General features: G+C 43.5%; 1 protein-coding gene across 2 annotated transcripts; it reads left to right on the plus strand.

Annotated features, from left to right (window-relative positions):
* Window positions 1-22,687: 22,687 nt before the first annotated feature.
* Window positions 22,688-111,216, plus strand: PKP2 (plakophilin 2; the record flags this gene model as incomplete). 2 transcript variants are annotated; one of them, XM_080705954.1, is made up of 13 exons in its annotated part: window positions 22,688-22,910; window positions 42,040-42,152; window positions 43,721-44,406; window positions 54,287-54,422; window positions 67,883-68,090; window positions 79,996-80,173; window positions 95,055-95,172; window positions 96,625-96,789; window positions 98,103-98,276; window positions 102,091-102,244; window positions 106,779-106,968; window positions 110,498-110,585; window positions 111,148-111,216. In XM_080705954.1, the coding sequence occupies 13 exons, from the start codon at window positions 22,688-22,690 to the stop codon at window positions 111,214-111,216; spliced, it is 2,502 nt and encodes an 833-aa protein (XP_080562080.1). The 2 variants fall into 2 exon arrangements, with proteins under 2 accessions (XP_080562080.1, XP_080562081.1); XM_080705955.1 differs by lacking the exon at window positions 96,625-96,789.
* Window positions 111,217-136,752: the final 25,536 nt, after the last annotated feature.

A 136,752-nucleotide genomic window follows, 5' to 3' on the forward strand; every position in this document is an offset into this window, starting at 1 on the left:
ATTTTAAATTTTAAATTTTAAATTTATATACTCTATAACTTTAAATTGAAGTGAATTTAAATCTCCTCATGGGTTAGGCCGATGCCAGGGCCAACGGCCGGCATCGGAGCCAGCGTGAGGCAAGGCTGCTACTGGGGCCTCCAAGGCCGGGATTGGAGCCTGCCAAGAGGTTAGACTGATGCCGGGGCCAGCGGCCAGCATCAGAGCCTGCCGTGAGGCAAGGCCACTACTGGGGCCTCCAAGGCTGGGATCGGAGCCTGCCAAAGGGTTAGGCCGGTGCCGGGGCCAGAGGCCAGCATTGGAGCCTTCCGTGAGGCAAGGCCGCTACTGAGGCCTCTGAGGCCGGGATCGGAGCCTGCCGAGGGGTTAGGCCGGTGCCGGGGATAGCGAGGCCGGGATCGGAGCCTGCTGTGAGGCAAGACCGGATCTGTGGCCTCCGAGGCCGTGATCAAAGCCTGCCGAGGGGTTAGGCCAGTGCCGGGGCCAGCGGCAGACATCAAGGCTTTCCATGAGGCAAGGCCGCTACTGAGGCCTCCGAGGCGGGGATCGGAGCCTGCTGAGGGGTTCGGCCGGTGCCAGGGTCAGCGAGGCCGGGATCGGAACCTGCTGTGAGGAAAGGCCGGTGCTGGGGCCTCCGAGGCCAGGAGAGGAGTCTGTCGAGGGGTTAGGCCGGTGCCAGGGTCAGTGAGGCTGGGACGGAGCCTGCCTTAAGGCTAGGCTGGTGCTGGGGCCACCAAGGCTGGGATCGGAGCCAGCTGAGGGGTTAGTCCGGTATGGGGGCCAGCGAGGCCAGAATCAGGGCCTCCCATGAGGCAAGGCCGCTGCTTGAGCCAGCAAGGTCTGGATCAGTCCACCGGGTAGCCAGGCCACTACTGGGGCCATCAAGAGTGGGATCAGTACTTGCAACGTGGCATGCACAGAGAAATATCACAGAAAATAAAAACCAGATGCTTCCCATAATCAGCAATAAATAGGAGGAAAGGGGCAACAGGAAGAGGTCGAGTTATAGAAAGGGCCCTATAGTGAAGCAATTAAGGTGACCAATCTGAGGGTATGGAATAGGAGAGGATGGAGCCTCCTTAAAACGCAGAAGGTACATAAACAAAGGTATCAAAGTTAATCACCAAACAAGCATGGGATCGAGGGAGGGGGAGGGAATGGGATGGGGACTGGATGAGGGCTAATTGGATGATGTGTGCTTGTATATCCTCTCAAGTCTTGTATTCCAATGTGATATATGATTACAATGCACCAATAAAAATAAATTTAAAAAAAGAAAATATAAGCAACTATAAAAAAAGATAAAAAATAAATCTCCTCGTTTTATTCTACATCAATGCAGTTCTCAGTTTTGTCATTCATGTGTAATGTCCATAAATACTGAATCTTTCATTTAGTACGTAGTTCACTTAGTTTATATTTTTTCTATGGTCATCAATCCATGTCAGGGATGTGTTATTTGTGTAGCCTACTCATAGGTGTCTTAAATGTGCCAAGCATAGTGGTGCATACCTGTAATCCCAGCTACTCCGGAGGCTGAGGCAGGAAGATCACAAGTTCAGGACCAGCCTGGGCAATTTAGCAAGACTTTGTCTCAAAATAAAAATTTTAAAAGGGCTGGGGCTGTAGCTCAATGATAAAGTGCCTGCCTAGCATGAGCAAGGCCTTGTATTCAATCTCCAGTACTCCCCCCAAACAAATGTGTATAGGGATATAGCCAAAAAATAATGTGGAATAAGAAGACCACAGTAAGTGAGCATTCAGAACACTAGTGTCCCAAAGTCCCAGCTCATGGATCTGCACTGGCTGCTAGCTCCTGAGACACAGAGCCCACGGCCAAGTAAAACCCGAGAGCTAGAGTCCAGTTACTGAAAAGACAACAGCAATAATAATAATACAATGATAATAGCAATCATTTATTCACTGTTTACTATCCTACCGAATCCTTTACACCTATGACCTCACTAATCCTTACAATAATCTCGTGAGGAGACCACTATTAGCTTCCTTTACTACAGATGAGACACCAAAACACACCCAAGTATAATCTCTATGATTCTGCTGTTTATGCTTCCAGGCCGTGTGTGTGTGTGTGTGTGTGTGTGTGTGTGTGTGTGTGTGTGTGTGTGAGATACTGGTGACTGAACCGAGGAATGGGTGGTCTACCTACCAGCCATATCCCCAGCCCTTTTTATTTTCTATTTTTGAAACAGGATTTTGCTAAATTGTTAAGGCTATCCTCAAACCTGTGATCCTTCTGTCTCAGCCTTCCAAGTACTGCGATTACAGGCCTGTGCCACCACACCCAGCTTGACCTCTTCTTAAAACTGCCTCCACTAGTGAGTCTGAGAGCCAGGACTGTTTCTTCTACTGTGCTCAGATTTTTAGTTACTCAGGAGCTGGCTACTGGTTGAATAATGACTGGCAATGCCCTAGATTCACAAGTGATCCATGCCAATTCTTCCCCAGCCTCCCAGAAGGGGGGCTCAACAAGACTCAAACTTGCACCTCAACAAGACTCAAACATCCAACACAAAGAATATTAAAAAAGAAGGAAACAACTCAACACATAAACAACCCAATTAAAAATGAGCAAATGAGCAAAGGTTTTGAATAGATATTTCTTCAAAAAAAGATGTCCAAAAGAGCACATGAATAGATACTCAATGTTGCTGGGGAAATACAAACCACAATGAGATTCCACCTCATTCTCATTGGAATGACTACTATTTTTAATTGTTTTTATATATATATATTTTTGGGGGGGTGGTACTGGTGTTCCTGGAAGCCCTTCTACCTCCAGGCTACACTCCCAGATATATATATATATATATTTTTTTTTTTTAATTTAGAAACAGGGTCTCTTAAGCCAGCGCTGCTGGCTTCCAATCTGCGCAATCCTCCTGTCTCTGCCTCCCAAGCGCAGAGATTACAAGCGTGCACCACCATGCCCGGCAGGAATGACTACTATTTAAAAAAAAAAGATAAATGCTTACAGGGTGTGGAGAATTTGGAACCTTTATGCACTTGATAGGAATTTAGAATGGTACAGTTGCTGTGGGAATTGAAATGGAAGTTTCTCAAAAACATAAAAAGTAGAGTAACTGCATGTAATCCCAGTACTTGGGAGGTTGAGACATAAGGATTATAGGTTTAAGACTAGCCCCAGAAACTTAGCAATCATTTAAAAAGCTGGAAGTATAGTTCAGAGGTAGAATGCTCCTGTGTTCAATGTCACTTACAAAAAAAAAAAAAAAAAAAGAGCCGGGCGTGGTAGCGCACGCTTGTAATCCCAGTGCTTGGGAGGCTGAGACAGGAGGATCAAAGCCACCCTCAGCTACTTAGTGAGGCACTCAGCAACTCAGTGAGACCCTGTTTCCAAATAAAATAGAAAATAGGTCTGGGAGTATAGCCCAGAGGTAGAAAGCCTCTGGGTTCAACCCCAAGTACCACACACACACAAAGAAGAATTATGGTATGATCCATCTATTTCACCTTGTTTTGTTGTTGTTGTTATGGTGGTGGTGATGCGGCTGCAAGTTGAACCCAGGGACATTTTACCTCAGAGCTACACCTCCAGCTCTATTTTTATTTTTTATTTTTCTTTTTTTTTTTTTTTTTTTTTTGGTGGTACTGGGGTTCCTGGAAACCCTTCTACTTCCGGGCTACACTCCCAGACCTACTTTTTATATTTTTATTTGGAAACAGGGTCTCCTAAGCCAGCACGGCTGGCTTCGAACCTGCCCAATCCTCCTGTCTCCGCCTCCCATGCGCGGGGATTACAAGCATACGCCACCATGCCCGGCTACTCTTTATTTCAAAACAGGGTCTCACTAAGTTGCAGAGCACCTAAGTGGCTGCGGCTGGCCATGAACCTGGATCCTCTTATCTCAGCCTCACAAGTTCTGAGATTACAAGTGTGCCTGGCTCATCAATTTCACTTTGGAGATATAATCCCAAAAGAACTGAAAATAGTCTTGAAGAGATATGCTACTCATAGCACGATTATTTGCAAGAGCCAAAGGAAGAAGCAACCCAAGTGTCCATCTACAAGTGAACGGACAAACAAGAGGTGGTACACACATGCAATGGAATATTATTAACATAAAAAGGAAGGAAATTCTGATGCATTCTATGACATAGATAAACCCTGAGGATATACAAATGAAAAAAAAGTCAGTCACAAAAAGATGAGCACTGAAACGAAGTACCTACCAGAGTCACATTTATACAGACAAAAAGCAGAATGGAGGTAGCCGGGGCATGAGGAGAAGGAAAACTGAGAGTTGTAATTTCATAGGCAGCAAGTGTTAATTTTATAAGATGAACACAGTTCTGGAGATGGGTAGTGGTAATGGTTTTGCAATGTGAAAGTACTTAACTGTACACTTAAGAATAGCTGAGATGGTCCATTTTCTGTTATATAATTTTACTGCAATTAAACTTTTTTGTGTCATAGCAGTGGTAATGGTTTTGCAATGTGAAAGTACTTAACTGTACACTTAAGAATAGCTGAGATGGTCCATTTTCTGTTATATAATTTTACTGCAATTAAACTTTTTTTGTGTCATAGCAGGGATTGAACCCAGGGATATTCTGCCTCTGAGCTACACCCTATCTGTATTGTATTTTTTATTTTGAAACAAGGTCTCACTAAGTTGCTGAGACTATCCTTAAATCTGTGATTCTCCTGTCTCAGCCTCCTCAGTGCTGAGATTACAGGTGTATGCTACCACACCCAGCTGCAATGAAACATTTTAAAGTGAAAATAACATAAAACATAAATATTTCAAAAAGAGAAAAATAGGGGGCTCTGTGTGTGTGTGTGTGTGTGTGTGTCTGTGTGTGTGTGTGTGTGTGTTGGAGCATTTGTCTACCATGCACAAGGCTCTGGTTCAATCCCCAGTACCACAACAACAATGGAAGGAAGGAAGGAAGGGAGGGAGGGAGGGAGGGAGGGAGGGAGAGAGGGAGGGAGGGAGGGAGGGAAGAAAAGAAATCACTGAGTGAATAGAAAGAAAAAGACAGAAATGGCACCCAGGAGCAGTCCCTCTCTCCCCATCCCTGCCACCATGTCTCTGTCACATTACATGGCTTTCCTCTACTTCCACTTGTCAAAACATGTCTTTCAAAATTAATTTCAGATATTATTGCCTCTTTTTAACTTTTAAAGTTTTTATAGCCTTGAAATTTTTATTTTCTGAAGGATCCCATAATGTGTAATACAGATTCTGAGAGCTACAGACACTTGAAAGCAAAAAAAAAAAAAAAAAAAGTGTTTTGAATGTCTTGATTCATCAAAATCCTTCCCAGCTCGGAATTTTTATCGTTCTTTGTCCGCACCTCTCATTTGCCCTGTACAGTGTACTGTACTTATATGCACGCCTTATTTCCTCTAAGAGATGAGCGATGCCATTGTCTAACCCTGGGTAGTTATTTTGTTTTGGCATCCTGCTCGGGTGTTGTGGGCATCAGCCGCTCATGGCCTCTTCACCTCTTCAGCTGCAGGAGGGAGGGCATTCCAGGTAGGAGAGTGTGGGAGCTACCTGGGCCAGGGCTCTTCCACGCTCGCTCACCTGGGAGGGACCCCAGAGATGGTTTTTCCTGAGACACATCTCCTAACCCTAACATGGTCCTTACTAAATTTCCGTGTTTATAATTTTTACAATAAAATTGATGTTTCTGAAATACAAGTTCAGATAGTCCACTGTTTTGGTCTTTGCACAGAATCAGGGTAGGGCCTGTATGGTCCTGGGTGAACCCAGACATCTAAAGGGACAAGTGACTTTGGAGGCCTGTCACGATCTCCCAACAGCAACACAGGACTCAAGGTACTTCTGAAGGGATCAGGCTCTGAGCCGCCCTGCGTAACCTTCACACACTGAGGCCTAGTTTCCATTTTCAGAGGGAGCCAGGGCGGCGGTTAGAGCTGGGGGCCCGTCTTCATTCCGTGGAGATATCCAGAGTGGCATAAGGAAGTCCTGTGCAGCAGCCTGTGAAGTCAGGGAAGTGGAAGGCCTTTAGACAATTTTACACATATTCACGAGGTTGCCAATATTTCCATCAGGGACACTTTCCATTAAAGGCAAAGCAAAGCACTTTTTCCTCACCTTAAAATGTTTATTACTCAGAAGTTAAAAAAAGTACTCATGAAGCCCTCCCAATTATTCACATATGAATCTGAATGCAGTGGCTCTTTAGATAGATAGCTCACACTTAGTCATTCATAAATGCTAGAACATTTGGCTCAAAAATAGATGACAACTCATACAAGTTCTCTTCTGTTTATTAGTTCTGATCATTAAATTGTCTGCAGAGGCAAGCCCAGAACCCACCGGATCAGCTGGCTGCTGTTTTTAGTTTGTACACGAGCCTCTCCCCTGACAGTTTTCTAAATGTATCTGCCCACGACTGGTGATGTAAAACGAGTAAGCATGAAGGAGCTAAACTGGGGGCTGTGTGTGTGTGTGTGTGTGCGTGCGTGCGTGTGTGTGTGTGCGTGCGCGCGCGTGTGTGTGTGTGTGCGTGCGCGAGTGTGTGTGTGTGCGCGCGTGCGCGCGCGCGCGTGTGTGTGTGTGTGTGTGTGTGTCCTGGAGATTGAATCCAGGGGAATTCTACTCTGAGCTATACCCTCAGACCTATTTTTTTTAATTTGGAAACAGGGTCTCACCAAGTTGCTAAGGACCTCCCTGAGCTGGAGAGGCTGGCTTTGAACTGTGATCATCCTGTCTCAGCCTCCCCCAGGGAGGGATTACAGGTGTGCACCACCATGTCCCACTAAAGCCCGTTCTTTACTCCACTTAGAAAGTTGATAAAAAGCTACAACTTTAAAATAACACAGACTTCCTTTTATTTTCAGATTTTAGAAGCCTAGGGCAGATACGATGAACAAAAGATAAGCAAAATGACATCTGGGAAACACAGAAGCTGAGTGTGTTCCAGGAACTGGTGACTGTTTCACAAGTGCACACCAGCACAGGGCGCTGCGGACAGTGGCCAGTCAAGCTGCATATGGGTTGTCTTTAGCCAAATTTGTTGATTTCAGAAAAAAATATATATATGAATGGTCTCTGGGACCAAGAGTAATCACATTTCCTCTGTTTTTCTTTAAAACTGAGTGTTCTTTCTCTGTTAACATTTCAAAGTGCCAGGGTCCAGACAAACTAAATAGCCTCCTCTTGTCTACATGCTGGTGAATGCCCCACTTCCCCTTCTTTCTTTTGTTTGTGGTTTGGGTGTGTCTTGTTCTACTTAGCCAATGCATTTTTAAAGTGTGTATATCAAATGTTTATAAATGTAGTCATAAGCTGGGTGTGGTAGTGCATGCCTATAATCCCTGGGGAGGCTGAGGAGAGGATCACAGGTTCAAAGACAGCCTCAGCAAGTACTGAGACTCATCAACCAAGTGAGACTATTTCAAAATAAAAATGAAATAGGGCTGCGGGGAGGTAAAATGCCCCTGGGTTCAACCCCCAGTATCAATCAATCAATCAGTCAATGTAGTCATAGTACAAATGTTCTAGAAAGGTCACCATATAAAGGAAATCTTTAATGAATGTTATTACAAGGTAAAAATCCTGAGAGCTGGGCGTGGTAGTGCACACTTAGAATTCTAGTAATTGGGAGGCTAAGACCTCCAGGCTACACTCCCAGACCTATTTTATATTTTTTTATTTGGAAACAGGGTCTCTTAAGCCAGAGAGGCTGGCTCTGAACCAGCACGATTCTCCTGTCTCTGCCTCCCAAGCGCGGGGATTACAAGCATGCACCACCACGCCTGGCGGGGAGAATTGCATTTTGAAGCCAGCCTTAGCTACTTATGAGGGCTTCAGCAATTTAATGAAACCTTATTTCTTTTTTTTCTTATAGATGACATTTTTTTATTTCTTTATTTTATTTTTTATAAGTGGAACTAATGAAACCCTATTTCAAAATAAAAAGTAAAATAGGGCTGAGAGTGTAACTCAGTGTAGAATGCCCCTGGGTTCAATCTCCAGTACTGCAAAAAAAAAAAAAAAGTAAGAAAAATATCTCCAAACCACCACTTGATGTCACTGCTGTAGCTCGCCTCCCACTTCAGAGGAGAAAAAGCGCTGACTCCTTCCTGAGTCTGGGGGGAAAAAAATGAGACCAAAAAAGACCTTTTAAAACAAGGTGAGGTGGTACTAGAAATGGAACCCAGGAGCATTCTACCTCCGAGCTACACCCCCAGCACTATTTTATTCTTTATTTTGAAACAGGCTCTCACTAAATTGTGGAGGGCCTCTCAGTTCATAGCTGAAGCTGGCCGTGAACCTCTGATCCTCCTGCCTCAGCCTCCGAAAACCTGGTATTACAAGCATGCACCACCACACCCGGCTGTAATGTTTCTGGTTTATGGAGTTATTGCTCTTACATCGTGATCCTTTCTTTCTTTCCTTTTGCATGTTCTTACTGATGCGCTGTGGTCTCACATCTAGCATAGTTCACAGTGATGATGACGGCATGCACACAGTGCTTGGTGGGCTTTCCCCACTCCCTCCTCACTCTCCTCCTTCCCCAGACAGGGCACTGAGATTGCCATTGATGTTCTCATACGTGTACACAATGGCAGTGGAAGTGATTCCTCCTCTGATCTTCTTTCCCTAGACCACCACCCTCCCTCCACTGGAGTTTCTCTTCCACTATCTGCAGTCCCTTGGGCATCCCTGCTACTCCCTGGTTTGTGTGCATATGGAAGAGGGCAAAGGTCCAACACTCCAATATATAGGAGCAGGTAGAGACTTCCTCCAAACTAAGAAATTCAAACAAGAATTAATAAATGGGATGACATCCAACTAAAACGTTTCTGCTCATCAAAGAAAACTATCAAGAGTCTAAAGAGGGCCGGGCGTGGTGGCGCACACTTGTAATCCCAGCATTGGGGAGGCTGAGACAGAAAGATTGCAGTTCAAGGCCAGCCTCAGCTACTTAGGCCCTTTGCAACTCAGTGAGACCCTGTTTCAAAAAATAAAGAATAAAAAATGGGGCTGGAGATGTAGCTCAGAGGTAGAATGTCCCTGGGTTTCATCCCCCCGTACCAAACTGAAACAAAAGAGTCTAAAGAGAGTCCCTACAGAATGGGAGATCTTTGCCAGCTATCCCTCTGATAGAAGACTAATATCTACAATATACAAAGTACTTAAAACACTTATCACTAAAAAAAAACTTTCTTATTTCCTTTCTCAGCACTGGGGGTTGGGCTCAAGGGCATTCTACCTTGGACTTGCAGCATCAGCCCTTCTTATGTCTTATTTTGAAACAGGGTCTCAATAGGTTGCTAAGACTGGCCTGGAACCTTCTGTCGAGCTGAAAAATAAAAAATAAAAACATTTTATTTGGTACTGGGAATCAAACCTAGGGCCTCACATATGCTAGGCACATATCCTACCGCTGGGCTGCACCCCCAGATCTAACCACCATGTTGTTTTGTTTGGTTGGATTTTTGTTGTTTTTATGAGCAGACATTATGGACAAAGAGAAATAATTAATGCCATTACTCAAATGTTGACTTGCATCAGAATTCATCTGGATATTTTTTTTTTTTTTTTGCGGGTCTGGGATGGAGCCCAGAGGCATTTAACCTCCAAGCTATAACCCCTGCCCAATTTTTTATTCTTTATTTTGAAACCGGGTCTCATTGAGTTGCAGGGGCCTCACTAAGTAGCTGAGGCTGTCCGCGAACCACGATCCTCCAGTCTCAGCCTCCCAAATGCGGGGATTACAAGCGTGCGCCACCACGCCCGGCTTTAGATCTTTCTAAAAACACAAATCACTGGACTCCATCCTAGAACTGCAGAATCCGAATCTCTGGGGTAGTGTCCGGGCATTTATATTGTATGAGATCCCAAAATGATTTTTTTTTTTTTTTTTTTTTTTTTTTTTGGTGGTACTGGGGTTCCTGGAAGCTCTTCTACCTCCAGGCTATACTCCCAGACCTATTTTATTTTTGGAAACAGGGTCTCTTAATCCAGGCAGCTGGCTTGGAACTCTGCGCGATCCTCCTGTCTCCACCTCCCAAGCGTGGGGATTATAAGCGTGCGCCACCACGCCCGGCCTCCAAAATGATTGTGAATATTAAGATTTAGAAATCCAGCTCGGTGTGGTGGCAAAGGCCTGTAATCTCAGTGCTAGGAGGTCGAGACGGGAGGATCATGGGTTCAAGATCAGCTTGACAATTTAGCAAGGCCTTGTTTCAAAATGAAAAAAAAAAGTGTTAGAGCGTAGCTCAGAGGTAGAATGAGACAGTTGGCAAAGGGTGGTGTGATACCCTTTTCAGATAATTATGAGCATTTTATTTGATATCACATTTAAACTAAAAAAATGACTGAATCCTAAAGGTTCACTGTGGAACAAATAATTAAATGATTTTTCCTTATTTGGTTACATTGAACTCTATTTATTCTGTACTTTGAATAGATGGTTCAACTTGTCTAATTTTAACATAAATAATGGTTCCCTGAGATAAATCTCCTTCACATGCTGATATTATTATTATACAATAACCAAAAAAATAGTACTTGTTAATATCACAATCAATCTCATTAGAAAAATATGACAAGCTTTCAAGATCACAATGGTGACAGATATATGATTTCTAAAAATTTAAATTTTACCTAAAAGCTTGAATCTTATCATTTGCAATAAATACAAGTTATTTTCCTTGAATCAATATGCTTGCTTCACTTATTTTCAAGAAAATACCTGCCAATTATCCAAGTCTGAATAATTATATTTTGTCAGTCATTCTTACAAGTAAAAATTGATATCATCTAGTGGGCAGGGTGGTGCATGCCTGTAATCAAGGTGCTCAGGAGGCTGAGACAGGATTGCAAGTTTGAGGTCAGCCTCAGCAACTTAGACCCTGAGCAACTTAACAAGACCGTTTAAAATAAAATAAATAAATAAAAAAGGCTCGGGGTATAGCTGTGTAGTAGACTGCCCCTGGCTTCAATTCCCAGTACCAAAAGAAAAACTTCATACGTTTATAAAGTTTGAGAAATGCTGTTTGATGAAGGCCAAAATCTTAACACTCAAGGCCTTTGGAGCTTGAACCTGAACTAAATTTTCCTTCCTCCCTCCCTTCCTTCCTTCCTTCCTTCCTTCCTTCCTTCCTTCCTTCCTTCCTTCCTTCCTTCCTGTATAATATGGTACTGGATAGAACTAATATAACTACACCCCCAGTTCTATTTTTTATTTTAAAACAGGGCCTCTCGAGCCAAACGTGGTGGCGCATGCTTGTAAATCCCAGCACTTGGGAGGCTGAGACAGGAGGGTCGCACAGCTTCGAAGCCAGCCTCAGCTACTTAGTGAGGCTCTCAGCAACTTAGTGAGACCGTTTCCAAATAAGGTATAAAATAGGTCTGGGAGTATAGGCTGGAGGTAGAAAAACCCCTGAGTTCCACCCCCAGTACCACCAAAACAATATAAATAAATAAATAAATAAATAAATAAATAAATAAATAAATAAATAAATCAGGGTCTCTCTAACTTACTGAGGATCTCATTAAATTTCTGAGGGTTGGAAGGCTGAGACAGAAGGATTGCACAGGTTCAAAGCCAGCCTCAGCTACTTAGTGAGGCTCTTAGCAACTTAGTGAGACCCTTTTTCCAAATAAAATATAAAATAGGTCTGGGAGTATAGCGAGGTAGAAAACCCCTGGGTTCCACCCCAAGTACCACAAAAAAATAAAAATAAAAATAAAAATAAAAATAAAAAAATTCTGAGGCTGGCCTCAAACCTACAATCCTCCTGTCTCAGTCCACTAAATACTAGGATTACAGGTGTTTGCCACTACACCTGGCTGCTATATTTCTTTGTATATGATACATTTGTTCATTTTTAGTTCTCCAGTCTTTATTTTCAGTACTTTATGTATGAGAGCAAATATAAAATGAAAATTTTGACTCAGGACACTAGGCTGAGTTCTTTTAAAATATCACCTCATAGCTGGGCGTGATGGCACACAATTGTAATCCCAGCATTCGGGAGGCTGAGAAAGGAGGATTGGGGTTTGCGGACAGCCTCAGCTACTTAGTGAGGCCCTCTGCAACTTAGTGAGACCCTGTTTCAAAATACAGAATAAAAATAGGGCAAGAGGCCAGGCATGGTGGCGCACGCTTGTAATCCCCACGCTTGGGAGGCGGAGACAGGAGGATCGCGCAGATATGAAGCCAGCTGCCCTGGCTTAAGAGACCCTGTTTCCAAATTTTTAAAAAAAGAAGTATAGAATAGGTCTGGGAGTGTAGCCCGGAGGTAGAAGGTTTTCCAGGAACCCCAGTACCACCAAAAAAAAAAAAAAAAAATAGGGCAGGGGTTGTAGCTTGGAGATAGAATGCCCCAGGTTCCATCCCCAGACCTGGCAAAAGAAACCACACACACACACACACACCATATATATATATATATATATATATATATATATATATATATATATATATATATATATATACACATACACACACACACACACACATATATATATATATATATATATATATATATATATATATATAATCACCTCATTTGATTCTCAGGAAGCAAGAACAAATGGTTTCATCCTAAGAGTTTAGGGAGCCGAGCATGGTGGCGCACACTTGTAATCCCAGCATTCCGGAGGCTAAGACCAGAGGAGTGGTTCACGGCCAGCCTCACTTAGTGAGGCCCTCTGCAACTCAGTGAGACCCTGTGTCAAAATAAAGAATAAAAAAGAGGGCTGGGGGTGTAACTCGGAGGTAGAATGCCCCTGGGTTCCATCCCCAGTGCTACAAAAGAAAAAAAAAGAGTTTAGGGGTTGGACCAGACATGGTGGTACATGCCTGTAATCTCAATATTTAGGAGGCTGAGACAAGAGGATTGCAGGTTCTAGGCCAGCCTCAGCAACATAGCGAGACTCTATTTCAAAATTAAGAAATAAAATAGGGCTGGGGGTGTAGCTCAGAGGTAGAGTGCCCCTGAGTTCAAAGCTCAGCACCACAAAAAAAGGGGGGGGAATAAAAGCTGGGTAGAAATAGACTAGATGGCCACAGAAAAAAAGAGAAAATGAACACCAGTGATTTAGGGTCCGCTAAGGATTGGGCCAGGCTGCTCGGAATGTGTGTGCTTCTCCCATGCTGGGAGGAGGCCTGCCTGCTCACAACTGCAATATGTGGCAATGAACGTATTATTTCCTACCTTAGGCAAAGGAGACTTGCTGGGCCATTTCTTCAGTTCAGTGCTTTCTGGTAGCATCCCTAAAATTTGGCTTATTATGTTAATAATTGCCTTGTTATTCAAGGCTGAGGAGCTTGATTTCTTCATGCTCAAATAAACAACACTGAAATGCCAGCAGGGAGTATGGGGCCTGCCCAGCATGCCCAAGGCCCTGGGTTGGATTCCCAGCACCACACACACACAGACAAGTCATGTGCACATGCCTGCAATTTCAGCACTTGGGAGGTTGAGTCAGGAGGATCACAGGTTCACAGCCAGCCTCAGGAACTTAATGAGGCCCTCCACAACTTAGTGAGAAAAACTATTTTGTTGTGTTTTGTTTTGTTTTGGTGTTTTTTATTTTTTTGGATATTGAACCCAATTGAGGATTGAACCCAGAGGCATTCTACCATTCCACCTCCAAGCTACACCACCAGCTCTATTTTATTTTTTATTTTGAAACAGAGTCTCACAAGTTGCTGAGGTTGGCTGCGAACCTGCCATCCTCCTTGTGAGATTCTATTTCAAAATAAAATAAAATAGGGGTAGGGATGTAGCTTGGAGGTAGAATGCCCCAGGTTTGATCTCCAGCACCGTGAGTGTGTGGAGTGGGACCTAGCAAGTCCTCTGGAACATTTCTATAGCGGCCACAACTTCAGAAGAGCTTTCTTCTTATCACAGGTGACCACCAGGACTCCTATTTGACTTTGGGTCTATGGCCAATATTTCTTTAATAAGTTGTCTGTGATCTAAGATATAATACTTAAAGCTTAAAAAGAGCAGAAAAGCCAGCTATGGTGGCGCACATTGGTAATCCCAGTACTTGGAAAGCTGAGACAGGAGGATCACAGATTTGAGACCTGTCTCAGCAATTTAATGAGACCCTGTTTCAAAAAAAAAAAAAAAACAAAAACAAAAAAAAATAGGGACAGGGGTGTAGCTTGGAGGTAAAATGCCACTGGCCACTCCATTCACAATACCACAAAAAAGGAGAGCAGGACTTTAAAATAGATTTTAAAGTTGAACCAGCTTAGTTGCGATTCAGTGGAGATGCTGAGGAATTCCAGTCGCTGCAGGAGAGTTTGGGCTGCAGAGCAAACAAGTGAGCGCAGGTACTGGGAAGTGTGTGCTTCTTCCAGCCAGTCAAGTCCCCGAGAACCCAGAGCTTCCCAAGGCCTTGGCCAGAGAGGCCCTCACTAAAGGGAGGTGGTTCTGGGAGGTCTGCCAGAACGCAGCAGTAAAGCTCCGGTTTCACGTTCCAGGATCAAAAGACATGGTGAAAACAACAATTGCTTAACCTTACTTTCACTTAATGCACTGGAACTCAGGGCATCAATTTAAAAATAACAATAATAATGAAATAAATGTCTCAGAACTTGATCTCTGAGAAACTACAAAAAGATTTGCCCTTCACTAATCTCTCAATGGCAGGCAGGGCGAGGGAGGGGCTGGGGAGGCTCGCCCGGTGCCATGTGCATCCATGTCTCTATCGCTCCGACCTTTGTCATGATGCATGATTACTACGTACCAATAATAAGAAAAATAACATTTTCCTTAAATATTGATGAAAAAAGATGTGTTCCCACATGTAAACTCTATTTCAAAAGAGGGAACAAAAATTACAATGTATTTCGGTGACTGATTCATTTAACAAATCTTAAGAACTTAGTATATGAGTGGGGTTTTTTGTTTGTTTATTTTTGTTTGTTTGGTAGTGGTACTGGGGATTCAACCTAGGGTCCTTCTACCTCCAAGCTACACCCTCATCCCTATTTTATTTTTAGTTTTGAAACAGTCTCACTACATTTCTGAGACTGGCTTCGAACCCGCAATCCTCATGTATCAGCCTTCCAAGTACAGGGATTGCAGGCCTGTGCCACCATGCTCAGCCATACGTATGAATTTTAAGCACTACAGTTAAATTGCTCGAGACATTTTCTGTTTCCATGGATCTTCCATTCCAAAAGGAGCATGTATACCTTAGTAAATAAGAAAAGTATCGCCGGGCGTGGCGACGCACACTTGTAATCCCCACGCTTGGGAGGCAGAGACAGGAGGATCGCGCAGGTTCGAAGCCAGCCGCATGCGCTGGCTTAGGAGACCCTGTTTCCAAATAAAAATGTAAAAATAGGTCTGGGAGTGTAGCCCGGAGGTAGAAGGGCTTCCAGGAACCCCAGTACCACCAAAAAAAAAAAAAAAGAAAAAGAAAAGAAAAGAAAAAAGGAAAGAAAGAAAGAAAAGTATCTATCAGGTTGCAGTAAGTGCCTTAAAGAGAATGACAAGGTGACTACTTTAGATCAGTTGACCAGGAAATTATCTTTGTTGAAATAATATTGAAATAAACTTGAAATGACAGAAAACCACTCCTGAGATAATCTGGAGGGAAGCATAGTCCAGGAAGAGAAAAGATTTCATGTACAGGTAGATTTTATCAAGAAATTTTTAATTTGTAAATAAAAATTGGATTTTTTGGGGGGTGGGTACTGGGCTTCCTGGAAGCCCTTCTACGTCCGGGCTACACTTCCAGACCTATTTTTTTTTTTAATTTTTATTTGGAAACAGGGTCTCTCAAGCCAGTGCGGCTGGCTTCGAACCTGTGCGATCCTCCTGTTTCTGACTCCCAAGCGCGGGGATTACAAGCGGGCACCACCACGCCCGACATAAAAATTGGATTTTAAAAGTTCCTATAAGCTGGGCGTGGTGGCACACGCTTGTAATCCTACCGCTTGGGAGGCTGAGACAGGAGGATCACACAGGTTGGAAGCCAGCCTCAGCTACTTACTGAAGCTCTCAGCAACTTGGTTTCCAAATAAAATAGAAAATAGGTCTGCGACTGTAGCCTGAAGGCAGAAAGCTTCTGGGTTCCATCCTCAGTGCTACACACACAAAAAAAGTTCCCATAAATCTCCACTCCACTTTTCTTCTTTCACAAATCTAAGATATCATAGAATAATAGAGTGATTACTATTACTTCACCAATGGTAGAGGAAATAAGACTGTCCAAAAAGCCAGATGTAAACCCGGCGTGGTGGCGCACGCTTGTAATCACAGCATTCGGGAGGCTGAGACGAGAGGACCACGGTTCGCAGGCAGCCTCAGCTACTTAGTGAGGCCCTCTGTAACTTAGTGAGAGCTGGTTTCAAAATAAAGAATAAAAAATAGGGCAGGGGGTGTAGCTTGGAGGTCAAATGCCCCTGGGTTCCATCCCCAGACCCGCAAAAAAAAAAAAAAAAAAAAAAAAGGCCAGGTGCAGTGATACACATCCCAGTACTTGGGAGGCTAAGGCAGGAGGGCGGCAAGTTTGTGGCCAGTCTCAGCAACTTAGTGAGACCCTGTTTCAAAATAAAAAATAAAATAAAATAGGGTTGGGGGTATAACCCAAGTTAGATGACTCTGGTGGCTCATGCTTGTAATCCCAGCATTCAGGAGGCTGAGACCAGAGGGATCATGGTTTGCAGAAAGCCTCAGCTACTTAGCAAGGCCCTTCACAACTCAGTGAGACCCTGTTTCAAAAAGGAAAAGACTACAAAATAGGGCTGGGGGTGTAGCTTGGAGGTAGAATGCCCCCTGGGTTCCATCCCCAGTACTGCAAAAAAAAAAAAAAAAAGACTTTGGGTTCCAATCCCCAGAGGATCGCAGGTTCAAAGCCAGCCTCAACAGCTTAGTGAGGTTCTCAGTAACTTCGTGAGACCCTGTTTCCAAATAAAATATAAAATAAATCTGGGGGTGTAGCCCAGAGGTAGAAAGCCCTGGGTTTCATCCCCAGTACCCCCACACACACACGCATGCGCACGGTCTGACGACCATAATGACACAGCTGTGGCCCTCTTCCCCCCTTGCTCACGCCTGCAGGAGCAGGACTAGGGCGCTGCTGGAGCTCACTGCAGCTTCCCTCAGGCTGCTCACCTGGCTCCCACTTCCCACACCACAGCTGAGGTCCTTCCAAGAACAGATTTCAGACCCACATGCTCATAATATATCCGAAATTGTGCACAAAATGAGCATCTGAACTAGAGATAAACACCTCAGCCCTCCTGCCGGGCAAGTCTCCATCAGAGCAGGGTTTCAGCACCTACGTGCTCACAGCTCCCTTCCCAGACCCATCCACTTTCATTCTATGTGGCTAATGAGAAAACAGCTACCAATTGCCTTGGCAACATATCCATTTGCTAAAAAAGGAAATAGATTCTGAGGTTTATTTAAAATTTTCTCCATGCCAGGTCCCTTCCACTACTTTAGGGATTTTTTTTTAAAAAACAATGAATGTTAGTTGCTAGCAGTTTAGAGTGGTAGAGATCTGGTCCAGCTTGAATGAGGCTTTGGGTTCAATCCCCAGTACCAAAAAAAGCAACAATTTTTAATACCCCAGACTTAAAAATAGTAGCAGGAATATTTCATGCAAGTGGCCATTCATGAAATATGTAATATGAATCAAATAATTTTTTATTTATTTATTTTTATTTTATTTTTTTTGGTGGTACTGGGGTTCCTGGAAGCCCTTCTATCTCTGAGCTACACTCCCAGACCTATTTTAAACTTTTTTATTTTTAGAAACAGGGTCTCTTAAGCCAGCAGGGCTGGTTTCGAAACAGCGCAATCCTCCTGTCTCCGCCTCCCAAGCACGGGGATTAAAGCATGCGCCACCACGCCCGGCCTAAATTAAAGAATTTAGATGTCATTAATACTCTTATTTCTTTCTCTTCTTTCCATCTCTCTCTCCCTCTCTCTCTCTCCATCCCCCCCCCCTCTCTTATTGGGATTGAACCCAGGGTCATTCTATCTCTGAGGTATACCCCAAGTCCTTTATTTATTTATTTATTTATTTATTGTAATAGTGGGGATTGAACCCAGGAACATTCTATCTCTGAGGTACACCCCCAGCCATTTATTTATTTATTCATTCATTCATTCATTTATATTCTGATACTGGATATTGAACCCAGGGACATTCTACCTTCCAGGTACATCCCAGCCCCTTTTTATGTATGTATGTATGTATGTATGTATGTATGTATGTATATATGTATGTATATTTTTTATGATCCTGGGGATTGAAGCCAGGGGTATTCTCCCTCTGAATACATTCATAGCCAATTATTATTCTTTATTTTGAAACAGGGTCTCACTAACTTGCTAAGGCTGGACACAAACCCACTCTTTATATCTCAGCCTTCTGAGTACTGGGATTACAGGTGTGTGCCACCATGCATGGTTTTCTCTTTAATATTCTCTATTAAAATATGATATCTAATACCGGGCGTGTTGGCACACGCTTGTAATCCCCGTGCTTGGGAGGCAGAGACAGGACGATCGCGCTGGTTTGAAGCCAGCCGCGCGCACTGGCTTAGGAGACCCTGTTTCCAAATAAAAATATAAAATAGGTCTCGGAGTGTAGCCCAGAGGTAAAAGGGCTTCCAGGAACCCCAGTACCACCAAATATATATATATATATATACATATATATATATATGTATATATATATGTATATATATATATATACATATATATATATTATCTAGCTGGATTCTGGATTCAGTGGCATACCCTAGGACTTGGGAGGCTAACAGAGGAGGATGGCAGTCTCAAGGCCAGCATGCAATAATTTAGTGAGAACCCATTTCAAAATAAAAGATAAAAAGGGCTGGGAGTTTGCCAGACATGGTAGCACACACTTGTAATCCCAGCATTCTGGAGACAGAGACTGGAGAATCACAGTTCCAGGACAGCCTCAGCTACTTAGTGAGGCTCCTTGCAACTTAGTGAGACCCTGTTTCAAAAATAAAGAATAAAAAAATTAGGGTTGGGGGTGTCACTCAGAGGTAGAATGCCCCTGAGTTCCAGCCCCAGTGCCACAAAAAAGAAAGGGCTGGGGGTATAGCTCAGTGGTAGAACTCTCCTTTCTTCCAGGTTCAATCCCCAGTACCATAAAATTAAATTATATATATATATATTAGATTATTATAGATTATTATAGCTATATATATATATATATATATATATATATATATATATATATATATATTGCAGTCTTCTAGTGGCTTTCTGAATTTTTTGCATGCTGGAATTTCCCATAAAGGATTTTATATATGCTTAAGGAAAAGATTACTCAAAGAAAACCGTAATTATATATTTGAAGACAATAAAAGTTTAAGGGCTTCGAGACTATAGTGTATAAATCAGAGCCTTTGCGTATCATTCATTCACTCGTTCATTTGTTCCCCTCCTTCCTAAGTCCTAGAGCTCAGCCGTGATCAACACACAATCCCTGCTCTCATAGAGATTATATTCCAGTAGGAAACAACCAACAATTAAGTAAGTGAACCACGAGTGATGCAGGATGGAGATAAGCGCTACGGAGAGAAATGAAGCCAAGGGAGACAGTGGGCGACTGGTGTGTGAGATGAGAGAGAAAGGGGATCATTTAAGTGATATGCAAGTGAGTTTCTGAGACAGGTGGAACATATATGCACCACTTCAGGTTTAATCCTCACAACAGCACAACATATGGATACTTTTATTCCCATTCCACAGATAATTGAGGTCTAAAATAATTGAGGTCTAAAACTACGGAGCAATGTGCTCAAGGCCATGCTACTTACAAAGGGCAAGATACACTGAACACAGATCTTTTTGCTCACAGGGTTTTTGGGCTTTAGTGTTGCAGAACTGAGGATCCAACCCAGGGCCTCCTGCATGCTAGGCAAGCTCTGTACTACTGAGCTACACCCCAGCTGATGTGCTGTTTTAGTTTGTGGTTCTGAAGATCAAACCCAGGGCCTCACGTACACAAGTGCTCTGCCACTGAGCTGGATCCCCTTCCCTTTTCATTTTAGTTTGAGATAGGGTCTCACTAAGTTGCCCAGACTGGCCTCAAATTAAGTCATTTCTTTAGCCTCACAAGCTACCCACCCTCTACTCCACTCCAATGTGACTGGGGATTGAACTCAGGGCTTCCGCATGTTAGACAACCGCTCTACCATGGAGTTACACCCCCAGCCCTCTCCTCCTATCAAGTCACCCACTATCCATTAACAAGATTTCTATATGCTCACAGAATTGATTACCTAACAGGATTATCAATTATGTCACACTAAAATTTTTGAAGGGAGTACTGAGGATTGAACCAAGGGGCATTTTACCTCCGAGCTACAGCCCCAGCACTATTTTTTTAAATTTTGAAACAAGATATAGGTTGTGGGTGGCATCACTAAGTTGCTGGGGCTGGCCATGAGCCCAGGATCCTCCTGTCTTAGCCTCCCAAGTACTGGAATTACAAATGTACACCACCATGCCCGGCTACACTTAAAACGTTTTGAAGTCAGGAGTGTGATGCAGGTCTGTAATCCCAGTACTTGGGAGGCTGATATAGGAGGAACCCAAATTTGAGACCAGCCTCAGCAATTTAGTGAGACTGTTTCAAAGTAAAAAATAAAAAAGGGCTGGGGTGTAGCTCAGAGGTAGAGCTACCCTGAGTTCAATCCTCAGTACGGGGGAAACTTTGTTTTTTAAGAAGAAAAAATGTGAAACGAGGCTCACAAAAATAAATGAGCAAAATACCTCTCCCCTCCCCTGGTAAGGCGTCTACATGGAGGCTGAGTGTCCTTTATGAGTCACTGCTCTGCAGGCAAGCAATGCCCCAGCTAGCCCCGTAGGGGCAGGTTCTCACACCGTCGTTCAGAAAGGAAGATGTGAGGCTGCAGAGGTCCCAAGAAGGGAGAGAGAGGCAAAGGAAGCACCAGGAAGGGAGTTTTTTGTTCAGTGTCTCTGTGGTCAGTTGACCTGCTGTTCGTCCCTCTGTTTTCAATTAAATGTTGGCATCAGGGTTGGATATTTGCATAATGGAGCTTTACACAAGGTGTAATTTACCTAAAGTCTGGTCCTGCTGGGGTGGGAGGAATTGTCTCCAAGATCCACAGTTCACATGCCTCCCAAATAAGCACTGCATTCCGATGCACCGTGGACCTTCCGCCGTGTGGCTGCTGAGAGGGACGCACCATCACCACTGGCCGGCCAGGCCTTCAGCCCTCTGATTTCCTCTTTCCTTGGATGCTCCTGTCAACCAAGAAGCCACGCGCCTGTTAGATGGGTGAGGGGCCACAAATGGGGAGAGGGGAACTCTGCTCTCTAGCCACTCCAGGCCTGAGTAGGTGAGATTTTACAGCATTGAGTGATTTGAAAGTCAGCACACAAAACCAAGCAACCAAAGGGAAGATTATACCCTGTTGCGATGGCACACACTTGTAATCCCAGTAGGTGAGAGGCTGACACAGGAGGACCTCAGGTTTGAGGACAGCCTCAGCAATGAAGCAAGACCCTGTTTCAAAACAAAACATAGAAAGGCTAGCTCAGAGATAGAATGTCCCTGGGTTCAATCCCCAGTACTACACATACACACAAAAAAGTGAATTATCTTACCTAATAGCAAGGGTAGACTTTTTTCTTTCTTTCTGCTTCTCAAGTCCAAAGAAGAAAATCAGGGTCAGTGACTGAGATTATTAACTATAAGGTCAAGAACCTTTTCTGTGACGCTAGCTTAGAGTTCTCAGTAGTCGCCTGTGTGTGAAACATAATTATTAACATGATAAATACAAGTTATGGAAGATGCAATTGAAAGTCAGAGGCCCCTTCCATAGGTGCCTCTAAAAGCAGCCTGTCATAAAGAGGATTCCATGGACGTTAGCAGGGCTATTAAAAAGTAGCACCTAATAAAAGCCAGTGCTTCCCTAGCGCCTTATTGGAGTTTCTGTGTGGGTGTGTTAGTAAGAAAGAAGTGGGTGAGCAAGAATGTACTGGGTACAATTTGTCTATCCGCAAGGGGAAACAGAAGCTCTCAATGAGGAAGCGCATATGTTTCTGGGACTACATCTGTGCAAGAAAAAAAAAAAAAAAAAAAAAAAAAACCACAGTCCTGAAGTTGCACTAAGGGGAAACTTTTAAAAAATCTTTACACTTGCCGTCTCCTTGGCACATCTTCCTGAGATTGCCCTTTCTGCTTGACCTTATCCCCCTTTATTTACCCTCAGGTCCAGAAAAACCGAGAACCATTTCCAACAGCCCCACAGAGCCGGACTAGCCGGATCTGCGACTCCCTCGGGAATCCCGGAGGCCAAGCTCTGTGCAGGAAAGGAGCGACTCTCCAGGGCGCACCTGTCTGCAATCGAAAGGAAATCGCATCCTGTCCGAGGGCAGGGCGGGGCCCGGAGCGGGGCGCGGCGCTGGCTGGCCGCCCAGACACCCCGCAAGGTGCGCGGCCCGGCTCCCCGCGGGCAGGTGTCCGCGCTCCGCCCGCCCGCCCCGCCCCTCCCGGCCACTCACCCGCGCGGCGCGGGGGCGGGCCTGGGGGCGGGCCTGGGGGCGGGGCCTGGGGGCCTGGGGGCGGGGCCTGGAGGGGCGGAGCTTGCGCCCGCGCTCCAGCTCTGCTGCGGCTTCGCCGGAACGTCCCGCGCCAGCCCAGTGCTCGGTCTCCCGCGGCGCGCCATGGCCGCCCCGGGCTCCCCGGCCGAGTGCGGCTACATCCGCACGGTCCTGGGCCAGCAGATCCTGGGGCAGCTGGACAGCTCCAGCCTGGCGCTGCCCTCCGAGGCCAAGCTGAAGCTGGCGGGCAGCAGCGGCCGCAGCGGCCAGGCGGCCAAGAGCCTGCGGATCCAGGAGCAGGTGCAGCAGACCCTGGCCCGCAAGGGCCGGAGCGTAGTGGTGAACGGTGAGTGCAGCCGCCGCCCCGCGCCCTGCCCGCTCCAGCCCTGGGGGGCCCGACCTGGTGTCCGCCCACCTGTTGCGGCCGGCCCTGTGGAGGACCCTCTGCGCCTCCAGACTCAGACCCGCTCGCTTGGGGCGAACGCTCTTCTCCATAACCTCCTGTTCAGTTTTATCGGAAATGTATCCATGTTTATTAAATGTACACGTATCTGTGCTAAAGAATTCGAAGATTTCACCCCGTCTTTGCTTATATTCCTCTTATCTTTACCTCCTCTGGTACCAGGGACTTAATCTGGAGATTCGGAGAATCCATCTATACTTTGAAATCCTCTGCAGACTATTTATTGGTGTACACAAACATTTTTCTAGGAGAAAATGCCCTTAGCTTTTATTAGGTATTTTCGAGTGCCTGCCTTCCATAAGGACTTTGGAAAAGATACCCCGAAAGCACTGCCGCTCTTCCAACCTGTGAATTGGGGTAGTGCCGCCTCCCGCAGGACTCGGGGCGCCCCATCCAGAGTGCGCGGCGGGCGGTGGACCTAGGAAGTGAGCACATTGGGTCGTTGGCTTCGGGCTGGGGAAAAGAAAGCCGCGCTCGCCGGCGGGAGGAGGGGGAAGAGGACTTTGGCCAGCTGGTAACTGCCCGCCGCCTGCTGAGCCCCACCCACCCCACACAAGGTAGTGGTGCAAGGCTGCTTTCTCCAAAATCTGAACCCCGAGGTGAAGGGAATTTCACACACCGTTTTAGTGATTGGTACACAGGGAAGATGGCAAAGTCGTGAAAATTAGAAGGCAGGGTGTATCCTTTATTTGCCTCCTGACCTTGGATCAGAATACATTTCACCTGTTTGTTTGTTTGTTGTTGTTTTTCTGTACTGGGATGGAACCCAGGGGAATTCTACCTTCGAGCTTACACCCCTGCCCTATTTTTTTCTCTTTATTTTGAAACAGGGTCTCACTGAGTTGCAAAGGGCCTAAGTAGCTGAGGCTGTCGGAGAACTGCTATCCTCCTGTCTCAGCTCCCAAATGCTGGGATTACAAGTGTGCGCCACCACGCCCCGCTGTTGTTGTTATTATTATCATTATTAATGAGAACTGTATGCTTATTACACAGAAAACAAGGGTAAAGATATGGTATAATATAGTTGGGATGTCAATTTGCTTCTGCAAGGTTGAACTGTCTGTAGGAAGTAACTTGGGACAGGAGCACATGCAGAACCTATTAGGGGGAAAATGCTTAAAAAGCCAGACCATAGATTAAAAATAGCGACGTCTGGGGGTGGCAACACCTGTAATCCCAGTATTCAGCATGTGACACAGGAGTATCTCAGGTTCGGGGCCAGCTTCAGCAACTTAGCAAGGCCCTCAGTAACCTAGACCCTATTTCAAAACAAGAATAAAATAGGGCTGGGGGTGAAACTCAGAGGTAGAATGCCCCTGGGCTCAACCCCTGGTACCACAAAAATTAAATAAATTTCCGAGTCCCAGAAGCTATACTGTTTTCAGTTTGGTTTGTTTGGGGTTTGGTATTGAGGATCCAACCCAGGGGCATTTTACCTTTGAACTACACCCCTAACCCTTCTTTGTGTGTCTGTCATTGGTTGGACAGGTCCAGCACAGGACCTGTCCTCTCTACTGCATGGTGCACTAGCCGGTGTTGAATTCATGCTCCATCCAGTGAGTGAGTTCGGAGTGCAGGGCACTGTGAAGGTGCTGAATTAAACACACAGAAGTTGCTTGAAAGCATGGTACTTAAAGCCTGAAGTAGGAAGCCTCCCTCAAGAAAAAATGTATTAACAAATAAAAAGTAGTAAGTGACCCAGAACAGCCAAGACATTGTGTCTAGAAGTATAAATTACTCCAAGCCGAAGGGAATTTTAGAATGCTTCGTGGAGGAATTGTGACTTTTTACTTTGTTTTTTTGGCTGCTGGGGATAGAACCCAAGGCCATTTTACCCCCAGCCCTTTTTGTTTTAATTTTGAAACTTTGAAACACGGCCCACTAAGTCGCTAAGGCTGTCCTCAAACCTTCCATCCTTCTATCTCAGTTTCCCAAGTACTGGGATTACAGATGGGTACCACCACACTTGGTTTGGGATTTTAGATTTAAAACTAGTAGCAGGATTAAATGAGGGGAGCTGTTGGAGAACAGCATTCTAGGAGGGAACCGCAGGAACATTTCACAGTGCGCAGAGTTGACACACTAGAACAAAGAGAACTATCTTGGTGCTTCTGCTCCAGCGCTTGGGGCAACTACTTGCGTGTCTCTTCCAACTAAGAACAAAGCAGTTGAAATATTTTTATTGCAACAGCAGCTTCCCAGCAAGCTGAAATACACTCAGCGCCCACAAACAAGTGTAACTTGGGCAGCGATAAGGTAACAAACACCACCTACTTACTTTAAAGCCTCAGAGCCTCAGAAAGGAAATCGGCTTCAAAGGAATTTAACGTGAACATGCCGCCACGGAACAATTACTAGGGCTGCCTCCTGTATGTCGTTTAACTAAAGTTCTTTAAAAAGTTCTGAGGTATCATGATGGTCGTAAGTATTGTTTTTGGTTGGGAATATTGTTTGTAGTATTTCCGTTTTACCATCCCTATCTCTAGAGTTGAAAGAGACTCAGTGCTGTTCTGGAAAGAATCCTGCATCAACACAAGAAATTCCAGGAAAAAATGACCCTGGTGTTAACTGCTGTTAGCTCCCACCCCCCTGAAGAATTCCGAATTGTTGACATACCTGTCAGGTTAAGGCTGCAAATAACCTGCTGAAAACAGTTGAGATGAAAGTAACTGATGTGTTGATGAATACTTTGCAAGGGTCTTTATTTAACCCTTCCCTTCTTTCTAAAGCCTTAGTGCAGAGGTGGGTGATTTTCATTGTAAATTACTCAATGACTTTCGGTATTATTTGAAACTAGGCTATTTTATTTTATTTTATTTTATTTTATTTTATTGTGGGTCTGGGGATGGAACCCAGGGGCATTCAACCTTTGAGCTACACCCCCTGCCCTATTTTATTTTAATCTTTATTTTGAAACAGGGTGTCACTAAGTTGGGGAGGGCCTCACTATGTAGCTCTGGCTGTCCGCAAACTGCGATTATCCAGCCTCAGCCTCCAGAATGCTGGGATTACAAGGGTGCACCACCACGCCCGGCAAAACTACACTCGTTTAAAGTTGGCTCTGACTCTTAGTTGGGGAGAAGGTTCAAAGGTATATAGCTGTATTATAAAATGAGTCTGTAGTGTAGCAAACTTTTAGTATCCTTTCATAAAAGTCATAATAAGCCAAGCTTGGTGGCTGCACACTTGTAATCCCAGTATTTGGGAGGCTAAGACAGGATTGCAGGTTTGCAGCCAGCTGCAGCTACCTAGTGAGGCCCTCTGCAACTTCCTGAGACCCTGTTTCAAAATAAAGGAATAAAAGTGGTGATGGCTCATACTTGTAACATAATCCCAGCATTTGGGAGGCTGAGACAGGAATATCCTGGTTCTTGGATAGCGCAGCTACTTAGTGAGGGCTTTTGTAATTCAGTAAGACCTGTTTTAAAATCAAAATAAAAAGAATAAAAAAAATAGGGCTGGGGGTATAGCTCGGAGATGGAATGCCCCTGGGTTCCATCTCCAGTACCGAAAAAAAAAAAAAAAAAAAGAATATATATAAAGGAATAAAAAAATAAAGGTTGTAGATGTAGCTCGGGCCCTGGATTCAATTCTCAATACTGCCACACACACACAAAAAGACATAATAAAGATGTTTAGCCTGGTGTGATGACAAATGCCTGTAGTGCTAGTACTTGGGAAACTGAAACAGGAGGGTCACAGTTTCAAAGCCAGCCCTAGCAACTTAGTGAGAACTTGTTTCAAAATTAAAAAATAAAATAGTGACACACACACACACTGCTTAAAAGATTGCAAGTCAGCGGGTATGGTGACACATACTTGTAATCCCAGCATTTGGGAGGCTGAGACAGGAGGATCACGGTTTGCGGACAGCCTCAGCAACTTGGTGAGACCCTGTTTCAAAATAAAAAAATAAGAAAATAAATTTTAAAAAAGCAAATAAATAAGAACTGGAGGTGTAGTTCAGAGGTAGGATGCTCCTGGGTCTAATCCCCAAAAATAAATAAATAAATAAAATGTATGTCATGCTTATAAAATACAGTGGACAATAGCCTAATGTCATTTACCTTCTTGGGAATCGATCACAAAGATGTAAGGCACACTATTTACATGCATGATTTCTTGCTGAAGCTGCTTTGAATATCTGTGATCAGAGTGAATTCTGGAGAAAGGAATGAAAGTTTCAGGATAGAAAAAAAAAGCAGTTAATAGGTGCTAGTAGAAACAAACAACCAAAAATGTTGTGCATTGTTCAGATTCTGTATGAATTCTTTGCTAAAAAGGAATTCCAGGAATGAAGCAGTCCTGGGAGTGAGGCCACCAGTCAGTCAGAACCTAGGAGGATCAACGCAGAAAGGGAAGAGATGGCGGGTTGCTCTGAACGTGAGGTCTTAGTGGCACCTCTGAATTTAGTGGACCTCCACGGCCACCTAACACCACCCGCGGGGCACTGTTTGTTCAGTGTCTAGCAGATTGGATGTACTAAGCTATTTTTTAAATTTTATTTATTATTATTATTATTATTAATTATTATTACTATTATTTTGGTGGTACTGAGGTTCCTGGAAGCCCTTCTACCTCCAGGCTACACTCCCAGACCTATTTTTACATTTTTATTTGGAAACAGGGTCTCCTAAGCCAGCGCGGCGGCTGGCTTCGAACCTGCGCGATCCTCCTGTCTCTGCCTCCCAAGTGCGGGGATTACAAGTGTGCGCCACCACGCCCGGCTTTAATTTTTTTAATTGGGCTTGATGGCACACATTTGTAATCGAGTACTTGGGAGGCTGAGGCAGGAGGATCACAGGTTCGCAGCCAGCCTCAGCAACTTACTGAGATCCTATTTCAAATTAAAGAATAAAGCGAGGCATGGTGGTGCACGCTTGTAATCCCAGCATTCTGGAGGCTGAGACCGGAAGATCATGGTTCCATAGCTACTCAGTGAGAACTGGTTTCAAAACAAAAAAGAATAAAAAATAGGGCAGTGGTTGTAGCTCGGAGGTTGAATGCCCCTGGGTTCCACCCCCAGACCTGCAAAAGAAAGAGAGAGAGACACAGAGAGAGAGAGAGAGAGAGAGAGAGAGAGAGAGAGAGAGAGAGAGAGAGAGAGAGGGAGAGAGAGAGAGAGAGAGAGAAAGAAAGAGAGAGAGAAAGAAAGAGAAAGAAAGAGCTGGGAGTGTAGCTCAGAGGTCCAATGCCCCTGGGTTTAATCCTTAGTACTGCAAAAAAAAAAAGTATTGTTTCATTGTTTAAAAATTTCTTCTCATTATACTTAGCCCATTTAAATAGGATTTTATTAAATTGGTGATTATAAAAAATAAACTTCAGCCGGGCATGGTGGTGCACGCTTGTAATCCCTGTGCTTGGGAGGCAGAGACAGGAGGATCGCGCAGGTTCGAAGCCAGCGCTCTGGCTTAAGAGACCCTGTTTCCAAATTAAAATATAAAATAGGTCTGGGACTATAGCCAAAGGTTTCCAGGAACCCCAGTACCACCAAAATAAATAAATAAATAACTTCAGCAGGGAGTGATGGTTCGTGCCTGTAATTCCAGTTGAGAGACTGAGACAAAAGGATGTCAGGTTGGGTCTCAGCAATTTAGAGAAACCCTCAGCAACTTAGTGAGACCCTGTTTCAAGATAAAAACATTAACAAGGGCTAAGGCTATAGCTCGTAGGTGGAATGCCTTTGGGTTCAGTCTCAAGTACCAATAAATAAAGCCCCACAGAAATGGTGAGGACACATCTGTTATGGGGAAATGAGGAGTGAGGGGATGCTTCAGAACCTCTGGAACTGGAAGAAACTACAGGACCCAGGTAACAGAGTTCAATTACAGAAATAGCCAGGCGTGGTATGGGAGACCTTATTTCAGGATAAAATAAGATGAAAGGGGCTGGGGGTGCAGCTCAACGGTACAGCACCTGTGAGTTCAGTCTCCAGTACTCCCCCCACACCATTGTTCTTAATAGACACATAGATAAGATGCACGAATTTGCCTTAAAGAGAAGACTGTTCACTTAGGCTTTTTAAATATGCTGCTAATGTTATCTCTCTCCCAGGCTACTGGTTCTACCATCACGGGAACAGAGGCCAGCTCACTTGAATGAGATAGTCTAGGTATTTGTCATACCTCTGGGCTCATTCTCCTAGTGTCAGTTTTGATATCAGCCTAAAATTGTTCTCATGCATTAAAATAAGGCCATACATACTTAACATTATTTTAGCTTCAGAGAGATTAGTGTTGATTTAACACTAAAGTTGAATTTCTATTTTGATTAATTAAAAGTACTAAAGATTTAAAATTACTAAAAAATAATAAAAAGTCTTGATTTACTGTTCTTCTCTGAGAGGATAAGCAAATTTTGGGCACTCTCTCTATGACAGGAAATGCAGCTACAAATACGTTGCTAAAACCTCTGAAGTTTAAGAATAACACTTGATTGGCATGGCCTAATAAAATGACTTGGCTTCATCCCAGACAATGTTCAGCAATTTTAAAATAAAAGCTGGCCGTGGTGGCTTATGCCTGTAATACCAGTACTTGGGAGGCTCAGACAGGAGGATCCCAGGTTCAAGGACAGCCTCAACAAGTAGTGAGACTCTCATCAACCTAGTGAGACTGTTTCAAGATAAAAATTAAAAATAGTGCTGCAAATGCAGCTCAAAAGTAGAATGCCCCTGGATGATTCAGTTCCCAGTAACACACACACACACACACACACACACACACACACACACACACACACGAATTTTAAATCGAGATGAACATGGCGGTGTATTCTTGTCATTTCAGCTGCCCTGGCTATTCCAGAGGCTGAGTCAAGAGCATTCCACGACCAGCCAGACTGTGTCTCCAGATAGACATAAGGGGAGGGGCTGTCACCCAGCAGGAGAGCACTCCTGGGTTCCATCCCTAGTACAGAAAAAGAAAAAGCTTTTTAATTCTACAGTTCTGAGTTGAATGTTGGGTTATGGCTACTTTGTACATGCATACAAATATATTTAGACATAACTACCATACTGCTCCTGGGAAAGTAAACTAAAAGTTAACGGCAACAGGGCAAGTAGACTTAGACCACAAACTAGGAGAAAACTTTAGTTTTTCCTGTTGGAAAGAAACACCTCACTCCCCTGATTTACTAGGTTAAGAATAATAAATGCGCCAGATGTGGTGGCGCACACTTGTGACCCCAGTGGTTGGGAGACTGAGGCAGGAGGGTCGCCAGGTTGGCAAGCTTCATCTGCTTAGAGAGGCCTCCATAACTTAGTGAAATCTTGCTTAAAAATTAAAGAAAATAGCCGGGCGTGGTGGCGCTCGCCTATCATCCCCGCGCTTGGGAAGCGGAGCCAGGAGGGTCATGCTGTCAGAGCCAGCCTCTCTGGCTTAAGAGACCCTGTTTCCAAATAAAAATATATATAAAAAATAGGTCTGGGAGTGTAGCCCAGAGGTAGAAGGGCTTCCAGGAACCCCAGTACCAATATATATATATATATATATATAATATATATATATATATATATATATATATATATATATATATTATATATATATATGGCTGGGGTATAGCTCAGAGGTAGAACGCCCCAGGCTTAATCCCTGATACCACATACACAATAATAGACTGTAAGGTCCTCTTAAAATAGAAATGTTAAGTATCTATTGTTTATCTTTTACACAGTGCCATTAAGGATAAGACACTGAACCTAAAAATGGTGTCTTGTTCTTAATGTAACGTGCTTAAGTACCAGTTTGAGAATTCCACATGGAGTAGACCTTGAATAATGTGTATTTGGGGAAAAATAAAGAACCCTGAGCATCTGAGAACACTACCCACCATTCTCATTTAAAGAATCTACGTATTTGTATTCTCAGAATAATAAACTTTAGGCCTAACAATATTAACTGGCAGAAGTGTTCATGATAAAACTTCTGCAATTCCATTATTTCCAGAAGAAAACATTTCATATTAGAAGCTTAATAGATTATTCTCCCTGTATCCTAAATCTCACTAACCCATGTCCATGGGCTAGTGGAGAGAATCACATAAGGTTTTAAATATTGATCAACTTCCTTGCTCACTTGCCTCCTCCCTCCTTTCTTTGTGGTGCTGGAGATTAAACCCAGGGCCCGCACCGGCGAGCTCTGCCACCTAGCACCCCCATCCCTTTGCTTACCTTTGTTTGTCTGTTTTAATTTACTGAAGGACCAAGACAAATAGGAACTTTTCTTAACAGGTATTATGACTTTCTTCTAGACCACCAAAAGATTACAGATAAACAGAAATCATCCAGGTAAAAGAATGATATTAAATATATATTATCTAACATAAGCTCACCCTTGCCCAAACAAACATCTTCAGTTTTTCTTAGGAAGAATCTGCCTATATATTATCATTATTATTTTCATTATTTGGGTACTGGGGATCGAACCCGGGCGCATTCTAACTCTGAGCTACACCCTCAGCCTTTTTTAAATTTTTATTTGGAAACAGGGTCTCGCTAAGTTGCTGAGAGCCTCCCTAGGCTGCTGAGGGCTCCTGGAATCAGTGATCCTCCCATCTTAGCCTTCCAAGTACTGAGGTTACAGGTCTGGGCCAAACCCGGTAGCATCTGCCTACGTTTTGCAGGAAGCGACTTTCTGTCCTCCCAGAAGGACAGAGGAGCAGTAGAAAATACCTGCTTGCCTTCTGTCCAGCCGGGACAGCTGCACGTGTTGACGGCCGCCATCGAGCACACTGTGGGGCTCCACAGAGTAGATGTCAGCCCGAAGGGTCACATGCAGACTGAGTCTGTGTAACTAGGACGCCCCCAATGCACGTGCAGGGCACTAATCACCAAATGACTTGTCCAGTGCTGCTGCAGGGCTGTGCAGGAAGTGGTAGTATAAGGTATTCTCTCTGTCAAGGAGGTAAATACCTACGTGGGAGAGGAGATAACCTCTTGGAGCTTTCATCTTGCCCCACCGTTCCCCCTGCAGCTGCTGCCGTGAGCTCTCCAAACTCCGCACATCACTTCCTGGTGGACCGCCTCTGGTACCCTGCTGTGGTCTCCAGGAGTCAGGTCCCCGGTCCCTGTGGTACCTGCGGTTTCTCAATTGTCTGCCCTGTCACTGGGACCCCACTCCCAGCCTCACATACACTCCTGCCCCTTCCCGCCCTCCCCTCTCTGCCTGATCAACTCCTCCGTGCCCGTCCAGGCTCAGTTCAGCCGTGCCCCTTACGGGCAGCCTCTCCCCAGCTGTCCTCCACCTCACGTTGTGGAGGCCCGTCTTCATCTCAGTGCCGGTTAGAGAGAGTGAGACACAGGAGGCGTTTCAGCAGGAGAGAAACACGAAAAAGGCGAAGGTTTTGTGAAAATCGCTTGGTGCGTTAGGTGGATTTAAAGAAGGAACAGCAGTTGTGAATGAATGGGAGCTTAGCCCTGGAGACGGAGAGGCTGTGGGAATATAATGACTTGAGAGCCTTACAAAGAAATCGTGTAGCAAGGGCAGGAGGCGTCTCGCAGTGCTGCCCAGGCTGGCCTCATCCTGTTCTCAAGCACCCTCCTGCCCCAGCCGCCTGAGTAGCTGGGACTGCAGGCCTGACCACTCTGCCTGGCTTGGTAGTGAGAGGTTTTGCTTTGTTTATATCTGTTTTTTTTTTTTTTTTTTTTGTGTGTGTGTGTGTGTGTGGTACTGGGGATTGAACCCAGAGGCATTCTACCTCTGAGCTACATCTCCAGGCTTTTTTGAAACAGGGTCTCACTAAACTGCTGAGGGTGTCACTAAATTGCTATGGCTGGCCTCAAACCTGTGATCTTGTTTCAGCCTTCCTGGTATTAGGATTAGAGGCATGTGCCGCCATGCCTGGCTCTAGTGAATTTTTTAAAGCAAAAAATAAAAAAAATCAGTAAACACTACAAATCCAGCGTTTTGATCATAAGTTAAATCATGGTGAGTTTAATGTGATACTCCCATTGTAGACCTAAAATCTTACAAGTAATCATTGTGGTGTAAGGGATCTCAGCAAATAAATTGACAGGAATGCCTCAGTCGGGAAAAAGCTATAAGAATTAATAGATTTAAACACTTACTGGATATATTTTTTTCTAGTACTACAAATTGAACCCAGGGGCATTCTACCTCTGAGCTACACCCCCAGCCTTATTTTATTTTTGATTTTGAAACAGGGTCTCACTAAGTTGCCTTCAACCCGTGATCCTCCTGTCTCAGCCTCCCAAATACTAGGATTACAGGCATGCACCACCATGCCTGGCACAGTATATATTCTTAATACTTTACCAGCATTCTAAGTAACTAGTTGTTTTTGTTTGTTTGCAGTGCTAGGTATTGAATGCTAAGCAATATTCTGCCACTGGGCTCTAGCTCCAGCTCCGTAAGTTACTAACCTATAATCACAACTTCTACAATCTGAAACAAAACATATTTCTGGGTTATAGAAGAGCCTCTTTCTCTGCATTTTTGTTTTTATCTAAAGCAGTAATTTGAGAATTGCCCTGTGAACACCCCAAGCAGGTACAACAGCCACTGAGGTGGCCCCTGAGAAGCAAGCACCGCTGGGGGCTGGCGTGCTGTGTGTGTGACTGGTCACGGCCATTGACCAGCCCAGAGGTTCCCAGACTTATTCAGCTTGCCACCCCCTTTACAGAGGAAAAAAAAAATTACTCAGCTCTTCCTTGGAAGTCAACCTTCTTTAGGTGAATAAATAGAAAGATGTGGGGACAAATTTGCATGCTTTTATGTATCTCTATTTCGTACCCCCAGGGATAGTACCTCCCACTTTGGAAACCCATGGGCTAGTCCCTCACTGGCCAGGGAGCAGAGCGGGCGGCCCTGCCCTGGAGGGCTGCTCTGTCCTGGCCTGTTCAGCTTAGTGAGTAGGCAAAGCCAGTACTTTACAGCACCCCTGGTGCACTGAGTTGTTCCTCGTGGTTTACCATACGAGCTGCCTAACCAGCCACGAAGAGCAGCGCGGCACAACTCTGTGTTAAACTTTCAATCGCATAAACATTGTTTGACTTTGATCTGCCTTAAATCGGTTCTTCTGCTTCACTTTACTTTCACTTTACAGCCTGAGCAAATGCTTACCTGGATTATATGCAAAGTACAGAACTGTGATTTCCTTAAATGTCTATGGTTGTTTTTCTCGGGAAGTAAAAATAGAAGATAAGAGAAATTTCATTTTGTTTTTACTATACAAGACCAGAGAAATCAATCCTATGGCATAGATGCCGACATAGACCAACAAAAACTCCTTCATCAACGTGGAAATAGGATGAAATGGTCTCTGATAAGGATAAACATACTTCATGTTTTGTTTTAAGCTCTTCTTACTTTTCTAGATAGGGGGATGCAGGGATTGAACCCTGGCCTCAAGCCGACTGAGTCCACTGCCCCCCCACAGAGCCACACCCCCACCCTAAACCCTGCCTTTATTAGTAAATTACTTTAGGGCACTCTGAAACTATCAGTTGCTATAGAGAGTCCTGCTAATAAGTTTCAAGGCGCCTTGTCACCTGTAGTAATGTGCCCCCAACTTTGCTCTCATGGCAGAAATCTTTTCAAGGTATTTGGAGAATGAGAGCTTTTGCTACCCAAAGGATGCCATAGAAAGACCAAATATAAGACAGTAGCTTTTAGACTGTTAGGCTCTTTCTTTCCACCAAGACCACTGTGACCCACATCGTGAAGACAATTGCTTATGGTTGTTAGCACAATTAAACAGAGCATTTAAAGTAATACCAATGGGCTTGGGGTATAGATTAGTAGGGGCTTACCTAGCACGCACAAGGACCTGGTTTTGTTCTCTAGCACTACAAAGGAAAAAAATAAATAAACCAATATCAGTTTTAAAAAATGCTGATTTCTATATATACATGCATACATTTTTAGTACTGAGGATTGAATCCAGAGTCATTCTGTCTCTGAGCTACCCCCCCCTAGCCCTTTTTATTTTTTAACTGGGTCTCCCTAAGTTGCTGGGGGTCCTGATAAATTGCTGAGGCTATCCTCAAACCTGTGATCCTCTGCAGTCTCCCATGTCCTAGCATTACAGGCGTAGACCAGCATGCTCAGCTCTATGCATGCACTTAATCAAATGTATTTACATCTGCACCTCTTCATATGTCTTCATCTGTCAAAATTCGGCCTATAGAGCTTAGTGTGAGCCAAATTCATTCCTACCCACTCTCAGAACATGCTAGAAATTTGATAGCTGCTCTTCTGAATGAGCTTTCTGTTCTGTCAGAAGCAGGTTATATAAAAATTTTGTTTGCTTAGCAGTTCTCGACCTAATTTCCATAGGAGAGCTGTAGTTGATTTTGAAAAATATAACCAGGTACAAGAAATAGAACCACAATAGAGGTTGTCCATTGAATACATCTTAATGTATTAAATTTAACCAGTTAAATAATGATGCTTGCTCACAAAGTTGTAATTATAGAAATAAATTTAGTATTTTTAAGCCTAAAAATAATTCATTACTTTGGACAGTACATGCACATTTGACCAGAAACAGTTATTTTTCCTGTATTGCTTAAGGATCCTATTATTCAGATAAAATACAGATCTGGGGTGTGGTCACGCGTGCCTGTTATCCCAGTACTTGGGAGATTGAGGCAGAAGGATCACAGATTCAAAGACAGATTCAGCCACTTAGTGAGGCCCTCACTAACTTAGGGGGACCATTTTGAAAAATAAAATAGGATTGGGAGTATGTATAGCTTAGTGGTAAGTGGCCCTGAGTTCAATCTGCAGTACCACAAAAACATATAGACCAGGAAAGAGAAGATTAAATTATTCTGTGAGGTCCCCACTTCTGCAGTCTTCTCAGCACCCACCCCGCCATCCTCCCGACCTCCCAACTGCCTTGACCTGGACTGTTTGTCATTTAAGAAGAGCGAAGTTGCCCTGTAGCTGCCTACGTTCTATAAACTGTCCAGTGTGCTCCTAGAAGAAAAAGTTTAGGTGATTTTGCCTATTAAATTATCACCTTCTTTAGGAAACACCCAAAGCACATTATGATCTTTGCAAGTGAAATGAACAGCTGGAAAACTCACAGTGAAGTCACCACGATCCTCAGTGGCAGGGGAATCACAAACAACCAGAAGTTGAATTCTGCACCAAGGGGAAATTCAGCAGAACTAAAACTCTGAACTACAACCAAGTGTCCATTAAAACATGCATGTTGAGCATGCCCACGCCTGCCATCCCAGTCCTTGGGAGGCTAAGAGATCGCAGGCTCAAGGACAGCCTCAGCTAGGTAGTGAGACTCAGTAACCTAGGGAGACCTGGGCTTCACAACAAAAAAGAGCTGAAGGTGTAGCTCAGAGGTAGTATTCCCCTGGGTTCAATCCCCAATACCAAAAAAAACCCCCAAAAAAACAAATACCCCCAAAAATGCATGCCGGGACAGAATACCATGGGAAAATAAATTTTTATAACCCCAAATCTATTTAAAAATTATATCATTTTTGCCCATTGCTTTTATAGGGGAGAAAAGATTGCTGTCTTCATCCATTAATAGGTTTATGACAGACACCCCCCATAACAAAAAAACAGATTAACAAGAGAAAAGCAAAGCCAGGGCGTGGTGGCGCATGCTTGCCATCCCAGCATTCCAGAGACTGAGACCCGAGGATCACTGTTCGTGGACAGCCTCAGCTAGTTAGTGAGGCCCTCCGGCACTTAGACCCAGTTTCAAAACAAAAAGAATAAAAAACAGGGCAGGGGGTGTAGCTCGAAGGTCGAATGCCCCTGAGTTTCATCCCCAGACCCGCAAAGAGAGAGAGAGAGAGAGAGAGAGAGAGAGAGAGAGAGAGAGAGAGAGAGAGAGGCATACAAGTTTATTACAAGTTTTATGTGATGTGGGAGCTTTCACAAATGAAGATCCAATGAAGCAGGGGCAGATGTGTCTTTCTGTTTTGCTACTGGGAATTGAATCTAGAGGCATCTACTCCGAGCTACACCCTCAGCCTTTTTCACATTTTTATTTGGAAACAGGATCTCACCAGCTGGCTGAGTCTTGCTAAGTTGCTGAGACCGCCCTGGAGCCTGTGATCCTCCTGCCTCAGTACCCCAAGTACTGGGATTCCAGGTGTGCCCCCCCCCCCACACACAAATGTTTATTTTTATGGAAAGAAGTAGGATTGGAGGACATGGTGTGATGGAATGGGGTGAAGTGGGAGCGACCTGGCAAGGCCTCTGTGTGACCCTCCTGAGACGTCTTCCTTCAAAGCCCCGGGCCTAGGGAGGACCTTGAGGCCCCCCTGGATGACCCCGCTGCTGCAGGAGGACAGTGCCATTGTATCCGGCCTGCTTCAGGGAGGGAGGACCAGAGGAGATTGAGTGCTAACTTCCAGCTCCTGCTATTTTCTCAAACACCAGGAGCCACATTTGGGGTCCTAAAGCCTGACACTAACAGTTTCAGAAGCATTTGAACGTATGCTTTCTCCAGAAACTTCTTTCTCAGTAATCCTGCTAGTCATTGAAAATACGGGAAAATGAGGCGTCTATGTCATTTGTCCCAACTCACAGAAAGTAGAAGAGAAAGAAGCTCCAGACCATGTCTACAGATTTCTTTGACTTAGTAAACATACCCAGATAGCCAGACATGGTGGAACAGCGCCTACAGTCCCAGTACTTGGGCGGCTGAGACCAAAGGACCACGGAGCTGAGGCCAGCCTCAGCAATGTAATGAAGCCCTGTTGCAAATTTTAGAAAAAAATATCTGGGTGTGTGTCTCAAGGTAGAAAGACCCTGCTTCATTCTCCAGTACCAAAAACTAACAAACAACAACCACACCCTACCTCCTAGTCTGAAGGAAACAAATCCTTGGAATTAGAGTCACATCTTAATTTTTAGTGTAAAGAAAACCTGGACTTTTGTGTTGAATTTTTCAAACATGAGATGCATCCCTAGGTATAAAATGTTTTTACTTGTTTTCTTGCTTCTATTTTTAGAGAAACACATGGCTGAATTTTATGTTCAACAATCTCATATCTTATTCTCTGACTGAACAGAATATAATGACTTGCCTTAAATAATATTTACCTCTTTGAAAAATTATACTCAGTCTAAAATTTCTTTAAAATCTTAGAACAGAATTGCTAATTCACCTTTAATCCACCGTAGTGATCTCAAAACGCATGACTGCCTAAGCACATTAATCTGCAGTATTGGTTGCTTGAGATCAGCCCTTCCACAAAGAAGCCCTCTCTGGTGCCACCGCAGGTGAAGTATCAGAAATCGCACCTGTCCTTGTAGATGTGTTTCATAGGAAGAGTCTTTGGATTAAATGTTTAGTCTTATTTCCCCCCCTGTTACCAGCCACCTCGTAGTGATTCTGCCAACCATTCAGCTAGCCTCAGTTGTTCAGCCATTTGAAAACGAAAGGAGGAGCTTCCTTATAAGGACTTGGTCAGCAAATAAAAAAAAAGAATACTTAGACAGGGTTTGGAGCTGCCCAGATCAGGTGTTAGAGGAAAGAGGGCATGGTTGGTTTGGATTCTAATATCAAAATTACTGTCATACTCCCCCCAGGGGTTTGATAGATGACAGTTTCAGAAGAGGCACCATATAGTCTCCCAGCAGGGACCAGGGGACAGGAGGAGCCCAGAATTCAAACCTGACTCTGCAGTTGAAGGCAAGTCGTGCAAGTTTGCCCTCACCTTGTATGTAGAAAAAAAGGAAAGAATAGTAATTAGTTTATTTATTTATTTGTTTGTTTATATAGTACTAGGGATTGAACCCAGGGACATTCTACCTCTGAATTACACCCCTAGCCCTATTTTATTTTTTGGCTATGAAAGTGGATCTCACTAGGTTGCTGAGGCTGGCATCCCACCTGCGATCCTCTTGTCTCAGCCCCTCCAGTACAGAGATTACAAGTGTGTGCCACTAGGCCTGGCTAAATACTAGCTCTTTAAAAGAGAAGTAATGTTGAAATGTAAGGAGTTCATATAAATTGCTTCAAGAAGCCTTAAAACCCGCAACAACGATGTGAATATTTAATGTGAGTTCAATATTTTACTTCAGGGAACCTGACTTTAAACACACACACACACACACACACACACACACACACACACACACACACACACACACACACCATGAAGTTGGCACCATCCAGTGTTCCTGAATAGCTGCTACTCTTGGAACCGGGGCAAGGGTGATGCTGCAGGTCATGGTGAGCTGGGCCCATTTGCAGTTTTCTTCATTTCTAAAATTGTATTTTTACCATCTGCCTTTTTGTTACAGAGTAATGAGAATCAGTTATTCTTCCTCCCACCCATAAACAACCAGCAGCATTTCCCCTTCTCGATTGTCCTGATGTTCACATATTCTGTTGTCATATGGTCAAAAACGTGTACACAGAGCATCCTTATTACTTTTGTGAAAAACTTATCTTGATAGTGGGGATTGAACCCAGGGGCCATATACCTCAGGGCTAGACCCTCAGCCCCCGCCCCCCACCTCTTTTTGGAAACAGTTGCTGGGGCTGGCCTCCAATTTACAGTCCTCCTGTCTCATTCTCCCAAGTACTGGGATTACATGCCTGTGCCACCACACCTGGCTGAAACACTGTTTTGAAAAGACAGGAAGCTGGGCATGGTGGCAAATACTTGCAATCCTAGTACTTGGGAGGCTGAGACAGGAGGATTCTAAGTTTAAGGCCAGTCGCAGCAACTTAAGAGAGCCCTGTTTAAAAAGACAAAATAGGGCTGGGCTGTGGCTCAGAAGTAAACGTTCCTGGGTTCAATCCCCATTATCCAAGAAAAAAAAAAGGCATTAAATTTGATTTCATACATATCATCTGACTAATAATTATCTGCCAGTAACAACCTCTGTAGAAAAGCTGTTTTCCTGGAGGGAGGGGAGTTTAAGTCCTCTCCTGACCTCCCTCCCTGTCTCCTCCGCCCAGGCCCTACCCCACCCTTCAGGATGGGAGCCTGTGTACTGGTGCCTCTCCAGCTCTTTTCCCAGGCCAGCGGAGGCCCTGCAGCCCTGCCTCCAGGGTGGCCGGGTGTGGACTGGGGAGGGTAAGGGTCACTGAGCCTAGGCCGGGCAGGCCCTGAGAGTCCAGTCCTCAGACCTCTCCTTATTTGCACAAATCCCTTCTCCCCACTGCAAGCCAAGGGAGCTGGACATTCTCTGTCACAGAGGTCAACAGATAAAGAGGCTGCCTGGCCTTTTACTAGTCCTGTGGAGAAGTCAGAGCCCTGGAAACAGAGACCTGGCTTACCTCACGCTCCTCCTCGTCTTTAGGGTGACAGCTTCCAGCCAGCGGCTGCTTCCCCAGGGCCCCTTGGAGGCCTGCAGATTGTTTCCCATCAGAGTAAACAGGAGTTCAGGACCCCTGTGCCCACTTGGGATAGACTCAGAGTGTTTTAGCTCCGGCAGCAACAATCTCCATTCCCCTTCTCCCTCCGAATAGCTTGTTAATGTATCACTGAAATTTTGACTTTTGAGCAATTCTTTGGAAAAGCATATGGGTATGTTTCAATTGTGCTGGAAAGGGACTCGCTTTTGGGTTTTTTTTTAATATAAAAAAATATATCGTGCTGGGGATTGGATCCAGAGGCATTCCACCTCTGAGCTATACCCTCGCCTTTTTATTTTTTATTTTGAAACAGGCTCTCACTAAGTTGCTGAGGCTGGCCTGGAACCTGCGATCCTCCCGTCTCAGCCTCTCAAGCACTTGGATTACAGGCGTGTGCCCACCCTCAGCTGTCTTACCTGAGTCTCTGAAGTTGTATAACAGTTACATATTCCCCTCCCCCACAATTTCTAAAAGAATGCTATATGACAAAAAAAGAGAGTTTGGTTAAAATTAGATAGATAGAAATTTGCTAGGTTTGGGAGATCTTTGATACTTCACCTTAGGTGGGGAACAAGCCAGATTACAGAAAAAGAACAACAAAAGAAGCTAAGGGAAAGATAAAAGAGGCAGAAGAGGGACAGGACTGTCTCAACCCCCATTGCTCAAAGAGGAGTATTTTAAGAGGTATGAGAATTCCCAGGGGCTCCAGAGCGAGCACAAAGGGCTGCCTCCTACTCTGTTGCAGCAGAGCTGGCTGGCTCTTTGACCACCAGACAAAGGACAGCCAGGGCTCCAGGAAGGTGCTCCTTTGCAGGATGGAAGCTGACGTCCTCCGCTGCCTAGGTCTCACACCGCCAGACACCCAGCTCCGCCTGGCCTCCAGCCAGTCCGCTCTCGTTGACTGCGCTGACCTGCCTTGTTGTTTACACAGTGCCAGTGCTTATCTCTTAGCGTTGAGTCATCATTGTATCTATTGCCTACACCTACTAAACTATGCCACGTTTCTGAGTTCCTGTCCTGGGAATAGAATCCTAACTTGAGAAACTAAACTTTATAGAGCAGACCACCTAGACCACTGGGTGATAAGAGTGAACCTCAAATCCGCTACCATTATCACAGCCAATTTTGGATTTCTGGGTATCTTCCCCTCCTCTCTTTTTCTCTTCTCCTTTCTTTCTTTTGTACTGGGGATTGAACTCAGGGGCATTCTATTCTACCTCTGAGCTACACCTCCAGCCTTATTTTTATTTTTGAAAAAGGGTCTTGCTAGGTTGATGAGAGTCTCACTACTTGCTGAGGCTGTCCTTGAACCTGTGATCTTCCTGTGTCGGCCTCCCGAGTACTGGGATTACAAGCGTGTGCCACCATGCCCGGCTCTTTTTATTTTTAAAATAATGTCTCCCTAAATTGTTGCAACCGGCCTCAAATCTGTACTCCTCCTGCTTCAGCTTCTCAACTCCTGGAATTACAGGCGTGTGCCACTGCACCCAAACCACCTCTTTTCCTTTTTGAAACTCTTTCACTTTGAAAAACTCAGAGTGTTTTGATAACTTTTGATCTTTTACCACTTCCAAAATGGTGTTAAACCAGCATTTAAAAATACTAATGTAAGTTAATACTCAGAGTTGGCCGTAATTACTTAAATGGTTGTTATTTTTTTTTTATGTTCTTAGTTGTTTTGATATTTGCTTGATTGCAGGAAATCTTCACCGAACCAGCAGTGTTCCTGAATATGTCTACAATCTCCACTTGGTTGAAAATGACTTTGTTGGAGGGCGTTCCCCTGTCCCTAGAAACTATGACATGCTAAAGGTAGAGTATCAAAGAACAGAACCCTAGTTATCAGGTTAGTGGGAAACGTTTGTATCAAAGAACAGAACCCTAGTTATCAGGTTAGTGGGAAACATTTGTATCAAAGAACAGAACCCTAATTATCAGGTTAGTGGGAAACGTTTGTATCAAAGAACAGAACCCTAGTTACTGGGTTAGTGGGAAACGTTTATTTTGTGTGTGTGCATCGTACTGGGGGCTGAACCCAAGTTTTTTTTTACTTCTGAGCTAGACCTCCAGCCCTTTTTATTTTTTATTTTGAAAAGGGTCTCCCTAAATTACTGCATCCTGGCCTTGAATTTACGATCCTCCTCTTTCGCTTTCCAAGTACAGGGATTACAGGCGAGCACCACTACATCTGGCCACATTATTTCGCCTCTCCCACGTCTTATTGTTATCTGAAAGAATTTTGAGAAATATGATTTTATGTAAACATCATGGAAAACTCATTTATTTATTTATTTATAATGGGGATTGAACCCAGGGGCATTCTCACTCTGAGCCTGTTTTTTATTTTTCCTCCCCCAGTCCTATTTTTTATTTTTATTTTGAAACAGGGTCTCACTAGGTTAATGAGGTTGATGAGAGCCTTACTTGCTGAAGCTGTCCTTGAACCTGCGATCCTCCTGTCTCAGCCTCCCAAGTACTGTGATTATAGTTGTGTGCCACATGCCCAGCTAGGGGTTCTAAAAAGAATTAAATCCTATGAATATGACTTAGATCAACCAAGTCTTGTTTAAAGACTTTTCCCAGAGCCAGGTGTGGAAACACATGCTTGTAATCGCAGTACTTGGGTGGATGAGACAGAAAATCACAGGTTCATGGCCAGCCTCAGCTACTTAGTAAGACCCTCTTCAACTTAATGAGACCCTGTTTCAAATAACGAATTTTTAAAAAAGGCTGGGAGGGTATAGCTTGGAGATTGAATGCCCCTAGGTTCGATCCCCAGTACCACAAAAATAAAGACTTTTTCCAGAAAGAGACGAACTTCTTCATCCATTCAGAGAAGCTGACAGAGGTCTTGTGTAATAATTCCAGAGTAATTAGTTTTCTGCAAAAACAAAAACAGTTCCCTCCTTTTTCCTTCATTCCTGTCCTGGGGGATTGCACCCAGGGCCATTCTGGGGAATTGCACCCAGGGCCATTCTGGGGAATTGCACCTAGGGCCATTTTACTATAAGCTATACACCTAACCCATTTTATTTTTATTTATTTATTTTTGCAGTACTGGGGATGGAACCCAGGGTCATTCTACCTCCGAGCTACACCCCAGCCCTATTTTTTTTTTTTTATTCTTTTTAGTTTTGAAACAGGGTCTCACTTAATTGCAAATGGCCTTGCTAAGTAGCTGAGGCTGGCCATGAACCGTGATCCTCTGGGTCTCAGCCTCCCAAATGCTGGGATTACAAGAGTGCACCACACGCCTGGCTTATTTTTTATTTTGAGACAGGGTCTTACTAAACTACCAAGGCTGGCTTTGAACCTGTGATCCCCCTATCTCAGACCAGGCCTGGCGTGCTCCATTTAAATTCTCTTTCTCTCTCGTGCAGGCGGGCACAACTGCCACTTACGGAGGCCCCTGGGGGAGAGGGACCGTGCAGTACAGTTCCCAGAAGTCTGTGGAGGAGAGATCCTTGAGGCAACCTCTGAGGAGACTGGAGATCTCTCCAGACAGCAGCCCCGAGCGCGTCCACTACGCGCACAGCGATTACCACTATGGCCAGAGAAGCCAGGCTGGGCACACTCTGCGCCACCAGGACAGCAGGCGCTCCACCCTCCTTGTGCCACCCAGATACGCCCGCTCGGAAATCGTGGGTTTTAGCCAGTCCGGGGCCCTGAGCAGACAGCGGCACTACGACACCTACCACCGGCTGCACCAATACGCATCGGTCAGTGGCAACGTCTTGGACAGCGCCCCTGCCAACTCCGCGATGCTCACCTACCCCAGGCCCGGGACCAGTCACAGCGTGGGCAACCTCCTGGAGAAGGAGAACTACCCTGCCGCAGGGCAGGGCAGGCCGCTGGTGCCCCTGCAGCCGGTCCCCCAGAGCAGGGCCGCCAGGTCCTCCTGGCACCAGAGCTCCTTCCACAGCACCCGCATGCTGAGGGAAGCCGGGCCCAGTGTCACTGTGGACACCGGCGGGAGGAGGACGCTCATGACCGTCGGCCAGGTGTCCGCCGCGGGAAGCGGGAACGCGCTGGTGGAGAGGAGCCCGTTCAGCGACTCCCAGCTTGGGTGAGTCTCCCCACGAATCTGCCACTCGGTGGCTGCCAGCACATTCTGTTCCACAGCCCTGACAGCATGAGCTGGCACTTCTGGGGCTGGGAAGAAAGGCTTCCAGAGATAAGCGATTAAAATAAAGACTTTTCAGGCGGCGACCTAATTGACAGATCAGCCTGCTTACCTTCGGGCCACGGGCCAAGCTACCTGCTCACGTGGCAGTGTGCTGGGAAGTGTGATGCTTGGCCATCTGTTCCAGATTAGATGCTGGCTAAAGGGATCAAGCCTCCCTTGGCTCTGCGAAAATCTGCTCTCCACAAGAGCAAACCCCAGAGTAGATCAAGAAAGGAGAAAGGCAGATGCAATGTTGTCCATCATTTCTGAAAATAAGGGGTAAGAATGCTGACTCCTGGTGCTTAGCACGAACCGCCAGAGTGATTTCCATCACGATTGCTGAGGAAGGACTAGGAGCGCCCAGGGAAGCGGCTGGCCTCTAGGGATCTCTTTCCTTCCTTTGATACCCCAGACCTTTTCTTTTGATTTCATAGGGTACTTTCTTGGACAAAATTAATCAAACTAATTGAATTTTCAAAGTCATTCCTTTGCCTTTCCTGTTTATGGCTTAACTACTTTAGTTTTTGGAACTTAACCCTCAGGTATTTGGAATTTAATGCTCAGGTACAAATTTGATAAACTGAGGAAGTTACCAAGAGAAGTTTAGAAATACATGGATGGTTGAATCAGTAACTCCTAAAGTAACGATCAAGCGTCATGAATGCAAAACATTAAATACGTGATTCTTCCTTCTTCTTCCTCCTCCTCCTTTAGATTGAACCCAGGGATGTTCTACCTCTGAGCTACACCTTCAGTCCTTTTTAAAAAACTTGAAACAGAGCCATGTGTGGTGACGCGCACTTGTAATCCCAGCATTCGGGAGGCTGAGACTGGAGGATCGCGGTTCGCAGACAGCCTCAGCTACTCAGTGAGGCCCTCTGCAACTTAGTAAGACCCTGTTTCAAAATAAAGAATAAAAAATAGGGCAGGGGGTGTAGCTCAGAGGTCAAATGCCCCTGGGTTCCATCCTCAAACCGGAAAAAAAAAAAAAATTGGAACAGTCTCATTAAGAGGCTGAGGCTGGAGTCGAACCTGCTATCCTCCTGTCTCAGTCTCCCAAGTACTGGGGTTACTGGTGCGTGCCACCATACCCAGCTTCATTATACTTTTAAATAAAATTATGCAGTATACCTATTGAATAGGCAAGCTGAGGTAATACAGTGCTTCCAAAAAGGTGTTAGGTGTCTTCAAATCTTGAAGCAGGAAAAAACTTTTCACTATGCAAAATTTAGCATTGAAGTTCTAACATTTCTTATAGAAAGGAGATCTTTGTCACTACCAACACATGTATAAAGAGGGAAAAGTACATCAGGTAATTAATTTATGGAGGAAAAGACTGATAAATTTAAATGAATAATTCAAAATTTATTTGTGATCATTTTAAGGGGAGCAAAAAGGGGACCCCACATCCCATTAACTCCACCCTCGCACTCTTCAACTCCCTCCTTCACCAGGCTCATCGGCCCACCGCAGTGTGGCTTTGGCCTCCACTGTTCCACACCGAATATCCTCCCCACAGGCAGGGCAGGGGCTGCCTTTGGCTCCGCCCTCGGCAGACATCTCTTGGGTGGCATAGACTAGAGCTCAACCCGTGCGCCTGCTCTAGATCTGCTCCTTGGCTTTCAGGACACTGTCTTCCCGTTTTCTACCAGCTTCGTCAGCCATTCCTTCTTTTTCTTAATTTTTTTTTTTTTTTTTTTTTTTTTTTGGTACTGAGGATTGAACTCAGGGGCGTTTTACCTCTGAACTATACCCCCAGCCCTTTTTATATTTTATTTTGAAATAGGATCTCACAAAATGGGAGGCTGAGACAGGAGGATCACGCAGCTTCAAAGCCAGCCTCAGTTACTTAGTGAGGCTCTCAACAACTTAGTGAGACCCTGTTTCCAAATAAAATATAAAATAGGTCTGGGAGTATAGCCCGGAGGTAGAAAAGCCCCTGGGTTCCACCCCCAGTACCACAAAAAAAAAAGTTGCTGCGGCTGGTCTAGAACCTCTGTTCCCCATCTCAGCCTTGCAAGTCCTGGGATTGCAGGTTGTGCGCTGAGCCCGATTTCAACTTTGCTGACCAATCTGGTCTTTCCTCTTTGTACCACCTCTCTCTGCCATTCTCAGACACATCCTTCCTGAAGCTACTAGGAACCTCTTTTGGTCACGCCCTCCTGTTCTCCTGGCCCGCCAGCCCCTGGCGTATGCAGCTCTTTTTGTCTGGCTGCTTGCATTTCTGGATTTACTCAGCTACCAGCATTGTCTTAACACGACCTTCCCAGTCTAGTTAAGGTGCCCCATGGAGCAGGATGTCTAGACAGTCACTGTTTGGATTATTCATTTACCTGTTACCTCTCTAGACTTGCGCCCCTTGCCAGGGACCTATTCATCTTTATATTCTTAGCACCCTAAAACAGATCCAGGTCCATGACAGGTTCCTTATAAACAGGTGGTGAAAGAATGAAGGAATTAAAGAAGGGAGAAATGAAATATAAACTATTGCTTGTAATTTCAGCATTTGGGAGGCTGAGACTGGAGGATCACAGTTCACGGGCAGCCTCAATTACTTTAGTGAGGCCCTTTGCAACCCAGTGAGACCCTGTTTCAAAAATGAAAAGACTACAAAATCTTCATGAGCGCAAAAAAGAAAAAGAAAAAGAAATATAAACTATTATTTTGCTATCTAGATTGTTTTGTTCCTCAAATTCTATAGCCATACTATTTCAGATTATTGTTATAATGGACAGGGTAGCCTTCTTTCTGTTTCTCTGTCTCCTTCCTTCCTTTCTTCTTTCCTTTTTCTTTGTGCTAGGATGGAACCCAGGAACATTCTACCTCTGAGTCCATCCCCAGCCCTATTTTAATTTTTATTTTGAAATGAGATCTCATTAAGTAGCTAAGGCTCTCTCCAATTTGCTGAGGTTGGCCTCAAACCTGCAATCCTCCTGTCTCAGTCTTCCAAATACTAGGATTATAGATGTGCACCACCATGCCCAGCTGACAGGGCAAATTTTATCAGAATATTTAGTCATATTTCAAAGAATATCCACTTGGGCTTAAGAAGTTTAAAGGAAAGGAATGTTTTTGTTTTTGTTTTTTGTCATTGTTGGTTTTTGGTTTTGGCGGTACTGGGGATGGAACCCTTCTACCTCCAAGCTACACTCCCAGAACTATTTTTATATTTTTTATTTGGAAACAGGGTCTCTTAAACCAGCGAGGCTGGCTTCGAACCTGTGCGATCCTCCTGTCTCTCCCTCCCAAGCGTGGGGATTACAAGCGTGTGCCACCACGCCCAGCTAAAGGAAAGGAATGTTTTTCTGAAATTCCCCCAAGTTTTTCAAATTTGGGGGAATCATAAAAGTTAATTCTATTCTTTAATTTCCTTATGTGTATGAGGGGGAGTACTAGGGGTGGAACCCTGGGGCTTTCTACCTCTGGGCTATACTCCCAGACCTATTTTATATTTTATTTGGAAACAGGGTCTCACTAAGTTGCTTAGAGCCTCACTCAGTAGCTGAGGCTGGCTTCGAACCCGTGAGATCCTCCTGTCTCAGCCTCCCAAGTGAGGGGATTACAAGCTTGCGCCACCACGCCCAGCGCTATTCTTTAATTTCTTAAAGGAAGAGTTTGCTTTCTGTGGAAAGGAGAGGGAGTCCAAAGTCTTTCACTATGCCTGGCACTTCCCACACCCCCTGGCTCCCCAGCCCTCCTTCCCTGGTTGCGCCCTGAGGTGCCTTCCCCGGGGCTGCGCCCTGTGCCTGTCTTGTCACACATTTCAAATTCTTTCTAGCTCCTGACTTTTAGAGTCAACATTTTTATGCCTAGCAAAATTCCCACATGTAAAGGAGTGTTCTTTCAGCTGGGTGTGGTGGCACACACTTACCTCCCAGTACTTGGGAGGCTAAGACAGGAGGATCACAGGTTCACAGCCAGGCTCCACTACTTAGTGAGGCCCTCCCTTTGCAACTTAATGAGACCCTGTTTCAAAATAAAGAATAAAAAATAGGGCTGGGGATATAGCTCAGAGGTATAAGACCCCTGGGTTCAATCTCCAGTACTGCAAAAGAAAATGAAAAAAGATTTTGTTATTTCATTGTTTAAAATATTCTTCTCATTATACGTAGTTCATTGAAATAGGATTTTAATAAAATCTTAATTATAAAAATAGTGCTCTTTTACCCATGAGGAACATCCCTATAAAGTAGCTAGGTATAGCCATAAACCTACATAATAACATAAAGTCTTAAACTCTGCATCTGTCTTCCAAAAGGAGAAAACTGACACATTGGAATAAGAGAGAGAAAGACCTCACCTGCTCTGAGAAAGGGTTGAAAAAAAATCCTCACATAAAACAGTCCGGATGAATTTCTCTAAAAATATGACTTCTGTCCCTCTTGGGTACAGATGAACATTTGATTCTCCCAGTGTGCCCAGCACTGCCCTGCATACCATAGAGATGAAAACGAGGCAGCTTTATGAAGGCCTCGGAGAGGCTCGGGGAGAGAGGGGTAGGGTGCATCCAAGTGCCAGGCTGTGCTACTTGCTGGTGTCTGCGGGGTGGGGGACACAGAGCCGCGCACAGGGGTCGGTTGAGGGAGGCAGGAGAGAGAGAATGGATCTGCGGCAGGATCACGAGGCGCGTTTGTGAGCGAGGACAGCGCAGAGCAGAAAGCAGGCCGAGCTGACTTTCCTCTGCACCCTCTTTGGCTCTCTGACTTCTTCTCAGGGCTTTTTAATTGTGTATTCCTTTCCGTTGCCGCACAGCCTTGTTTAAGTGTGATTGTCTCAGCTAAGACTTTCGCAGGCCCTTCAAGTTCATCTCTGTGTTTCTAGGGTCACGTGACCGCTACAGAGTCCTCTTCCCCAAGAAGTGCATTCAGCACTGGTGGGAGGCAGGACTGAGCATCTGACCACTGGCCCAAGCCGTCCATTCTTTACCTGCTGCTGCTTAGCCTTCCAGGGTAGAGCCACGCTCAAATAGCCGGAGAGCCATAGTGGGAGAGCCAGTCTGGAGCAGGGCCTACCTAGTTGGTAGGAATTCAGAATTAATGGGGAACTGTACACCTGCACACACTACCTCCTGTTTTTACTTACACCTCATCATAAATTTTATATTGTTATTTTTTCTGTGTACCTGTTTGGTTTGTTTTGGGGAGAGAGAGAGGATTGTTTTTTATTTTTTTGGTGGTGCTGAGGATTGAACCCAGGACCTCATGTATGCTGGAAACGTACTCTACCAACTGAGCTACATCTCCAGCCCCTTCCCACTGATACCATCTTAATATGTTAACTAAAGTTATTGAAAAGATACACTTCTAAACTCATTTCTAGTTGAGGGGACCTGGGGCCATGGAACAGCTGCTATTCCCGATCCCCACTAGCCACCTCAAACCCATCTTCCAAGAAGAAGAGGAAAATAAAGGGATTTAGATTTAGGATTTAGGAACGTTGTAGAAGATGTGAGGCCAGGAGCTACTCTAGCTGGAGATATAGGCACAGAGACGATTTTATCCAGTCAGTACTTGAAACTTGAATTATCATTCAAATATCCTGAAGAAGAGATAAGAATTAGGTGAGCTGGGTGTGGCGGTTCGTGCCTGCGATCCCAATACTTGGGAGGCTGAGACAGGAGGATCTTAGGGTCTAGTAAGTCTCAGAAACTTAGTGAGTCCCTCTGCAAGTTAGTGAGACCCTGTTTCCAATGAAAATTGGGCTGGGGATGTAGCTCAAAGGTAGAATGCCCCTCGGTTCCATCCCTACTACCACAAAAAAAGAAAAATAAACAACAACAAAAAATTAGGTAGAAGGACAAGCTCCCTAGAAAAATCAAAGAAAGTAACATGTCAAGGTGCTGGCTGTGTTTAGAGAAAGATTGAAAGTTTGATGCAATTGGCTGGGGCTTGGGGGTAGTAAATCAAAAAAGGATTAAGAAAGTGGGTAGAGGATGCAGGAAACAGAGGTTGTATGCCACGTTACAGAGCTGATCTTTATAGACGGCAGTAATATACAGTTGACCCCGACACTGTCGGCTGTATAGAGGAAGTGTGTATTCATTTGGGATCTTTTAGTGGTGAAGTTGCGTTGGGTCAACTGTGAAGTGAACACAGAGCTTCTTTGCAAGTCATATTTGGGAAAACTAAGGGCTAGGATAATGTTATGCATAGGTGTTGAAAATAGGAAATCAAAATATTCCTGAGTAGTTTATGGCTTTATAAAATGTATTATTGCTAAATTAAAAAAAAAGCTGTACTTTATATTTGGGGTACTAGGGAGGAACCCAGGGACATTCTACCTCTGAGCTATAACCCTTCAACCCTTTTTATTTTTTATTTTGAAACAGGATCTCACTAAGTTGCTGGAAGTCTTGCTAAGTTTCTGAGGCTAGCTTCAAACCTGTGATTCTCCTATGTCAACCTCCCAAGTATTGGGATTATAGGCCTGGGCCACCACACCAGCAAAAGCCTTTAAACAGGCCTGGTGGTACTTGTCTGCAGCCCTAGTACTTAGAAGGTAGAGACAGGAAGATTGCAACTTCCATGCAAGCCTCACCAACTTAGACTGTCAACAATGTAGCAAGGTCCTGTTTCACAAATAAAACAAATAAAAAGCGATAGGGCAATAGCTCAGATATGTCTCTGGGTTCAATCCTTAGTACCACAAAAACCAGGCTATTCTTATGTTCTGAATGATCTTTTATCAATTAAAACACCAAGAGGGAGGGTAATACAGGACTTGAGGTTGCCATTGACACCAGGACTCCTAGTGTTTAGATTTTTCTCTAAAGGCATCAGAGCTCATGAATGCACAGAATTTCTCTTTTGAAAAGTGCCTTTATGAGCCAGGCATTGTGGTACACACTTGAAATCCCTGCGCTTGGGAGGCTGAGACAGGAGGATCGTGCAGGTTCAAAGCCAGCCTCAGCTACTTTGTGAGGCTCTTGGCAACTTAGTGAGACCCTGTTTCCAAATAAAATATAAAATAGGTCTGGGAGTATAGCCTGGAGGTAGAAAGCCTCTGGGTTCCACCTGCAATACCACCAAAAAAGAAAGAAAGGAAAAAAGAAAGAAAGAAAGAAAGAAATGTGCCTTTATGCTAAAGAAAAGTGCCTTAACATTCTAATTTAATATAATAGCCTGCATTTCTTTTAACGAATTAAATTGACTCTTGAGCCACCACATTCCAAAGATGAGCTCATCGTGTAATTCTCAGTCCGTGCCAGCGGTGTTCTGCTGCGCTTGTCACTCCCTTCGCCTCCTGGCGTCACACTCCTGTGCTTGAACGTGCGTTTCAGAAGCAGTGGGTTTAGTTTTGCATCCCTAAAGCTCATTATTTCTGGTTCTGTCTTGTTTCCTGTCTTACATTTGTAGGGCCAAGTGAAATGTAGATTCGGCACTAGAGGATAATCTGAAAGACCAGCCTGGCTTGCTCCAAACCCCATCCTTCCTATACCCTTCCCTCCTCCACATGAATACACTGTTCACAACACACATGCCTCGCTGTACGGACGTGTGTGCTAGCCTAAGCAGAAAGGGAGTGTATTCTCAGTGCTTACGTCAGCCGATACCCTCCGAGATGTCCTTGGTGTTCCTGGTGTCGGGGATGAGTCAGAGGTAACCCTCTTTGAAGCCAAAGGTCCTAAATTGCCTCTAAGGCCTTTCCTTGGGTATGAGTCTTAAGAGTCAGCTAGACTTCTGAGGCAGTGCTCACGAGCCCCAACATGCTCACTTCCACGTCAGTACTAGACTCCCAACCTAGTCACCCTCCGGGCAGGAAAAACAAGGGGGGAAAAAACATGGTTCCACGAGGCCTCCGGGAGTTAACGTATTCCACGTAGCCGTTTTATGGGCCCTCCATCAATGAGCCGGTCCGTGTCGATCTGTATTAGATCTCCTCCTAACCTGCAGTTAGTAATGGACAGAGCGCACCACTGGGGTAGGCATGAATGGAGCCTGTGGTAGCTCCATTCAGGGGCAGAGTGAGCAGACTGAGACTGTGTTCCTTAAGAGAGCGTCTACAGTAGCCCCTGACCATTGCCTCCCCTAACGTCATTCATGCCAGCGTGACTTACAAGATGAAACTTAGCTTTTCTGGCTTTCACTGTTTATATACTATTGCATGTATTTAATGTATTTAATTTAATTTAATTTTGGTGCTGGGGATTGAACCCAGGGGCATTCTGTCGCCCAGCTACACTCCCAGCCCTTTTAATTTTGAAATAGGGCCTCACTAAGTTGCTGAGGTTGGCCTTGAATCTGTGATCCTCCTATCTCAGCCTTGCAATTCTGGGATGATAGGTGTGAGCTATCACACCTGGTTCTATCAAATTCATTTTATTTTACTTTATTTTATTGTGGTCCTTGAAATTGAACCCCGAGCTAAACCCCCATCCCTATTTTTTTAATTTTATTTTGAAACTGTCTCAGTAGGATGGTGAGAGTCTCACTTCTTGATAAGGATGTCCTCAAACCTGTGATTCTCCTGTCTCAGCCTCCCAAATACTGGGCGTATAGGCGTGTGCCATCACACCCAGCTTATTAAATGCATTTTAGGATACTTATATTCCTAACTCATTTTCAAATGAAATAACAGATTCTGAAAAACTTTGAGAAAAATCTAATGATTCTTGAGAGGATATATTTCTATTCTTGGTGTGACATTACCAGGCTAAGAAGTGTGTGTGTGTGTGTGTGTGTGTGTGTGTGTGTGTGTGTGTGTGTGTGTGTTGCTAGGGATTGAACTCAGGGCATTCTTCCTCCAAGTTACATCCTCATTTTATTTTTTATTTAGAAACAGGGTCTCACCAAGTTGATGACAGCCTCATGAAATTGCTGAGGTTGGCTTTGAACTTGTGATCCTCCTGTCTCAGCCTCAAGTACTGGGATTATAGGCATGTGCCATCATGCCCAACTGGAATCATTTTTTTTATTTTTATTTTTTGGACAGATTTGTTTTAAACTACATATAGACTTTTTTGGTTATTAAGTCATTTGTGTGTATGTGTGTGGTACAGGGATTGAATCCAGGGTAGTTTATCACTAAACTATACCCCCAACCCATTTTATTTTATTTTGTTTTGTTTTATTTCATTTGTTATTTTATTTTTAGTACTCGGGATTGAACCCAGGGACCTTCTACCTCTGAGCTACACCCCCAGCTCTTATATTTTTATTTTAATTTTGAAATAGGTTCTCATTACATAGCCCAGGTTCACCTGGAAGCCACAATTCTGCCTCAGCCTCTCAAATACTGGGATTATAGGCCTAGGCCACCACGCCCTGATCAAAGTCACTTTTTTCATATAATTTTTATGCTATACATAATTACCTTAAAACATTCCATTTCAAGCAGATGTGGTGGAGCACATCTGTCTTGGGAGGCTGAGACAGGAGGCTCAAAGGTTTGAGGCCAACCCCAGCAACTAAGGGAAACTCAGCAATCTAGTGGAAGCCTGTTTCAAAACAAAATTAAATAAAAATAAAAAGGGCTAGAGATGTAGTTTGGAGGTAGAATGCCCTGGGTTGAATCCTAAATCCAAAAAAAAAAAAAAACCTGATTCTTTCTTTGGGATGTGTTATAATTCTCTATCACCTTCAGAGCCAAACCAAGCAGAACTGAAGGGTTTCTGCTGCATGTCCCTTTCTAATCGCAGGTCCTAATTTTTCTTCAACTGCGGAAGCTCACGGCGCAGAGGTTCTGGGTGCTTCCCGGTGTTCCTGGGGTTGTATCTGGGGCAAGGCTGGAAGGCGGGAGGGGGCGGGTTGGACTCGCACTGAACGTGTGACTGTGTGTCCAGCAGCGTAGATGTGGAGATGACCCTGGAGCGAGCAGTGAGCGAGCTGGATGCAGACCACGCGTCTCCGGCCAGGATCTCTGCTGCGGCCACCTTCATACAGCACGAGTGCTTCCAGAAGTCAGAAGCACGGAAAAGGGTGCGTATCCTCTCAAGTCCCATGCCAAACCCAGCACACCATCACAGCTATAACCATGAGCCTGCGCACAAAGCTAATCATTTCTTTAAATTTCAAAAAATCCAGTGGGCATGGTGATGGTGGCACATGCCTGTAATCCCAATACTTGGGAGGCAGAGACAGGAGGATCACAGATTTGATGCCAGCCTCGGCAACTTACAGTGAGGCCCTATGCAATTTAGTGAGACCCTGTTTCAAAATAGAATTAAATCGGCTGGCTATCTCAAAGGTAAAATGCCCCTGAGTTCAGTTCCCCAGTACCACCAATAAATAAATTAATTTTTAAAATTTTTTAATTGAGTTTTAAAATTTAAAGTGAAATATACATCCATTGTACAAAATCTTTCCTGCAATTCAAGAACTTAGAAGGTAAGTTACTAAGTCAGGCATAGTGGTGCACACCTGCATTTGGGAGGCTGAGAGAGGAGGATCACAGTTCCAGGACAGCCTCAGCTACTTAGGCCCTCTGAAGCTTAGTGAGACCTTGTTTTAAAATAAAGAATAAAGCCAGGCATGGTGGCACAAGCTTGTAATCCCAGCATTCAGGAGGCTGAGACTGGAGGATCGCAGTTTGCGGACAGCCTCAGCTACTACTTAGTGCGGCCTTGTGCAACTTAGTGAGACCCTGTTTCAAAATAAAGAATAAAAAATAGAGCAGAGGGTGTAGCTCGGAGATCGAATACCCCTGGGTTCCATCCCCAGACCCGCAATAAATAAATAATAAAAAATAGAGCAATAGAGCTGTCGGTGTAGCTCAAAGGTCGAATGCCCCTGGGTTCCATCCCTCATACCGCAAAAAGAAAAAAGAAAAAAAATATATATATATATGTATATGTGTGTATGTATATATATATAATAAGCAAATTTTGATTTTTTTCATTAAGATGATTTATTAACATACTGTAGTATTTACAATACACCTTTAGACATTTCCAGAAATGTTCCCATAAGACTGGTCTCCTGTTGGAATCAATAGGTTATTGTATATTTAAGAAATGTTACACTTTGGGGGAACATCCCAGTTTAAAAAGGAATTCAGCTCTAAACTAGAGCCTCCACCCACCCCTCCTCCCCTGTCCCCATCACTTACGGGAACATCTTTCCATAGCATTTTGTGCATGTAGAAATGGGTGTTGGAAGGGGTTGATTGGATACTTTTCTTTTGTTGTTCAAAACCAAATCACAGTGGTAACATAATGCTTGCAGTACTTTTTTTTTTAACTTAACACTGTACCTTAGAAACCTATACTTCATTCTTTAAGAGTGTCACATGGATTTCTATTGTCTAAATGCACGTGTTTTTTGGCTCCATTTTTAATAGCTGTAAAATTCAACAAAATTTTGACATTTGCTTTGACATTGTGAAGCCATTATCGCAGTAGAAGTAATGAGCACACCCATCACCTCCAGAGTTTGTTTTTTTGTGTGTGTGTGTGCTAGAAATTGAACTGAAGGAGGTTCTACCTCTGAGCTACATCCCCAGCCCTATTTGAATTCTTTATTTTGAAACAGAGTCTCACTAAGTAGCTGAGTACTGGAATTACCACCATGGCCAGCTGAGTGTTGGGTTTTATAGTTATTTAATGGTTCATGTGGACCACTTTAAGTATTATGAACTGAAATTCCCTTTTTGTATACATATATTCAGTTTTTAAGGTACCATTTGTTTAAAACTTTCTTTTCAGTTCTAAACTATCTTTGTGGGTTTTTTAAATTATTATTTTAAAACAGTCTCACCAAGTTGCTGAGGCTGGTCTCAAACCTGCGATCCTTCTTGTCTTAGTTTCCCAAGTACTGAAATTACAGGTATCTGCCATTATGTCAAGCTCAGTTTTTTTAATTGAGAGAGGGAGGGAGGGAGGGAGGGGCGAGAAGGGGAAGGGAAAAAACTATTGGGATTTTGTTAGAGACCACAATGAATCTAGAGAGATCTGGGGAGAATTGACATCTGAACAATACTCAGTTTTCATGCTGAGCATGGTATATCATCTTCCTTAATTTCTCTCAGGAGTGTTGTATAGTTTTTAATCCAGAAAACTTTCAATAAATGTTTGTTGCAATTTAGAGTTGTCAAAATATAGTCATACAGTTGATTTTTATATATTGATCTTGCATCTTGAGATATTTCTAAATTCACGTACTAGCTCTAGTAGCATTTTTAAAGATTCCATCAGATTTTCTACATAGAAGATCATGCCGTCTGCAAATAAGACAGTTTTGTTTCTTCCTTTTCAATTTGGGTAATTGAACCCAGGGTGATCCTCCTGCCTCTGCCTCAGCCTCCCAAATAGCTGTGATTACAGGTGTGCACTCCTTCCTTCCTTCCTTCCTTCCTTCCTTCCTTCCTTCCTTCCTTTCTGTCTTCTTCTTTCCTTTCTTTTCCTCCTCCCTTCCCCTTTCCTTTTTTCATTTTTTACTGGCTAAAACCTCTCCTACAATCTTGAAAAAAAAGTGCTAAGGGTGGACATGTTCTCATGTCTCTGACTTTGGGGGAAAGTATTCTTTCTCCACAAAATAGAATGCCACCTCTAGGTTTTTCATAGATGACCACATAAAGTTGAAGAATTTCCCGTTTACTTTAACAGAGGTTTGTTTGTTTGTTTGGTTTGTTTTAATCACTAATGACTATACAGGCTGAGACAGGAGAATTACAGGTTTGAGGTCAGCCTCAGTAATTTAGTGAGATTCAAAGCAACCTAAAAATACTCTTTCAAAATAAAAAATAAAATTGGGGAAGACTTCCGGGAAGATGGCGTCCGAGAAAAGCAGGGCTTAAGAGCCCCGCTAACAACAAATCTCCATTACCACAAAATCAGCGCCTTTCATAGCCAGAAAACACCATCACCAGAGAAACAAAAAAATCACCAGGCTCCAGAGAGAAAGCGGACTGAGAACAGAGCTCAGAGCCACAGAGGAGATACACCGGCCTCACGCCCGAGGACGCGGCAGCAGCGCCATACTGCCGGCGGCAGCGGCGACTTAACCAGACGGCTACAGCTAGCCGAGGTGAGCCGCTGCAGAACAGCCAGGCGGGATCTTTCGGCGCAGGGAGCATCTAAAGCTCCCAGTGGCTGAGCTCAGCACACGCTGCAGGGACTCAGAGTGGAACTCAAAACCAGAGAAGAAAAAATACTCCAATCTCACGGCCGAGGGCGTGGCAGCGGCGCCATATTGCCACCGGTGGCAGCAGCAGTGAATTCACCGAGTCCAGTACAGCTACATCTGCGTACTCAAGAACAGTGAGTCAAATTGTGGGCCACAGAGGAGAAATCCCAGTACTGTACTCCCTGGGACTTGACCCAGTGGGGGAGTGGCGGTGGCAGAGATATCACACCATAGAACGTGCAACCTGGCACCCCCCCATAGTTTAAAGCAGCCTCTATCGACTCCCTGGGTCAGAGACTCTGTGATACAACCCAGTAAAGGAGTAGTGGGGTCTGAGATACTACAGACTCGAGATCCAGAGCACCTTAAGTGAAGTCATAGTGACCCAAGGGAAGAACCCAGAGAAGGAACAAACTTCCAAAATCATGGGAAAGAGGAATAACACTGGAGCAATGAATGCCCACAACCCCACAATATCAGAACCCGATAAAACAGAAAATCAGAGATTTCTAGAAGATCAAATCAGGAAAATAACTGTAGAAATAATAGAGGTGCTTCAAAAAGAATTCAGAGAGAGCCAAAAAGAGATAAAGGATGCAATTAATGAAGTAAAGGCCTCAATTCAAAGCATGAACAACCGATTAGAGCACATGGAGAACAGAATCTCACTCTTAGAAGATGATCATTCCAAAAATGAACGCATAGTTTCTAATCTAGGAAAAAATATCCGACAGCAGGAATCTGACATTGAAGAAATATGGGCCCATTTTAAGAGAGCTAACCTAAGAATAATTGGAATAGAGGAGGGAAAAGAAAGTGAAACCAAAGGGATCAACAATCTCTTCAAGGAAGTAATAGAAAATTTTCCAAACATAGAGCAAGAGGTTGATACACAGGTCCAGGAAACTTATAGAACTCCCTTTAGACAGGATCGGAGAAGAGGATCCCCACACCACATAATTGTCAAAATGACCAATATGGAAGCCAAGCAGAGAATCTTTTTTTTTTTTTTTTTTTTTTTTACAAGGGACACGACTAATGATGAGAATTATGATTGAGGTATAGAGTTTCTTAACATTCTCTCTTCTCAATCTCTTTCTCCCTATTCCCTCTGATAAATACAAATATTGCCTTGAGAATTTGAATAGCTTATATATTTGGAGTTTTCATCAAAATACTAGATTATTTAAACTGCTTCTAACCCAATATGTCTTCAATATTAAACAAAACATTTAAAATGCTAAATTTAAATTCTTAAACCAATGAATTGAGAGTGATTGAGAAGGTAATTAGTTTTTTTTTTTATTTTTTATTTATTTTTTATTTTTTTTATTAATTTATTTTTTATTGGTGCAATGTATTCATACATCATAGTGGTATAAAGAAAATACTTTTGTGGACATACATGCACATCTCGCCCAGTTAGCCCCTACCCGATCCCCACCCCATTCCCTCCCCATCCCTCCTTCCCACGCTTGGCTTACTGGTTGACATCCAGTATTATAGCAATTTATACAATATTAACATTGATAATCTCACATAACAGTTTCATTTGTCTGGTACCAAACTTTTGATGACTTAAAGATAACATTTCAATATTTCTTTTTGCTTTCTTTCTTACCAGAGAATATTTTTTCTTTTTTTTTTTTTTAGGTGAAACTATCATACATTTATTTATTTATTTTTCAGAAAAAAATCTATCCTGATATGGAATATGGACTCTAGATACCCAAAACAGTCTCAAAGAAGAACAAAGCTAGAAGATGTATATTTTCTGATTTCAAACCATATAAAGCTACAATAATTGAAACAGTGTAGTACTGTTATAAAGGCAGATATATAAACCATTGGAGCTAATTAAAAGCCTAGAGATAAATTCTTCCATACATTGTCAAGTTATTTTTGACAAGGTTTCCATGAACTTTTGGTGGAGGAAATACTAGTCTTTTAACTAAATATTGTTGACCAAGCAGAGAATCTTAAAGGCAACAAAAACAAAGGACCAAGTGACATTCAGAGGCAAACCAATTAGAATCACTCCAGACTTCCCAAACCAAGTCATGAGAGCCAGAAGGGCTTGGAGTAACATATTCCAAACTCTGAAAGAAAACAACTTCCAGCCAAAAATTTCCTACCCAGCAAAACTTTCTATCAAATTAGATGGAGAAATAAGAAGCTTCCATGACAAACAGAAACTGAAGGAATTTATGTCTTCAAAACCAGCGCTAGAGAAAATACTCAAAGAGATTAACTACAAAGAAGAAATAGGTAACACACACCAGAACCAGAGAAACAAGAGTTTCCATCCAACAGACAACTAAGATTGGTTATCTGTGGAGATTCATTATTTATGTTAGTCCATTACCTATCTCTAAATTGTATTGTTTGCCTTTATTGTTGTTAATTTTTAGGATGTTTAGTTGGAATATTAATATACCTTCAGATATAGCATTTGGAAATATTTTATCCCATTCTATTAGTATCTTTTAACTCTGTTTACATTGTCTTTGGATATACAATATTTTTTTATTTTTTAGGGAGTTTGTATACTCCTCTGTTGCCTGTGCCATTGAAATCATAACCAAGAAATCACTCCCAATTTCAATGTTGTGAGGTTTTATGACCCAGATTTTCTTCTAAAAGTTTATAGTCCTAAGATTTATATTTAGGTCTTTTATCTATTTTGAGTTAATATTTGTATATGGGATTAGGTAAGGGTCCAACTTTATTCTTTTCCATGTAAGTATTATTTTTCAACAATATTTAGTTAAAAGATTATTATTTCTACCACCAAATGTTCATGGAAACCTTGTCAAAAATAACTTGACAATATAGGGAAGAATTTAGCTCTAGGCTTTTATTTAACTCCAATGGTTTATATATCTGCCTTTAGAACAGTACTACACTGTTTCAATTATTGTAGCTTTATATGGTTTGAAATCAGGAAATATATATCTTCTAGCTTTGTTCTTTTTCAAGATCGTTTTGGGTATCTAGAATCCATATTCCATATTAGGATAGATTTTTTTCTGAAAAATAAATATATAAATATATGATAGTTTCACCTAAAAAAATAGAAAAAATATTCTCTGGTAAGAAAGAAAGCAAAAAGAAATATTGAAATGTTTTCATGTAATTTTAATTTTTCAACATTATTTAGTTAAAAGATTATTATTTCCTCCACCAAATGTTCGTGGAAACCTTGTCAAATATAACTTGACAATATATGGAAGGATTTAGCTCTAGGCTTTTATTTAGCTCCAATAGTTTATATATCTGCCTTTAGAACAGTACTACACTGTTTCAATTATTGTAGCTTTATATGGTTTGAAATCCGAAAATATACATCTCCTAACTTTGTTCTTTTTCGAGATCGTTTTGAGTATCTAGAATCCATATTCCATATTAGGATAGATTTTTTTCTGAAAAATAAATATATAAATATATGATAGTTTCACCTAAAAAAAAAAAGAAAAAAATATTATCTGGTAAGAAAGAAAGCAAAAAGAAATAAAGAAATATTGAAATGTTATCTGTATGTTATCAAAAGCTTGGTATCAGACAAATGAAACTGTTATGTGAGATTATCATTTTTAATTTTGGATAAATTGCTATAATACTAGATGTCAACCACTAAGCCAAGCATGGGAAGGAGGGATGGGGAGGGAATAGGGTGGGGATCAGGTGGGGGTTGACTGGCGATGTGTGCATATATGTCTACAAAAGTTTTCTTTGTATCCCACTATGATCTATGAATACAGTGCACCAATAAAAAATTTTAAAAAAAAATTGGGCACAGGGTGTAGCTTGGAGGTAGAGCACTCCCAGGTTCAGTGTCAGGTACCAGAAACTAAAATATTGGGTTGTCAAGTGCTTTTTATATATCTATTGAAATTATTTTTATGGTTTTCCATTTAAATTGTGCCATTATGATAAATTACTTTGATTGATTTAGAAATGTTACCCCACTCCTGAGATAAATCCCACTCGGTTATGCTGTACCGTCACTTTTTATATTCTTAGTTAGACTTGGTAAAATTGTACATGTGTATTTAAAGATGTGATCTGTAATTTTCTTGTGATGCCTTTGTCTGACTTATGTTGAGGATAATATTAGCCTCACGGAATGAATTTTAAAGTGTTCTGAGTTTTTTATTGTTCTGAGTCTGGTTATAGTTGATATTATTTCTTCCTTAACTCTCTGACAGAATTCACCAGGGAATCCATCTGGACCTGAAGTTGTCTGTGAGAGAAACTCAACAACTACAGATTCGGTTTGCTCACTCGCTGTGCGGCCATGCGGGCCGTCGTTTTCCTGCAGTGAGCTGTGGTAGTTGTGTCTTTCAGGAGTTTTTCCACTTCCACTAAGTTGTTCCAGTGTCTTTCTTTCTTTGTGTAGATCCAATCTGTTATCATTTTCTTTAGTTATATCCCAGCCCTTTTTACTTTTTTGTTTTGAAGCAGGTTCTCACTAGGTTGCTGAGAGTCAACGTTAGGCAGGCTGTCCTCGAACCTGTGACCCTCCTGTTTCAGCCTCCCAAGTACTGGGATTAGAGTTATGGGCCAACCGTGACTGGTTTATGCAATATTCTTAATAATTGTGTGCATAAAGCGGAGTTTCATAGAGTGGTATTTCCTACTTGTGGCGTCATTTTGGAGCATTTCGGATTTTGGATTTTCAGATTAGGGAAACTCAACCTGTATTTTTCTGACAGTGAACAGTAGTTCAATCAAGTAGTTAGACAGCAAAACTTGAACAGAACCTTCTGTTGTTTTGTTTTTGATCCTGGAGATTGAACCCAAGGGCACATTCCCCAACCCCTTTTACTTTTTTGTTTTGAAATAGGGTCTCACTAGGTTGCTGAGAGTCTCACGAAATTGCTGAGGCTGGCCTCAAATCTGGAACCCTCCTGTCTCAGCCTCCCAAGGACTGGGATTACAGGAATGCTGCCACCATGCCTGACTACCTTCTCTTCTTCTGATTTTCTTGTTACCTGTCATATTTACTCAGTCCTCAAGCCTTATATTGCTCCCAGAAGTATCTTGAATCTCCCCATATCTTTCACTCCCTACTCACTGCTACTACCCTGGACCCCGTCACCAACATCAGTTAAACCACCTGCCTCCTAATTAATTAATATCTTGCCTCCGCTCTTACCTCCTTTCACTCAGTCTCTGAAACTTCCAGCACCCAGGGAGAACTTTCCAACAACTGCCCCTCTTTCTTGCCTGCAGGGTAAAAGATAAATCCCTTAGTTGAATCTGCAAGACACTCTTGTAAATGGCCTTATTTCCATGCCTGCTTCAAAATTTATCACTGAAGTGGTGACTGCCAGAAAATCTTATAAAACTTATAAAACTCAGCCAGGCATATCTGTAATCCTAGAACTTGGGAGGCTGAGACAGGAGGGTTCCAGATTTGAGGCCAGCCTCAGCAATTTAGCAGGACCCAATCAGTCCCCAGTCCCCCTCCAAAAAAATACCAACCCCACTCATGACTCATGCCTCAGTCAGTTCTCCCAGACCCCCTAGTCTCATCCCCTTTATACTTATACTTGCATTTATGAATAGAAACACAAAGGTATTTTATTTTTTTAAAAAAAATAATATAAGAGTTTTTAATTTATTTATTTATTTTTGGTGGTACTGGGGGTGGAACCCAGAGGCCTTCTACCTCTGAGCTATACTCCCAGACTTATTTTTTTTAATATTTAATTTGGAAACAGGGTCTCACTAAGTTGCCGAGAGCCTCACCAGGTAGCTGAGGCTGGCTTCGAACCTGTGCGATCCTCCTGTCTCAGCCTCCCAAGCGCGGGGATTACAAGCGTGCGCCACCACACCCGGCTGTCATAAGAGTTTTAACATTGACGGTATTTGAAGCCACGGTCTCATGGAGGGATCCTAATGGTAACCATGGTGAGCGCTGCGTGTTGAGCAATGCCGTGTGCCCAGCTTGTGATGACTCGTCTCACAGTTCCCATTTGAGTGAGAACTACATGACTAACAAAATGTCTGTCAGTTCAAACACTGCGCTACCTCCCGTGGACACCTCACCCTGTGGACACGTGACAGCCATCACCAGCCTTCCCCACCTCGGCTATGTATAGTTCCTCATTTCTTATTATTGTACTTACTGCAGTTGCTATTTTTATGTTAGTCCATGTCTACATTTCACATTAACTCCCAATGAACATTACCAAAAGCGAATATTGTAAAAGTTTTGACACATGGTGCCACTTGCCTTCCTGAAAGGTTAGACCAATTTACCAGGGATGATTAATTCTAACAAGAGGGAAAGAGGAAGGGACTGGCATTTCAGGAAGGTGACGTTTGCGCTGCGCTGCGCAGGGTGAGTAGGGATTGCAGACCGAGGGACCAGGCAGAACACTCCAGGCTGGAAGGGCGTGAGAGCAGAGGCCTCGTGTGGCCCAGGCCGGCGCCTCCCTGCGCTGACGCGCTGCCTGCAGTCAGCCCATCGTTTACTCATTTTATAGCTGGCAGGGAAGACCACTGGCATAAAGCCACAGAGAAAGTTAAAGTTCTCTTGTCATGGTCCCGGGAGTTGAGCCCAGGCATCCTTCCTGCGAGCTACATCTCCAGCCATTTTTAGTTTTTAATTTGAACCAGGGTCTTGCTAAGTTGCTGGGGGCCTCACTAAGTTCTCAGCCTCTCAAGTACAGGAATCACAGGTGTGCCTCCACTGCCTCTGAAGTTCTGAGACAGTCATGTTAGCCCATTCCTTTTTTTCTTCCTTTAAAGAGGGAAAATGAAGCCGGGCGTGGTGGCGCACGCTTGTAATCCCCGCGCTTGGGAGTCGGAGACAGGAGGATCGCACAGGTTCGAAGCCAGCCACGCTGGCTTAAGAGACCCTGTTTCAAAAAAAAAAAAAAAGTATAAAAATAGGTCTGGGAGTGTAGCCTGGAGGTAGAAGGGCTTCCAGGAACCCCAGTACCACCAAAAAAATAAAAACAATAAAAATAAAATACAAGAGGGAAAATGGCCCTTGAGGATTTCAGTATTTCTGGAAAACTCGTGAAACCTTTCTGGGACTAAGCCATGCTTGTGACATTGATTTTAATGTATGCAGGGTTCATCACCTACCATCCTCTAGTTAAACACAAGGAGGAGAATGTCCTCGTCTGCTTGTATTTGTGTGATGTATATCCATTTGTTGGATAAAAGTAAGTAAATTCTATTTTTAAACCTGGGATAAGTTCCAGATGCAAGGGAGTCAGATTATGTAGCAGGTGGAGCAGGAGCGGATGTCAGCTTTATCTGAGCACTGGCAAGTCTACGGAGCCTCTTTTTGGACCAGAGCAAGTGCTGAAAGCCCAAGGGATGAAGGTGGCGAGTCAGACAGGACGCTTCCACGTGCCTGAAATGCAACCTGGCCATCATTTTTGAAGAAGGCAACTTATAAATTATAAATTAAGTTAATGAAATATTTCTAAAGCAGCCAGAGTACCTGGGGACAAACGGGAGTTTCTTTTTTCTTCCGGATGTGTATGCTGCTACCACAAAGATTCAGACTTGCTGGCATTCACAAATTTCATTAAGTGAATTTAACCCCCTTAAACTGAACTGGAAATAAAAATGGAGAAAATTAGAGAAACACAAGAACTACAGGCTGCTTTAAGACAAATTGTGAGCCAGGCATGGTGGCACACACCTGTAATCCTAGTACTTGGGAGACTGAGACAGGAGGATTATAGGTTCAAGGCCAGCCTCAGCAAGTACTGAACCTCTCATCGATGCTTTGAGACCTTGTTTCAAAATAATGATAAAATAGGGCTGAGGGTGCAGCTCAGAGGTAGAGTGCCTCTGTGTTCAATCCCTAGTACCACATACAAAAAGAAATAGTGTTTTGGGGTTTTTTATTTTTGTTTTTGTTTTTACCTGTAAGAGGAAATACAGCCGGGAATGGTGCACCATTAGGATCACGGCTCGCGGACAGCCTCAGCTACTTAGGCCCTCTGCAACTCAGTGAGACTCAGTTTCAAATTAAAGAATAAAAAATAGGGCAAGGGGTATAGCTCGGAGGTTGAATGCCCCTGGATTTCATTCCCAGACCCGCAAAACAAAAAAAAGAGGAAATACAGTAATAGAAATAGATGGAGTGATCTAATAGTGATCTGCTGAGCTAATTTTAGTGGAGAGCAAAAAATCTTTATTGTTGGCATTGATATCTGACTACATTAGGATACTTAGAACGGCTTTAGATATAGCTCAACAGAACTGCTGGCTGGTTTCTCATCTGTCTCCTGTTCTGCAAACGCCCCTCTGGAAGAAGCCACCCAGTAGAAGCAGGACATAGCAGTGTTCTCCTAACACCCAGGAATACATACTTGTTAGGGTCTTGTTTTTATTTTTTGTTGTTTTAGTTTTGAAGATTAAGCCCAGAAGCATTCTACCTCCAAACTACACCCCCAGCCTTCTTTTTATTTTATTTTATTTTATTTATTTGTGGTACTGGGGATGGAACCCAGGGGCATTCTACCTCCAAGCTATACCCCCAGCCCTATTTTTTATTCTTTATTTGGAAACAGGGTCTCACTGAGTTTCTGAGAGCCTCAGTAAGGAGCTGAGGCTGGCTTCGAACCCATGAAATCCTCCTGAACCAGCCTCCCAAGTACTGGGATTACAAGCGTGCGCCACCTCACCCGGCTCTCTAAAACTTTTTTAACACTATGTTCACACCTCACTGATAGAAGAGTGGTTATTTCTGCTTTTTTGTTATTGTAGTTATTTTTATAATTTTTCAGATCATTTTACAACCTCGATTACTATTTCTGCCTTGCTAGTCTTTTTCCCAATCCTAAAAGAAGATGTAAGATTGGAAGATCATATCATAAATACCATTTATACTATTTACATGAGACAGAAGCTAGACCTTTTTATTTTGGGAACTAAAGATTGAACCCAGAGGCATTCTACTTCTGACTTGTACCCCAGGCCCATTTTATTTTTCGTCTCACTAACTTGCTCAGACTGGCCTCAAATCTGCAATCCTCCTTCCTCAGTCTCCCAAGTACTGGCTAGACTTTGGTATGTAGAAGTTTGCCCGTGTTCCTGTGCCCCAGGAGCAGCTCTCCCCTGAGCTCAGACTGGGGGCATTTAGGGTGCCCCTCCTGCCCAATACCCATTCATAGCAACTTGTTTTCTAAAATCTCTGCATTAAGATGCTGAAAGCAACCAAGTCGTGTAGCAGGAGTGAAAATGCACTCGTGTCATTTGGAGTTCTTTGATACTTTCTTGCCAACTTAAAGATTTTAGAGTCAGATGTAAGTGGGTACCACTGACAAGCAGCAGCAGCTGCAGACCACGGCAGCTTGCCCGTTGCACCAGTCCTGTGTGCACCTCTTGATTCCTTTTGATGATATTGATAGCCTAAAACACCAAGTTAAGTTTGTTCACATTGACACTGTTTGGCCTCTTCTAAACATTTGTAGTTTCTGGATCGAAACTTTTTCTCTTCCTTTGCTAATATGGCCGTTTCTTCAGTAGACATGTTCTTTCTTACTTATGTGGAAAGAGGAAACATTTTTTAAATAGCACATGTAAGATTATTTATTTAAATTCAAAGCTTTGCATAATTTATATAAATCTTCTTGAATACTCAAAGCAAATGATCATAAAAGTAACTTGATTTATTTCTACTATTGATGAAGGCAGTTTCATTTTATATTGACTCTAAGGTTTTGTGCTCAAAAAAGCACTCAGATAATTTGGTGTTCTTTCATAAAACTTCACCTACTCCCTAGATCCCTAGTTCTTTTTATTACGCACCAAGCTCGTTCTGTTTACTCCCCTAGCTCTATTCACCCTTCATCCCTTAACTTTCCCCATGCAAGCACCTGGATGACAGACACTGCCCTGCACCGGGAGTGCGTTGTGCAGTGACTCGCAGGGAGTTCTGCTTGCAGTTGTTGACTGATGAGCACTGCAGTCATCAGTGGACTTCATCTCTTCATGGTACATTTAACAGATTGCTACTGTGTCAGAATTAATACGCATTGATTAAATGAGAATGCATTAGTTAAAGTGGAGCTGTAGCCGGGTGTGGTGGCGCACGCTTGTAATCCCCGCGCTTGGGAGGCGGAGACAGGAAGATCGCGCAGGTTCGAAGCCAGCGCGCTGCCTTAAGAGACCCTGTTATCAAAACTAAAAAAATAGGTCTGGGAGTGTAGCCCGGATATAGAAGGGCTTCCAGGAACCCCAGTACCACTAATAAATAAATAAATAAATAAATAAATAAATAAATAAATAAATAAATATTAAAAAATAAAGTGGAGCTGTATGTCCATTTCTTCCCCAAGGTTCATCAGCTCCATGGCATCCCCAAGCTCCTGCAGCTACTCAAAGTCCAGAATGAAGATGTCCAGCGAGCCGTGTGCGGGGCCTTGAGAAATTTGGTGTTCGAAGACAATGACAACAAGTTAGAGGTAGCCGAACTCAACGGGGTGCCGCGGCTGCTTCAAGTACTGAAGCAAACCAGAGACTTGGAGACCAAAAAGCAAATAACAGGTAGGGCTTACTGAGTATTTGAGAGTACAGCACAGCGTGGCTAGCCAGATGTGTGATGTCATGTGTTTTTCTTAAGCTTCCTGGAGTTGGTGATTGATGGGTCCATTGTTGCCCAGGCTTTAAAGGAATGTTGCTACCTGCTGCTGGCCTAGAGCCCAGACTCAGCCATATCTGAACTCCTTTTTTTTGAAGGAGAAAATGTTCCAAAGCTTTCACGTAACATTTTAATTTAGAAACCCTACACACCTTTCACTAAATGTCTTGCAAACAATTCCTCCACAAGATTCACTATATAAATTTCACATAAATCCACTAACAGCCAGCTAGCTCAGTAGTTTGAGAAGTGGTCAGGTTTTAATGTCCCAGGTGACTGAAATATTCTGAAGGAAACTTGTAAGAATCACACTCAGTTCTTTTTCTTACTAGACACTTAGCTTTCTGATCTATCCAAGGAAGGTGAAATAGAAAGTCAAAGTGGTCCAATGTTCAGAACAATTTCGTCAAATTAATAAAAATGTAAGACACTTTTTCCCCATTTTCCACCCCCTAGATCCTTCTCAATAATATCTCCATAGTTTTTTCCTCAACTCCCTCCAGAAATGAAAGAGAAGAGATGGACTGGATACGTGTTTTGGTTCTCTATATTTCTGTCTGAATATAGATTTGGACAAATAAGTATCTTCTCTGCCCAGTGATCGGAAAGATGAGCCATTCAGAGAAAATTAACAACAGCTTTAGCATATGTCTTTGTAGTGTGAAAAGGGGGACTCATTTCCTTCAGATGAGTTGTGCTTCTGTGAGGAAGAAACGGGTCAAGGATGTTCCAGCACAGACGATGCCTTTGCTCCCACTCTCTGTGTCCGCTTGTTTCCCGCATGCAATACTAATATTACAGACCCTGCAGGAAGGTCGCCCAGTGCCATCCTCAGAGGCATCACCTTGGAGAAACTTGTCATGTGAAAAGTGACGTACAAACATTTTAAAATGTATTCATTACACAAATCCTGGGTTCTGATGTATTATTAAGTATTAAATCTCAGTTTTACAGTCAAAAAAACTAAAATTCAAAGAAGTTAATGCCTTTTAATATATCAAAAAAATTTTTAATGGTAATAGCCAGTCACGGTGGCACATGCCTATAACCCGAGTATTTGCGAAGCTAAAACAGGAGAATTACGGTTTTGAGGCCAGCCTTAGCAATGTAGCGAGGCTCTCAGCAACCTAAAGAGACTCTGTTTTAAAACAAAAATTTTAAGGCCGGGCATGGTGGTGTACGCTTATAATCCCTGCACTTGGGAGGCTGAGACAGGAGGATCGCACATGTTCAAAGCCAGCCTCAGCTACTTAATGAGGCTCTCAGCAACTTGGTGAGACCCTATTTCCAAATAAAACATAAAATTGGTCTGGGAGTATAGCCTGGAGGTAGAAAGCCCCTGGCTTCCACCTCCATTACTACACACACACAAAAAAAAAAATTTTTTTTAAAGGTGCTGAGGATGTAGCTCAAAGGTAAAATGCCTGTAGGTTCAATCTCTACTACCATATGCACGAGCGTGCGCGCACGCGCGCACACACACACACACACACACACACACACACACACTCACAAATAGTGGTGACAGTTGACAGTGTTCTGATTAATGCTTTGAAAAGCCACATAGCCAGGCAATGCCACATCAGGCATGGTGGTGCACCATGGACACTAACTCCAGGCTACACTACCAGCCCTATTTTATTTTTTATTTAAAACAAGGTCTTGTTAGATTGCGGAGGGTCTCACCGAGTTGCTGAGGCTGGCTTTGAACCTGCAGTCCTCCTGTCTCAGCTTCCCTATTATTGAGACAGGAGGATGACACCATACCAGCTATAAATACTGTTTTAAACTGAATATATTTTTCATTTATCCTTTCTATTCATTGTTAGACAGCTATTTTTTTATAAAAATCATCATATCTTACTTAAAATATCACTTTTTTTATGTTTTTTTCCTATGCTGGAAATCAAACCCAGGGCCTTGCACATGCCAGACACATTCTCCCCATTTTGATGTATTTAACTGTACAATACTGCAAGGCGTGGTGGTGCGTGCTTGTAATCCCAGCACCTGGGAGGCTGGACAGGAGGATCGCACAGGTTCGAAGCCAGCCTCAGCTACTTAGTGAGGCTCTCAGCAACTTAGTGAGACCCTGTTTCCAAATAGAGTATAAAATGGGTCTGGAAGTATAGCCTGGAGGTAGAAAACCTCTGGGTTCTACCCCCAGTACCACAAAGCAAAAAGACAATAATAATTATCCAATATTATATGAAGGGCTGGTTCCATGCTGCCCTCTGCCAGCATGTTGTATGTCCCAGGAGAGATTTCCTTTCATGTCTGTGATTTATATTAAAATATCTGCTGAAATTAAGATCATATCATTCGTTCAGCCAACATTTGCAAGATGGCTTTTACGTGTCAGTCACTGAGAGTGACAGCCCAGGGAGGTTGCTGGTTTTATTTTTCCACCTGCTTAAGCATGAAAGATTATGTGATGGTTGGCATAAAAACAAAAGAACAGATCTCACAATTATTTTTATTTACTTATATTAGTATTAATGGTTTTACCTCTGAGCTATCCCCTTAACCCTTTTATTTTTTTTTTATTTTGAAACATAGTCTTGCTAAGTTGCTGAGCGTCCCACTGAACCCATGATCCTCTTGTCCAGCTTTATTACTAGATTTTATCTGTGTGCTTGTGTGTGTGGTACTGGGGATGTAACTCAGGAGCATTCTATCTCCAAACTACATCTTCAGACCTATTTTATTATTTTTATTTGGAAACAGGGTCTCACTAGGTTGATGGGAGTCTCTCTACTTGCTGAGGCTGTCCTTGCATCTGTGATTCACCCGTCTCAGCCTCCCAAGTACTGGGGTTACAGGCAAGTATCATCATGCCCAGCTTTATTGCTACATTTTAATTATTTACTTGTTTGTTTGTTTGTTTGTTTTATGGTACTGGTGTTAGAACCCAGGGGCATTCTACCTCTAAGCTACACCCCCAGCCCTATTTTTTTTTTAAACAAGGTCTCACTGAGTTGCAAAGGGTCATACTAAGTAGCTGAGGCTGCCTGGAAAACGAGATCCTCCTGTCTCAGCCTCCCAAATGCTAGAATTACAAGCAGGTGTCACCCACCCAGATCTCATTACTACATTTTTTGTGTGTGTGTATGGTACTGGGGTTCCTGGAAACCCTTCTACCTCCAGGTTACACTCCCAGACACACACACACACACACACACACACACACACACACACACACATATATATATATTTTTTTTTTTTTTTAATTTGGAAACAGGGTCTCTTAAGCCAGCAAGGCTGGCTTCGAACCTGTGCGATCCTCCTGCTTCTGCCTCCCAAGCGCAGGGATTACAAACGTGCACCACCACACCCGGCCTCATTAATACATTTTAATGAAGAAAATATTGGCTTCTAAATGTGAGGTTTGGATCCAGGAACAGTGGTACATTTCTGTAATTTCAGTACTTTGAAGGCTGAGACAAGTAGATCACAGGTTCAAGACCTCCATCAATAATTTAGCACGACCCTGTTTAAAATTAAAACTAAAGTAGTGCCAGATTGTAGCTTTGAGTTAGAACACCCTGGGTTTAATCCCCAATACAACACACACACACACACACACACACACACACACACACACACACAATGAGCCATAAGAGAGAATCAGAATTTCTTGCTTTAGAGTAGAAAAAAAGACTCTGTAAAGGAGATGAGTCTTGCTATGAGCCCAAGGAAAGGGGGCACACTTTGGATTGGTATTTTAAAAAGAGTGAAAGTTATTCCTGAAAAAGTAAACATCACTATAAGGCAAAGAAACAAAGAGAAGCTGCTTGCCGGGTATGGTGGGAGGCTGAGACAGGAGGATCATGGTTTGAGGACAGCCTCAGCTACTTAGGCCCTTTGCAACTCAGTGAGACCCGGTTTCAAAATAGAGAATAAAAAAATAGGACTGGGAGTATAGCTCAGAGGTAGAATGCACCTGGGTTCCATCCCCAGTACCACAAAGGGAAGCTGCTTGTCCTGGGAGACAGTGGCCAGGATGAGGGTGATTGGTAATTAGAAAGCTGGGGGTGTAGGGGCTCAAAGGAAGAATCTGTCAAGCCATACTTCTAAGCTCTTCTTGCAAAAGCAATAGGAAACTACATTCAGAGAACATTCTGTGGAATTGATGCCATAGAAACCACCTAGGCACCATCAGATCATCTATAGAGCTGATAAATGCAGTTGATTGTGCAATACCCAGGATGTCTAGTATTCGCCAAACCTCCCTACTGGGGGTGTTCATTATAGTTGAACTGAATTGATACTTGGACATTTAATACAAATTGCTCTAAATTATTCCCTTTAGCTGTACAAATAAAGAGCTAAATAAGTACTTTCTGGGCCTCAGAAACATTGTTGACCTACAGAGACGTGTTTATATCTTTGTTTAGAAACACTAAGCGAGTTACTCTATATGTGAATCTTTCCTTCTGGGTCTATATCTTGGAGTCTTCATGGAGCCCCTATTATGAGTTGATCACTAGGCGAGGGCTTTCATCTGTTTCTTCTGACAACTCCATAAGGGGTATGGGTGTACCTGATGACTTGCATATGGTTAATGTGAGGCTCAGAGACAGGAAGTAAATTTCACAAGCTTACAGAAGTAGGAAACAGCAAAATCCAGGTTTGAATCCAGTTTCACCTGGGTATGTTGCTATATTATCCTACCTACTCCTTTTGAGACACATGATGACACAGGTGACTCATTTTTGGGAAGCAGCTTAGCTCATCTTTAAAACTCTTGGATCAAGAAGCACCGTGTGTGTGTGTGTGTGTGTGTGTGTGTGTGTGTGTGTGTGCGCGCATTTGTGTGTGTGTGTGTGTGTTACTGGGGATTGAACTCAGGAGCATTCTACCTCTGAGCTACATCCCCAGCCTTTTATTGGTATGTTTTGTTTTGAAATAGGGTCGCACTAAGTTTCTGAGAAGCTGGTCTTGAACCTGTAGTCCTCCTGTCTCAGCCTACCACACATTTAGATTACATATGCTGTCACACCTAGCCACCTGGTTCATCCGTGACCCTTTTCCCCTCTCCTTTTCTTTTCCTTGTCTTACCTGATTCCTGTGCTTCTCTGTTACCCCTTGCCAGGCTACCCTCCACTCTGCTTCTGGTGACTTATTTCTAAAATGAGAATGCTGTCCTATAATTCTCCTTATTACCCATAAGAAGAAGTCCAGGGCATCCCGCATTTAAGATGTGAGCCTGACAGCCATGGGTGGCAGTGGCTCTTATACCATTCTAGCCCTGGCTCTGAAATACTAAAAGACCTGCCAGTATGTTCCAAAGCTAATTTCTGTCTTGTTATCTTTGTTTCTGTTGTTGACATGGCCTGGAATCCTCCGCACCTGGACTGCTTAGTTAGTGAACCTTTTCATCTTTCAGTAGCTGATACAAATTCATTTCTAAGTTTATTTTATTTGGGGGGGGGGGTACTGGGGATTGAAGTTAATGACATTCTGCATGAGATACACCCCAAGCCTTTTTCTGCGTTTTTATTTTGAAACAGGATCTTGCTAAGTTGCTGAGGCTGGCCTTGAACCTGCAATCCTCATTTGAGCCTCTGAAATGCTGGGATTACAGGCATGTGCTACTGCACCGAGCTTCACACATTCACTTCTGTGAAGCATTTCTAGGCCCATCCTTCCATTGTCATACCTTCAAAAGAATTTTAAAGGCTTCTCTGAAGTTCCACCACATCCTTTCATTCTGTGTGGCCACTCACATCATACTTACATACATAACTGTGGTGCCAACTGCAACACTCAGAAGTTTTCCAAACCCTGTAGATGTCTGACCAACTGTCGCAAGCAAGGAGTCGTGGCTTGAGAATATCTAGATGACCCACAAATAAGAGAGTTGGTGAATTTTAAGATCCTGACTTTTCTAGGCAAATTAAAAAGAGGAACCACCTATTTCTATGTATGAATAAGAGGTCTAGCATCAGAACTTTACTCACCAGAAAGGACATAAACTTACTCATATTTTTGCACCAGTCTAGAAGAAAAACTCGTCCTTCTTTTAATGAAAAGACTTTAGGATCAAAGACACCTCCACACACATATACACATACCACCCCCAGGAGATTACCCTCTGCATTTTAGCAGGTGAGTGTGGTACTGTTGCTTTAAAAGGAAGGAGAACAAGTATTCTCAGATATTCATTTTTAAGGTCATTGAGTAGTGAGCATTTTCCAGAGTGAGCAGAGCTATGCCTTGGGTTAAAACATATGGGCAGTTCAGCAAGGTGGCATACGCCTATAATCCCAGTACTTGGGAGCAACGCATCATCATTTCTAAGAAGGAAGCAGGCTGTCTAGTCTCTTCTGTACATATCACATAAGAAAGAAGGGACTATATAGAAGTGACAAGAAAGCCTGCTTCATTCATAGAGATTATGACCTGTTTTGTTTTGTTTTTGTTTTGTTCTGTTTGGTACTAGAGATTAAACCCAATGCTGTATTCAAGGTTGGTATCAAAGGGTAATAAATACACAACAGAGAACAGAGAATAACCATATAGTAGAGGCTATTCAATTTTAATACCTAGTGGTAAATATCTACCTCGAAAATAAGATACTATTAGGAGAGAGAAAATAGATATAAACCTACAGATTGAGAGGAAACTATCACAAGCAACAAGGATATAAATTTACGAAACCAGAAATCTTGAGAAGGAAGAATAGAAAGGAAACAGTGAGCTCCCACAACCCCAAAATAACAGAACCCACCAACAAAGAATTGTAGAGATTTCTAGGACAATTGAGAACTTTATTAGTAGCAATGTTACAGGATTTCTGAAAACAATTTAGAGAGAGCCTGAAAGAACTGAAGGAACAAATAAATAATCAGATATCGTGAACAAGTATCAAAATGAAGCCTTAAAGGAAGTGAAAGATGCAATAATTGAAGTAAAGGCATTAATACAAACTATAAACAGTAGACTAGACCACATGGAAAATAGAATCTCACTTTTAGAAGATGACCACTCCAAAAATGAATGCATACTATATAATTTACAGAAAATGATTTACAACATGAATTATATATTGAACAGATCTAGGACAGTTTGAAAAAAAAGCTATCCTAAGAATAAGAGACATAGAACCTGAAACCAAAAGAATCAATAATCTTTTCAGAGAAGTAATATCAGAAATTTTTTTTTTTGTGGGTCTGGGAATGGAACCCAGGGGTATTTGACATCCGAGCCACATCCCCTGCCCTATTTTTATTCTTTATTTTGAAACAGGATCTCACTAAGTTGCAGGGGGCCTCACTAAGTAGCTGAGGCTGTCCGTGAACCGCGATCCTCCGGTTTCAGCCTCTCGAATGCTGGGATTACAAGCATACACCACCACACCTGACTTAGAAAATTTTCTAAACAGAGAAAAAGAGGTCGATACGCAGGTTCAGGAAACATATAGAAATCCAGAGGATTATCAGAAACTACTTTGAAAAACTATACTCCAACTACTTTGAAAAACTTTTCATATAAATGGAAAATCTACAAGAAATTGACAAATTTCCAGACACATACAACCTTTCTAAGTTGAGCCAAGATGATATAGAAAATTTAAACTCACCAATGGCAATCAAAGAGATTGGAGCAAAGAGGTTGCTCCAGTCAAAGAGATATAGCTTGGAGTTTGAATGCCCCTGGGTTCCATCCCCAGACCTTCAAAACAAACAAACAACAACAACAAAACAAAAAAAACAGCCAGGAGTGGTGGTGCACACTTGTAATCCCAGCATTCAGGAGGCTAAGACCAGAGGATCACAGTCTAGAATCTGATCATCAAAAGGGACATCTATTTACTCATCTCATCCACTGTTTTCCTAGTGCAAATCATTAGAAATTTTATATATATATATCTCCAGGCGTGGTGGTACATGCCTGTAATCCCAGTATTTGGGAGGTTGAGACAAGAGGATCACAGGTTCGAGATCAGCTTCAGCATCTTAGTGAGACTCTGCTTCAAAACAAAAAATAAAATTAAAAATGGGGCTGAGTGTGTAGCTCAAAAGTAGAATGCCTTTGGGTTCAATACCAGTACCACCAAATAAATGAAACAAGTATGCGTGTGTATTTATAGTTACCTACTAAATACTTATACTTATAAATAATATATACATATATATATATTTAAATTTATTCTAGGAATCCACCCTGAAATTCAGTAAAATCTGGTTATTACCCAAGACTATGATGCTGGTTTGTCACCGTGTTCATCTGGACCCTGCTACCTAACACTAGTTTCAGGATGTATCTTTGTTGACATTTTGATAAGGCACAAGCTAATTTTTGCCCACTCCGGGCATAGAACTGGCTCTTAAAGTAGGTCTTCTGTTTACAGTTCAGTGGGCCCAAATTGTTTCCCTTAGAATTTCCACTCCTAGCTTCTGGTTTTGCCTCCCATAGTCACAGAAAATGATATGAAGCTCTTTAAATCTGCCTTTCTACGCCAGACGTGGTGGCGCACGCTTGTAATCCCCACGCTTGGGAGGCGGAGACAGGAGGATTGCGCAGGTTCGAAGCCAGCCACGCTGGCTTAAGAGACCCTGTTTCAAAAATATAAAATAGGTCTGGGAGTGTAGCCCGGAGGTAGAAGGGCTTCCAGGAACCCCAGTACCACCAAATAAAAAATTAAAAAATAATAATAAATAAATCTGCCTTTCTTTCGTCACTAGACAACATGCGTTCCTATTCATATCAGCCCTAATACCTTTTGGGTGTGTGCCCTATTTTTCTACTGATATTTTAATTTTTAGTAATTTATAAGAATTCCATATAATGGTATAATCCTTTTGTCTCCCATTATTGCACATTTTTCCAAATATGCAACTGGTTACTTATTTTTGTCTGTCTTTGTGTGAGGGTTGGCAACTGTGAGTTAAATACACCCCAACTTCTTGGAACAGTTTAGCTCTTTTCCAGCTTAGTGCAGCTAGAAATGTGACAGCCATGACATTTTTATACAATAAACTGTATTAAGAATTAGAAAATTATACCCAAAATTTCCAAACCATATACATCTGTAAAAATAACAGCATGCCTTGCCATGAAAGATATTGATTGCTGAAAAAAAATTCCATTCCTTTTGTTCAAATTAATCCTCGTTGGTTTCATTGTAAGGTATACTTTCCCTTTGAGTGCCCTGTGTGGTCCATTTTAAAACAAGGAAGTGTCATTATGCTTCACATTTTAAGCCTCTGGCAGGCAGAGGCTGTTAATTTGTTTGCTTATTTAGGACTCTGGAAGCTTTTCTTTTCTCTCTTTTCTTTCAAACTTTCCTTTGTAGATTAGTAACCAAAACTCAGCTTCAGACCTGCCTTCAAATTGTCTACATCCACCTTGGGAGTTTTATTCTATCTGTCCCCCTTCCAGGCCTCTTAAGATGGAGTGGGAGGAATGAAGTCATTGTGTTGCAAACCCTGTGGCTGAGGGACCTGCTCATGCCAAATGCTAGTGTGATCAGGAGGAGACTCCCCACAGGCCAGAAGCCCAGCACCACTGCCATGGCATTGGTGGAAGCTTCACAGAGGCCCCAGTGGAAATTTGATTGCTATTTCAAAAATTAGTTACTTGCACACAGCCAACGCAAGCTCTTTAAACCCAAAAGACTGCAGTAGGCCTGAAGTTTTCTAGTCAGTTGGGCCAAATAATTACACAAGTTGACAATTACCTATGTAGACTATTATCTCATTAAAATCAGGGGCGATGAATCACCACAGAATTCAGCCAAGACCACCGTGTTTGCTTTGTTCATAAAATCGAGTGGCCTCTATACCTAACGCTATCTTTTTCCTTGGGACAAACAGTGGAGGAATTTTTTTTAAATAAATTTATTTATTTTTGGTATTGGAGATAGAAGCCAGGGGCTTTCTTCTCTGAGCTACATCTCCAGTCATATCTTATGTTTTATTTCAAAACAGGGTCTTGCTACATTGCTGAGGGCCTCACTAAATTGCTGAGGCTAGCCTGGAACTTGTGACCTCCTTGTCTCAGCCTCCCAAATACCAGGATCACAGGGGTGGGCCACCATACCCTGCAGTGCAGTAAATTTAAGAAGTAGGAATTATTGACTGGGTGGGTAAAGCAGAAAGAATCACTCCTCTTTCTGTTCCCTGTCTCTTTCCCCTTCTTTCCTTGAGTGACGGTCAGTTAGAGTAAACTCTTGAGGTATGGAAGATGTCAAGGCACCTTTCCACCTGCCAGAGTCACTTGGAATAGCAAGCCGTAGACACACAGTTCTTCACTGAATTGAAAGTATCTGGACACAAAATTTGTAAGAAAAACATAGCTGAACATGGTGATGCACACTTGTAATCCCAGGTCTTGGGAGGCTGAGACAGGATCATAGGTCTGAGAATAGCCTCAGCAACATAATAAGGCCCTCAGCAAGTTAATAAGACTGTGTTTCAAAATAAAATAGGGCTGGGGATGTGGCTCAGGTAGAATTCCTCGGTACAATCCCCAGCACCACAGAGAAAGTGAGTGTGTGTGTGTGTGTGTGTGTGTGTGTGTGTGTGTGTGTGTGTGTGTAACATATCCTAAATGTGGGTACCACTGTTTCTTCCCTCAGGACCGGCCTTCAGTCTGCATCTCACAGATGCCCTGGAAAGCACCGCACCGCATCCTCTTAACTTCCTGCTTGGCCTGTCTACTCTCCCCCTGCAGTGTGGGGGAGTTCAGAGAATGGGGAAAGTTACGGGAGTAATTGTGGTTCTAGTCTTAGCCCGTAGAAGATCTTGTAAATTGGCAGGTAGATAAGACAGTATTCTTTTCTGTCCTTCACTGCCAAGCTATAAAAGAAATATATAAGGTAGCCAGTGTAAATCCTGGAGGGCATAATCTCCCTGGTTGAGTAGGAGTTGGTAAATATTCGCTGGTGGTGCAAGCAGTCCGCTTCCTCAGGCTCTTCCTGCTATGAATAGGAAGCCGACTCTCAGGGGATCGGTACCTGGAGTGAAGGCGGGAGGCAGGAGACAGCCTCCCCTGTGGCCAAGGGAGAAGAGTGGAGCTCTTTTGAAATGCCCAAGTCTTAGTTGCAGTTAGACATTTCAAGCCTCCCTGTTGGCCAGCCCAGTGTCTGTTATTCCAATGAGAGAAAGAGCCATAAAAATTTAAGTATTTCTGGTATTTATTCATACTTCCTGATTAGTTTAGACCTGCAGTTTTATATTATGAGATTACTTATATATAAACTGTATATATGTGTTATATATATTTAATTCTCAGGGACCAGTTTCTTTTACCATCTAATGAGCTGTAAAAAAAAAAAAAGTTCCTTCAATTGAGAAAGAGGCTTTTTACCATCCTCCACACCACCCCATCTTTTTGCTGGGGGAGATATGGACTGAACCTAGAGGCATTCTGCCTCAAGCTATACTCTCAGCTCCCCCTTTTTTGATACTGGAGATTGAACCCAGGGGCATTCTACCTCCGAACTATATCCCCAGCCCTATTTTATTTTTATTTTGAAACAGAGTCTCACTAGGTTAACGAGCCTCACTACTAGCTAAGGCTGTCCTTGAACCCACGATTCTCCTTTCTCAGCCTCCCAAGTACCGGGATTACAGATGTGTGCCACCATGCCTGGCCTGTTTTGTTTTTTATTTTGAAATAGAGTCTCACTAATGTGCTCAGGCTGGCCTCAAATATGCAGTCCTCCTGTCTCCGCATCTCAAATACCAGGCACCCCCTTATAACTTGTTATGGTCCTAGAGGTAATGGCCTTCACTGGATTTTTCAGCAGTGCTCCTGACCCCACACTGCACTGTTCCCATGGTAACCCTGTGCTTTTTCTAGGTTTGTTGTGGAATTTGTCTTCTAATGACAAACTCAAGAACCTCATGATAACAGAAGCCCTGCTCACCCTGACTGAGAATATCATCATCCCCTTCTCGGGGTGGCCCGAAGGAGACTATCCCAAAGCAAATGGTCTGCTTGACTTTGACATATTCTACAATGTCACTGGATGCTTAAGGTAATACTACCCAGACCCACTGTGATAAAGAGGCCGTCGAAATTAAGTAGCTTAAGAAAAGTCAGGATGTAACCTGCATTTGGAGCTTTCTTTACACGTGCCCTATTTTATTTTTATTTGGAAGCAGGGTCTTGCTAGGTTGATGAGAGTCTCACTGCTTGTGGAGGCTGTCCTCAAACCTCAGACTCTCCTTTCTCAGCCTCCCAAAAGCTGGATTACAAGTGTGCACTACCACTCTTGGCTTTATTTTTAATTTTAAAACGGTCTTACTAGGCTGCTCAAAGTCTCACAAAGTTGTTGAGGCTGGCCTTAAACCTGCGATCTTCCTGTCTCAGCCTCAAATACTGGGTTTGCAGGTATGCACAACCATGCCCAGCACCACGGCCCTTTTTATTTTTATTTTTAGTGCTGTATATAAAACCCAGGGGCATTCTACCTCATTACACCCAGTCGTTTTTACTGTTTTGTTTTGAAACAGGGTCTCACTAAATTGCCGGGGCCTCACTAAGCTGCTGAGGCTGTCCCTGAACCTATGGTCCTCCTGTCTCAGCCTCCCAAGTACTGGGATTACAGGTATACGCTACCATACCCAGCACCCTAGCCCTTTGTATTCTTTATTCTGAAACAGGATTCTGCTAAGTCATGGAGGGCCTCACTAAATTGCCAAGGCTGGCCTCCAACCTCAGATCCTTTCATGACTACAAGTATGTCCTACCAGCATACCTGGCAGTTTGCTGTGTATGTTTTGTTTTGTTTTTGGTGGTACTGGGTATGGCACCCAGGGGCATTCTACCTCTGAGGTATACACCTAGCCTTGTTTTATTCTTTTATTTTGAAACAGGGTCTCACGAAGCTGCAGAAGGCCTCACTACTAAATACGTACTAGAATTACAAACATGTGCCACCACACCCGGCATTTTCTGTGTTTTATAGATGAGGAAACATAGGCTCAAAGAGTGATTTTCTTTCCCAAGGTCATATGACATAATAGTAGACAAAATGAGCTCAGTTCTTGAAAACAAGTCTTCACATCCAAAGCTCTAAAGCCAGAGGGTTAATGTCTGTCCATGGACGGTGCTAATACAGCACATTGCCCTTCACGTTCCCACGGCATCACAGGGTCACACAGACACCACTGTTGATGCTAACCTGGTTCCCAGGATGTCTGCATCTTGGGTTTAGAGGTTCTGTGTAAGTAAATCTCTACTCTGCATTTCATACAATCAGAGACGACGCAAAAGATGAAGACCAGGAAGAGAGGAGACAGTATGGATGACTCAGGATAGATGGCACAGTGGCTCTAAAGACTGTTAGAATACTCGAGATGCTGGTCAGGTCTGGTGGTACACATCACCAGTACTTGGGAGGCAGAGACAGGAGGATATCAGGTTTGAGGCCAACCTCAGCAACCCAGCAAGACCCTGTTTCCAAACAAAAAATAAAACAGACTGGGAATGTAGCTCAGAGATAGAATGCTCCTGAGTCCAATCCCCAGTAACTAACACACACACACACACACACACACACACACACACACACACACGCAGAAAAGACTTCCAAAGTGGTATCAAATTGTGGCAATTTCTATGACAATAAAGGTTATCTAGTGAGTAGTTGCTTATTTATGTCTCCAGTTTACTCTAAAAAGATTTTAAGACATGTTAACTAAAAGAATCCTGGCTGTATTTTTAAAATGTCAAATATTAGCAAATATCTTCATTGCTGCAAATTCATTGGCGGTCTTTCTCCTCCCTCACCCCTTCCATGGGTTCTGAGCCAACAGTTGGCAGTGTGAGTGGTGTTTGGGCTTTGCGTTTGACTCAGATTACGGTAGTAAATCCTTTCAATCTACTTTGGAGGAAAGCCTCTGCGTACCTTAGGGACTTAGTCCCTCGATCAGGCTTGACCTGAGATCACTTCCAGTCTGCACACAGCAGTGCGCTCGGTGAATCTGCTCTGCATGGGCAGTGCTGCTTTGGTCTTGAACTGGCTGCCATGGCTGCAGTTCTGCCTGCAGGAGCCACTATCGTGAGGCGTTTATCTCCCAGAGCGTGTACAGCTTCTGTGCGAAACACGGGCACCCTCAGACAGGACATGTGTGTCAGGCTGTTTACCCACAGGCTTGGCACCTGCCGGCAGCAGCTTCCCACAGGCCTTGGTGCTTGCTTTCGGTTGCTTTGGAATCCCATACTGTGATGGTTAAAGTCACCCACTGCCGGGCGCGGTGGCGCACACTTGTAATCCCCGCGCTTGGGAGGCAGAGACAGGAGGATCGCGCAGGTTCGAGGCCAGCCGTGCTGGCGTAAGAGACCCAGTTTCCAAATAAAAAATAGGTCTGGGAGTGTAGCCCGGAGGTAGAAGGGCTTCCAGGAACCCCAGTACCACCAAAAAAATAAATAAATAAAATAAAATAAAGTCACCCACTGAGCCTGCCATGGCGGCGCTGTGTGTACTCGGGAGGCTGAAGCAGGAGGAGGACCACAGGCTGAAGGACAGTCCCAGCAACTTAGACCCGTTTCAAAATAAAATAAGAAATAGGGTTAGAGACCCGCCTCAGAGCATCCCTGGGTTCAATAAAGATGATACAGATTTTTGTAACCAATAGCAGCAAGCTCATGCAAATTCTCATCATTTTTATAAATAATATTACATGAGCATAATGAGTAGTAAAATCCAAGTTAGCAGAGGGTAAGAAATTGATTCACTCTGAGTGTGTGCTGGAGCCAGCAGAGAACAACCCTTACTGTCCCTTGACTCCGTCCCCAGTGACGCCGCGTTGGTAGTGTGAAGCCAGCCACGATGGGAGTGCTTTCACTAAGAAACTGGCCAAGACTCCCCACCAGAGACCTTTCCCGGCCTCCGCCTCCGGGGTGCTGGTCCTTAAACCCTTTCCAGCACACCACCAGTGCTGAATTTTCTTTAGTTAATTAGCATCAAAATGTGAACTGCTAGTATAGGCATATTTAGCCATAAACATCCTTTTTTCAAGAAGAAGCAATTTCTGTATTTTCATGAAAGAGATTATCAAACTTTGGTGTTTTCATTCTGTTTTGTGTTTTGTTGTTGAGTAGAAAAAAAACACAAAAACATCTCAATTTTTTTTTCAAAATTGTCTTAATTTCCTTGCAGTAATAAGTTTAATTCAGTTAGTGAATGTGGGGGGTGTTACTGGGGATTAAACTCAGGGTCATTCTTCCTCTGAGCTCTTCCTCCAACCATTTCTTTTTATGTATGTGTGTGTGATACTGAAGATTGAGCACGGGGGCATTTTACCTCCAAGCTACATCCCCAGCTCTATTATTTTTTTTTTGAAACTGAGTCTCACGAAGTTTATGAGTCTTATTTCTTGATGAGGCTGTCCTCAAATGGGAGATTCTCCTGTTTCAGTCTCCCAAGCACTGGAATTACAAGCATGAGCCACCATGCCCGTTTTTGTTTTTGTTTTGTGGTACTAAGGATTGACCCTAGAAACATTCCACCTCTGAGCTATAATAAAAGCCCTATTTTATCTTTATTTTTTGAAACAAGGTCTTACTAGGTTGATGAGAGTCTATTTGCTGAGGATGTCCTCGAACCTATAATTCCTCTGTCTCAGCCTCCCAAATACTGGGATTATAGGTGTGCACCACCACGCCCCGCTTTTATTTTTATTTTGAAACAGGGTCTCAATAAATTGTTGAGGCTGGCCGCAAACCTGCAATCCTCCTGTCTCAGCCTCCCAAGTATTTGAATTGTAGGTATACACATCACTCCTGGTTTACAGTGTTTAATAACTCAGCTTGGTGCAGTAGTGTATACATGTAATCTCAATATTTAGGAGCTCGAGATAGAGGGATCGAAGATTCAAGGCCAGTATGCACTAAATGAGTGAGACCATGTTTCAAAATAAAAAATAAAATTGGGCTGGGGATATAACTCAGTGTTAGAATGTCCCTGAGTTTTTCAACCCCAGAACAACACACGTACGTGTGTGTATATACATACATACATATATGTGTGTGTGTATATTGTAATTGATTGAAATTAGGATATTCCTCCAAATATCTCAAATTTCAAAAGATTTACGTGACATAGAATTGTAGTTTAAAAGAAGTAATAGTTGCCACTATATACATACAAATATGCACACACTTGTAATCCCAGTACTTGGGAGGCTGAGATGGGAGGATTGCAGGTTTGAGGACAGCCTCAACTACTTAGTGAGGCCCTCTGCAACATAGTGAGACCCTGTTTCAAAATAAAAAATAAAATAAAATATAGGGCTGGGGGTATAGCTTGAAGCTATAATGTCCTTGGGTTTCTCAGTACTGCAAAAAAAGAAACTGTACCTTCCACCTCACTAAGTGGCAAGCCTTCAAATGTACAATTAAAACCAATGGTGACACGGGGTGTGGTGGCGCACGCTTGTAATCCCAGTGCTTGGGAGGCTGAGACAGGAGGATCACACAGGTTCGAAGCCAGCCTCAGCTACTGAGTGAGGCTCTCAGCAACTTAGTGAGACCCTGTTTCCAAATAAAGTATATAAAAAAATGGTGACTTCTAGGCTTAAATCTGGAGTTTCTGCTGAAGATTTATCATTATTACTCCGTCCCCCCATGTCAGAATTATGCCTTCTTTCCTTCCTTTTCTTTCTTTCCTTTCTTAGCTTCTCCCACAGTCCTCTCTCTTCTCTTAAAGGATAAGAGGTAGAAGCAATTTACAGTAAGAAATCAGATCCTGCACACAGGCACAAGTGGTCAGGAGTCAAACCCTGGGAACCGGTGACGACTCCATCAGACTAGAGAGCCTGCGAAGCCTGGCTCTGTGTGTGTGTGTGTGTGTGTGTGTGTGTGTGTGTGTGTATGTGTGTCTGTGTGTGCGTGTGTGTGTGTGTCTGTGTGTGTGTCTGTGTGTGTGTCTGTGTGTGTCTGTGTGTGTGTCTGTGTGTGTGTGTCTCTGTGTGTGTGTCTGTGTGTGTGTGTCTGTGTGTGTGTGTGTGTGTGTGTGTGTGTGTTACTGGAGGTTGAACCCAGGGGCTTCTACCCCCAAGCTACACCCCTCAGCATTTTTATTTTCTGACTGAAACAGTGTGTCGTTGAGTTGCTGAGGCTGTCCTCGAACCCGCAATCTTGTCTTGGCCTCCCAAGTACTGAGATTACAGGCGTGCACTACAATGCCCAACGCTAGCGTTCTTGCTCCTAATTAGCCATAACTTATAAGCAGTTTTGTAATATCAATGCCGTCCACTCTGAAAAAGGATGTCTTTCTGTAATTTATTTTCTTGGTGATGCTAGAGATTGACCTCCGGGCGCTCCGGTTCACACCCACGGCCGTATTTTGTTTTTTAGTGGAAACTGGTTCTCACTAAGTTGCTGAGAGCCTCGCTAAGTTGCTGAGACTGCCTTCAAATGTGCATTCCTGTCTCAGCCTCCCCGGTACTGGAATTACATGCACCAGTACACCCAGCTTATGCAGATTTTTAATAGAATTAGTGAGTTTGTGTTCTCAAACACACACACACACACACACACACAGAGTGTACATTCGTACATATATACATACACACACTGAAATTTAATTTTTATTCATATCTGGACACCAAACTTTGGAGCTTTATTGATAAAAATCTTTTAAAAAAAAAACTTAAGGCTAGCCAGGTGTGGTGGCACATGCCTGTAATATTAGTACTTTGGAGGCTGAGACAGGAGGGTTGCAGGTTTGAGGACAGCTTCAGCAAGTGGTAAGATTCTCATCAACCTAGCAGGACCCTATTTCAAAATAAAAATAAAATAGGGATGGCAGTATAGCTAGAGGTAAAATGTTCCTGGGTTCAATCCCCAGTGCCACAAATAAAACAAGACAAAACAAAAATCCTTAAGGTTATTATCATAACAGAATTACTCCTTTAGAGCAGGGAGGGGTTGGTGCTGGAGATCAAACCCACGGCTGTGAATCCTCAGCACATATGCTCTGCTAAGCACAGGCGCTGCCCCTGTGCTATACCTCCAACCTCTAAATTGTTTTTAATTTATTATTGTTTTAAAAGTGACTAGACTGACCTAAAAACAACTGATAACAGCTGGCCATGGTGGCCCACCCTTGTAATCCTAGCGCTTGGGAGGCTGAAACAGGAGGATCGCAGATTCAAAGCCGCCTCAGCAACCTAGTGAGATCCTGTTTCCAGAAAAGAAATAAAATTGGGCTGGGGGTGTATCTTGGAGGTAGAATGCATCTGGGTTCCATCCCCAGTACCACACACACATACACATAGACAGACAGACAGACAGACAGACAGACAGACAAACTAATGACTTTTCCACCATCCTGTAGTTTGAAATCCTTTCCTGTCACAGAGGTGCAAAATATCTGAGCATCATGTAATTCTACCCCAGGTCAGAGCATCTTTATTCATCCTCCTCTGGTACATCAGACATCTCCTCGGGGTGTCAATAAGGCTTCTCCAAACTGCAGTGACTCCTCTGTGTATTTTTGAAATCACAGTTGGCTGTTTATAAATGCTTTTAGATGGAAACTGGCATACTACCCGCAACAGTCTGATCAAGGAGAAGTGAATGTCACCTAACAACCACAGGATCCTGACTAAATTTCTATTCAGAATTCTTTTGGAAGACCAGAAAATGCAGGAGAGTGGCAGAGCAGCCAGGTGTAGTGGTGCATACTAATAACCCCAGTACTTGGGAGGCTGAGGCAGGAGGCCAGCCTCAGCAACTCAGGCCCTGTTTCCAAATAAAGAAAAAAATTGGAGGGAGAATGCCCCTGGGTTTAATTCCCAGTACAAAAAAAAAAAAAAAAAAAAAGAGAGAGAAAAAATATGCAGGAAAACAGCAGTAAAGGATTTCTCCTCCACCAAGGGCTTCTAGTTTTTTGATGTGTAAAAGATGCTGACATATCTTGGTTCATTATAGAGCCTGGTTCTGCCTCCCAGGGTTGCTTCTGTTTGTCGACTCTGGCGGAACTTTCGGGAACTAGTGTTGACTACAGAGGGCCGGCAGGCCCTTCTGCTAGGGTTTTGTTCCACTTCAGGTTAGATGAGGCCACCCCTTTCACTGTAGGTAGCCTCACGCTGCCCCTCCTGCTTGCTTAGTTATAAACAAGGCCCAACTGTTTGTAGAGAGACAAGCAGAAGCAGAGACCTAAATCTCAAATAACTGGGAGGAAGGAGGATGCTTCCCCATCAGCCAGAATCGTATCCATGACTGCTCAAGTCTTGGAATAGACTCTGACCCGACGACCTAGCACTTAATGGACTCAGACTACTTGGGGACTGCAGTTCTTTATGTATACAAATTTGCATCTACAGATTTTTTAAAAATAATTCTTACTGGATGCATTGGCAATTTTTTAAAGCTATTGGGGTGGTCATTATCTCAGCATGCTGACTAGACTTTAATCCGGTCCCATGCCCTCAGGTCTTGTATAGAATGCACACGCAAACGATGTGTAAAGAAACCACATCCTTGGCAAGTAGAAATAGTCCTATTTCAAAGAGAAACTTTTGCAGCAACTTAGCAAGACTCTATTTCAAAATAAAGATTAAAAGTACAGAACTGCGCCGGGCGTGGTGGCGCATGCTTATAATCCCGGAGCTTGGGAGGCGGAGACAGGATCGCGCAGGTTCGAAGCCAACCGCGCTGGCTTAAGAGACCCTGTTTCCAAAAAAAAAAAAAAAAAATAGGTCTGGGAGTGTAGCCCAGAGGTAGAAGGGCTTCCAGGAACCCCAGTACCACCAAAAATAAATAAGTATAGAAAATAAAAAATAAAAAGTATAGCTTGAAGGTAGAATGCCCAAGGTTTATTCCCCATACCAAAAAAAGAGAAGAAGGAAAAGGATAAAGAGAAGGAGGAGGAGGAGGAGGAGGAGGAGGAGGAGGAGGAGGAGGAGGAGGAGAAGATGAAGAAGAAGAAGAAGAAGAAGAAGAAGAAGAAGAAGAAGAAGAAGAAGAAGAAGAAGAAGAAAAGAAAGAAAGAAAGAAAGAAAGAAAGAAAGAAAGAAAGAAAGAAAGAAGTAACTATTGGTGGTATGCAACCTGTAATCCCAGAACTTGAGAGGAGAGACAGGAAGATCACTGGTTGGAGGCCAGCCTCAGCAATTAAGTGAAACCCTATTTCAAAATTAAAAACTAAAAACAGGCTAGGGGTATAGCTCAGAGATAGAATGCCTAGTAAAAAAAAAAAATATATATATATATATATATATATATATATATTACTAGTAATATATCTAGTAATATATCTCTGTGGGTGCTTGAGCCCCTTATATCAAATTATAAAATGACATATATTTGTATGTAATTTGTGCACATCTTCCTGTATATTTTAATTTACTGATAGATTAATGCCTAATACAAAAGGCTTTGTCACACAGCCATATGATATGAAAATAGCTATTATTCTGTGTATTTAGGAAGTAATGACAAAAAGCTGGCATGGTCATACACGTGTGTGTGTGTGTGTGTGTGTGTGTGTGTGTGTGTGTGTGTGTTACTGGGGATGAAACCCAGGGGCATTGTACCTCTAAGCTACACCCCCAGCCCTAATTTTTAGTCTTTTTATTTTTGAAACAGAGTCTCACTGAATTGCAAAGGACCTTGCTAAGTAGCCGAGGCTGTCCGCAAACCAAGATCTTCTGGTCTCAGCCTCCTCAGTGCTGGGATTACAAGCATGCACCACCATGCCAGACCCAAAAATATATTTTTAATAATTTTTATTGGTGCCCCAAAATATTTTTAATTAAAAAAATTAAACCCCGCCTCTTCAGATTCCTTTGTTTGCTGGTGAAGTATCTTGTGTTCCTGCTGCCAGCTCTTCTCCTGGACTAACTGGAGAGCCACGGCCTGTCACTGTAAATACTCCATATCAGCTCATTTCCCCAGACCACCAGGCCACACACTGGACACCAAGCGTGGCCATTGTGTGGTAACAAACGTCCTGCAGTGCTGGGAGACCAGACATGAAGACGACGCCTGCATGCAGACACACACACCCTCCACGGAAGGGCCAGTAAAAATCCTGTTAGAAGCAGTTAATTTTGGTGTTGAATGCTAATTACAGATCAGGATTCTGAATGAAATTCTAGGGTACCCTAATTTGGGGAATTTAATGACATGTACAGGTCACAATTGTTAGTCTCCTACTCTGTCTGGGCCACACCATAAGTGGCAGCTGTTTTTACCATTTGACACTGCCCACTCTTTAGTTTACTGTAGGACAGAAAGGCTTTGTCACACAGCCATTGATCTTGCTGGAGACCTGCCATCCTCTGCACACTGGCAAGGTCTGGGTGCTTTCTCTTCCCTTTCTCTTTGTCACACTGAGGGATGTGTGAGGTCACTGGTCTTGGACAGAGTCAGGAGCCACAGGTTTGCTTTCAGATAAGATGCCTGAATCGTGAAGTCTGTAACTACTTTAGAGACACACAGAGGTTCAAATACTGTTTCTCCATCCCCATTACAGATCATATTGCCAGAAAATTTTGTCCTAATAGCAAACATTAGCTACAGGTCAAGCCCAGGGGAGGTGAAGGATTCCAGAAACCTGCATCCTGTGAAGAGTTCAATCCCTCATGTCCCCTCTCCTAAGGCCCTGGCTCCTACCTCAGACACCCAAGACAAGACCTATGTTTAAATCTGAGTATGGTGGTACACACCTGTAATTCCAGTACTTAGGAGGCTGAGGCACGAGGATTTCAGGTTCAAGGCCAGCCAGCCTCAGCAATTTAGCGAAAACCTGTTTCATAATAAAAACGAAAAAAATAGGGCTGGGGATGTGATTTAAGGGCAGAATGCTCCTGGGTTCAATCCAACAACTAAATCAATTAATTAGTTAACTAATTTGAGTATATAACTGTGTAGTTGTGTTTCCTTAAAGGTACCCATATATTTACACTGACACAGAGTGGATTATACCAGGGGAAATAAGCCCATAATTTTATCAAATTCAAACCATAGTCATTAGATTAAGCATTTCCAATATAGTCTGTTCCTAACTGATCATCAGTTTCTGATGAATAGCTGCTACATCCACTCATTCTCTTCTTTTTCGATAAGGTGACTCTCCAGTGTATTTTCTTTATAATTTGAGACGCTTTTCATATTAGGTCACCACTGATTTACATTATATGTATTCTTTTTTTTTTTTTTTGTTCTGGGCTACTTTATTTTTTTAACAATTTTTTTATTGAACATAAATAGTATACATTTAAACTATATTTGGTGCCCTCTCCCCCCCACCCCCGTTTTCCCTCCCCCCTCCCACCAATGGTTGTCTAGGTTAACCATGTCTTATTCATAATTTTACACATGTTCAGATGTAGACCCTCATTAATGAAGATCAGCCTTCCTCCTCTCCTATCTTTCCATTCAAACTTTGCTGATATTTCCCCTCCATTATCTGGAGTCCCATTGGTATCCTTTGTGTTTCCTAGTTTGGGCATATTAGAGGAAACATATGTACCTTCTCCTGTGCTTGGCTGATCTCACTTAACATAATGTTCTCCAGGGCTTTCCATCTTCTTGCAAATGATATAATTTTGTTCTTCTTTATGGCTGAATAGAATTCCATTGTGTGTATTTCCCACAGTTTTGCTATCCATTCATCTGTTGATGGTGATCTGGGTTGGTTCCATATTTTGGCTATTACAAATTGTGCTGCTATGAACATAGGTATGCATATGTTGCTGTATTTCTCTGAATTCAACCCCTTTGGAAAGATACCTAGGAGTGGTATAGCTGGATCATATGGTGGATCTATTCCCAGCTTTCTTAGGAATCTCCACACAGATCTCCATAGTGGCTGAACTAGTTTGCACTCCCACCAACAGTGTAAAAGAGTTCCTCTTTCCCCACATCCTCGCCAGCATTTGTTGTTGTTTGATTTCTTTATGCTTGCCACTCTGACTGGGGTTAGATGGAATCTCAGTGTAGTTTTGATTTGCATCTCCCTGATGGCCAGTGATGAAGAACATCTTTTCATGTATCTATTAGCCCTTTGTATCTCTTCTTTTGTGAAGTGTCTATTTAGTTCATTTGCCCATTTCTTGATTGGGTTGTTTGTTTTGCTAGTGTAGAGCCTTTTGAGCTCTTTGTATACTCTGGATATTAGCCCCCTATCAGAATGGTGGCTGGTAAAGATCCTTTCCCATTCTGTCGGCTTCCTCTTTAGGTTATTGATAGTTTCCTTTGATGAGAAGAAACTTTTTAGTTTGATGTTATCCCACTTGTTTATCCTTGCTTTAATTTCCTGAGTTTTGGGGGTTTTGTTGAGAAAGTTACTGCCTGTGCCAATATGCTGTAGTGTTGAACCTATGCTCTACTAACTTCACAGTCTCAGGTCTAATTTCTAAGTCTTTGATCCATCTTGAGTTGATTCCTGTGTTTGCTGAGATATAGGGGTTTAGATTAGTAAATGTTTCTTAGATTTCAGGAGACACACTGTAAAAGGCAGTTCTGCCAGAGTGTAGCCTCATTAATTCTCTGATTCTCACAAACTTGAGTATTAGTTCTTAAAAAAATACTTTAAGATAGATATACCCATTTTTATAATTATTTGATATTCCTACGGTGGTATGATAACGAGTTAGCTTATGTCTACCGGCTTCAACGTATAAGTGAAGTGGTATAAAATAATCTTCCCTTATCTTTTATGCTTCGGGATAAGTAAGGTGGGAACTATTTTCGATAGGCAGGAGGAAATACTAAAGCAGTGGGGTTCTGTGCACTTTCTGTCAGCAAAGGTATCAACTGTCAGAAACCCCTGATAAGTCCCGTTTTGAGCAAGTAGAGTCTGGATAATACCAAACTACAAGACAACAGCTAGTGCTTGTGAACTGGCAGTACTGCCAAATTGAATTACCATTGTAACCCAAAATAAACACCCCAAAGTTAAACAAAACTAAGTTGTCCAGCTGCAGGGTATGGAGTGGGCTTAGCTGGTGATCAAAGCTGATCTTTCGATTTGTGAAGTTTAAACCTTTGCTGTTTCTCCAAGTCAGAGGTGGAAAAGGTCAAAGAGAAACTAAACCCATGATAGCATTGCCCTGTGGCTGGGGACACATGGCACTGGATGGGTGCTCTATCCTGGGCACCCTGAGCCCAATCCTGACTTTACCACTAATTTGCTGTCACTGGGAAAAAGTAACTTAAACTCTTTGGACTTTTGTTTTTTCATGTGCAAAATTGGGAAAGTAGAAAAATATGCTTTTTTAATTGTGGTCTAGTTTCTTAAGATTCTGTGAGTCTTAAAGAGCTCAGAGTGATCTTAACAAAAAGCTACAATATTGTTTTATTTCCCGTTAATGAGTTCATTGTCCTTTTTAATTGATAATATGTCAAATTTCTTCATGTACATAAAATTAAATAAGGAAGTAAATCTTTAATTTGAAGAACAAATTGAGAACCAAAGTCACAGAAGGGGTTTTGTTAAAAGAGACAAGAGGATCAGAGTTCTTCAATAGTCTCCACTACTTAGGCCCTTTGCAACTCAGTGACACCCTGTTTCAAAAATAGAGAATAAAAACTAGGGCTGGGGGGGTAGCTCGGAGGTAGAATGCCCCTGGCTTCCATCCCCAGTACTGCAAAAAAAAAAAAAAATATTGTATCAATTCAAGAACTATTTTAGCTCCTCAGCTATTATGTTGAATCATGAAATTATCTTTTTTTATGATACTGGGATTCCTGGAAGCCCTTCTAACTCTGGGCTACACTCCCAGACCTATTTTATATTTTTATTTGGAAACAGGGTCTCTTAAGCCAGCAGGATCCTCCTGTCTCCGCCTCCCAAGCGTGGAGATTGCAAGCATGCGCCACCACGCCCGCCCGGCGATGAAATTGCCATTTTTGTGGGTTAAAAGCAGCCAAGTATTGTTGGCTTTATAGAGTTCAACCTCTAGATGGATCTCTATGGGGCTGTAATCTACTCTATACTCCCCATTTCTTTTAGTCCATGATATAATACTAGACACATTTGTTTCTTTGTAAGCAGTATTGGGGGTCAGAAAGGCTTTCTGAATCAATTAATGCATCCAAATGTGTGGGGGTGGGGCGGGGTGTATTTATTTGCAGTACTGGGGATTGAACCTAGGGGCATGCTGCCTCTGAACTATACCTCTAGTCCTATTTTCTATTGTTTATTTTGCAACAAGGTCTCACTCAATTGTGGAGGGCCTCACTAAGTAGCTGAGACTGGCTGTGAATCTGCGATCCTCCTGTCTCAGCCTCCCAAGCACGGGGATCACAAGCATATGCTTGCCATGCCTGACTAGTTATGTTATTTTAAAGGTAATAATAATAAGAAGAAAAGACTTAGGTGTGGTGGTGCATGCCTGTAATTCAAGTACTTGAGAGGCTAAGACAGGAGGACCACAGGTTTGAGTCTAACCTCAGCACTTAGTGAGGCCCTCAGCAACTTGTGAGACCCTGTTTGAAAACAAAAAATAAAGAGGGCTGGGAGCACAGTTCAGAGGTAGAATGCCCCTGAGTTCAATCCTTAGTACATACACACAAAACAATAAATAGAAAGAAAGAGAGAATGAGAGAAAGAAAGAAAAAAAGAAAAGGAAGGAAGAAAGGAAGGAAGGAAGAAAAAAAGAGCAAGCTACCCAAAAATGTTCTGTTTGATTTTCCGAATGACATTGAAATGTTAAAATGAAAAGGATATCTTAAATATATTTTGGATATTCTACCCACCAGTAAAAGAAAACAGTCTGATACGTTTTACAGGAGTAATTGTTATCCGTTGAAGTTGGCAGAGTGAAGTAGAGGGTTCTCAAATATTTTACTAAAATCCTGAAGATGACATTTTACTATGTTTGTTGACAGGGATATTAACATTTGGGGGGAAAATATTTTTAAATGGTTAATACTAACAAGAAAAGCCTACTCCCCCGGAAGGTAGGACAGTGATACCAGAACATGGACGTGACCTGCGCCCGCAGCAGGCTCAGCAATGCACTGCTCGCAGCGTTTGATAATCTCCATCTCTATAAGGAAGCAACCTCCACTGTAGACTTGGTTACTGTTTATAGAAAGGTGTCGTGGCGTCACGAAATTAGAAATAGACTAAGTACAAAGATATTTATAGGCCATGCCCTTGCCTTAACACACTAGGGACTCTGTTTTTTTCTGACCTCTCTCTCTGCCATTTTAGTTCGAGGGCCATCGCATTTTAGAGCATTTGGTTTAACATTTGTCAATAGCAGCTTATACCGAAACCTCCAAAAGCTAATACCAAAATAATGCAATCCAACATCCTGTCTTTACACCTGAGGAAAGTGAGGCCCAGAGAAGGTCTGAGTTATTTAGGGGTAGATGTCGGGAGTGAACTGGGACTTGGACGTCCAGGGCGTCACCGTGTCTAATGTGTCATTTGTTCTTTTAGTTGCAAAACATTTGCCTCGGGTCTGCCCTCTCAGCCAGGCTGCTTGTGCACCCTCGCACCCCCAGTGCTTGGGAGGCTGAGACAGGAGGACCAGCCTCAGCAATGGCAAGGCTTTCAGCAACTTAACCAAGACTCTGTTTCAATACAGAAAACGAAACAGGCCTGGAGGAGTAGCTAAGAGGTAGAATGCCCCTGGGTTCAATCCCCAGTACCAGAAAAAGAAAAAAACAAAAAAAACAACAGGGTGAAGATTAAATAATGCTTCTACCTTGCAAGGAAGCAGACAAAAAAAAAGAATGGGCTTTATTATGTGATTTTGGGATATACTCAGAAGTTGCGTTCAGATGTGATGACCATTGGGGCTGACGGGCTGATGGGCAGGACAGCTCTGTCACTCTCACGCAGATTTACCCTCCCCAAACTCCAGAGGAATCAGCAATAAAGCTTTGAAACGAAGGCCTGTTGGATGCGCAGCCTAGAGCCTAGCATTCATTTATTTTCCTGACAGAAACTTGAGCTCAGCCGGCCCTGACGGGAGGAAGGTGATGCGGAGGTGTGACGGGCTCATTGACTCCTTGGTCCATTATGTCAGAGGAACCATCGCTGACTACCAGCCAGACGACAAGGCAAGTCCAGCTGCTCAGCCCACAGACTGACGGGCCTCAGAGTGTCCTTAGACCAGCTGCTTGGGATTAGATTTACTCACTGACTTGTGTGCTGAACCTAAAACTTTCCTGGCATGCTTAGAAATATTAAACTATCTCCCCTTTTTTTTTTTTTTACGTACCCAAATTTCCAACTATCTGTTTAGCAACTGTGTGGACATCGAAAGGGAGCCCAAGTGCTACATGTTCAGGAGTAACTTGAAATCATCTCTTCCCTTGTTCCCAAACTTTTTTTTTCCAGGTCTGGGAATGGAACCCAGGAGCATTTGACCTCCAAGTTTACACCCCCTGCCCTATTTTTAATTCTTTATTTTGAAACAGTGCCTTACTAAGTTGCAGAGGGCCTCACTAAGTAGCCGAGGCTGTCCAGGAACCGCGATCCTCCGGTCTCAGCCTCCCGAATGCTGGGATTACAAGCGTGCGCCACCGCGCCCGGCTTCTTGTCCCCAATCTTGATCCTCCTGTGTATAATAAATATCACCATCCAGCCAGACACAGGGCGCATGTCTGTAATCCCTGTATTTGGGAGGCTAGACAGGAAGATTGGAAGTTCAAGGCCAGCCTGTTAAGCTTAGTGAGACCTTTTTTCAAAATAAAAAGGACTAGGGATAGCCGGGTGTGGTGGCCCATGGTTGTAATCCCCACGCTTGGGAGGCTGAGACAGGAGGGTCCCACAGGTCGAAGCCAGCTTCAGTTGGCTTAAGAGACCCTGTTTCCTGATAAAATATAAAACAGGTCTGAGAGCGTAGCCCAGAGGTAGAAAGCCCCTAGTACCACCCCCCCCCAAAAAAAAGGGACTAGGGGTATAGCCCCAAGGCTTGATCCCTAATACCAAAAAGTAAAATTATCACCACCCACCATCAGAAGATAGAAGTCTCTGAATAATCTTGGCTGCCTCAGCTTCCCCACATTGCAAAGCCACTGGGTGGCAAATCATATACCTTCTACCTCTAAATTGTTTAGTTAATCCTCTCTTCTCCTGTACTACCATTACTGTTTCAGTTTGTGTGTCTTTTATTCTGGTTTTTTATTGCTCCCTATTCTCCAACTCCGCTGACTAAGTGCATATAAATATAAAAGCCATTCTGTACATACTCTTTGAAAAGTAAACTAGAGGGCTGGGGGTGTATTTCCGTGGTAGAACATTCACCTAGCCTCCAAAGGCCATGGGTTCAACCCCCAGCACTGCAAAGAAAGTAAAAAGTAAACAAGGAAACCTCCCCATTGTTTAAGAAATGCAGCCTCTACTTCTTAGCAGCGTAGCCACGACCATTCCTGATCTTACCTTAGCCTTCCCCGCCATGCTGTAATTCCACTCACCCCAGGTGCCCACCGTCCAAACCCTGAAACGCGTCTAGTCAGCCCAGTGACACCAGCGTGTTTGTGACCAGGACTTACGCCCTGTCTCCTCAGGCCACAGAGAACTGTGTGTGCATTCTTCACAACCTTTCCTACCAGCTGGAGGCAGAGCTCCCGGAGAAGTATTCCCAGAGTATCTACGTTCAAAACCGGAATATGCAGACTGACAACAACAAAAGTATTGGTTGCTTTGGCAGTCGAAGCAGGAAAGTAAAAGAGGTATGTTGGGAGGTTTTTGAGAGACAGACAGGGAGACAGAGAAAGAAAAGAGAGTGAGTGTGTGTGTGTGTGTGTGTGTGTGTGTGTGTGTGTGATTGTGTGAGTGAGTGTGTGTGTGAGTGTGTGTGAGTGTGTGTGAGTGTGTGTGAGTGTGTACGTGGGAGTGTGTGTGAGTGTGTGAGTGAGTGGGTGAGTGAGTGTGAGTGTGTGTGTGTGTGTGTGTGTGTTTCTGAGTCCTTAGTACATGTCAAGTACTATTTTAAGTTCTTCTAACTCCTTATAGCAACCTTATGGGGTATATGTTATCAATGCCATCGTTCACCAGTGAGGAAACAAAGGTAGAGAAAAGTTAATGAAATTGTCAGGATTCATTCAGCAGCTGAGTGGCGGGTAGAGTTCCACGCCCGCAGTCCGGCTTCGGATGTGCAGTCTCAGCCCTTAACCCCCACAGGTGGACATCCTCAAGGTTGGGGCTCACCTCCATGCCATGTGGCAGAAGTGTATGCATCGTTTAAACGTTAAGACAGCCCTGACATTTGGCTTTGGGCATTTTTAAAAATAAACTTCAGACACACTAAAAGCAAACCTCCTAGGAAAGAAGACGTACTTACCCCTTGCTGACACGAGCACTACAAAACGCACCCTTCCCCCCTGGTACCTGAGTGTGGGGAAGCCGCCCAGAGAACCCTGCGTTCCTGAGGGCTCCTCAGGGCTCTGAGGGAACAGGCCTAGTTTTCATATGTTCAGAGCCATTTTTTTTTTTTTTTTTTTTTTTTGGTGGTACTGGAGTGGAACCCAGGGGCTTTCTACCACAGGGCTATACTCCCAGACCCATTTTATATTTTATTTGGAAACAGGGTCTCACTGAGTTGCTGAGAGCCTCACTAAGTAGCTGAGGCTGGCTTCAAACCCGTGTGATACTCCTGTCTCTGCCTCCCAGGCGCGGGGATTACAAGTGTGCGTCACCACGCCCGGATTCAGAGCCATTTTGACTAACTCAGCTTTTAGCTCAAAAAGCAACCTGGAAACTATTCTCAAACAGCCTATGCTTAATTCTCTAAATTTACTCTTGCTGTGAAATGTGATTATTATTATTATTAGAAAGAAATATGGGGTATTATTAGAAAGACATAATGATTGTGAATAAAAAGTAACTGAAAACGAGACATATTTGCTTTTTGATTTCTGTTCCGGGGCCTTTTGCTGTAAGAGTGCGGTGGTTTAGACAGTACTTCCAGTGTGTTGGTTTGGGTGTGAATTGCAGGTGTCACTCCAAGAGCACTCATTCTGGGTTCCCTCCTGGGTGTGTTTAGCAATACCAGGATGTGCCGATGCCAGAGGAAAAGAGCAACCCCAAGGGCGTGGAGTGGCTGTGGCACTCCATTGTGATCAGGATGTACTTGTCCCTGATCGCCAAGAGTGTCCGAAACTACACCCAGGAAGCATCATTAGGGGCTCTCCAGAATCTCACGGCAGGAAGCGGCCCTGTGAGTATCATGCTTGTTTTCTACTTCTTAAAATAAGGGCTATCGACATACCTATATTAGGTCCATACACAAAACAGTGAGATGTGAGCAAGTGGGTTTCCTCGCTTCAGTCAAGACAGTTCTCAAGAATGCCAGACTAGCCAGGCACGTGGAGCACATCTATAATCCCAGTCCTTGGGAGGCTGAGGCAGGAGGATTGCAGATTGGAGGCCAGCTTTAGTAACGTAGTGAGACGCTCTTTCAAAATAAAATAAACAGCCGGGCATGGTAGTGTACGCTTGTTATCCCAGTACTTGGGAGGATGAGACAGGAGGATCTCACAGGTTCAAAACCAGCCTCAGCTACTTAGGCTCTTGGCAACTTAATGAGACCCTGTTTCCAAATAAATATAAAATAGGTCTGGGAGTATAGCCCAGAGGTAGAAAGTTTCTGGGTTCCATCCCCCGGTGCCACAAAAATATTAAATAAAAATAAAATACACAAATAAAATAGGGCTGGGAATGCCTCCACGTTCAACCTCCAGTACTAAAAAAAAAAAAAAAAAAATAGCAAGCTGACTGGTAACATTTAGTTTCAGATGGAGATTGGAGGCCAAGACTTGGCAGAAGTACCACTGTGGAGGCACACAGTGTGTCTGCCACCGTGTTTGGTGACCAGGCCAGGATACGGAAGACAGAAAGCTACAGAAAACCCACATTGCAATTTGAGGGGCTGGGTGAAAAATAAACTCGGATGACAAGATTGTTAAGATTGTTGGAAAGGTCATACTATGGGATGGTTCACATACCGCAGTACAAATATGGAGTTAAGACAGCCGGCCATGGGGGTGCACATCTGTAATCCCGGTCCTCGGGAGGCTGAGACAGAAGGATCACAAGCTCGAGGCCAGCCTCAGAAACTTAGCAGGGCTTTCAGCAACATAGTGAGATCCTGCTTCAAAATAAAGAATATGAGGCTGAGGGTGTAGCTCAGAGGTAGAATGCCCCTGGTTTCAATCCCCAGTACCACAAAAAAAGATGGTGGGGGGTGGGCTGAGACAGGAGAGGATTGATGGCTCCAGCTATGTGGGGGGCAGTTTCCCATGAAGGCACTGGAGGCCCGCTCCTCAGTGACGCTGGGGCTGGAATGCAGGGCTCTCCTGCTAACCGAGCACTCTGCCACCGGTCTACACCCTCAGCCCATGACTGAAGCTCCCGGTGTGGGCAGCGGGGAGCACGTGTGCACGGATGACAGGGAGACGTGCTGGGGCCTGGCGCTGCCCAGTCCTGCTCAGCGCTGTATCTGGTGGACGCAGGTTCCATGTGACCATGAGACCGAGTGACCGATGCCTGCAGGAGATGCATGGCCGTGTCTGCGGGAACTCTGGGGACTGTGCGGTGATCAATTTGGCCATCTACCTGGACAGGAGGTGGAGAGGGCTGTGAGCCAGCTCCAGAGCCTCCGGGGAGAATGCCACAGTGACGGGAGGGAGGCCTGTGCCTGTGGGGGAAGGCAGCTGTCAAGACACACAGCAGGGAAGAGAGGAATCTCAGCCTAGCCCCGGCCCAGTGTCCAGGAGTGTACAAAATGAATAGCTTTCTCCCTAGATGGCTGAAAGCCACCAGTGTAACAAATAGCTAAGCAAATTAGCAAAAGACAGTAATTCATTTTTACTAGAGCAAACATTTTTTTGTGTGTGTGTGTGATACTAGGGATGGAACCCCGGGGCTTTCTACCTCTGGGCTACACCCCCAGACCTATTTTATATTTTATTTGGAAACAGGATCTCACTAAGTTGCTGAGGCTGACTTCAAACCTGTGCGATCCTCTTGTCTCAGCCTCCCAAGCACGGGGATTACAAGTGTGTGCCACCACGCCTGGGTGAACAAACATTTCAAATTAACTTCTTTAGGAGAATCTAATAGCAATTATGGACCATTTCCCTGGGAATGTTGCCTGTATATCCAAAAATAGTTTTAGGGATCTTCTATCCCCTCCTTGCAGCCTGTCCTGGACCCTATGTTAAGAAATCTATCTAAGCCCAGCATGGTGACACATGCCTGTAATTCCAATACTTTGGAGGCTGAAACAGGAAGATCGCAGGTTTGAGAACAACCACAGCAAGTAGTGACACTCTTAGCAACCTAGCAAGGCCCTGTTTCTCTTCTCTTCTCTTCTTTCTCTCTCTCTCTCTCTCTCTCTCTCTCTCTCTCTCTCTCTCTCTCTCTCTCTCTCTTACTAGAATGGAACACAGGGGCATTTTGCCTCCAGGCTACAACTCCAGTCCTGTTATTCTTTTAAAATTATTTTTTTCTTTGAAAACAGGGGTCTCACTGAGTTGATGAGAGCCTTACTAAGTTGCTAAGACTGTCCTCAAACCTGCGATCCTCCTTTCTCAGCCTCCCAGGTACTGGGATTACAGGAGTGCCCAGCGACCCTGTTTCAAAACAAAAATAAATATAAATAAATAAATAAATAAATAAATAAATAAATAGGGCTGGAGGTATAACTTGAAGGTAGGATGCCCCTGAGTTCAATCCCCAGTACCACAAAAGAAAAGACAAGACTGAGTTTTATTTATAAATGAAGAAGTTTTTTTTAAAAGATATAAAATGCCAAAACTTGACAAAGAAAACACAACCAAGCCACCAACCAGTAAATAAATTGAAGTAGTAATCAAAGACGTTTCCCTTTAAAATGTCTCCTCAGCTCAGGAGGCCCTCTGTGTGAACAGGAGTCTGTGTCACCCCGGAGGTGAGCAGGGTGACAGCTCTAGGGCTACGTTCTACCAAATCCACCAAGATGAGCTAATGCCTCAGTTACACGGAGTTCAAGAAGATGGAAAAAACACGATCCAACAAACTGCATGATGTCATAGTCACCTTGACTTTAAAACCTAGAAGGGCAATACAATACAAGAGAAGGAAAAGACAGGCCTACTTTTTATAAAGAGATGCGGCTTGGAAGATGGAGACAGGAGGTCACAGGTTTGAGGCTAATGCATAGTAACTTTCAAAGTAAAAACTGTAACCGGGCACAGTGGCTCACGCCTGCAGTCCCAGAGCTTGGGAGGCAGAGATGGGAGGACTGCAGGTTCCAGACTGACCTCAGCAACCGAGTGAGGCTCTCAGCAACTTAGGGAGACCCTGTTTCCAAATAAAAACTTAAAAAACGGGGCTGGGGTATATCTTAGAGGTAGAATGCCTCTGGATTCTATCTCCAGCATCCCCCTGCCAAAAAAATAAATAAATTTTAAAAATAAAATCAGAGTCGGGTGTGGTGGCGCACACTTGTAATCCCCGCGCTCGGGAGTCTGAGACAGGAGGATCGCACAGGTTCGAAGCCAGCCTCAGCTACTTAGTGAGGCTCTCGGCAACTTGGTGAGATCCTGTTTCCAAATAAAGTGTAAAATAGGTCTGGGAGTGTAGCCCGGAGGTAGAAAGCCCCTGGGTTCTACCCCCACTACCACAATAAATAAATAATAAATAAATAAATAAATAAATAATAAAAATAAAATCAGGCTGCGTGTATCGCTCAGAGGTAGAATGGTGCTGGGTCCAGTCATAGTACCACAAAACAAAACAAAGCAAGCAAACAGACACACAGATGCAGAGCATAATAGCTAACTAAATCCAACATTGCATTTAAAAATATTTAAGTTGTTTAATCCAGCAATCACATTGAAAACCTATTAGGAATTTAAGAAAATCTCTCTAGCCTGGTTTCATCACAGTCCTAGTTTTTAACACCATCTTCCTAAACCTCTACTAACCTAGAAAAGATATTACCTTGACATCTAAACTGACAGCACTCAGGGACGTGTCTCGCAACACAGATGCCGACCTCGGTGGCTCAGACGGTCGTCCAGAAGGAAAACGGCCTTCAGCACGCCCGCAAGATGCTGCACACCGGGGATCCGAGCGTGAAAAAGACGGCCGTCTCCCTCCTCAGGAACCTGTCGAGAAATCTTTCCCTGCAGAATGAAATCGGTGAGTCCAGAAAAGTGTCTGCAGGTGATATGTACAATTGGGAATACAGATGTCTACAATATTCTTTTTGCAGTGACAGAGTAGAAAGATAAAAGAGCAGAAGGTGATAAATTACGGCCAGGCGCTTGTGATCCTAGCACTTGGGAGGCCGAGACAGGAGGGTCGCCCGTATGACCTTAGCAACTTAGTGAGCTGTCAACCACTTTTGAGACTCTTTCCAAAAATAAGAAAATGGAACTGGAAGTGAAGCCCAAAGGTAGAATGCCACTGGGTTCAATCTCCAGTACCAAGATAAATAAATAATATATACAGAAATGTTAGACTGTACTAATGGTTAACAAAATAAGTAAAATGTTTGATAGTTTTCACCCACATAGCTGTGGTTCAGGGTGCTGTTCATGGGATAACCTCAGCTTAAGCACTGCTGTTCCAGAATATTAAGAAAACATGCAGCAGCTTTTGTACTTTAGAAGCCTGGCGGTGCGTTCAACTTGAAAAAGAAAGGACAAGCCAGACGTGGTAGTGCGTGCCTGTGATCCTGGTACTTGCGAGGCGGAGACAGGAAGATTGTAGGTTTGAGGCCAGCCTCCGTAATTCAGTGAGATCCAGGTTTTTAAAAAAAAAAATAAAAAGGGCTGGGGGTGTATCACCAAGGTAGGTTCAGTCTCGGTACAAGAAAAAAAGAAAGAAAGAGAGAGAGAGAGAGAGAGAGAGAGAGAGAGAGAGAGAGAGAGAAGGTAATCACAAAAGTCAAAATAGCAGATTTGGCATAGACAGTTTTTAGTCTAAATACAGTGATGCATATTTTGTTTTGTGTTGAGATGGTACTTAAGACAAAAACGATAACTATGGTATGTTATCAGATAACGTGATTTTTCACTCATTTGCTTATGCTAAGAAGTGTCTAATAAATGTTTGTTGAATCAAGAAAAAAACAAACACATGAGATAATAAGAAGATAATGCTAAAAGTCAGCCTGTGTCCTAACTCAGTAATATGATCATTTGTAACAACCTACATTACGTTTTTCACAAAATTCCACTAAAATTATAAGCAAGTTTTTGTTCTTTTTTTTTTTTTTTTTTTGGTGGTACTGGGGTTCCTGGAAGCCTTTCTACCTCCGGGCTACACTCCCAGACACCTATTTTTTATATTTTTATTTGGAGACAGGGTGTCTCAAGCCAGCGCGACTGGCTTCGAACCTGCGCGGTCCTCCTGTCTCCGCCTCCCGAGCGCGGGGATTAGCAGGTGCGCCGCCACGCCCGGCCTGTTCATTTCTTTTAATGGACTCACTTTGAAATCCCCGCACATGCACAGCACCAGGGATGTCGACGTTTGTGCCTCGGGTTTACTCGTGCCATTTCAGAGACAGCAGCACGTGGACGGGGGGGTCCACACGATGGTTCATGCCCATCATGAACATACGGAGAGCTTGGAAATTTTCCAGTGGATCTAAAAGAACCCTTGCCGTGGGCACTCTACAAATTATGCCCGTGTTCTCTTCACTGTCCTTTGTGGGCTTTGGCGCTACACCTCAATAGAGGTGCGTAATCCTTTAGCTTTTTTTTTTCTTTGCCCACATGAAACATGGCCTGCATCTTTAAAGCATTGCCAAGGTAAATTACCACAGTCTCATTATTCATGTGCCTTCAGGACAGAACTGCTGCCCATCCCAGCTTCTGTGGTCCCCTAACTGCTGTCTAGTAACCCCGTGGTTTATGTAAGGCCCCCCACTGCTAACCTTCCCTCTAAAGGCAACAGAAAAGAGGGTTTAGAAAGATAAATGCAGTTTTAAAATTCCAAATCAATTTTACATAAAATGCAATATATTTTTCTACTTCTGAGCTACACCCCTAGCCCTTTTTATTTTTTTTTATTTTGAAACAGACTTTCACTAAGTTGGTGAGAGTCTAAGTTGCTGAGGCTGGCCTGAAATTTGCAATCCTCCTGTCGGAGCCTCCCAAGTGCTGGGATTACAGGCAGGCATGTGTAACCATGCCCAGATTAAAATGTATAATTTAAGTAATAAGACCCATCTTTCATAGCCAGGAATGAGAATCAGACTGAATCCTGCTCTGTGCTGTGCCTGAGAGGTTTCTATGGCAGGTAACTTCATATGCGGACCTAGGATGACATCATCACAGTTTACCTAGATTTACAGGGGGAAAAATCGAAGCATATTTTTTAAAAGCCTGAAAACAAAGAAATAAACAAAAACCTGAAGACAGGCACCGTGAGAATAGCAAATGTCACAGAAGAGACCTGGTTACATACCGCAGTGCTGCCAACCACAGCTGCTCCGCACCTAGAGACGAATAATCACAGCCTCACAGTGATTCTCAGCGATCAGATAAAGGCTGTGTGTGGACCTGGGAAGACCTTATTCAGGCCCAAAGTCCAGATAGATAGATATGAAGATATATGGAGAGATGTGTGTCAGTATCTATCAGAGAGCCTGGAAACCAGGTCTCACTAAATTGCTGAGACTGGCCTCGAACCTGCAGTCCTTCTGTTTCAGCTTCTCAAGTACTGGGATTACAGGCATGTGCCGCCACGCCAAGTTCATCCTTTCTCTTTCAAGATGCATATTTTTTCCAGAGGGGAAAAAGAAGTATAGATAAGGAGATAAACACATACCCTCTCATATAATATTGTGGTATCTAATTTGATTATATAAACAGTTGTACTTTTCTAAGAAAAATAAACATGATAGAAAATGTTAGACTAATTTCTCCTCCTCCTCCTCCTCCTCCTCCTCCTCCTCCTCCTCTTATTCCTCCTCCTCCTCCTCCTCCTCCTCCTTCCTCTTCTTTTCTGATACTGGGAATGGAACCCTGGGGCATTCTACCTTCAAGCTACACCCCTAGTCCTTTTTATTTTGAAATAGGGTCTCAGTAAGTTGCTGAGGCTAGCCTCAAACCTGTGATCCTTCTATTTCAGCCTCCCAAGTACCGGGGTTACAGCCATGCGCCACCACACAGGGCTTCTGACTTACTTAATTGCCGCTTCCCCTGGGCTGTGACTGGGTTTTGACCTTAACGGTGTCTGAAGAGGTGGACACTGCGAGGCAGGGGGGCTAGCAGGGCTGCTCCCGGGCACTGTTCTCGGGGGCAGCTGAGCTCTCACCACCTCTGCCGAGACAGTGGTCGGGCATCCTCTGTGGCGCAGTTGTCTCAGACTCACCTCCACCTGAACTCAGTGACAGCCCGGCTCCTGCTCCCAAGGCCCTGGGTTCTATGGCTTAACCTATTGTGAGCAGGAAGCTTTCTGCTAATAAGTATCTGTTGAGAGCCTACTGTATGCCAGGCACAATTAACCTGCATTAACTCATGAATTTCCTGAAAACAACCAGTGCAATAGGTACTGTTATTACAGAGGATTACAAGCTGGGGGTGCCGCAGAGAGGATACGTAGCTTATCCAGGCTCAGAGCCATCGAGTAGCAGTGCAGGACTCTAAAGAAGCCTGTGCTCTGAACACCGTGCCACGCGGCTTCACAAGCACTCAAGAGGAGTGCGAGGCCTTTCAGCAGAAGGTGTGTCTGTCTTGCCTGCCATCAGGTCCAGGTGGCCAAGGCGCGCATCCTTCTGTGCCTTTTACTGAGCACCTGTCCATCAGAAGAGTGACCAGTGCTGGAAACACAGAAGTAAGGTAACTGTATTCAAGGGACCTGTCCTCCAATTGAAATCAGACAGGCACATACTAGTTACAGTCCAGCATCAGGGAGAAGGAAGTGGGTTCAAAGTGCCACAGGAACGCAGATGGAAGAACGATAAAATTGCTTAATATTTTTGTGGTGATGCGGATGGAACCCAGGGACCTTCTACCTCTGAGCTACACTTGTACTTCTGCCTTTTTATTTTTTATTTTGAAACAAGACTTTTGCTCAGGGGCTGAGTCTGGCTTTGAACCTATGGTCCTCCTGTCTCAGCCCCTCAAGTGCCGGGGTTACAGGGATGGGCTGCTGCACCCAGCCTGCTTTTTCTAATTTTTAAGGTAATATCTTTAAGGTGTATTGCCAGAAATGGAATTACTGAATTAAAGAATATGAAATTTTAAATTTTTTGACATTTCTGTCAGATTGCTTTGTCAATAAATTTCCAACATGCTGAGCCCAAAGCAGCCCCTTGAAAACGCTTACTCAGATCTGAAGATTAGAGATCTGAGTAAGATCAGTCTTCCATGTATTGTTGACCAACTGTGTGTGGTCTTTTTTTTTTTTTTTTTAAAGTTCTTCACCCAAAATGTAGTGGGATCTTAGACTAAGAAAAATTTAGCTGGGCATGGTGGTACATGCCTGTAACCCCTGTACTGGGAGGCTGAGACAGGAGGATCACAGGTTCGAGGATAGCCTCAGCTACTTAGTGAGACCTTATTTCAAAATAAAAATAAAATAGGGCTGGAGGTGTAGCTCAGAAGTAGAAAGCCCCTAGGTTCAATTCCTAGCCAAAAAAAAAAAAAAAAAAAAAAAGGAGGGTAGCAAGAAAATAAAGGTAGATCTTCTTTATTAAGTGTTCTTTTCTTTCATCTTGTAGCCAAAGAAACTCTACCTGATTTGGTTTCCATAATTCCTGACACAGTCCCAAGTAATGACCTTCTCATGGAAACTACAGCCTCTGCCTGTTACACATTGAACAATGTAATCCAGAACAGTTACCAGAATGCACGGGATCTTCTGAACACCGGGGGCCTGCAGAAAATCATGAACATCAGTGCAGGAGACACGTAAGTCCTTCAGGGGCTGACCGTCAGTGTCTCCCCTTTCCCTACCACCACTCCCATGTAAGCAGTCTGGCTGTGAAGAGCCACCATTCACCCTGGCCACAGACACTATCGTAAAGCTCGGCCAGAGCATGTGATGATCGGGCAAGTGAAGAAAAAACTTTCAGCCGAGACATAAGCTGTCCATTCTCTTCTAAATATCCAGATCTAGTCAGACCTCACAGCTTCTCTCCAAAGTGTAGCATTGTACTGACCTCATGTGAATAGGTTTTGCACACTGCTGTGACTTAAGAAAGAAGCATCGTAGCCAGGCGTCGTGCCAGCCTCGGCAGTTTAGGGAGACTCTGTTTCAAAATAAAAAGAGATGGGGGTGGCCGGGCGTGGTGGCGCACGCTTGTAATCCCAGTATTTGGGAGGCTGAGACCTGGAGGATCGCGGTTCGCGGACAGCCTCAGCTACCTAGTGAGGTCCTCTGCAACTCAGTGAGACCCGGTTTCAAAATAAAGAATAAAAAAGTAGGGCAGGGGGTGTAGCTCGGAAAAAAAAAGAAAAAGAAAAAAAAACGAGCTGGGGGTGTAGCTCCTAGGTAGGACGCCCCTGAGTTCAGTCCTATACCAAAAAAGGGGAGGGGGGAACAGACAACAGGGGAGTCTCGTGGGCAGGGAAATGTCCCCTCCGTGCTTAAATATGTCACACCAGGCAGCTCAGACGGGGCAGAAGAAGCGGCCGAACAAAGTCTCGCTTTCTCTGTTCCGTCCCTCCCACTTCTCTCTCCCTTTGACCTTTTTGGGAGTGAAAGGTCAAGTGCATATTGGTCCACACATTCTCACCCAGTACTGTCCCCTTATAGTGATGGGATGGGAAGGGGGCTTGAAGATCGTTCTTTTCTTCTTACAATTCAGAATTGTTTGCATTGTTGCAAGTACAGATCATTTTATTTATTTATTTATTTTGGGTGCTGGGGAATAAACCCAGGCTCTTGTATATGACGGGGAGGTACTCTACCACTGAGGTACACCCTCAGTCCTACAAGTCAGTTTTGTAAATCACAATACGGGAAATGCTACAAGAGCCTGATTTTTTTTTTTTTAATACTGGGGATTGAACCCAGGAGCACCTGCTCCTAGCCCTCTTTAATTTTTATTTTGAAACAGGGTCTCACTAAGTTACTGAGGCTGTCCTTGAACCTGCAATCCTCCCACCTCATCCTCTAAAGTACTGGGATTATAGTCATGCACCAGCACACTCAGCCACAACCCTTTTTAATTTTCTCCTATGATATGAGGAGAAAGAAAACAGGGGAAAAAACCACAACCTTTATTTCTTTGTTTGAAAAAATTCAGCCACGTGCTAATCAGGTGGTTGAAGAGAAATTTATCTAAAAAGGCATTGATCTTTCATCAAAAATGGAAACTTGTCTTGTGTGTGAGGTACTGAGGATTGAACCCAGGGACATCCTACCTTCACGCTACATCCTCAGCCCTATTTTATTTTTTATCTTGAAACAAGGTCTCTAAGTTGCAGTGGGTAGCTGAGGCTAGCCAGGAAACTGTGATCCCCCTGTCTCAGCCTCCCAAAGAAACGGAAACTTTAAGACACATGTAAAAGCAGAACATCAGCCTTCTCTCACCAGGCATCTTTGGAAGAGTGACACTGTCTTTAAGTTCTGTGTGGCAATCCCCGACACACTGCGGTGATGCCCAGGGAAGACAGGGCGACCTAGAAGTCCAGCTCCTTCCTTCAGATCGCCCCACTTGTGGATCATTAGCCAAAATGCTTCCCTGTGGGAGCAGACAGCGTGGGCTTCGCGCAGCTGCCGCTGCCCTGCAGCCCCTCCGCAGGAAAGCTGTGGTGCTAAAACGCAAAGGCACCGGGGTGCTCAGGGCCGTCCGAGGACCCCTGGAAGCCACACGGCTCTGTTTGCAGAATGTGGGCTGTGTGTTCACCGAGGAGGACCTCAAAAAGATCGGGGCCATACTGCCCATGCCGGTGCCACTGCTCCACCCCAAGTCACTGTGCAGCCCCTCACACTGAGAAGGCCTCCTTCCAGGCCTGAGAGACATGCAGCTGACGGAGACTGGACACAGCCCAGGAGGCCACCAGCTCCCCCTTCTCCGTGGGCTGATCGCCCAGCAGCTGCTCATCAGTGGCAGCGTCTACAACCCCCGGTGCCTGACGTCACAGAAGAAGCTCTGCACTGTCGCTTCCTGGGGGTGGCCGCACATTGCCAGTGTGACTGCAGATTGGCTACCCAGCTGGTGCACCCGTGCCCTATTCCCTGACCAGAGGGTCCAAGGGGTCCTGCTTTGCCCGCAGAGACTCAGGACACCTGCCCACTGGCTGAGAAACTTGAGTCTTCCTGGCTGGCCCATCTTCATTTGTGACCACTGCCCTGGGGCTGCTCTGCAGCTGCCCAGCTGAGGCCAAAGCCACGGAAGAGTGAGGGATTCGGCCTCTTCAACTGATCACCAGAAAGTAACCAACTCAGCTTTATTTGCAACAAGGAAAGAAAGACTTACTTCTTTTTTATAAATAAATAAATAATACCAAGAGTGGTGGCTCACACCTGCAATCACAGCACTTGGGAGGCTGAGACAAAAGCACTGCAGGTTAGAGGCTAGCCTCAGCAACTTAGGGAGGCCCTCAGCAACTTGGTGAAACTGTTTCAAAGTAGAAAATAAAAAAAGGGCAGAGGATGTAGCTTGGCGGTATAACACCCCTGGGTTCCGTGCCCAGTACAAACAAACAAACAAAAATAAACGAATGATATAGAGCATCAGGCATGAGTATCTGTGGAAGTCAGTGGTGACTTGGAGTTACAATAGTAACAGGTTCTCCATTTGCTGTACACTAAACATAAAGTGACTTCAAAACCACTTTAACAAGTGCCACAAGAATTCTACTTGCAAAATTGCTCTTACATTGAGGTTGTCAAGATATATTCCCATCATGCTTTCCTGCGTTGGTGTTTCAGAAATATTCAGATATAAATTACATTCTATAAATAAAGTCAAAGATTTGTAATGTATCTAAAGATATATTTCTTATGAATTCATATCAGGAATTTTCTCTACAAACTACTTATTTATTACCACTGTCTTAGTTTTCAAAGACTAAACCCAGCCAGACTCAGCTCACGTTTGTAATCCCATATGAGATATGAGGATTGCTACCTGTCAATTCAAGGCTACCTCACCAGTTTAGCAAGACCCTCCGCAACTTAGTGAGACCCTCAAAATAAATATTTTTAAAAGGGCTGGGGTGTAGCTTGGAGGTAGAATGCCCCTGGGCTCAGTCCCCAGTATCAAAAGAAAAAGCAACACACATAAACACACCTGACACACACACACACCTGCCACACACACCCGCCACACACACACACACCTGACACACACACACCTGACACACACACACCTGCCCTGGGCTGCACCGTCTAATTGTTTAGTCTGGCAGTCGCAGAGGTGCAGCGGAGACTCGCAAAGCGTCAGAAGGCAGCCAGGCGCTCACTGATCTTGCCCGTCTTGCTTTTCAGCTATGCCCCGAACAGAGCCAGCAAGGCAGCCTCCATCCTGCTCTACTCCCTGTGGGCGCACACGGAGCTCCACACCGCCTACAAGAAGGTAAGAGGGTGGCGCTGAGATGTCCTCAACAGAGCCAGGTCCTGAAGGCCCCGTGAGAGGTCACAGAAGACCTTCGTTTTCTGGCCAGGCGTGGTGGCGCACTCCTGTAATCCCAGTACTTGGGAGGCTGAGACAGGAGAATCGCAGGTTTGAAGACAGCCTCAGCACACAGCAAGGCTCTCAGTAATGTTTGACCCTGTTTTCATTTTCTTTTTCTTTTTATGTGGTATTAGGGATTGAACTCAGGACTATTCTACCTCTGGCCTACATCCCCAGCCCTATTTTATTCTTTATTTTGAAATGTGGTCTCACTAACGTGCAGAGGGCCTCGCTAAGTTTATGAGGCTGACCGTGAACCTGCGATTCCCCTGTCTCAGCCCCCCAAGTTCTGGGATTACAGGTGTGCACCACCACGCCTGGCCAAGACCCTGTTTTCAAACAAAAAATAAAAGGTAGAATGCTCATGGGTTCAATCTACAGTACCACAAACAATACCAAAAAATCTGTATTTTCTCATGTGAGAAGGTTCTTATTTTTCACATTCTGTCTGCTTTTCCCAAAGGCTCAGTTTAAGAAAACAGATTTTGTCAACAGCCGGACTGCCAAAGCCTACCACTCCCTTAAAGACTGAGGGCACTGACAGCGCACCCTCAGACACGCCAGCCCCACCTTCCCCGCCACCCCCGCCGCGAAGCCCCAAAGGAAAACACCTATTTTTCTACAACCCAGCCCAAGAAACCTCAAGAAGCATGCCTTGTTTCTATCCTTTTCTATTTCCATGGTCCCCGGAATCTGGAAAACAAATAATCAGGACACGATTTTGTTAGACTTCCGAGACTTCTGCGCGTTGGCCACCAGGAGATGCTGGGCCCGGGTTCCGCGTCTCCTCCGTGAACAGCTGTCTTTGCTACGTGGCTCGTGGCACGTGGCCTCCTGGAACCTCCTGCACAGTGGATCTTAACAGAACGCATGAGAAAGAAGCGATTGCGTTCTGGAGTTTGCAGAGTCTGGTTGCCATTTCTATTCCTTCCTGGCTGCTGTTCGCTCATCACGGGTCTGTGCTCCGCGTCTTCTTTGAGCCACGGCGTGTTGTCCTGCACCATTGAAGCAGATCCGCGATGACAGGTGTTTGCAGCGTCATCCAGAAGAAAGTGTGCTGGCGAGATTGTTGGCTTTGTGCTTGCTTTTATCCCCTGGGGTCTTTTTTTTTTTTTTTCTCCTCGGATTTTAAATGAACTTAGGATATTTAGATCACAGAGTATGCATGACTGACTGTGTAAGAGAAGGAAATTGAAAGTTCACATCTAATTTAAAAATTTTCCACAGAGAAAGGCAACTATGGTTATGAGGTCTAGTGTTCTCCCTAAGGACTAAGTGAATGAGACTTTTGCTCCAGAAAAAAAATAATTTATCTATAACTATACTGTTAAACGCAAACTTCTAATTAAAGGCATTCAGTACAGTCTATTTCCTGGGCTTTCTCAGACTGCTGGGCCAGCCCACAGCCCTTACAACATAGCTCTGAGTCATATTATCAATTAGCTTACCTTTGTCCAACATCTTAAAAATAACACAGAGCTGCAGGGCATGGTGGCATACACTGGTAATACCCGTACAGGGAGGCTGAGACAGAAAGATCACAGGTTTGAGACCACCCCCAGCAGCTTAGTGATGCCCTCAGTAACATAGACCCAAATAAAAAATAAAAAGGGTTGGGAGGTAGCTCAGAGGTGGAAGTCCCCCAGGTTCAACCCCCAGTATCAAATAAATAACACAGAGCCACCAAATTTTTTGTGATTTTCTTTAAGCCATTTAATTTTTTTTTTTTTTTTTTTTTTGTGGTGGTACTGGGGGTGGAACCCAGAGGCTTTCTACCTCCGGGCTATACTCCCAGACCATTTTATATCTTATTTGGAAACAGGGTCTCACTAAGTTTCTGAGAGCCTCACTAAGTAGCTGAGGCTGGCTTCGAACCTGCGCGATCCTCCTGTCTCAGCCTCCCAAGCGCGGGGATTACAAGCGTGCGCCACCACATCTGGCTTCTTTAAGCCATTTAAAACCAAGGAAATTCTAGAAGGAAAAAGTGAAAAGTTCTATCAAGAATGTAAGAAGGTATCGAAGCTGAGCAGGGGTGATGTAAGAAATGGCCTTCAGCAGGCGACGCTGTCATCCAGAGAAGAGGACCTATGTTGATGCGATTTTAACTGGGCCCTGACTAAAGCCGTATGGACAGCTAGTCTTCTCAGCTATAAACCATTATATTTTAGTTCTTTTAAAAAGTGTCAGAAAGGGGACAAAAAATCCCCCAGCTGCTTTTGGTCAGAAACATAATGGAAATATATCTCTGTTTCAAATTTAATTGTGTATATAAGTCTTTATTATATCTGGAACTTGCATTTTTTTTACAACTATGAAAGCTAAGTGGAGGCTACTTGGGTTACTAACCTAGGTCCAAATGAAATTATTTAGATACCAATTTCTTAAACACTAAAAATAATCTTATCCCTTTTCCAGGTTTCCGGCAATGAGAATTTAGAACTTATTACTTAAGATAATTGATGTGTATTCACAATTTTCTGTGTTTTTACGGGCATCAGTAGAGCCTTCAGTAATATTAAATACAAAATGAGTTAAGAAAAGAAGCTGACGTTGCCTGCGTTGTTGTCTGTGCACGTCTGATTTGTCTGAGTGTTGGGTAATTGATAGGACATTTGAGAATTTGACCTTGTGAATGTCACCTTCAAATATGACTGCTTAATACTTAGTAATTATTTGTATTTCTTTCCTAAAATCTTAAATTCTTTACCAAGAACAATACCCTGTACAAACAGCTAGTGCCTAAAGTGTGTCGAAGGGGAGAGATACACAAGTGTGTTGGTTACTGTTAGATTTAACAAGTCGATTCTGTCTGTGTCTGTGAAAAGCTAGGGTGTATTTATCCTCGTGCCCAGCTTCGTCTCCTCTATTTGGAAGCACCTCCCAACTATGCTACTTGTGACCACATCTGGATGACAGCCTTATGTAGTGGGTATCAGTTTGGATCAGAGTCATATACACAAAGCCTTTTGTGCGCATCAGGGGAGCACTTAAAGGTTGAACCCAGGGGAGTTCTTCTCAGCGATACCTCAGCCATTTGTTTTTTTATTTTGAAACAGTCTCACTAAGTTACCACAAACTGATCTCAAAACTGCGATCCTCCTGTCTCAGCCTCCCAAGTCGTAGGATGACAGGCGTGGGCCACTGTGCCCAACTAAAGCTTTTTTCCCACATGTTCCTGACTGCCCGTGCCACCAAAGCTGCAGACAGGCTTTCTCGTTTATTTGTGCCAAGTTCCAAAGGACTGTTCCCATGGCGTGAATTCTAAATGGTCTCCTGAAATATGGGAGGTGGCTGCCTTAGATTTCTGCTGCTGAGGACATTTGTTTATACCTGATGGAAACAACAAAAAGTTATCTGACAGAATAAAGAGATTTAACATGTCAACCAGGAGAATGAGCAGCTTGAGGAGAAAAACCACTTGAAACCATTCCGTCACCCTCCGAAGAAGCAATTCCTTAGAATAAAACAGAAAACAGTGCGTGTGTATAGGCGTACATACACTAGGTTTGAGATTGCCCCTAAATAAACACATAATGAGCTCATGGCATTGGAATGAGGAGGACTCTGGTATTTGTGTGCTTTGACCGAAATTGCAAAAGCAGCCTCAAATCACTTAATCTCAGGATTAGAAGGGTATTTCAAAGGTATCTGATGAATTCATCCATAAAACATCTGTTTAATTTCACTCCAGGATCTTCTTACGTCAAAAAAAAATCTTGCATCAAAAAAGACTCAGATGTTAAGGTGATAACAGAACAAGATGCAATCATTCATTTGAGTAATACTAGGCTGTAACAAATCCATTTTAAGACTCAGTAACTGTCTCACTAAAGTATTTGTAGTGAACAAAAGGAAACCAACTTTTCAAAATAAAAGTCTGCTCTAAGTTTAATATTGTAGTTTAATAGTGGTCTTCATAGTTTCATCACTTAGGAAATAAACCTCAGCCTTTTAAGGACTGTAACCCTTTTCCAAAATAAAAAATAAAAAGGGCTCAGTAGTAGAATGCCCATGGTTTAATCCCCAGTACCAGTAGAAGAAAGAAAAACTATCCCTTTGTGATATCTTCAGAAAAGAAAGTTCTAAGTGCCACACACTGGAAAAAGAGGTGTTAAAAGTATGAGCAGAAGGGAAAGCATTTTGAAAGCCATAGTGCATGCGTGACATTCCGTTGTTTTTGTTTTGTTTTTCGGGTCTGGGGATGGAACCCAGGGGCATTTGACCTCTGAGCTACACCCCTGCCCTATTTTTTCTTTATTTTGAAACCAGGTCTCACTGCGTTGCAGAGGGCCTCACTAAGCAGCAGAGGCTGTCCGCGAACCGCGATCCTCCGGGTCTCAGCCTCCCGAATGCTGGGATTACAAGCATGCGCCACCACGCCCGGCAGAGACTCTGTTTTTAAAGTCCAGTGATACTTAGCCTGGAGAAGGATGCCCTGTGACCTCGTCAAGCAGCACTGCATGGAGGATGTCATTCTCTTGACAGAACAGAGGTCAGAACCAGGGTCAGTAGGTGGAGGGTCAGTAGGTGGACAGGTTGAGGAAGTGTGTGCTGTTTCTCTTCTTTTTATGCCGAGAAAACCCTGAGACAGGGAGAAATTAAGTGACATTTCCAAAGTCACACAGCTGCAAGGAGCAGGGGTCTGTATGAAGCCAGTCCTCTCTGGGGGTCTCCTGTAACCCAGAGTGAAAGAGTCAGGCATCCATGATGGTGAACCCCGAGATCTCTGGGGCAGCTCTCTTTGGAGAAGAATGAGTGCAGTATTACGTCACAGTTGAGAGGACTGGTTAGCTGAGTGAGGAGGCACGTGCCTGTAATCGCAGTCCTCGGGAGGTTGAGACAGGTTGCACATTCGAAGCCAACCTCAGCAACTTGGATCCTATTTCAAAATAAAAAATATAGCTGGGCATGGTGGTGCTCACTTGTAATCCCAGCATTCAGGAGGCTGAGACCGGAGGATCACAGTCTGCAGCAAGCCTCAGCTATTTAGTGAGGCCCTCTGCAACTTAGTGAGACCCTGTTTCAAAATAAGGAATAAAAATAGGGCAGGGGGTGTAGCTCAGAGGTAGAATGCCCCTGGGTTCCATCCCCAGACCCGCAAAAAAAAATTATGTATATATATATATATATATATATATATATATATATACACACACACACACACACACACACACACACACACACACACACACACATATATATATATATGATTTGGGGGATAGCTCAGAGGTAGAACACCGCTGGTTTCAACCCCCAATACTCCCCTAAAACAAAGAAAAAAGGATTTTTTTTAAAATATGGCAGGTTCAAACTAAAAATCTCACCCACCCACTCATTTTACACACGCGCGCGTGCGCGCACACACACACACACACACACACACACACACACACACTGACCCAACCCTTGAAATGCCAGGCATGAATAAAGAAAAACAAATAGGGCCCAGGCAAGTGATTCTCAAAGTCTAATTCTCAGGACATGAGCACTTTGTGGGTATTTAACTATTAGGTGAAAAGACCTGTCCCATATGTATTATTTGAGAAGGGCTGAGTTAGGCAAAGATCAAAAGGTCCTTGGCCACAGAACTTCTTGAAGTCTTCCCATACGTGCGTGCTCTGAGAATTCTCCGGGGAGGGGCAGAGCACGCTGTCTGCCACGGCCTTTCCTCGGAATCAGCCTGTTTTTGCTAGATAACTCAAAGCTCTGCCTTTGTTGTAGGCGCTGCCATCAACAGATCAGCAGGGCTTCAAGCCATCAGCAAGAGGGCAAAAGGCATCTATCTGGTTTTTATCTGGTTCACAGTCCAGTATGTCAGCCTCAACTGCTACTAAACCAGACCTGGGGCTAGTCCTGAGCAATCTCGGGAAGACCTGGACATTACTAATTTCAAGAAATCAAGGATCATTTATTAAACATTTTTCACGCACACCTGGAGGACTGCTAATCCACAGACGACTGGAAAGGTAGTGATTAGCCCAGAGAAGCAGGTCAAGGCAGCAACAGAAATTCCTACATCGGGCCGATCAGACTTCCCCATAAATCTCACATCAATAAACAATTAAATCTCTCAAAAGCCCAACTTTGTATGTAAGTTGCTAACACACAATACATCTGGCAAGGAATAAAAACAAGTCCAAACCTTTGCGAGTTTCTTACAACTATATGAGGATATTCTTCCTAATAACAACTAATCTCTTGGGGCCTTTTTTAGTTTGTTTTTTTTTTTTTAGACAAAAGAGGATTCTATTTTTAAAACACCTTTTTTTTTTTTTTTTTTTTTTTTTGCACTTAGGATCAAATCCAGGGGCATTCTATCTCCAAGCTACACCCCCAGCCCTTTTTATTTTCTAATTTGAAAAAGGCTCTTGCTAACTTGCTGAGGCTGGCCTCTAACCTGAAATCTTCCTGTCTCAGCTTCCAAACAACTGGAATTAGAAGCGTGTAACACCATGCCTGCTTTTGAATACGTCTTTCAATGGGCATGTATTCACTGAACTCGTCGTCTTGGAGTTGATGAGACAGAACTGGGAGGAGAGGCTCACGGATCTTAGACTAACCTCTCCATGATGGGTGCCTTGCTGGTTTCTGCAGTATCCTTTGCTTCCCCTGAGAAATGAAAAGTCAGCCGCTGTAATGTGAGGGCAAAGGGCTTCTAGACACATCTGGATCACCTGAAATAGGTCTCTCATAAAATGAGGAATGATGTGAGAAGCAAGGAGTTTAGTACGATCCCTGCCAGAACTCATGACAGGCAAGAAGAACAACCTATAACAACCTGATAGAAAAATGAGGGAAATTCCAGTATTTAGAAAATCAACAAAATTTGTTCTTAGAAACGTTTGTTTCTTTTGTCCCTTGATCTAATTGGGGATTTTGGAAGCCCTGACTTTAAAAGTGTAAAGAATTTGTTTTAGTGGTTCCTTTAACAGCTCTATATAAGAATTTTATGTGAACATAATAAGTAACATGTTTTCATTTCTTATGGTGGCTCGATGCCTGAAGTGACCCAATTCTGCATCTCATATTCTATTTTTCTTTTAGTTTAGTTTTTTTTGTTGTTTTGTTTTTGTTTTTTGCAATTTTGGGGATGGAACCCAGGGGCTGTCTACCTCCAAGGTACACCCCGATCCTATTTTTTAGTCTTTTTTTCTTTGAAACAGTATCTCACTGAGTTGGGAAAGGCCTGGCTAAGTAGCTGAGGCTGCCTGCAAACGGCGATCGGATCGTCCTGTCTCCACCTCCTGACTGCGGGGAGTGCAAACGTTGGTCTTTCTTTAGTTTATCACTTTTGTTGCATTTGAGTAACAACAGAGGTCAAAATGGTGTGAGCAACAGAGTTTATCTTACGTAGCAGGAATACCAGGTTTAGGCCCAGGCTTGGTTCTTAAAATCCAGGTTCCTCCCAGGTCTCTGCTCTGCTGCCCCCACACGTCGGCTTTTGCCCTCTGGTTGATCTCTTACAGATCAGCTGCTGCCGCTCTAAACATCACAGCCTCACAGACCTACACTCAAAGGCTTTTTTTTTTTTTTTTTTTTTTTTTTGCGGGTCTTTTTCTGCAGCCCTATTTTTTTCTTATAAGTACAGAAATTTTATTAAATATCTCTTATTTCTTATTTCTCAGAATTGCATATATGTCCATTTCTAAGCCAGTTTCTGCTAAGATAAATGAAACTGCTATTCCAGTCCCGCTTCACCCAAGCCTGGGCCAGCCTCCACTGAGGGCCATGGGTAGTAACTGACTGAACAAAATCACAGTGGGTGGGGGGTGCTGATAGTCAAGCAACATTATCCACTGCATGTAGACTCAGAGAAGAAAAAATTCAACAAGTTTTAGCAAATTGGTTTCATTTAGCCTATAAAGTGATCTTGTCCTTTCAACCGCTAAGAGTTTCCACTTCAGTGTTTTCTGCTATAGTTGCTGTATTGCATCTAGGGCAAAATCCGTGAAAGCTTGTGGATAAAGAATGATAGGAGCCTGGTGTGGTGGCGCACGCTTGTAATCCCAGCACTTGGGAGGCCGAGACAAGGATCGCAGGTTCGCAGCCAGCCTCAGCTACTTAGTGAGGCCCTCTGCAACTTTAGACTCTGTTTCAAAACTAAAAAATATGACTGGGGGTGTAGCTAAGAAGTAGAATATCCCTGCATGTGTTCACTCCCCAGTACCACAAAAAAAAAAAAAAAAAAAAAGCCGGGCATGGTGCCGCACCCTTATAATCCCAGCATTTGGGAGGCTGAGACCAGAGGTTCGTGGTTTGCGGACAGCCTCAGGCACTCAGTAACTTAGTGAGACCCTGTTTCAAAATAAAGAATAAAATATAGGGTAGGGGGTGTAGCTCGGAGGTCGCATGTCCCTGGGTTCCATCCCCAGACCCATACACACACAAAAAAAAAAATGATAGGAGAATTATAAGAGGTAGGGACTACAGTTAAGCCAGTGGTCTGTTTTGAAGGGAAGGAGCTTATTGGGGATTGAACCCAAGAGTGTTCTGCCTCTGACCTACATACCCGTGGTTTTTATTTTTTATTTTTGAAACAGGGTCTTACTAAATTGCTGGAGCTAGCATTGAACCTATGAGCCTCCAAATACTGGGATCATTGGCATGCAGCACACTGCTGGCCCCAGTAATCATGTCAGAGAGTAGAGGAGGATAGACATGCTCAGCTGTACAGGAGAAAAGAAGCGCAGGCGCAGTGAGCAGCAGCCTCTTTTTATGGCCTCCTCTTTTTTTTTTGGGGGGGGGGGTAACTGGGAATGGAACCCAGGAACAGTCTACCTCCCAGCTACACCCTCAGCCCTATTTTTTATTCTTTCTTTTGAAACAGGGTCTCAGTGAGTTGCAAAGGCCTCACTAAGTAGCTGAGGCTGTCCGCAAACCACGATCCGCCGGTCTCAGCCTCCGGAATGCTGGGATTACAATAGTGCGCCACCACCCCGGCTTGGCCTCCTCTTGCCTGGCTGTTCCATTCCTCACCTTAAGGAGCTGGGCGTGGTGGTGCACGCCTGTAATCCCAGTGCTTGGGAGGCTGACTCAGGGATCACAGGTTCGTGGCCACCCTCATCAATTCAGGCCCTTCACAACTTAGTGAGACCCTGTTTCAAAATAAAGAATAAAAGAGGGCTATAGGGGTGTAGGCAGACTGCCCCTGGGTTCAATCCCCAGTAACACACACACACACACACACACACAGGAACCAGAGTTTGACTTTGATTGACAGAATCATGTTGGAGGAAGCCGGCCTGTGCCTGATGTTGGACAGCCTCCTGTTCAGCACAGAGACTTCTAGTTAGCCCACTAGAACATGGATTCGAATTCCAACTACCTCTGATTGGCTGTGTAACTCTTTAACTTTCTGGATTTCAGTTTTGCCTCATAGGACTGTGAAGGGAATCAAACAAGATGATTAAATGATGTTTTCAAAAAGCTGGCAGCTAGCCACTCATGAGAGGTAGTGATACTAGCTCCTTTTTGGAGATCCGCTGCCAGCGGGGGTTTCCAGGACGTCTGCCTCCTCCCACCCTCGCTGTTTACACTGTCCTAGGGATCATCTCAGAACACAAAGCAAATCCCATGGCAGTGAAAGAGGAGGCAGGGAGAGGGAAGCGGGCACTCCTGCCTGCGGCATCTCTAACCCCAGCTCCTCCTCACATCCCGTCCCCAGGCGCCAGTCACTGTTCTCACCAGTCCTTCAGTCCTCAACCTCCCCCTCCTCACACCAAAGCCCACCCTCCTGGGGAACTCAAATCAAGGAACCTTCTCAGGACACAAAGTGACAGGACCCCCCTCCCCTCCTGCTGCTACTGTTGCCATGAGATATGTGCTTTCTGACCCAGGAGGACAGCTGGATGTTTTCCTTTTCAAAAACTCCTGTGTAGGAGGATCACACAGGTTCGAAGCCAGCCTCAGCTACTTAGTGAGGCTCTCAGCAACTTAGTGAGACCCTGCTTCCAAATAAAATATAAAAAAACAGGTCTGGGAGTATAGCCCGGAAGTAGAAAAGTCCCTGGGTTCCACCCCCAGTACCACCAAAAAAAAAAAAAAAAAAAAAAAACTTCTGTGTAGCCAGGCATGGTGGTGCACACCTGTAATCCTAGTATTTGGGAGATTCAGACAGGCGTATTGCAGGTTTGAGGCCAACCTTAGCAACTCAGCAAGACTCTGTTTCAAAATTCAAAAAAATAAAATAAAATAGGGCTGGAGGTGTAGCTCAGAGGTAGAATGCCCCTGGGTTCAACCACCAAAGAAATAATACATATATAATCTGGTTATGATGGTATATGCCCATAATACTGGGTATAATCCCAGTATTATGTCCAAATACTGGGTATAATCCCAATATTTGGGAGGCTAAGACAGGAGGATCACAGGTTAGAAATCAGCCTCAGCAACTTGATAAGACCCTATACGTGTATGTGTATATACATATACATATATATGACTGGAGATATAGTTCTGAGGTAGAAAACCCTGGGTTCAATCCCCAGTAACAAACAAACAAAAAAAATTCCTGTGTTTTACCCAAGGCAAATAATGTGTTAGTTTCACCCAACAGAGTAAAGGTTAATTATTTTTCCTAAAAAAACACTGATTTGGGGGGAGGGGAGAGCATTTAGAATCAATAAATGTTTAATGTTTGCATGAAAGTCAGTATGGAATAGACAGCGCTTTCCTCTTTCTCTCCTTTGTCTCCTTTGTCTCCTTTCTCTCCTTTGTCCAACACAATAGGAAAAAACTGTTTGTTGTTTTTTTGGTACTGGAGATCAAACCCTGAGGCATTCTATGTGTGAGCCATACCCCACCCCCCAGCCCTATTTTATTATTCTATTTTCAAACAGGGTCCCACCAAGCTTCTGAGGTTGGCCAAAAACCTGTGATGGTCCTCCTGTCTCAGCCTCTCAAGTACTGGGATTACAAGCATATGCTACCACACCCAGTTTATTTTTTATTTTGAAACAGCATTTTCCTAAGTTGATGAATCTTGCCTCAAGCCTGGAATCGATATTTTGATGGGATGCATGGTGCTGGGCATAAAGACTCCAGTTCCCTGCTTCACAGCTGAGTGAAGGAAGACACGTGAAGTGTAAATCAACAGCTCCCCCACACTTGCCTGCCAGATGGCACAGGCCTGCGTGGAAGCCGATGCTGCCTTCCTGAGCCACAGGCAAAGGTCACACTCCCGTGTGACATCACTGACTGCCCACAGCAGCTCTGTAGGTCTCAGACTTCATCTTCAAACACCACGCACACCAAGAGAAAGAAATATACTAGGTAGATGCCATCCTCATCATCATCTTCTTCTTCACCAGGGTCCTCTACACCCACTTCATTTTTTATTTTGAAACAGGGTCTAAGTTGCAGAGGGCCTCACTAGGTAGCTGAGGTTGGCCTTGAATCTGCAAACCTCCTGCCTCCGCTTCCCAAGTAACTGGGATTACAGGTGTACACCACTGCACCTGGTTTGTAATTTTGTTGTTTCTAATTTACAATCAGATGTCATTGTAACTGTTACTTTTTGACACCATTATCTAGAGCAAAATAAATTTTCAAAAAAGGAATTTGCAAACCTAGAAGATGCAAGTTTCTGTCCTTGGTTGAGACCAACTCAAGAGAAAGCCACAAACAAGAACATAAAGAAAGAAAATAGAGTTTAATGCATTAATTTTAGATTCAGATCCCTTTATCCTGTCGATAATGCTGTGTGAGGACATTGGGGATTGAACCTGGGGACAGTCTACATTCAAGCTACACTCCCAGCCCTATTTTATTTTTTTTATTTTGAAGCAAGCTCACTAGGTTAATGAGAATTTGCTAAGGCTGTTCTTGAACCTTCAATCCTCCCCAGGACTGGGATTACAAGCATGTGCCACCATGCCTGGCTGATAATGCTCTTTATAGAGCAGTCTTAAGTCATGCTCTGAAATTAGCTGTACTAAAAAGACAAGTACATATACTGCCAAGAGGGAGATGGAGGGAACAAACCTAATATAATGGTGTGAAATTCCCTGAGGGAAACAGGTCTAGTGTACAGTGGAGTAAAGTGCTTGAAACACAGTCTATAAAACTGTATGACTATCCAGTAGCCAAGATACAGAAACTGTTGGATGAATGACTAAAGAAAACTTGGTGTGTTTACACATCATGGAATATTATCCAGCTTTTTAAAAAGAAATCAGCAGGGTGTGGTGGCGCATGCTTGTAATCCCAGTACTGGGAGGCAGAGACAGGAGAATCACAGGTTCGAGGCTAGACTCAGCTACTTAGTGAGGTCCTCAGAAATTTAGTGAGGTCATGTTTCAAAATAAAAAATAGTGTTAGGGGTGTTGCTTGGAGATAGAATTATCCTGGGTTTAATCCTTGGTACCAGAAAAAAAAGGGGGGAAATTCTGTCATGTGCCACCTCATGGGAGAAAAAAGAGGAGGCAGAGGCAGAGGAGAAGATTGAGGAGATGGAGGAGGAGGAGGAGGAGGAGGAGGAGGAGGAGGAGGAGGAGGAGGAGGAGGAAGGGAAAGGAAATAAACCCATTATACAAAGAACGATACTGTGTGATTTCAATTTGGTAGAATCTAAAAAAGTCAAAGTGATACATGGTAGTGCATGCCTATAATCGTGTTACTTGGGAGGCTGAGACATGAAGATCACAGGTCTGAGGGCAGCCTCAGCAACTTAGTGAGACTCTCAGTGACCCAGCGAAACCCTGGCTCACTTCCTGAGGCTGGCTTCGAACCTCTGTCCTTCTGCCTCAGCCTCCCAAGTACTGATATTACTGGTGTGTGCCACCTTACTTGGTTCTGGTCATTTTTACATATTAAATCTAGTAATATTTCTATAAAGCTTTTACTTGATTATTGATTCATATTTTTAAATTAATAAGCTTAAGAATAATTAATTTAATTAATTAACTTAATTAAATAAATAAATTAAATAATTAAATTCAGCTAAGTATGTTCAACTGTAATTACAAAATTTCCCCTGGCCTTCATATACCTAACAGGATAGACCCAGACATTTAACATACCAGACTTTCCTAAGTAGTTAGACGATACTTACAAACCTAAGGAAGCTTAGTTTACAGATTCAGATGCCTTTAAACATTATAATATTATTTATAAATCAAACCAAACACCTTTCTTATAAAAATCATAAGACTAAAGTTAGTTAAAATCTTGAATTAAAGCCAGAGGCACACACCAGCTGTGGTGGTGACGCCTGTAGTCCCAGTAACTGGCAGGCTGAGACAGGAGGACCACAGGTTCGGGGACAGCCTCAGCAACCTTGTTGGGTCCTCCTCAACTTAGCAAGATCATGTTTCAAAATAAGAATAAAAATAGGGCTGGGGGTATAGCTCAGAGGTAGAATACCCCTTTTAAGCCCCACTACAACAAAATAAATAAAGTTACAAGTACAGCTGGTCATGGGGGCACACACTTGTAATCCCAGCACTTGGGAGGCTGAGACAGGAGGATCTCACAGTTTCAAAGCCAGCCTCAGCTACTTAGTGAGATCCTGTTCCCAATAAGGTATAAAAAATGTCTGGGAGTATAGCCCGGGGGTAGAAAAGCCCCTGGGTTCCACCCCAGTACCACACACCAAAAAAAGTTACCAGCACAAACTGTCATTCTCTCATATTCTCTTCTCTCTCTCTCTCTCTCTCTCTCTCTCTCTCTCTCTCTCTCTCTCTCTCTCTCTCTCACTCTCTCTGTCTCTGTCTTTCATTAGTAGTACTGGGAATTGAACTCAGAGGCATTCTACCTCTGAGCTACACCTTCAGCCCTATTTTTATTTTTTATTTTGAAATAGGATCTCATAAAGTTGCCAGCAGCCTCACAAGGTTGCCACCTTGCCTAGATGTCATATTCTCTTTAATGTATTAAATGTGGTCAATTAAAATGTAGACAGATAGATGAGCATGGTGGCACACACTTGAAATCCCAGTACTTGGGAGGTTGAGACAGGAGGATTGCAGGTTCATGGCCAGCCTCAGCAACCTGTGGGGCCCTCCGAAATTTAGTGAGACTCTGTTTCAAAATAAAGAATAAAATGTGGCTCAAAGATAGAATGCCCCTGGGTTTAATCCCTAGTGCCAGGAGATTCAACACTCCAATGTACTGGCACAGGCAGTAACCTTCTCAACAAGACCTCCAAAGCACAGGGAATTAAAGCAAGAATTACCAAGTGGGATGGCATCAAACTAAAAAGTTTCTTCTCATCAAAGGAAACCATCAAGAACCTAAAGAGAAAGCCTACAGAATGGGAGAAGATCTTTACCAGCCACCACCCTGATAGAGGACTAATATCCAGAATATACAAAGAGCTCAAAAGACTAGACACTAGCAAAACAAACAACCCAATCAAGAAATGGGCAACTGAAATGAATAGACACTTCACAAAAGAAGAGATTCAAATGGCCAATAGATACATGAAAAGATGTTCTACATCATTATCAAGGAGATGCAAATTGAAACTACGCTGAGATTCCATCTAAACCCAATCAGAGTGGCAAGCATAAAGAAGTCAAATAACAAAAACTGGTGAGAATGTGAGGAAAGAGGAACTCTTACACTGTTGGTGGGAGTGCAGTGTTCAGCCACTATGGAGATCTGTGTGGAGATTCCTTAGAAAACTGGGAATGTGCCAGGCGTGGTAGTACATGCTTGTAATCCCAGTGCTTAGGAGGCTGAGACAGGAGGATCACACAGGTTGGACGCCAGCTTCAGATACTTTGTGAGGCTCTCAGCAACTTAGTGAGACCTTGTTTCCAAATAAAGTATAAAATAGGGCTAGGAGTATAGCTTAGAGGTAGAAAAGCTCCTGGGTTCCACTCCCAGTACCACCAAAGAAAAGAAAGAAAGGAAGAAAGAAAGGAAGAAAGAAAGAAAGAAAGAAAGAAAGAAAGAAAGAAAGAAAGAAAAGAAGGAAGAAAGAAAGAAAAGTGGAAATGGATCCACCATATGATCCACTCCTGGGTATCTTTCCAAAGGTGTTGAAACCAGAGAACTACAGTAACATATGCATACCCATGTTCATAGCAGCACAATTTGTAATAGCCAAAATATGGGACCTACCCATCAACAGATGAATGGGTTGCAAAATTATGGAAAATACACACAATGGAATTCTACTCAGCAATAAAGAAGAACAAAATTATGTCATTCACAAGAAGATGGAAAGACCTGGAGAACATTGTGTTAAGTGAGATAGTTAAGCATAGAAAGAGAAGAGACATATGTTTTCTCTAATATGCCCAAACTAGGGAGCATTAGGGATATTAGAGAGATTCCAGATATGGAGGGGAAACCTCAGCAAAGCTGAAATGGAAGGGTAGGAGAGGAAGAAGGCTGAGGCTGATTAATGGAGGAGCTACATTTAAATATGTGTAAAAGTATGAATGTAACATGGTCAACCTGGACACTCATTGTTGGGGGGAGCGGGGGTGTACAAGCACTGTCTGAATGATGCCATTTTCAATATGATCCACATTAAAAAATATCCCCAGTGCCACAAAAAATGTAGACAGATTATAATGATGGTCTTAAAATTTACCACAGTGTTCACAGAAATACTGAAGTGATTGTTTTATTTTCCATGATCATTTCTTTGATAGCTTTGGAGTCTGCAGGGTTATAACTGAGTTGTCAAATTACAACCTCAGGGTAGCTGAGCCCGTTTGTTATCAAGCTGTCTCTGACCTGGTCATAAACCTGTACCAGACATCAATCTACCCAAACTACCTGAGCCATGGTTGACCTCTTTCGGCCCTTTCACACAGAGTATCCTTATAAAAGTAACAGGGTTTCTTAAACACATGATTTTTATTGCTACCTAGTCTCCTCACTTAACCTCTTACATTTTTATTATCTTACTTTAGATGGGATATATTCCTTATTCACACACATACTGAAGTTGCAACTCACCTCTTTCCCGCTTAATTAAAGTTCATTGAATCCTACAAGCTTTATTTTGAAACAGGGTCTTGCTAAGTTGCGGAGGGCCTCACTAAGTAGCAGAGGCTGGCCACAAACCTGTGATCCTCCTGTCTCAGCCTCCCAAGTACTAGGATAACAAGTGTGTGCCATCACGCCCGCTATCAACCATATTTTTAAAACATCATATGAGCATTGTTGACTTTTGGCCTTTAAAAGCCTAGAAGAATTAAAATTTAGACCCAGGTGTGGTTGTGAATGCCTTTAATCCCAATACTTGGGAAGCTGAGACAGGAGGATGGCAGATTCGAGGTCAGTCTCAGCAGTGTAGAGAGATCCTGTTTCCAAACAAAAAATTAAAAAAGGTTTGAGGGTATACCTTGGAGGTAGAATGCCCCTGAGCTAAATCCATTAAAAAATTAGAGAATGTTATGTCTTTAAAAGGAACATAAAAAAAAAATATCTTCTTTTTTTTTTTACCTCCTCAGGAAAACCCATTACCCCTAAGGGCTTAAGAGACTGCGCTTATGGGAAACGAACGGCGTTTCCAAGTGCAGAATGTACATCTTAACTCAAAGAAATGTTCATGGATCAAGAATACTTGGAAGTTTGAGATTTTTTAAATCATCTTTGAACAACCCTCTCCTGGGGCTTTTGCTTATAAGAGTTTTAGTTAAATTTTGGCAAGCAGATAATTAAAGACATCGATTTGTTCTGTCTTTAGCTACTGGAAATTGTTCTGAAGCCTAAGATATCTTGTAGAAATTTATTCTGCCTCGGGAAAACAATTAGAGAAAGGCCAGTTCAGTAATGCTATGCTTGGCAAATTAATCTTTTTTAAAAAACTATTCACAGCATGAATATTAAACACATGCGCGTGCACACACACACGCACACTTTAGCAAGACTCGCCATTCTTAAGAGTCATGGGCTAGAGTTCAAATTTCTTGACTCTCTGCCCATGATGCATTCATTTGAAAAGGTGTGCTCTGGCTCAGATCCCGCCTTTGATAATCATAGCAATAAATGACAATTTTCCATGGGGGTCATACATAAGACCATTTCTGTATTCCAGGTTATCTGTTGATTCTTGCTTATCCTCCTTATTGTTTTTTCCCTAAGAAAGCATTTCCTTATATGTTCTTTCAACTGTAGAGTCACAGTTTATCAAATAATTACAAAATGTTTGAATATTTATTTATGTATTTATGTATGTATGCATGCATGTATGTATGTAAGTGTGTATATAGTACTCAGGATTGAACATAGGGACATTCTATCTCTGGGCCACACCCATAGCCTTTTAAAAAATTTTTTTGTTTTGAAAAAGGGACTCTCTAGGTTGCTGAGGGTTTTGCTACATTGATTAGGCTATCCTCAAGCCTGCCATCCTCCTGTCTTGGCCTCCCAAATACTGAGATTACAGGCATGCACCACCATATCCAGCTGAATTTCTAAATGTTAATATATTCCCACAAAACCAACCATCCTTTGTGGGTAATGCAGTTGAAGTGGTATAAGATATCACCCCATCCATGCAAAAAGTACCTGCTTGATAAGACATTTATAATTGGTTTGTCATAGAACCTAAATTTCAACCATTAGAGATTAAGGTTTGGGTTAAATAGAAAAATTCTTTCAAAATACAATACAAACTCTCTTAGACAAGTCACACTGAAAATTCAACCCAAATCACAGGACCATATAAAACAAATCAATGATATTATGTAATACCTTGCCACACAACAGAATGGCATAGAGAATGAGCGACACGCAGCCCGGTGCAGTGGCACATGTCTGTAATACCAGAACTCGAGAGACCGAGGCAGGAGGGTTGCAGGAGGCAGCTTCAGCAACTTAACAAGGCCCTCGGGAACTTAAAGAGACTGTTTCAAAATAAAAAATAAAATAGGGCTGGAGGTGTCGCTCAGAAATAGAATGCCCAGCGCTTACCAGTAACACACAGACAGACAGACAGACAGACAGACACACACACACACACACACACGCACACGCACGCACGCACACTTCAGAATAGATACAGTACTTGTGTGTGTATGTGTTTTTTCCTTTCTTTTTTTTTTCTTTTTGGTGGTACTGGGGTTCCAGGAAGCCCTTCTACCTCCGGGCTACACTCCCAGACCTATTTTTACATTTTTATTTGGAAACAGGGTCTCCTAAGCCAGCGCGCGCGGCTGGCTTCCAACCTGCGCGATCCTCCTGTTTCCGCCTACCAAGCGCAGGGATTACAAGCGTGCGCCACCACGCCCGGCTTTTTGTTTTTTTTTTTTTCAAAGACAAAAAGAAGACAGTTCAGAAAGGATGAACATCAAATCTGGGTCAGCAGTGAGCCTCGGCGGAGGCCCAGTGGGAAGACTGTGTGGGCGCGTCTAAGACACTCGAAGTGCTCCATTTCGTGTACATAGATTGTGAGTTCTCTAGTAGAATAGAGATCACGATTTAAAGGTTTAAAGCTTGCTGGGCATTATGGCTTGTAATCTCAGTCCTTGGGGCACTGAGACCGGAGAATTGCATGTTTGAGATTACCCTCAGCGACTGCAAAGCCCTGCTTCAAACTTAAAAAATAAAAAGTTGTAGCTCGGAAGTAGAATGCCCCTGGGTTCAATCCCTAGTACCAAAAAGGAAAATGTTTAAAGCTTTTTTAAAAAATTAAAGATGGCTACCAAGATTAAGCAGTAGAGGACAGAGCTCTAGGCAGAGCCCAACCCCACCCCACATTTGCCCCCATCTCTTGGAGAGGCCCTGGCACGCCACTAAGCTCCCCTACTCTACATTTCTTACTTGTTCATTTGTTTTGTGGTACTGGGGATTGAATCCAGGGGTGTTTTACCTCTGAACTACATCCCAAGCCCTTTCTCTGATTATTATTTTTAAATTTTGAAATAGGATCTCACTAAATTGCTAAGACTGGCCTTAAACCAATAATCCTCCTATCTCAGCCTGCCAAGTACTAGGATTACAGGTATATACCACCACAGTCAGCCTCACCCCAGCCTTTTTTATTTTGTTTTTCAAACAGGGTCTAGCTAGGTTGCTGACAGTCTCATTATGCTGCTTAGGCTGGTCTTAAACCTTTGATCCTCTTGTCTCCGCCTCCCAAGTACTGGGATTATAGGCACGCACTACCATGGCTGACTAATTTTAAAAAGATAATTTAAAAACTACTAAAACTCAGAATCACTTGGCCTACTTAGTGCAACAGAAGGCTATCTTAACAACAGTCTGTAGATTTGAAAAGTCTTTGCAAAAGAACAGTAACAAATAAGTGTGTGTGTGTGTGTGTGTGTGTGTGTGTGGTGTGTGTGTGTGTGTGTGTGTGTGTGTGTGTGTGTGTGTGTAATAACTGGGGACTAAACCTAGAGGCATTCTACCTCGGAGCTACACCCCTAGCCCTATTTTTATTCTTTATTTTTGAAAGTGTCTCCCAAAGTTGCAGAGGGCCTAAGTAACTGAGACTGGCCGTGAACCTATGATCCTCCTGTCTCAGCCCTCTAAGTACTGGGATTACAAGTGTGCGCCACCACACCCAGCTTTAAAATCAATTTTAAATTAGAAAATCTTCCTTGTGGTTGCTTCCTGTTAGCAAGAGAACTTATTACTTTCTCTCATGGCTTTTGCACAAAATAGCCTGATTTCCTTATAACTAGTTTCCTTGGTCTATACATTAACTAACATTCATTAGCCTTCCAACATTATGAAAGAGCAATTTCTAATCTGCTCTCTTTTATGTTCTTAGGAAATCCAAAGATATTAAGGCGTGTGGGTGTGTGAGCTAGACACTGAGCTCTGTGCTGCAGGCCTGCATTCTTATGGCTAACAGTGCCATTGTTCAAGGGAATTCCATTTCTCTCTCCTCTCCCCTCCCCTCCCTCCCCTCCCCTCCTCCTCCTCCTCTTCTTTTTCTCCTCTCTCTCTCTCTCTCTCTCTCTCTCTCTCTCTCTCTCTCTCTCTTTCTCTCCTTTCTTTCTTGTGGTACTGAGGATTGAATCCAGAGACATTCTAATTCTGAGCTATATCCTCTGCCCTTTTGATTTTTTTTGGGGGGGGGGGTGGTACTGGGGTTCCTGGAAACCCTTCTACCTCTGGGCTACACTCCCAGACTATATATATATATATATATTGGAAACAGGGTCTCTTAAACCAGCGAGGCTGGCTAGGAACCTGCACGATCCTCCTGTCTCCGCCTCCCAAGCACAGAGATTACAAGCGTGCGCTGCCACACCTGGTTGATTTTTTTTTTTTTTTTTTAATTTTGAAACAGAGTCTCACTAAGTTTCTAAAGCTGGCCTCCAAACTGCCATTTTCCATCTCAGCCTCCTAAGTTCTACCATGAACCACCATGACCAGCTCAAGGCAGTTTCAGGGCTAAGAAGACAGCTGGGGCTGGGACCATCTGTTGGAGCTCCTCTCTCCTGCTTAGTAAGAAGATTGACTGGCCATATCCCATCAGAGCTGAAGAACACTTTTATCTTTCAACTCAGGACCATGAAGAGGAAGAATTCACATGCCTCTTATTTTGGAAGAGACAGAGCGCAATGCATTACCAAACTGGTCTATTTGAGGACACACAAGCCAGGCATGGTGGCTCACATTTGTAATTCCAGTGCTTGGGAGGCTGAGTTAGGAGGATCGCAGGTTTGCGACCAGCCTCAGCAACTTAGTGAGATTCTCTGCAACTTAGTGAGACCCTGTTTCAAAATAAAGAATAAAAAATAAGTGTAGGGCTATAGCTCAGAGGTAGAATGCCCCTCGGTCCAATCCCCAGTACCACAACAAATAAAATAAAAGACTCCCAAGGTCCTCATGATTGAAGGAGAAAAGCATCCTTTTTCAAAGGTGTCTCTACTGGAAGAAGCTATCATACTAAAGGTACCAAATGCACCAAATCCATCAAGCTTTGCCAAAAATGTTATGCGAATTATTGTTTTCAATCTCATCAACAATCTCAAGAAGCTGATACTATTGGCACCATGTTGTAAAGCAGAAAGCTGAAAATTCAAAGCAGCTTAAACTACTTGCTAAAAGAGACAGCCAGAGAGAAATGAAACGGAGACCCTAAACTATGTTTATCTAACACCTGTGTGTGTGTGTGTGTGTGTGTGTGTGTTACTAAAGATTGAACCCAGAGATAGGAATTCTACCACTGTGCTACACTTTCAGCTCTTTTTAGTTTTTATCTTGAAGCAGGCTGTCCTCAAACCTGTAATCCTCCTATCTCAGATTCCGAAGCATTGGGATTATAGGCCTGCATTACAGAGCCCAGCTTCAAATGAAGTGTGTGTGTGTGTGTGTGTGTGTGTGTGTGTGTGTGTGTGTGACTTTTGGTGCATTGTTGCCACACATCTTAATGGGGTACCAGATGATAGAGGAATTCAGACACACATCACTTCTTACTCCATAACCCTCCCCCTCCCTCCTTCTCGAGTTCTGCTTAGTTATTGACTTTGATATGTTTGTGACTGTAACATCATGTACATTAGAGAATTTCCCTCTTCCCCCTCTCATCACTCTCACTTAAGTCTTATTTGCTCACCTATGGTTTCTTCATGGTCTAGAGTTCCTCCTATGACACATTTTCTCCCAAGTTTCTGCAATTTAATGAGAGTATCCAATTTCTTACAAAAGTAAGAAATTGACTGAATAATCTCACTTAGCATAATGTTCTCCAGATCCATCCATTTTTCTGCAAAGAGCATAATTTTGTTCTTCTTTATGGCTGAATAAAATTCCATTGTGTACATATCCCATAGTCTTGTAATCCACTTATCTGTTGATGGACATCTTGGCTAGTTCCATAGTTTGGCATTGGTAAATTGTGTGACTATGAACATAGATACATATGCATTAGTTGATAGTTTGGTTTTCATTCTTTTGGGTAGATACCCAGAAGTGGTATTGCTGGATCATATGGTAAGTTCATTCACAGTCTTCTGAGGACCCTCCATACTGTTTTGCAATCCTAATTTTGGCTGCACTAATTTGCAATCCTACCAACAATGTCTTAGAGTTCCCACTTCTCCACATCCTCACCAGCATTTGTTGTTGTTTGTGTTTTGAATAATTGCCATTCTAGTTGGAGTTAGGTGAAATCTCAGGGTAGTTTTGATTTGCATCTCTCTGATTGCTAATGATGTTGAGGGTTTTTTCATGCATTTATTGGCCATTTGAATTTCTTCTTTTGTGAAGTGTCTATTTTTTTTCTTGGCCATTTTTGGTTGGGTTGTTGTTTTCTTAGTGCTGAGTTTCTTGATTTCTCTGTATATTCTAGATGTTAGTCCTCTATCAGAGGAGTAGTTGGCAAAATTTTCCTCCCATTTTATAGGCTCTCTATTGAGGTTCTTGATAGTTTCCTTTGCTGTACAGAAACTTCTGTTTAATGCAATGCCACATATTGATCCTCCTTTTAATTTCTTGTACCTTTGGGAACTTGTTGAGAAAGTTTTTACTTGTGCTATGTGTTGCACTGTTGGACCTATGCCCTTCTCAAGTAGCTGTAAGATCTCTGGTCTAATTTCCAAGTCTTTGATCCATCTTGAATTGACTCTTGTGCAGGGTGAGAAAGTGGGGTTTATTCCCATTTTTCTGCATATGGTTAACCAATTTTGCCAACACAATTTGTTGAACAGGCTATCTTTCCCCCAGTGTATGTTTTTGGCCCTTTGTCAAAAATCATTTGGCTGTAAGTATGTGGATTTGTTTCTGAGTCTTCTGCTCTGCTCCAATGGATTATGTCTGTTTTTGTGCCAATACCATGGTACAAATACCATGCTATTTTTATGACTATGGCTTTGTAGTATAATTTAAAGTCAGGTATTGTGATGCCTCCTGCATGGTTCTTGCTGCTGAGAGGTACTTCAGCTATTCTGGGGTTTTGTTCTTCCAAATTATTTTAAGGGCTGATTTCTCTATATATGTGAGGAATGATGTTGGTAATTTAATGGGTATTGCACTAAATCTGTAGATCACTTTTGGAAGAATGGCCATTTTGATGATATTTATTCTATCTATCCAAGAGCATGGAAGATTTTCCATCTCCTGAGATCTACTTTAATTTCTTATTTTCAATGTTTCATAATTTTTATTGTAGAGATCTTTTATCTCCTTGGTTAGGTTTATTCCTTAGTATCTTACTTTTTGTGAGATATCCTGAGTGAACGTGTTTTCTGGATTTCTTTTTCAGTGAATTTATGGTTGGCATACAGAAAATCTGATTTTCTAAGATTGATTTTGTATCCAGACACTCTGTTGAATTTATTAATTAGTTCTATAAGCCTCTTGGTTAAATTCATTGGGTCTTCTAAATATATAGTATGTTTTCTCCAAATATTGAAAGTTTAGTTCTTCCTTTCTTATTTGTACTCTGATTTTCTTTTCTTGCCTTATTGCTCTGGCTAGAATCTCAAGTACTATATTGAAAAGAAGTAGTGATAATGAACATTCTTGTCTTGTTCCTGTTTTAAGGGGGAATTCTTGCAGTTTTCCCCCATTTAATATGATGTTGGCTGTGGGCCTATTGTTTATCGCCTTTATTATGTTCAAGTATGTTCTTTCTATTCCAATTCTCTGCAGAGCTTTTAGCATAAATGGGTATTGGATTTTGTTTAATGCTTTTCAGTTTCTATTGAAATGATTATGTGATGTTTGTCTTTGGTTATTTTTATGTGGTGAATTACATAGGTTGTTTGTCACAAGCCTTGCATCCCTGGATGAGCCTAAGTTGGTCATAATGAATGATTTTGATGTGTTTTTTAAGTATTTTTTATTGGTACATTGTAGTCATACATCTTAATGGGGTACAAGATGGTGGAGACATATATGCACACATCACCCAATTAGCCCTTCCTCAATTACCACCCCATTCCTTCCCCCTCCCTCCTTCTCATGTTCGGCTAAGTGATTGACTTTGATATGTTTGTTAATGTACATAATGCACATTAGAGAATTTCCCTCTAACCCCCATCCATCCCCTCAGTTAGATCGCCTCATCTGCATCCTCATCAGCTCATCTATAGTATCTCCTTTTTTGTCTAGAATCCCTCCAATGACTCATTTTCCCCTAGCTTCCACATATTAGGGAGAGCATATGACTTTATATTTTCTGTAACTGACTAACCTCACTTAGCATAATATTCTCCAGTTCCGTCCATTTCACTGTAAATGATGTAATTATGTTTTTCTTTTGGCTCAATAAAATTCTATTGTGAACATATCTCATAGTTTTGTAATCCATTTATCTGTTGATGGACATCTTGGCTGGTTCCATAGTTTAGCACTGGTGAATTGTGTAGCTATGAACATAGATACATATGCATTAGTTTGATAGTTTGGTTTTTTAAAATATATTTTTATTGGTGCATTGTAGTCAAACATCTCAATGGAATACAAGACTTGTGAGGATATACAAGCACACATCACCCAATTAGCCTTTATCCAGTCCCCATCCCATTCCCTCCCCTCCCTGGATCCCATGTTTGATTTAGTGATTGACTTTGATAGATTTGTTTAAGTACATCATGTGCTTTAAAGAGATTCCATCTTCCCCCATCCTATCCCCTCTTATAGGTCCCCTTAATTGCTCCCTTCATAGGGCCCCTTCTTCAACTAGATTTCCTCCTATTACTAATTTCTTCCTAGTTTTTGTATATTAGGGAAAGCATCTGATTTTTTATTTTCTATGATATTTCCCTGTGGATGCCACATTGCATGCTCTGATCCCACTCTCGAAGGCCCTGGCACTAGCCTCATCACACGGAAGGCTCTGATCCCGGCCTCACTGGCCCCAAAACCAGCCTCACCACATGGCAGGCTTTGATCCTGGCTTCGCAGGCCTTGGCACCAGCCTCGCCACCCAGCATCTTCCTATCCTGGCCTTGGAGGCACCGGCACTGGCATTGCCTCAAGGCAGGCCCTGATCCCTGCCTCAGAGGCCCTGGCAATGGCCTCACCGCCCAGCAAGATCCAATCCCAGCCTCTAAGGCCCTGGCAATGGCCTCACCTTATGGCAAGCTCCGATCCTGGCCTTGCTGGTCCTGGCACTGGCTTTGCCGAATGGCAGTCTCCTATCCTGGCCTCACAGGCCCCGGTACCAGCTTCTCCACACAGCAGGCTCTGATCCCAGTCCTTGGAGGCCCCAACACCAGCCTTGCCTCACGGCAGGCTCCGATACCACCCTTGCTGGCCCCGGCACTGGCCTTGCCGAATGGCAGGCTCTGATCCCAGCATCTAAGGCCCCAGCAACAGCCTCACCTCATGAAAGGCTCCGATCCCAGCCTCGCTAGCCCTGACACCTGCCTGGCCTCATGGCAGGCTCCGATCCTGGCCTCACAGACCCTGGCACTGGACTCACTGAATGGCAGGCTCCAATCCCAGCCTTGCAGGCCCCAGCACCAACCTCAATGCTTGGCAGACTCCAATCCCAACCTGGCAGGTCTCGGCACTGGCCTTGCCACACAGCAGGCTCCAATTCTGTCCTTGGAGGCCCCAGCACCAGCCTTGCCTCATGGCAGGCTCCTATCCCAGCCTCACTGGCCCCAGCACTGGCTTCACCACCCGGTAGGCTCCAATCCTGACCTTGCAAGCCCTGACACTGGCCTCGCCTCTTGGCAGGCTCTGATCTAGCCTCACAGGCCCCAGCACTGGCCTTGCCACCAAGCAGGCTCCAATTCTGGCCTCGTTGGCCCTGGCACCGGCCTTGCCACCTGGGAGGCTCCAATCCCGGCCTCAGTAGCCCTGGCATCGGCCTCACTGCAGTACAGGTTCTGATCGCGGCCTCCCAAGCCTTGACACTGGCCTCACCACCTGGCAGGCTACAATCCCGGCCTCACTAGCCCTGGCACTGGCCTCACTGCACAGCAGGCTCTGATCCCGGCCTTGGAAGACCCCGACACCAGCCTCGCCTCACAGCAGGCTCTGATCCCAGCCTCACAGGCCCTAGCACCGGCCTTGCCACCGGCAGGCTCCAATCCTGGCCTTGTTGGCCCTGACACCAGTCTCGCTGCACAGCAGGCTTCAATCCCAGCCTCATTGGCCCCGGCACAGGCCTTGCCACATGGCAAGGCTCTGATCTCAGTCCTTGGAGGCCCCAATACCAGCCTTGCCTCACGGCAGGCTCCGATACCAACCT

Source organism: Muscardinus avellanarius (assembly GCF_963383645.1).
Source record: "Muscardinus avellanarius genome assembly, chromosome: 11".
Lineage (NCBI taxonomy): Eukaryota > Metazoa > Chordata > Mammalia > Rodentia > Gliridae > Muscardinus > Muscardinus avellanarius.